At 43.2% G+C, this 143,681-nt stretch overlaps 3 protein-coding genes across 14 annotated transcripts; 2 read left to right on the top strand and 1 right to left on the bottom strand.

Moving 5' to 3' along the window:
• Nucleotides 1-44,781: 44,781 nt before the first annotated feature.
• On the bottom strand, nucleotides 44,782-61,211 carry TACC3 (transforming acidic coiled-coil containing protein 3). The gene is made up of 15 exons (XM_080622233.1): nucleotides 61,009-61,211; nucleotides 60,724-60,869; nucleotides 57,263-58,339; nucleotides 56,027-56,126; nucleotides 55,394-55,586; nucleotides 54,324-54,376; nucleotides 53,318-53,451; nucleotides 52,580-52,691; nucleotides 51,864-52,016; nucleotides 49,183-49,259; nucleotides 49,052-49,095; nucleotides 47,962-48,122; nucleotides 46,506-46,612; nucleotides 46,190-46,310; nucleotides 44,782-44,950 (listed from the first exon to the last, which is right to left on the bottom strand). Exons 1-15 carry the CDS (start codon nucleotides 61,195-61,197, stop codon nucleotides 44,885-44,887), a joined length of 2,733 nt encoding a protein of 910 aa, XP_080478359.1. The 5' UTR covers nucleotides 61,198-61,211; the 3' UTR covers nucleotides 44,782-44,884.
• Nucleotides 61,212-68,341: 7,130 nt separating this feature from the next.
• Nucleotides 68,342-79,405, top strand: TMEM129 (transmembrane protein 129, E3 ubiquitin ligase). Of its 6 annotated transcripts, none has more exons than XR_013957306.1 (5): nucleotides 68,342-68,612; nucleotides 69,602-70,076; nucleotides 72,381-72,540; nucleotides 74,302-74,758; nucleotides 75,139-75,201. XR_013957306.1 is itself a non-coding variant. In XM_080622381.1 (5 exons), exons 1-5 carry the CDS (start codon nucleotides 68,408-68,410, stop codon nucleotides 75,177-75,179), a joined length of 921 nt encoding a protein of 306 aa, XP_080478507.1. In that variant the 5' UTR covers nucleotides 68,342-68,407; the 3' UTR covers nucleotides 75,180-75,328. The 6 variants fall into 6 exon arrangements, 5 of the variants coding, with proteins under 5 accessions (XP_080478507.1, XP_080478508.1, XP_080478505.1 ...); XM_080622381.1 differs by having other exon boundaries at nucleotides 74,719-74,758; nucleotides 75,139-75,328; XM_080622382.1 differs by having other exon boundaries at nucleotides 74,302-74,359; nucleotides 75,139-75,247.
• Nucleotides 79,406-80,114: 709 nt separating this feature from the next.
• On the top strand, nucleotides 80,115-120,876 carry SLBP (stem-loop histone mRNA binding protein). Of its 7 annotated transcripts, none has more exons than XM_080617337.1 (13): nucleotides 92,038-92,225; nucleotides 93,152-97,779; nucleotides 98,483-99,231; nucleotides 99,630-99,761; nucleotides 102,205-102,309; nucleotides 102,838-102,897; nucleotides 103,418-103,549; nucleotides 104,139-104,288; nucleotides 105,306-105,387; nucleotides 106,453-106,507; nucleotides 109,264-109,365; nucleotides 109,956-110,111; nucleotides 120,772-120,876. In XM_080617337.1, the coding sequence occupies exons 3-11, from the start codon at nucleotides 99,065-99,067 to the stop codon at nucleotides 109,281-109,283; spliced, it is 903 nt and encodes a 300-aa protein (XP_080473463.1). In that variant the 5' UTR covers nucleotides 92,038-92,225; nucleotides 93,152-97,779; nucleotides 98,483-99,064; the 3' UTR covers nucleotides 109,284-109,365; nucleotides 109,956-110,111; nucleotides 120,772-120,876. The 7 variants fall into 7 exon arrangements, with proteins under 7 accessions (XP_080473461.1, XP_080473458.1, XP_080473457.1 ...); XM_080617336.1 differs by having other exon boundaries at nucleotides 106,453-106,560; XM_080617335.1 differs by lacking the exons at nucleotides 98,483-99,231; nucleotides 99,630-99,761; nucleotides 102,205-102,309; ... (6 more) ...; nucleotides 109,956-110,111; nucleotides 120,772-120,876 and adding exons at nucleotides 80,115-80,252; nucleotides 81,898-82,008; nucleotides 83,704-83,805; ... (5 more) ...; nucleotides 90,746-90,877; nucleotides 91,163-91,270 and having other exon boundaries at nucleotides 92,034-92,225; nucleotides 93,152-94,523.
• The last annotated feature ends 22,805 nt before the right edge of the window (nucleotides 120,877-143,681 follow it).

The following is a 143,681-nucleotide window of genomic DNA, read 5'->3' as shown; positions in this document are numbered from 1 at the left end:
GCAACTGGTAAACATCATGTCTCTAAAACTGTCCACAAAAAAGTCAATATCAGCTCATAGGTGGCAAGGTACTCTAAGAAATTATCCCTGGAGCATCATCCTGAAGAAGCAGTCCATTACTGCTCAACCTCTATTAGTGTCATTGACCTGCAATCCCATGGAGTTCCCTGCCCTATACTTCAGGCTGTGGCCCCAGGACACCTATGTTGGCAAAACAGAGTCAGACAGAGCCCAGCTCTGTTTACTTTTTGATCCTATTTCCTGAACTCTAGTAGATCATTTGGGAATATGGCAAAAGGTGGCCTTTCCTTTTTGCTTTACACTCCAGAAAAGGAAAGCATCTCAACAGGAAAATCTCGAGCTGCCTGACCAGTTCCAAGGGCTGCAGGTCCTATATTTGTGGTGGTGTTATCTACTCAGAGGGGTCAGTCTCCATAACTCAGGCAGAAGCTCTTCCCACCTTAACCTCCCTTTAGTGTGGCAATCAGAGAGGAACAAGAAGATCCAGCTCTGCTTTGTCCGTTTGGCTTTAAACCCTGGGAAAGGACAGGCTGGGGAAAACAATGCCAGAAGAAGTCTGCAGAAGACTGAACCCTGGTGAGGAAGGCAGCAGCGTGGTGCTGTGGTGATAGCTGCATGCTGTACAGGGAAGGGACAGTAAATCCCTGAAGTCCAGGACTCTGGTGTTACTTTCTGCTGTGTTGCCTCTTTGTGATCATTCCATTTCCAGCCCATTCTGACCACTGGGCACCCACTTTGGAATGTGCCTTATTTGGTTTCTGGCTCTGTAGTAACCACAGACATGTCTTTCCTAAACCAAACCAAAACAAAAAGGTGAAACATCTCTGCCATCATCTCCATAGGTTTAGCTCACCCCCAAAACATGTGCAAGAAGTGCAAAGACCAGATCTAGATATTTCCTCTCTTTTTTCCCCTTTCATGCTATGTTTTGTCCATTTTCCATCTGTCCACATATCACTGGGAAACCTTTGAGCCTTTCCTTTCAGCTTCTGTCTAACCCATGGAACCATCTAAGTGTGCCTCATCCCAGCCTCTCAAGTGTTAGCACTGGTCTCCTTTCGGCTAGATGACCCTGGTGTCCTATTAAAGAGACCATAAGGATCAGTGTGATACTTACACATCCTGCTTCCATGTGGCATGCTACAGGCTATGCATAATAAATACAGCTACATGTATCCTCATGTATATACTTTCCTCATCTGGTTTTCTTTTAATAAGGAACATCTATTTACTGATGTCCTGACTGGCTCCACATCCCACACACAAAGTCTTTCTGCTCAGCATTCACACAGACCAAAACCAGCAATTGTCTACAGCTTGGGCTACAGCTTTGGAAAGTTATCTCACATATTTCTGGGTAGAAGACCTAACACTGAAGCATTGCTCTTCCCAGGAGGACACCAAGATTTTCTGTATAACTCAGTATGCATCCTGCTAGGGAAGTTTCATATCCTTCCATAATAATGGAGAATAGTAATGATAATTATTCTCCATAAGAAAGGAGATGAGATGAGAAGAGAGGAGAGGAGAGGAGAGGAGAGGAGAGGAGAGGAGAGGAGAGGAGAGGAGAGGAGAGGAGAGGAGAGAAGAGAAGAGAAGAGAAGAGAAGAGAAGAGAAGAGAAGAGAAGAGAAGAGAAGAGAAGAGAAGAGAAGAGAAGAGAAGAGAAGAGAAGAGAAGAGAAGAGAGGAGGAGAAGAGAGAAGAGAACACTTATAATGACAAAAAATCAATCCAGTTCATGGAAGCGGGGGGTGGGGAATAGTAAGAGTTAAAGACAGAAGAGTTGGCGCAAGGGCAAAAGGAAAATTATCACAGCCTCAAAAATGGATCCAGACACAATGCCAGCTGCAACACAGGAATAGTTCAGATCTAGAACAGAGCTTTCCAGTTCCTATCTATTTCTGGGATAATCAGTACCAAGGGGGAAAGGGAAACAGAAACACTATAGAGTTTATCTAAGGGATAGAAACACACCCAGCAGTTGACATGAGAAAAGAAAACGTGCTATCTTCCAGTACTACAAGAATGGTCACAGGCTTGGGCTGGGATCAAGGTCTTATTGTGCTAAACTGCATGAGAGCACATGAAGGGGTTGAAGTGAAAATACTCTCTCACCATCTGCTCTGAGAGCATCTGAACCAAATATGCAGAGATTAATGGTTTAGGGTTTTTTTCCCCGAGTAACTCAAAAAATAATGGAAAGCCTCCTATGATCCATGAAACAAAATTCAGCAAACTCTCTCTGAATGTTTTCCCATCTTTGCTCGAAGCACATCACAAAAGATAAAAGGTTGCAGCCTCAGCTGGCCTAAAACATTATTGAGCTCAGGTGAAATGTTCCAATTTACTACCACCAAAGAATTAGGTTTCTAAAACTTGTTGATCTGCTCCAAAGATGTTGGAAGTTAGGAAAAAGTTTCCTACTAGTGTTTTGGGAAAAGGCTGCAAGAGAGAAGAGTTTGCACTTCATGTGATCACAGCAACTGAGCCAGAGTGAGTGAGTGAAGGGGAAGAGGATCAGAGGGAAAACAGGTAGACCAAGATTTCAAAGGTGGGTAATGACTTTGGATGTCTCATTTCTAAGGACCTAAAAGAAGACCAGATTGTCACACTGTGAATCAGCAGAGATTCACCTCTGGGATCAGCAGCAGAGGAGTAAGAGTAAACCTGAGATCCAACACAGCTGGTACCAATCCCTGGCTGGTCTCAACTAAAATTCATTGCCTCTGCTTTTCACTTCCCAGCCCAAGCTGTCTTGACTATACAGCACAACAACCTCTTTGAAGAGGGAATTGGCTCCCATTATGGGTGGGATACCTCCTACCTAAATTTAGACATCAGTAACACAGGTGTCACTCAAGCTTCCCTTGCAGTAGGTGAAGAGAAAAAGGCTTTCTCAGAACATGAGTTTGAAGTGACTATTTCATGATGTCTCACTTTCTATCGAAACTGTATTGTCTGTACTGTTTCCATTGCCCATAGCTCTGATGCAGGCACTCACACTGTAAACTTTAAACACTTGGCCACCTAAATCCCAGCCTATATGATTATCTCTAACTCAATGAACACAGATTCCAGACGTATAATGTATAAGACATATAACAGTAATAACTAATATTAGATAGATCTGAACACACTGAGGCACTGGGCTCATAGCCACCATTTAGGGACTTAACTCCTAACCTATACCAGCTAGGAAACCACTGGGAATCTGGGACCTAAATGCCTCTGTGGATCAAGATCCAAACAAATTGCTGACTTACTGGAAGTACCAGCAATGAACTTTACCCACCTTCCAATAGCTTCAGAGGAGCTGTTGTGGTTTCATGCTCCCTTTAACATCCACTGCTGCTGATCTGCTGACCTCAGGGGTCCTGGGATGTAACCCACATTTGGGGCAGGATGAGAATTGTTACGATGGCCTTTTTCCCGTTCCCAAGAACCAGCCTATAATCAGAAACTGGCAAACCTCAGGAAGTTTGGTGTGCCATCCAAAAGAGTTCATACGAAAACACTAGAGACAGGAACCAGGATCCAAATCTGCTGAGAGCAAACAGGGCTTCTTACCATAGCAGGGCAGAAAGTGCTAGTAACAATAGGCATTTTGTGGTGTTTCACTTGAAGCCCCAACTGGAGCCAAGGAACACACACCATCTGCAGACGTATTTTAGACTGCAATGAACCTTTTCTTCCCTTTCTACATACCAGAGTGAAAAAAAGGCTGGGAAAAGGCCCTGGGTTGTCACTTGCATCTATTCAATATAGCTAGTCAGTCACTAATGACAACCTACATTGAGACATGTCCAAAACACAAACCAACCCTTTGATGGAGGTTTATAAAAGTCTGAATAATAAGGGTCTGGTGTTCTTTCTTCCTCTCTTCTTCTTTCTTTTCCCCTCAGTTCTTCAGGGTCCCCAGATCAGAAGCAGGAGTGCCAAAATACGAGGGGAACTGCCCATCCTGCCAGGTTCCATCAAAGCAATGAATACTGTTATTCTTCATGCTTTCACCAAGCTCTCTGCTCACTTTAATTCCTCACTGTTCGACAGGGGCTGCAGGCACATGTGCTTCCCCAGTGATCAAGGCAACATGTTAGCTTGCCTGTGTGCTGGTTGTCACAGCCAGTGACAGGCAAACTTCAGAAAAGCAGTAACTGGTAAAGCTGGAATTAATCATTGCAGGGCACACAGCCCCTCTTGTACAGCTGACATGACACGTTTGGGGGGAATTTAAGTCCTTCTTCAGATCTGTCCTGAAGAGGGACCTGTGTGTCCAAATAGTTGTTGATGTATTTCTATCTGAAAAAACAATCTAATAAAAAAGATCTCTTTACACACTTATATCTTCTTCTGAAAACTAGAATATCACTTCTCAACCTTTCAGGCACATAAGGACCTTGATTTTGGAATATAAAGCTATTGAGGTATTGCAGGCTGGGGTACTCTACTGGATGCAGGCATGGTTTTTTGTGCTGCTGAGTCATCAGTCCAGTGAGAAAGATACTGGAATGCCCAATTCAGTGGTAAATGCTCCATCCCTGGCAGTGTTCAAGGCCAGGTTGAACAGAGCCTTGGGCAACATGGACTGGTGTGAGGTGTCCCTTCCTCTTAAGGTCCTTTCCAACCCTAACCATTCTGTGATTCTATGATTCCATGTGTCCAGAAATACCTGAGAATTTCCTCTTTTGCTGTTCATAATCACACTTTGATGCGGATACAATTCAGAGAAACAGAGTTGTCACATTTTGTCAGAGGGTCCTGCATGTGAGGGGAGCACTGAGCTGGTGTTGCTGCCAATGGACCCAGAACTCCCCACTGAAGTCAGTGAAAGTCAAAATCTTCCCCTCTATGTGCCTCTAGAGAATAAGGATCACCTACAAATCGGACCTGCACATGGAGGTGAAACCCAGAAGCCAGGCAGAAGGTGGTCTTTTACAGCCAGCTCAGCTAGTGACTGTTCCTTGTAGGATCATCTCAGAATTTCCCCCACTCCAACTGTTTCCTGTAATTATGTGAGAGAACACAGAGAGAGCAGATGCTCTGACTGGCCTGATAAGATTAAGCAAGTTTCTAAACAGCATCGTTCCAAGAGAGAAGTCAAAACCCCTGACTGTCATCTCCTTATACCCTCTCCCTGAGCCTGAATAGGAAAAGAAAGCCTAAGATATTTCTAGTTGGTATTTTAAACTTTTCCACTACATTAGCTAGGAAATGCTGCAGAACTGCTCCAGATACTCAGAGCTAATTGAGCCACTGAGTGCAGAAGAGTTCACTGAACCAGACTCAGCCAAGCAACAAATGACAGCCTGCATGACCCACTGAAGAGTTTTTTCATCTTTACGTTTTTAATTCCACTCTTCCTTTTAATTAAACAGTTTATTTTTCAGGATAAAGAGGAAATCCCAAATGCCATTACTTGGGAATTTTCAAGCAATTATTGGCTTGCAGATTCTATCCCTGAACACTCAAGGACTTAGTATGGCTCAGTACTGGCTAATGAACATTTGTAGACCCATTTGTAGAACAAATCTAGATTTGTAGGGAAGTCCTATAGATCTAAAGCAAGGTTTGCACGGACACTGGATCGTCTGAAACCAGTAATAAGCGGACCAGGATTAATCCAGAAGGATCAGGATTAATCCCAGTGTTTTTTCCTGAGAGCAGGGAGCTTTTCTCCTCCAGCTTTACATAGATGTCACAAACTCATGATGTAAGGCTATTGCATTATCCCAGTAGACAGTTAAAATGGCAGTTGTGTAGCTACAATTAATAATAATAATACAAGTAATTCTGATGGACATCAAAATACTCAGAGACTCATAAAAACACCTCTCAAACTGAAAAACAACTTTGAACCAGCCAGGTTAAGACTAAGAAATATTGTCCAACTCATTGTGGCAGGCGTTCAGTGATTCTGATAAACATGAAAAAATGTGGCTTCTCTTTCCATCATGATCTGGGCAATGGTCATAAGTTCAGACAAGCAAAGCTTTGGTATAAAACCACACAGGAGTCCTGACAATTCAATGAGAGGTTTTTCATTCTACTCTCTATGTTTTTATGACTATTGCTTCTTCTCCCTGCTTATATTGAGCACACTTAAAAGAATTGCAGGATAAGCTTTATTTATATCCATAAAATAAATCCAGAGGGAATTAAAGGGCTGATGGTGAAAACTGCAAAAGGCTGCAAAGGCAGCAAATCTCCTTGAACATTGTGAATCCAAACCAGAATCAACACATTTGTTAGGCACAAAAAATGCATGGGCATGGCATGAATGAACTCCAGACAACGGGTGCAGTGGGACATCTATGTGTTAGGCACAGAGGGTAATAAATCATAGCTGCACTTACATCATTATGGTCATCCCAAAGGAATTCAGGATTACAGATTAACATATGGAGATATTTTTATCTTCCTCTGAAAAGAAGACCCCTCAGCTTACACTATGCCAAGACAGAATTAAAAAAGTAGAGAAAAAAATTGTACCCAGCTGAAACTAGGGGAAAACTTGGTACAGGATCATAGGAAAGGGCTTAAAACAATCCCATGAGTCATGTATCACATCCTGCTGCCCCAAGACTGCAGCCGTGCAGAGAAGGACTTGGGGCTACCGGTAGATTGAAAGCTGGACATGACCCAGCAGTGTGCGCTCACAGCCCAGAAAGCCAACCATGTGCTGGGCTGTGTCAAAAGAAGCATGAAAGAGAGGGGATTCTCCCTTTCTGTTCTGCTCTAGTCTGACCCCACCTGGACTCCTGTGTTCAACTTTGGGGCCCGCAGCCCAGGAAAGACATGGACCTGTTGGAGTGAGTGCAGAGAAGGTCATGAAGATGCTCCAAGGGCTGGAGCACCTCTGCTGTGGAGTGAGGCTGAGAGAGTTGGGCTTGTTCAGCCTGGAGAAGGCTCCAGGGAGACCTTATTGCAGCCTTCCAATAGTTAAAGGGTGCTCATAAGAAAGATAAAGACAGACATCTTAGTGTGATAAGACAAGGGGCAATAATTCTGAACTGAAAGAGGGTAGATTTAGATTAGATATTAGGAAGAAATTCCTTACTGTGAGGGTGGTGAAGCACTGGAACAGGTTTCCCAGAGAGGTGATAAATGCACCATGACATAAAAAGCTTCAGACAAATATTGCTGGGCTAAGGGGGCAAAGTCTCGAGCCAATATATCCCAGGATCTGAAGGAGGAGATTGCTGTCGGGAGGGAGGAAAGGTGGGCCTGGGAATCTTCCCAACTCAGCCATAATACCCTTTCTGTAAATATTTCAGGGCCTCAGAAAATGTTGCATGCATTTTTATCCCTCCATACAAACAGCTGAAGAAAGGGGTAGGCAAGAGAGGATGCTGCTCTCTTCAGCTGTGCCTCCTGCCACTACCTGGCAGATTCCTGGCCTGACCCTTCTCAGTCCATAACAGGATTTGGCTCCGTGGATAAAGACAGCAAGTGACATCTTGATAACATTCATAATGCTGTTTTCTTTCAAGGCTGTGTTACAGCAATCTGCCCTCTTGCTGCTTCACTGGTTTAACTCCCGTATGAACTCTGAATCCCCGAATTATGAAATCACAGACAATACAAAAGGAAGCTCTTGAACCAACAGCAGTGTTTTGACCGCTCCAGCAGGCACGCATTTAGATCAGCAGCTAATCCTCTTAATAATTTCTCACTACTTCATCTACAGACACACAGTGTCTGCCTGATCCTCATAGTAGGATCTCTAGGGCTCTTCACTTCAGAAAGCCTGTAAAAACACAGCAGTTTAGTATGCTTAAATCCCCCTCCCCAGCCAAAAAGAGAACTAGAGAGACATTCCATGTCACCACAAGAGCCCATCTATTTTGACTGAGACAAGAGTGGTGACTGTGCTGCATTAGTGCTCGCCATTGCCTGTCTGGGAAGGTTAAATAATGATTTCTAACTCATTAAACATTATTCATCTATTTTGATGATAGATGCCTAGCGCAAAAGTCAAGGCAAAGGTTTGTTTTGCCTGTCTAATCCAAACTTCCCACCTTCCACCTTGTATTTTGGCCTATGCCTCATCCGCCAAGCTGGAAATTCTCCTTTGGGAATGTGATAAGACTTGAAATGAGGACAAGAGCCCCAGAGCTGTGCTGGTCGGATGGGGTGGGTTAGCTCAGCTCTTGAAGTCTGCAGTGTGGAACAGCTATCGTTGAGCCCAGGCATAGCACAGGTTCCAACTCGATCTCAGTGCTCAGCCAAGCTGGGAGAAGTGAATCAGGAGGGGAAGGGTTTGGAAAGGAGTAAGTGGAGGCTGGAACCTGCTCTCCACCTCTGTTTACAAACATTGCCACTTCCATCTATTTATACGGTACCAGAGTACATCTCCAGTGTCTGCTCCTCTCACTCCATCACTCTGGGCACAAGCTTAAAACTGGCATCAGTCAGTTTTGCCCTCCCAGCTCCTGCTGGGACTGCTAATGTCAGCAAGATGTCGTGCCTTCCTACCAGGGTCTCAGGTACCTGCTCTGGAAGAAGTGATAGGACCCTGGGCAGCCATCACTCACTCACTTGTTGATTCTTCCATTTCATTCTTTGTTTGATACTTCCACCTGAAAGCAGTTTGAATGGTGTACAGATCAGGCTTAGCCCACAGTGCCCCAGTAGGTGCCTGTATCACAGTGGCCAATATTCAGCAAGTGATGGGCAATTCTTATCACACAGTTTTTCTACCCCAAAGAAGCTACTATGATGCTGAAGCCTCTTCCTACAGGACAGCTTAAATTACTAGGCAGCTTAAATACGGCTCATCATCAGCACTGTCTGGATGATGTGATGCTCCCTTCAGTCTCTAAAACAGGAAAGAAGCTTCTGAGCTTCTCCACAGTGGCCTGTGTACCAACCCCCTTCACATCCAGGGCAGTAAAATGGAGCAATCTCCACCTTTCACCTCAGCCGTCTGCTTTCCATTTTCTCCTTTAATCACAAGCAGATTTCGGCTATCCAGTGTGAAAGTTTAGCAGAGCCAGAGACCCCTGCAGAGGAGGAGATCCAAACTCAATGCAAAATTCATTTTGTGCCTGCTCATATACCTGATCCCTGGCTTGACAAAGGGGATTTGCTGGATGTTTTACCCCCACTGAGAGAAAGAAAGAGGGAAGATTTACACTTGCAGGAAGGTAGTTAAGCAAATACCAGCAGTACTATAGATGGTCTCCCCCTGTTTCAGGAACAAAAACCACCTTCTCTGTGATAAAAAGAAACACAAACCACAAAGAGAAATGTGCGTGATCCCTGATTCACCCAGCTCAGCACCAGCTGACCTCTGCTCGCTTTCCTACGTGCTCTGCATTTGCACAGCGCCTCACACCAGCATCCTGTAAGATGGGTACTGATGGCTTAAAGCCAACCAGCAGATGATGGTGAGCGAGAAACAGGGATGCATGTTGACTGCACAGGCAATCCAAGTGTGGATTCCCATCAAGGTTCCTCACAGGGGGATCTGTGAAGCCAGGACGTGCCATTAGCTGAAGGATGCACATGCATAGTCACTGCAGCCTTTAAGAGGCAGAAGGTGGCTTCTCAAAGCCAAATCTAGCACAAGGGAATGATGCAGAGCTTTCCAACCCAGCAGGAATTCCCCAGATGGGACAGCCTCCCTTGGAATTGTTTCCATTTCCCCATGGACTACTCAATCCATCAGGTTGGAGCAGGGTGAAGCATACATGGCAAGACAGGTCTGCTCTGAATCACACAGCAGAGCACAGCAGGGAGGCTAATGAAGCAAGGAGCAAATTCCTCAGTGCCTGAGGGAGGAACAGATATGTTAAAAGATGGCAGGTGGGAGTTAAGTTTCTTTCCAGTTGTCAGTGTCAGCTTTGCTTTCTCCACCCTTATTTGTTTTATCAGGTTATATATAGCTCCAATCACTGCTCAGTTGGGCATGTCCATACACAGGGAAGGAAAACGCACTTTCGGGGCGGTGCGTTTGATCACAGCCTCTGACACACACATTTCATGCCCATGATAGAAGGGGGAGCAGAAGAGCCCTCCTCCTGGGACACGCTTGTGCGAGCAAGACTTTGGGGGCTCACATTCTACTTCCAGCAGTCTGGTCCCCTTAGGACAATCATGCAGACAGCAATAGCTGCTACTACTTGTTTTCTCCCACCATGCCTGGCAGCATCCCATGCATTCACTTTTTGAAGTACATTCTCAAGGCTATGTTGGCCATATCAGCTACCACCCACCCCTGGGCTCTTTGAATTTGCTGACAAGTTTGTCATGCTCAGTATACCAATATCTCACAAGTTCCAGCCAGCTTGGAATCCTCTTACTCGTGTGTGTTTTATTCTGATGCTTTTTTACTGGTTTTGTGTAGTAAGTGCATTGGTAAGTGCTTTGCAACCGGAATTCTAGCAGTTTTGAATCAGGAAAACAAGTATCTCCAATAGTATATCTATGTGATTTCTAATAATTATCTCCTCTGCAATGTGTCCCTTCTCTGAACCATTAGTTAGCATCAATATTATTGATGTTAGCATTATCCCTCCAGAAGTCAGTCAAGATTAGGGTCTTATCATGTTCGACACTACTTTGTGCACAAAAAAGATATTACTTCTTGGACATTGAGTAGAAAAATGTGGAAAATGTGAAGTGACTTGAAAGGGACTTGGCAGAGCTGCTTGTCTCACTGGCTGCTCCATGGCAGCAATGATCTCAGGGTGTGTGTGAAGATGCTGTCAGCAGACACAGGGTCACTCATTTATCAGATCTGCCCTCCTGGCCCTACCACACGTGAGCTGAGGATTAAACCTCCCATGCCCATGGGATTTCAGAGAAGTTTAATTAATCTGTGAAAAAGTTTTAATTATCTTGTGCTTAGACCAGTCAGTCTCACCTCTGTGCCTGGCAAAATATTGGAGCAGATTCTCCTGGAAGGCATGCTAAGGCACATGAAAAGCAACAAGGTGGTTGGTGACAGCCAGCATGGCTTCACTAAGGGGAAATCCTGCCTGACCAATTTGGTGGCCTTCTATGATGGGGCTACAGAACTGATGGACAGGGGCAGAGCAGTTGACGTCATCTACCTGGATTTGTGCAAAGCCTTCGACAGTGTCCCACACAACATCCTTGTCTCTAAATTGGAGAGACATCAATTTGATGGGTGGACCACTCGGTGGATAAAGAACTGCCTGGATGGCCGCACACAAAGAGTTGTGGTCAATGGCTCGATGTCCGCCTGGAGACCAGTAACGAGTGGTGTCCCTCAGGGATCGGTGTTGGGACCGGTCTTGTTCAACATCTTTGTCGGTGACATGGACAGGGGGATTGAGTGCGCCCTCAGCAAGTTTGCCGATGACACCAAGCTGTGTGTTTCGGTTGATACACTGGAGGGAAGGGATGCCATCCAGAGGGACCTTGACACACTTGTGAGGTGGGCTGATGCCAACCTGATGAAGTTTAACCATGCCAAGTGCAAGGTCCTACACCTGGGTCGGAGCAATCCCAGGCACAGCTACAGGTTGGGCAGAGAAGAGATTCAGAGCAGCCCTGCAGAGAAGGACTTGGGGGTGTTGGTCGATGAGAAAATGAACATGAGCCGGCTTCAGTGTGCGCTCGCAGCCCAGAAAGCCAACTGTATCCTGGGCTGCATCAAGAGGAGCGTGACCAGCAGGTCGAAGGAGGTGATCCTGCCCCTCTACTCTCTTCTCGTGAGACCTCACTTGGAGCATTGTGTGCAGTTCTGGTGTCCTCAACATAAAAAGGACATGGAACTGTTGGAACAAGTCCAGAGGAGTACACGAGGATGATCAGGGGACTGGAGCACCTCCCGTATGGAGACAGGCTGAGAAAGTTGGGGCTGTTCAGCCTGGAGAAGAGAAGGCTGCGTGGAGACCTCATAGCAGCCTTCCAGTATCTGAAGGGGGCCTACAAGGATGCTGGGGAGGGACTCTTCGTCAGGGACTGTAGTGAGAGGACAAGGGGTAACGGGTTCAAACTTAAACAGGGAAAGTTCAGGTTACATTTAAGGAAGAAATTCTTTACTGTTAGAGTGGTGAGGCACTGGAGTGTGTTGCCCAGGAAAGCTGTGAATGCTCCATCCCTGGCAATGTTCAAGGCCAGGTTGAACAGAGCCTTGGGTGGCATGGTTTAGTGTGGGGTGTCCCTGCCTATGGCAGGGGAGTTAGAACTTGATGATCTTAAGGTCCTTTCCAACCCTAACTATTCTATGATTCTATGATTCATCTAGCATTAACCCCACACTGCATTCTAATGGGATGAAGGGTGAAAGAAGTCTAACAGTTTAGTAAATCTGTGCCTGAAATTATTTTGCCAAGCAGTGAAATAATCGCACAGGACTAAATAGGTTTTGCTGCCTGACATTTCCTAGGGTTGACTCCTGAGAACTGAAATAGCTGAAACAAGCAAGTATAACCTCATCACTGGTGCAGACAGGAAGGATTATTGTAGGAAGCTGAAGTGGCAATGAGGATGGGGGATATCTGTACTGAATTTGCTGCTCTGGCTAATAAAAGTGCTGAGGCATCACGTCAGTTGCTGTCAAAATTACCCTGGTCCTGTATGATGTGCATTTCTCATAGTAGCACCTCCCCTGTACACAATGGCATTCCTGAAAACTGTGATTGCCTGATCTTCTGCAAAGACAAGACAAATGGTTTGTCAGCAACAAAACAGCTTTGTCACCTGCTGATGTGATGATCCCAAGGGGACACTGCCCCAGCTGCTGCAGGTAAACAGATTGCAGTTTGCTGGAGAGGAAGGATGCTATGGAGACCTACAAGCAGGCACCACTATGAAGCACAAACCCCAGCAGCTTGCGCTACCAGCAGAGGCTCTGGCCCGCAGCAGGCATTGACCCTGCAAAAGAGACTCTCTGACTTGTCTCCTTGGCTCAAATACATCCCTTTCCCAGCTTTTCCCTTAAATAACTTCTCTTTGCAGTGGTTGGTTCAGATGCAGCAATAGCCACCTGCAGAGCAGCAGTCCCCCATAAGTCTGCAGAGAAGAGCTCAAAAGCAGCCGTGCCTTCTGGAGACATCCCCATCCCTTCAGAGGGTTTGTCGTGGTTTGCTATATGCCCAAAATCACTTGCTCAAATTACCACAGTGTTGGCCCACTAATCCCAAATTAGATACACAGGAAGTACAGCAGTTTTCAAAAGAAACTGTGTGCAAGTCAATTAGAAGTCAATTGGGAATGTCACCTCTCTGGGCCTGTGTTGCTATGGGGACATGGCCCCACCAAACATACAAAAAGAGTTAATTTCATTTCCTTCTGTGACTCCCCATGCTCCCCATACTGTAAATATTGTGCTTGTATCCTGTTGCTATTATGAACCTGGGACTGCCCATGGCAGGGGGGTTGGAACTGGATGATCTTACGGTCCTTTCCAACCCAAACCATTCTGTGATTCTATGATTCTTCGACTTTGTTCTTAGTTGTAACATTTTTCTTTCCAAGGACAAACATAAGTAGGTTTCTAACATGCTAGAAATGCAAGTGAATAGTCTGTGCTCAGGATAACAGTCCACTGGAGTTGAGTGCTGACCATCCTAAATTGGTCCCTTGTCTCCAGGCTGGGAAAGACTCACTGATGCTGGAGAGGTATAATGCCGGAAGAATGGCAAAGGTAGGGGACCCACGTGGCATTGAACCACCCTGATAGCACAGACACCTCCAAACTCACCCTGTTCAGAGAACCATCTGCAACCTCTAAACACAGCAAAGATGTAAAAGTTTGAGTGGGGTATCAGGTTACCCAAAGAAGTGGTAAATGCTCCATCCCTGGCAGTGTTCAAGGCCAGGTTGGATAGAGCACTGAGCGATGTGGTCTAGTGTGAGGCATCCCTGCCCATGGCAGGGGGTTGGAACTAGATAATCCTAAGGTCCTTTCCAACCCAAACCATTCTATGACTCTATGTCAAGAGATGGAAATGCAATGGCAGAGACCCTCCCCATCCATGTGGCTATTCAGTAAAGACGTAATCAGCAGGTCAGAGTAGATAAGCACTGTCCAAACACAGCCGGGGTCCAGCTGCCAGTCAGCCAGACACTGCCAGTTATGACATGGACAACATGCCCCTGTTAGATGCTTTGCCATTTGCTGCATGGAATAAAGGGAATAATGATCTTGCTGCTGGGTGCTAGAGATGTTACGGGTCCTTGGTTGATGGGAAAGGCATATTCAGGAACAAGCATGACCTCACAACTCACTAGTGTTTGTGAATACTGAGCCAAAGCAACAAGTCAAGATTGGACCTCAAACTAGGAATCTCAGAGGCAGATGGACTAAGTCAGTTGCTTTGTAAAGCCCTGGTCTGGTGTTAAACTCTTACCAAACAAGATAACAATAAACCTACCAGCCATCATCACTTGAGGGTCATGGAGGAGAAGAAAGAGACCTACGCATGAATGCTAGGGCTGGCGAGCACCTTGCTGGCCAAAAGAAGCCTCCCCTCCATCCTCATTGAAATGTGAATTCCGCCCTTGTGCAAGGCTTGAAATGTGAATGTTTCCTGACGTCCCACACTGCTATTAAAAATAAACCAAAAAGGTTTCTGACAAAGCAGCACTTTTTATATATGCCAGGAAGAAAATGAATTAAAAATGCTTATCTTTGTTTCTTCCTGACAGTATCACATTGATGCAAAGCAGTGAGCAAACTAGAGCAACAATCAGTGCTCTGCAAAGAGGTGCCCATAACCACACAAGGAGGAGGTTTTGTCCCTCACCCTTGGACTACACTCACTAATAATCTGGATTTCCACCCACACCTCTCTCCCCACCATGGGGAAATCTCAGGGTCTATTTGCATGCAATGGCTCTTGAAGGGAGCAAGCTCTTTAAACCATCCCTAACACTGTGGAAAAATCAGGAAATTTTAACGAAGGAAGAAAACACAAAAAACCACCCACAAGGCATTTTTTGGATTTACCTTCACTAAGTGCAGAAAAGAACTTCACAGGAATTGCATCCCACAGGAATTTCCAATATTTTAGTATTTGCTTCTCTTATGACTTGAAGCTTTGAAACATCAAAGCATTTTGAGAGAATGAAGTGTTCTGGGAAGCAGCATTTTCTACGTCATTTTGACGCACTTCAGGCTTGAACTTGCACCTGGCTAAGCTGCCAAGAGGTCACCTTGTTCCTCATGGTTCTAGGCTCCTTTACAAACCAGCCTCAGAACATCCGAGACTTCCCACCCAAAATACATAACCAGGTCCCACAGCACAACACAGAAATGCAACAAGGCAGAGGGCAGTAGTTCATCATGGGAAAGGTAGTCCAGCTAATGACTTGGACTATCAGAGAGAATGGGACATCAGGTCTTCAGCCCAGAGAAGAGAAGGCTCCGGGGAGATCTTATTGCAGCCTTTCAGTATTTAAAAAGGGCCTATAAGAAAGATGGAGAGAGACTTTTAGGAGGGTCTGATGTGGTAGGATGAGGGGTGGTGGTTTTAAACTAAAATAGGGAAGATTCCAGCTGGACATGAGGAAGAAATTCTTTACAATGAGAGTGGTAAAACACTGGCACAGGTTTCCCAGAGAGGTGGTGGATGCCCCATCCCTGGAGACATTCAAGGCCAGGCTGGATGTGGTCCTGGGCAACCTGATCTGGTTGAAGATGTCCTTGCTGATTGCAAGGGGTTTGGACTAGATGACCTTTGAAGGTCCCTTTCAACTCAACTATTCTGTGATTCTATGATCCTGTGTGAGCTGTGTACACATGCATGTTCAACACAGCTAAGGCTAAACGTTTCATTTCAGTATTGTTGGCTTTGTTTATGTTTTAGCATTGAAGGTGGACAATTCTCAGCCAGCTGTAGCAGTGTATTGGCCTGTCAGCACTCCAGAGACATCCCCACCTCAAGCTGCACAGCAGAATGGACAGGAGAGGGGGATTGTGGTGGCCAGTGCTGGAAATGCCTGTCTACACCACCGTGTCCTTGGCCTGAATCCATTCTGGGGGCTGAATCTGTCCATCTCTTCCCTTCATCACCATCTTCAAGAGATCAAGCTTCTAGATTAAGCTTGTTACTTAAGCTGTCACTAAAACTATCCTCCTTTTACAATCACTTGTCCCAGTCCTTTCTCACAGAGTTTTCCAGAGGAAATCAGTGTCAGGGATCACAGCAGTGAGTGGGAACACCAGGAACAAAATCACCTTTGGAAGAAAGGGGAAAAAATCTCATTCTCAGCACAGAGCTGTAACAAAAAATCCCAGTGGTTCAAGGGCCCTTGTGCTTTTTTCTGTTGGCCAGTCTCAGCATCAGATCTCGCATCACTTGGCAGAAAAGGATGGCAGAACTGATTGTGACTTTTAATTCTTTAATCATGTCTGGCCTAAGAACTGCTATTGAACATTTTCCATGTCAGATACCTCCTCACATATTGTTTCATGCTATTCAACCATTGCCTTTCTGGGAATTCAGGTGACCTGTGGCTTGTGCAGGAATCTCCTTGCCAAATTTAATTCTTGCAGACATTTTTGGTATCAAGAAAAATAAGCCCCACTCCACACACTCAGGCTTTTTACCTCTGAAACCTCAATTTCTCCTGGAGCAAGCATGGATCGGGAGCTGGTCAGGACCACACACAGCTCTTCTAATGTCCCAGCCTGATGAACAAGAGGGGGATGGGGAAGACAACCAGCACACTGTGCAGAAAGGAAGGAGATGAAATCCAGCCATCAACAGGAGAGGACCTATGAAAATGAGTGGAGCTTTTGACAGAATAAGGACAGAGGCCCATGATCTGCATCCTAGAGATGTGCATGAGAGAGTCCAGACTGTGCACGCTGGCCTGCCTGTTGCTTTGTCTCCAGCCCCTTACAAGTGCCTCCATGGGCCAAATTCTTCTGGACAGCCAGGGACAAAGGTGAGATTGTCATTGCCATCTCAGCCCAAAGGCTGCTCCAAGCCCCTTGCAGAGGTCCCGTTGGGCTTTGGCAGTTGTCTGCAGGGTTTGGGTATAAATAAATGCGTTGCATTCCGATGGGATTCCTGGCAGGCTGAACAATCACGCTCTGCTGAGTTAGGATCACAATCGTTCATTTACTATCGACTTGCCTTCTGATGTAACAGAAGGCTTGATTTCCACCGTAACTCATAATTCAGTATGTGACAGGCTGCAAGAATGCATCTAGCCAAGGGCTGGAAATAGCGCAGTGGAGGTCATTCTCGCAGAAGGGCATCTCTTCCAGCAAGTACTTTCTCTACTTACAAACAAGTTTTGCTCTTCCCATATATTTCAGGGTGTAGGAAGGTTTTTGATACAGTCTCCATGTCCACAAATGCACCATGCATGTTATGGGCTTAACAAACTGATTCATAAAGAGAATATGTTTTGCTTTCCATCAGATCATTTCCACCAAGATATGACACGTTCTTAGGTCCAACCAGTGGAAGGTTTTACTTAAGAAAAGACTGGGAAAGATGTCTGTTGCAGCAAATATCAGCTGATATCAATTGGGAGGGGACCTTTATCTCCTACAGCGCTATGCTAATTTGAACCAGATGGGATTTCCTTGGACACCATAGGGGCTGGATTGTTACAAAAACCAAGACTGTTCATAAGAGAAGGTTCATCTGACCAAACCTATATCCTAGAAATGCTGTAACCTGGCCAGAAAGCACCTGACTTGCTGACAAGGTAGGTTCAACTGGTCCCAGCGCTGTGAGATCTGTTCATTCAGATGTCTGACCCCGTGTCAGGCCAGGACTTCACCTCTTTTTCCTTGCCATAGTGCCAAGAACACTCAGTTCTCTCTGCTGCAAAAGGCTGAAGCACATGGCTTTCTCACCAGCCAAGCATCAAGAAAATCATGAATTCTCAACCTTTCAGTAACCTTTAAATTATGCACAACTTCGATAAGTTAGGACAGATCCTGTCATTTTGCATCACAGCAAATTCATCCTCCTGATGAGGAGTCACTCCATGTGGGGAGTAATTTGCTGGTGTCAGGGCAATAGAATTACTTTCCATTCCTGCAGTAGCATGAAAATACCTATTTGTGGCATTGTGTCCAGGGCTTCTGGCTCCAAAAAACTGTTGTCTTAGTTTGCTTGAGACACAGGGAGTGAGTGAAGACACCAGGGAATCAAATGATGCTTCTCAAAGTACGTGATCCCTCAGGATTGTAGACATCAGGATATCCAGATCCAAAGTCCCTTAAACTCCAGGAAAAAGACGTCCAAACACACAGGGACAAGAGCAGCCTAAGCCACCCTGCTGATTGCTCGGCCTAGCTTTAGGTGGGGGTCCCCTTTGGTACCCAGTCATGCAGAGAAGGGTACAGTGTTGGCTGACAGGTAAAATCACTCTTGTGATCTGTTCCCTAACTACACTTTTAAAGCATAATATTACCTCTCACTTTTCTTACTCTCTACCTAACTGCTTTGTTATCTACACAGTTGTTTCCTACTTCTGCTCCTAGACTTTAGCAGAACCTATTATTCCCACGATGCTGGGTGCCTTCATCTCAACTTTGATGTTCCATACTGAAAGAACTCCTTCCTTGGAGTCCTAAATAACACTAGAAAACATATTCCCTTATATTGCTTTTGGGGATTGCCAGTTTTCAGCTATAGGAAGGGTCAGCCTGACATGAGGACCACTTCATTTGCAGAGGCAGCACTAGGAACAAGAGCAGCAGAGATGGAAGATGAATGAGGACACCTCACAAAAACACTGCCCACTGGTTGAAGGTGGCACCAGCACCTCACAGCAGCAACTGCCACAGATCAATAGCAGCATCTGTAAGAAAGTTCTGTTTCCCACGTATTTGTCATCTCTGAGTTCAGGTGTGTTGTTGATGGCCACAGTATTACAGCTAAACAGAACAGAACGCCCTCCAGCGACTTTAAAAGCAGAGCCCTTTGACTCAAGTATCTTAATATCTGTCATGTCTTCCTATCATCTCCTGTATCATCACACCACAGCACCTATCCACAGGTGGGTTCTTTCTCACTGCATCTTTAAAAATGAAAATAGAGAACTAAATTCCCAGGGCAGGCATAGAAGCACCAGAACTGATTTTCCAGCAGATGCAAGAGACCATCAGCTAATGTAGGAAATTAAATGTTTAAGGAAATTATAGAACGAAAATATAAACTCTTGAATGGGAGCCAAAACCTACAAATTCCATCATTTATCAAAGAAAAAGTCCAGAATGAGCCTGAAATGGTGTGGGGATGGCTGAATGAAAGGGTATATTCAGGCAGCAGCACTGTTTAGCTTACTTTTTGGACCTTTTCCCTTTATTGATGCTGTTGGGAGGCCCTCATTCCAAAACCTCTAATGCTGTCGTGCTCTAGGATGAGTTACTAAAAGCAGCCATTCTTCTACATATGAAAACATTCAATTATTTGCATGTTCGGTGTCTTTAATGCCTCTTTTGTGCCTCTGTTTTTTGTGGAGGGAGGCAGATGAAGGATCTTGAATTTCAGCGGTATTCTGATATAAACACCCTCTGAGAGAGAGAAGGCATAGAAGAAAAACGCTTTGCAAGCCTGAAATGGAGTCAAGGAGGGCTGGCTTTCTTGATTTACTTGAAGGGACCGATGGAGGTGTTTATTCAGCATTTGAGGAGTCCTGCCAGCCCTTAAATAAAGACTCAGCCCTGAAGCATCAGCGTTACCTCGCATTCCTTGAGCCATGTGACAAGAAATGCGTGATCTGAACCATCCCAAACTGTTGCTGTAGTGGCACAAATACCAGCACTGTGCACAGGAACAGATGAAGGACTCAGAAAGCTCCTCCATAAAGCATCTCCACACAGAAAGGGGTGACGTTGTGCAGTGCTAGGCAAGTGGTTTAGGGCAGAAAACCTCCTGGCAGGTCACAGCAGTCAAGTCCAAGCCTCCATGTGGTCATCCTGGCTCTCTCTTGCATGGGCTAGGAGGTTACAGGAAAGCTGGAGGCACCTCGCCAGTTGTAGACATGTGACTGACATAGAAAATACTTCTAATACTGTGAAACTCGCTGCTACAAGGCATTACTGACACTCTGGATATAAGCTTGTTCCCTCGCACATTGGATGATGTTGAAACAGTGATGGTAGGGGAGATCCTACCCTTCTGTAAAAGCAGGGTAAATCTCAGTTAAAACTGCTGCTGAGCTCCATTATGCCATTGCAAAGGGCTAAAAGCTCACAGACAGCCAGTGGCCACAGCTCAGTGGAGAAGTGGTAATTCATTATGCCATGATAATTCAATTGCTTGTGATTTTCTTCCCCTAACCAGCAAGCCTAGCAGGAATCCAAAAAAGAACTGCCTGCATTTATGGCTGACAAGATTAGCTGGTCATCAGAGCCAATATTAAACAAACAGAAAATAAGAGCTTTGGAAGAAATAAAAATCCTCGGGGCTTAAGCCAGTGAATGGGGATTAGGAAGAAATTTCTCTGAGGTTCAGTTATTCCTAATCTCCTGTGGCTTGTTACATCTCCTGCCAGAGCCTCTAGCTTTTGCCCAAGAAGTACCGCTCGACACAAAGCACTATCCTGCTTCACCATAGGCAGGAATGGGTGTGCAAAGGACAACCGAAGAACACCTTCTCTGGGAGAACCCCACAGTGGTCCTCAGTCACTCAACCCTGTCTCTCTGCATCCCAGTTTGGACTCATCAGCGTTTAGCGCTCAGATTTACCCGTCAAGGCGCTCCCACAGCGTTTTCTCAGCCCCTCTGACTTGCTCATTTAACATTGCTCTTATTGGAGCTTTATTACCGGTGAATAAAGCCCGGCTTTGCTCTCCTGGGCCAGCAGCACCATCTACAGCTTGCTCCGATATGTGCAGCCTGCTTCTGCCTGTGGGAGTGTACCTCCTCACTCCATCCATAGCTGAGAACAAAAAGAGACATAATCTACACGTGTTTAGTGGCAAAGAAAAGGTGGCAGACTGAGCAGCACCTCTGGGGATAGAAAAGCTGATATACAGTCATATACAGCTGGTGCGTTGTACTAAAAGAAGGGAGGTACGCTTTGTACAGTTACAGGCAAAAAGGATATGATATGTAGCTGTTATCTCATTCTCAGGTAGCACAGGTATGTTCTCAGGTATGTATATGGAGAAGAAAGCTCTTCAGCCAGGGGGTATATGAGCCTTACACACTGCTTCCATGAGGAAGAACAGAGGAAACAACTTGGGCAGAGTTATAAAAGCAGCTGGTGACAGAGCCAGGACCGGATCCTGCGGCTGCTGCTTACATTTCCCAGCCAACAGCAGAGTTACTGCTGCTTTTCCAAAGGGTCACTGCCTTCAGTGTCCTAAAAACATCCACCCAGCTCAGAACAAGGGCCCATGGCACAGTCCCTCCATGCACCTGGACATGCAGTGGTGCTGTGCAGTGCTTCCAAGGGCCACTTACAGGGCAAACACAACCTGCAGCAGAAAACGATGTGAAATCACTCTTACATGCCAATGGAAAAGAGCAAGAGAAGCCCAGGGCATAGCCTCTTGCAGCTTCCTGCAATAGAAAGGAATTTGTAAGACAGAGCTCTGAGATAGTGCTGGCAAGCAGAGCCTGCCCCATAGTCACAGAGGAGAGCAAAAGTGGGGGGAAAAACTCAACTACTTCTGTCTTTTGGTTTAGGGGAAAAGCCATCCTTACAACCCATCACTTTAAACTCATTAGGCTGGCCTCTGAAGGACTCAGCTGGACAGAGGACCTGGTATCCATGAGGTAGTGTGCTGCTTTCCCCAGAACGATCTGGAAACATCATATCCTGAAAAATGGGTTACCCAAAGCACTGAGGTTTGTAAAGGAAAGGATAGTCCTGCATGGCCCCAGTGCTACAGGCCACCACTGAGGACATTACAGCAGCTGTGTACATCTGCATCATGATACGTGCAGAAAGGTGGGAGGAAGAGCTGGGTGCACTCAAACACAAAAAGAACAAAGTGTCCTAAACTATCCTGTCCGGTTCTGCAACAAATCCATGTTTTGCTTTGCTGTCGCAGGAGCCATGGACCAGCAAACCCAAGGGAACATATAGATGACTCCCTCGTCTCCTCTTCCTTCCCCTCCTCCGCAGTAAGCAGGATGTGCTGTACTGGCAGCAGCTGAGCTAGACCCCATCGGCACTCATCAGACAAAGCTCTCTGGAGCACAGATTGTATCTTGTGGCTACGTCCACACTAGTAACCTAGATGGGAACAAGACAGCTCATAGTCCCATGGGCGTCTGTGGCTTCCCACAAGATGCTGTGGTACAACAAAGCAACATGGGCCAGGAACTGCCTTCCCAATAGGCAGTTTGGATGAAGCCTCTGCCACGCCTGAGGAATTGCTTTGAACACTTTGGGGAATGCCGCTATATGCAGTGATAGACCACAGTCTTGAGTAGCCAGGAGCAGCAATGACCAGGTCCTACAGCTAAAACTGCAAAGCAAAAGTTCCTGGCGGGAGAGAGCAGAGATTTCCCAGGAGATGCTGAAGTGCCAGGACCACGCATCTTTGATCGAGTTCTCTCTCTCTCTCTCTGAGTAACAAGGGACTGTAAGGGAATAAATCAGCATACTAATGGGGATGCTAATTGCAGCTGAGTCTGAGATGGACTAAAATCTGCACATTCCTTTTAATTATGAATTCTACAGCCCAATTTGAACCACATTTGGAATAATTTGTGAGAGCAACTATTCTTTTAAAGATCAGTCACCCTTTCAATGGTTTTGATATTTTGATTAAATATAAAGGCAGGTAAGAGGACAGCTCCCAATCTTTGTATCACGGCATAATCCAAACTACTTCCTTTATAGTGGAGAAGCCATTCAGAATAACTGAGGTCAGGATAGGGCCTGGTATTTGAAGCAGAAATACATTGCTGTTCCCGCTTCTCCTCGGCTGAACAACGCTGCAGTGACAGTAATTGGCATCTCAATGCCTGTGTGCAATGAGCACATTCTTGAGTGAGCACAGGCCTATGAAATGTCTGCAACTACTTATCAGTGTGTGTATATGTATATATATGCCGATTTGTTACCAGTCCTCCCTGCGCAGAGGAGTTCGGGGTTTACCAGTTTTCCCATTCTAATTTCCCCACTCCAGGAGAGCTCTGCAATGGGGTTTAAACACCTGTAGCTTTTCCTTTTTAGGCAGCTTAATGAGGAAAGTCTAAAAGAACTGAAGCATTCCCTCACACCCACAGTGCTATACACGGCCCAGCGCCTCGTCTTCCATCTCTATCACTGAAGACCATATGAGCGAAACCAGTATCAAAGATCCATGCATCGTGGGAGCCTGTTTCAGGAGGGGATGATGGACAGCCCCAGTTATGAGGGTGAATATCTCTTATAAGGTTCTTCTGAGGGCAAGAGGAGAAGTGAGAAACCAGGTTCTGAATCTCCCCCTTCCAAGGTCTTCTCATTTGCTTCTTCAGGCTGAACTTCCAGCCCTCATGGTGTCTTGCAGAGGTGACTTCCACAAGTCAAACCAGCGCTCCTCGTTCAGTCCACTGTTTTGTATGCATAACCCACAGCCTTTGGTTATTTAGTGTAGTCTAAGTGTCCAGTCCACCTTCTCTTGTCAGGCCATCCTCCTGACAGTAGCTTTTTTCCCCTCTTTATTAGTTAGAGTCAGCATTCTTCAAAGAGTAAGGGTGTACCCACTGAAGACCAGTCAAGCCACCTAAGTCTCACCCGTCAATGCATAATATCAGAATTTGTATTGACAGAGTACTTCTTGAGCTTGAGATATTTCCATAGGCAGAGAAGCTGCAATAGCCCTTAGGGAATCATTTCAATTAACCACATGTTTTGCTTTTCTTCTACTGTCTTTCCATTAAACCCTCTATAGGTCTCAAAAGCACCTCAGATCCTCTTCAGCCTTTGGCTGCCGAGGTCTCAGCATCAAGGCCAGACACTGGTCTCACTGGCACAAGAACAGCATCCAAAGCTACTCTGGCAAGAGGCTGCTCCAAATCCCTCCTTCCCTGATGCACATGTGGTCTTTTCTTACGACTTTCCTGTATTTGTCCCACACCTTCATTCGTCGGAAACATTTGCCTGCAAAGTAAGCAGTTTGTCAGGTTTCCCCATTGTAGTCTTCTAATTCCTTTTGTTCAGGAGAGAGTGGAAAGCTCCAGGGGCTTGGGTCACAGCTCAAAACTGAAGATGATCTAATTACAGCACAGCCCAGAGCCCTTATAGCATCTTAATTCATTAAATGGAGTGCTAATCTTCTTTAATGGGGGAGCTGTAATAACACTGGGGTGTGAATAGGCTTGTGCGCTTGAATCAGCTAAGTCACATCTCTGTAGGCCTTCTCCCCTTTAGAGAATCAGGTTGGGAAGTTATAGTTCTGATACGTTACATGTGAATGCATGGGAAAACTTGCTTTTCAGTTTTGTGATATGCAGGTATAGCCAGAGTCTGGCTTTGTTTCTTTGGCAGAAACCTTATCACAGTATCACAGTATCACACAGTATGTTAGAGATTGGAAGGGACCTCAAAAGATCATCTAGTCCAATCCCCCTGCCAGAGCAGGAACACCTAGATAAGGTTACACAGGAATGTGTCCAGGCGGGTTTTGAATGTCTCCAGAGAAGGAGACTCCACAACCTCCCTGGGCAGCCTGTTCCAGTGTTCCGTCACCCTCACTGAGAAGAAGTTTCTTCTCAAGTTTAAGTGGAACCTCTTGTGTTCCAGTTTATACCCATTACCCCTTGTCTTATCATTGTTTGCCATTGAGAAGAGCCTGGCTCCATCCTCATGACACTCCCCCTTTATATATTTATATACACTAATAAGGTCCCCCCGCAGTCTCCTCTTCTCCAAACTATAGAGACCCAGCTCCCTCAGCCTTTCCTCATAAGGGAGATGCTCCACTCCCTTAATCATCTTAGTTGCCCTGTGCTGGACTCTCTCCAGCAGGTCCCTGTCCTTCTTGAACTGAGGGGCCCAGAACTGGACACAATATTCCAGATGCGGTCTCACCAGGGCAGAGTAGAGGGGAAGGAGGACCTCTCTCGACCTACTGACCACCCCCCTTCTAATACACCCCAGGATGCCATTGGCCTTCTTGGCCACAAGGGCACAGTGTTGGCTCATGGTCATCCTGCCGTCCACTAGGACCCCCAGGTCCCTCTCCCCTACACTACTCTCTAACAGGTCGTTCCCCAACCTATATTGGAACCTGGGGTTGTTCCTGCCCAGATGCAGGACTCTACACTTTCCCTTGTTATATTTCATCAAGTTTCTCCCTGCCCAACTCTCCAGCCTGTCCAGGTCCCGCTGGATGGCAGCACAGCCTTCTGGCGTGTCAGCCACTCCTCCCAGCTTAGTGTCATCAGCAAACTTGCTGACAGTACACTCAATTCCCTCATCTAAATCATTGATGAATATATTAAATAATACTGGTCCCAGTACGGACCCTTGAGGCACTCCACTAGATACAGGCCTCCAACTGGACTCCGCCCCATAGACTACAACTCTCTGGCTTCTGTCCTTCAGCCAGTTCGCAGTCCATCTCACTACCTGATCATCCAGGCCACACTTCCTCAATTTAGCTATGAGGATGCTGTGGGAGACTGTGTCAAATGCTTTGCTGAAGTCAAGGTAGACCACATCCACCACTCTGCCATCATCCATCCACAATGTTATTTCCTCATAAAAGGCTAGGAGGTTGGTCAAGCATGGTCAAGGCAGCCTTATGGCTGGCTGAACCATCCAGATGGGACCAGAGAGTTCCCACGGACCCTGGTACAGTGCTTCTCAGTGGCACTGATGCAGGTAGATGGGGCACAGCCCCATGGGGACATGAGAAGGGAAAGGCTGGAGGGCAAGAGCTGGGATGGCTCTGGATTCCCCACCACCAGTCTAACCTCCTCCAAGAACTGCTTGCAGGGATGTTTCAGGTGATTATGGGATTCAGCCTTGCTATGGAGCATGTTACAAAAAAGTTTTGAGTTTCCCCTCATCCCTTCTGGAGCTGTGATTCATCCCATCCTAAACAAGGATAATAAACAGGATGAGTCCCCTCTGGAAATGCCTTTCCCTCCCTAGTGGGAACTACTCATGTCAAGCAAGTACCCAAAAAGGTTAAACTCCTCCTCATCCTCACTTCAGCTTCAACATGGGCTAAAAAGTATCTGATTCCTAGCATCTCACCAAACAGAAACTTCAGCTGATAAAAAAACATTAAGCAGAAGGACCTCACCTCCAACCATGGCTTCAAGAGCTCTCTATGCCACAAGCATGGGTGGAGAACAGGCTCTTTCCTGCACCCAGCCTGCTGCTTCTCCAGGCCCAACAGCTCAGGACCCTTCCACAGCATGGATGTACCCCAAGCATTCCACCAGCAAAACGCAGTGCAGTGATTTAACTCCCAGAGCAGTGATTTAACTGGGCAAGCATGCCATAAAGTAGCAAGTAAGTGGGTCAAAAGTAAATAGTAGGGTTTATATAGTTGTTATGTTTATTCTGCTGAAGTGTTTTGATGCCAGATTGAAGCAGAAAACGGGAGGAGAAGTTCAGTTCACATAATGGGAGCTGGCTCCACTATAAACATTCTTTCAAGATTTGTCAGTCACTGTTATAAAAGAGAGTGGTAAGGTGGGTTAACACGCCAGCTTGCAGATTTATGTTCAGTTCACAGCCATGTCCTGTATTCCAGCTCTCACTAGTTTAACATGCTTTTTGGCATGGGGCTCTGCTCTTCAAGCTGCAATCATTGCAGTCAAGTACACAGGTGAGACGTTCAGCTTGTGATGAACAACAAAAGCTTCAAGACCTCCCAGTGGGAAGAAAGGCTCAAAAAATGCACTGTCAAGAACCCCAAATTGATTATTTCTTTAGATTCTGCGATGGTTTGGGTGCATTTGGATGTTTTCTGAACCAACAAATGGGTTTAAACAAATGGGCAATCTGTGATGGGACAAAACCCCCACCAGTGTGCCCAGCACACCCTCTGGGTGTGAGAAGCATCAAGGCATGAATGGGGGATGCTGATTGCATCCTGCCTGCAGCGATGGGAAATGCACACATGCTAGGAGAGCACTTTTTTCATAGGCTGCAGTTTTAAATCCTCAGGGATTGGCAGTTTGGGATTCCTCCAGGCTGCAGACCTCCCCAGGTGCTGTTTATAATGTTTATCAACATAAACACCCAAGGGTAATGCATTGTACTGCAGGATATTATACCTCTTTAAATGAAAGTCAATTTAATTTCTACCTGCTTGTATGTCAGTCTGCTGTGATGTTGAACTGTGCGATGAAAATCAGGGCTTCCCTCTGAGATTTCCACTCTGCTATGATTTTATCACAGATGCCCTGGAGGGGGCACAGGAATGAGGCTATTTGAACACACGTGCACCACTACTGAAAGCACAAGTACCAATATACAGAAATACCAGTCACAAAAACCTTTTCTGGTGAAGCTTTTCTCATTATTACAATAAACACAAACAGGCTCCCATTTACTGCAAAGGCAGAGCTTTTAACTAATGGCACTACACAGCAAACAAAAGAAGTCAGCAGAGCTAAAGACCCTAAAAAGTTTATCCAGGTCCAAGTCTACACAGCAAAGCACCACGGGATTTTAGTTCCATTTAAACCTTTACCAAAGGGGTACAGAAGCAAGTGCCTAAATTATAGCACAGTCCAAAATCAACATGAAGAAAATATGTGAAAGTCAATGGAAACACATTGGGAGCTGAAAGGCTCGTTGCCCAACATTGGCTGCTCCCTAAGAAATGGTTTCTTGTGTTTTCAAACGTGCTGCAGAAGCAGCCAAAGCAAACTGGTGGGTTTTCATAAAGAAAACCGATGAGGACAAACATCTCTCCTCTCCTTGGTGCTCTCACATGTGAAGAACTTTGCATTCAAAGCCTTGTGATAGATTTTTCACATCAGGTGCCTTCTTTGCCCCTTTGGCTGGCAGATCTCCAGCCAGGCTGCCCACAGAGACATCAGGTATTCGTGCCCCATCCTCTCTGAACAAGCCCTAGATGAAGGTGTAAAGGAAGCTGCTGCTCAAGATGAGCAATAACAGGAGTCTGCTGAGCCGTAAATTACCAGACCCCATTCCTCTGCTCTCCTGGCTAGGTTCAATGGACAAGAGGCACCAAGGGCTATCCTGGAGCTGTGCATCCACTGATTGCCTTGCTGGCAGCTCTCACTCAACATGTGTGGACACTGGGTTCTCCCTGCTTTCACATGGGTGTCTCCTCTTGTTCTCTGGGCACCCAGACATGGAATGAATGTCCTTGCTCAGATCCACCAGCCTCATTGACAGCAGCAGAGACACCTCTGCTTCTTCAGAGAAATCCCATTAGCTGCAACACATGGAGATGTGGCTCTGTGCTTTTTGATGGCTTAGTGGATGCCATATATGACACAGAAACATGTATTGATGGAGTCTAGTCCTGTGGGTTGCCTGACTAGGTGTGCTGCTGTTGACCTGGTAAGGAAGAGGACCAACTCCACAGGTCAACATGACAGATCTGAAGTCTGGGAACAAAACCCAGAAGTGTGTCAAGAAGAAAGGAGGAAGAGAGATGCTCAGTGTGTGGCTGGGGGCAACCCATTAAGGCTTTAAGAAGACAAATCACTGTAAAGCACGTAAGTTACATCAGCCCGTGTGTGTGTGTCTGAAATGTGCTGATCGAGATGTTCTGGAGCAGTGTGTTAGCAGGCAAACCATGTGGAAATGGAGCAAACTGATGCCAGGACTTCTGGGAGTGATAGATTTCTAAAGAGAAAATAAACTTTCAGACCAATGTGGAAGCAAGCACAGTGTATGTAACAGGCTGATGATGGGGAAAAGTGGAGGACGTCAAAATGCAACTCATTTGATTATATCACTGCAATGAAAAGCAGGTGAACTGAGTGGGGCATTGGAGAATGATGTCCAAAGAAACGCAAAGGCCGAGGAGTCATTTGATGATCACTGAGATTCCAGCAACTGGAAGAAATAAAAGAAATACAATTGTTTGAGGTTTTTTGGTTGTTGGTTTGGGGTTTATTTACTTGAAACCAAGGAATGGAGGGCAGAGACTTCTGCTCCACAGCTGAGAACTTTGGCATCAGCACACAAACCAAGAAGCACAAACGCTTCCTGCCTCAAAACACAGCTCTTCACAGAGCCCAGGATTTCCAAGAGGAATTACTGAGGGCAGCAGAGCTAAACCTTCAAACAGAAATGTCCAGGGGAGGATGCAATCGGCAACCACTCAAGCTGAGCAAGGACACAGCTTCAAGTGAAGGGAGGCTGGGAATCAGGGCAGAGAAATACATGGGGAAGTCACTTATTGCAGTGCAAGGATGTAGAAAAGAAAGAAATACCTAATTCTGGGCAACAGCTCAGGGAGAAAGAGGCATACTTTGTGTTCCCAGCTAGTCCTTCCTTGCCAGAAGTCAGGCAAGAAATAAAGCAGGTTTGGTGACTGAGGCTTTGGGGCTCTCCAGTGTAATGGCAGGTATCCAAGCAGCTCTCGAATCTGGGTGGAATTAGACAGAATTAGAGGATTTTCTTCTCCAGTCCTCTCCCCTCCATGTAAAGATGCTTTTACTTCAGTATTCAAGAACAAGAGGAGTGCACCCTAAATGTAAATCATCTGAAGACTGACAGTCCTCTGAACATACAATCACAGATACCTCCAAGATGTCATGGAGACAGTCAGGAACCAGCAGGGATGTCCTAAGCAAGAGAGCAGCGCTAAGCTACTGCAACAGTGCAGAGCAACCAAGGACTAGAGAAGGGAAGAGGCATAAGGAGAGCTCAGTGCACAGTCAGCAGCCCCAAGCGCCTCAGGCAAGGACAGGGGACATTCCTGTGAATGAGTCCAATACATTGGCCTCATGAATTCATGTTACCTCCGCACCAAACATGAGACATGAGCCTGAATGACACAAAGACCAAATGTCCCAAGCTGCTTCTTGAGTACCCACAGGTAACCACCTGAAGAGCTGGTGGTGGTTCCCATTACTCAGCTGGCTGCCTCCTCCCCTTCTCAGACATCTGTGGTCCAGGAGACCTCCCAAACCCCCACATTTCACAGCACATAAGGCTAAAACAGCAGGTGCCAGTTTCCCCAGCATCCCATGCTAAACAGCATCACACTGCAGAGGAGCAGTAGCATTACTGCGGTCATCCTAAAGCAGCCATGCCCTTAATTTGCTCCTCATGGCACATCAGTTGTGTATGTTCAGCCTGGAGAAGAGAAGGCTGAGTGGAGACCTCAGAGCAGCCTTCCAGTATCTGAAGGGGGCCTACAAGGATGCTGGGGATGGACTCTTCATCAGGGACTGTAGCGATAGGACAAGGGGCAATGGGTTTAAACTTCGGTTAAAGGGAAGCTTAGGTTGGATATAAGGAAGAAGTTCTTTACTGTGAGGGTGGTGGGGCACTGAAAAAAGTTGTCGAAAGAAGTGGTAAATGCTCCATCCCTGGCAGTGTTCAGGGCCAGATTGGACAGAGCCTTGGGTGACATGGCCTAGTGTGATGCATCCCTGCCCATGGCAGGGGGTTGGAACTGGGTTATCTTGAGGTCTTTTCCAACCCAAACCATTCTGTGATTCTGATTCTATGTCATACCAAGGACTGTGGTCCCTGGCATTGCTCAGCCACTTGCTGGCAAGTCTAAGGCAGCCCCATCACTCAACAGCAGGGAGCATTTTAAAGCATATTCAGCTTTTTTATTTGACAGTGGCTTTCTATGCACATTACAGTGCAAAGGTTTGTATTTGTGCCTGTTGTTGCAATGTTTATTCCCCAAACTCTTTCAATAGTGGGCTTTTGACAAAGTGTTTCCCCAGCAGTGGGAACTACATCTACAGCACAAAGCAAACACTTGCAAGATAAACATCCTTCACATCCCGTGCTGGTCCTAACCCCTCGGAGCTCGCTGTTACCTCCCTTGGAGCAATTCAGCACAACTTAATCAAAGTTAAAAATAATACTGTGTGATGTTATTCCTTGTACTTGCTCAGCGAGCTTTTATTGGCAGCTGCTGCCAGGATCTGGGACTCTGCCAAATTCCCCACTTATATTGCTCCAGTGTGAACAAACAAAGAAAGCCTAGTTCAAGTTTCTTGGACGCAAATAAGGTAAAAAACATAACAAAATAAAAAACAATGTGTAATTATTTGTTTCCTTTATGGAAGGCCCCCTTTGGAGGCCTTTGAAATCACTTCTGGTTTCTCCTTACGAAAGTCACCCAAATGAATTATTTAGTATTAACAGACATTCCTGAGCGAGAATGTTACAGCCAGAGGCACAAATTCCAGGGGAAAAAGGGTATCTACCTTCGCCTTTCATATTACACTTCCTGAGCCAAAACAACTTTAGCTCCTTGCCTTTCTCAATAACTTTTGTTGCTTCTAATCACGACTCAAAGCTATTTGGTGTTTAAGTTATTTAAGCACAATAACATTAATGAAAACTTTTTATAGTAATTAAACACTAAGGCCCCCATGCCTGCCTTTAGGTGCATGTGTTGATCTCCTGACCCTTGGTGTTTCTGTGTCAGGGCTGCCACCTTCTCATACCATGTTGGAGGCAGTCACTGCTCATGTGTGGCAATGAGGGCCCTGTCACCTTGTTAAGGTCACTGCCATTGCATTGGGTCCTTCAGAGGTTATAAAGGCAGAAATACAAGGAGCTGAATGCACAGTTGGGAATTCATCCCTTTGCACAGAGGAGCCTCTCTTCCCATAGTCTATACCAGGGGGTTAGAGGTACAGAAAGGACAGGAGAGAGGGAGAGGAGAAGGAAAATCAGGGATAGGGATAGGGATACGGATAGGGATAGGGATAGGGATAGGGATAGGGACAGAGAGAGAGGAAAGGAGAAGGGAAAGGCAGAAGAAAGTCTCTCCCTGCTTGACAAGGCTACTTGGCAGTATTTTGGAGCCAAAGCGTGTCCTGTCAACAACACACACAATGTGCTTTTGAAAACGCAGAAGTGTACACGCAGTTCCTTGGCAATTGGAAGTAACAGTCAATATACAGATAAACAGGTTTTGGAGCGTTTGGGTTTTGAGCTCCCAAGAAACTGCATCTTATCCATTTGGGCTTTTTTGGGGTCACCTCCAGTTTATTATGCAGAGTCAGTCACTTGCTGGTGCGCACAGTCCCAAGTCACAATAAGCATAAGAGAAAAATCCCACCATTTCTCCCAGCGGAACAGTCTGACAGCAAAACAGGAGGAAAAGAAAGCTTCTTGTTTCCTCGCCGTTGGCTGCAAAAAGGAGATTAGGGAGGAAATAAAATCCCTGTTTTGCTTCTCTCTCACTCAGCAGGTTTGGGTCTGAGAGCGTCTCTTGAACTCATTTAAGATGCTTGAAAACTCCACGTCCAAGTAAAATTCAGGTCATGTGCAAGAATTGCTTGGGCTCAAGAAATGTCTGAATTTCCACCCATACCAGAAAGCAGGAGCTGAAGCGCCTGCCTGCCTTGCTAGGTCCTTCCCCACCTTTACTCCACCCTGGCTCAGCAAGTCCAGTCATATCATAGAATATAGAACATCATAGATATCATAGAATCACAGCATGGTTTGGTTTGGAAGGAACCTTAAAGCTCATCCAGTTCCAAGCCTCTGCCATGGGCAAAGACACCTTCCACTAGAGCAGGTTGCTCCAAGCCCTGTCCAACCTGGCCTTGAACACTGCCAGGGATGGGGCAGCCACAGCCTCTCCGGGCACCCTCACAGGGAAGAGTTTCTTCCTTATATTTAACCTAAATCTCCTCTCTTTCAGTTTAAAGCCATTCCCCCTTGTCCTATCCCTACCTGCCCTTGTCAAAAGTCTCCCTTTACATTTCTTGCAAGCATTCTTCAGGTATTGGAATACTGTTATAAGGTCTCCCTGGCACCTTCTCTTCTCCAGGCTGAACAAGCCCACCTTTCTCAGCCTGTCTCCAGAGCAGAGCTGCTCCAACCCTCACAGCATCTTTGTGGCCTCCTCTGTGCTCACTCGAGCAGGTCCATGTTCCTCCTGTGCTGCGGTCCTCAGAGCTGAATGCAGTAACACACACAGTATAACTTGCGTGCATCACTGTTGGTAACTGCCTCTGCCCATGGACACACTGTGTGCTTTGGGCAGCCACAGGGACACGGGCTGGAGACCAGAGCACCTCAAACCCTCACTGCTGCAGTCTGGCTTCCTTCACTCTTGGAGACAAAGACAGCCCAGCACTTGTGGTGTGCCTGCAAGGGACATGACATGACCCAGGACACACATAGCTCTATGGAGCCATCCTGTGGCTCATAAAGGTGCTGTTACCTTACTCCTGTTAGCAAGGCAGGTTTCTTAACTCCGATCATTTCCGTGCAAGGAAGTGTTGGCTCTTTGCTTTAATCAAGATGGATGTGATTTGGAATAGGATGGAGGGAAAGAACTGAGTCTTCATCCCATGTAGCTCATGGCTCATGTGTGAGACACTGTCAGGTAAGGCCATCTGGAGTGAAAAATCCTGGGTGTTTCCTGCACACCTTTAACATGGCACCACTCTTTAGAAGTCACGGTCCTTAAAACCTAACAATTCCTTCCTACAGCTCATTCTCTGCTCCTGCTGTGAGCCATCAGTGGCTCTAATTGAGGAGGATTTCTCGTTGCCTCCCTGGTTCTCTTTGTAGAGAAATCATCCCTCCACTGGCCTAAAAAGAAAGCTGAGAGTTGAAAGTGGCCCATTGATCCATGTGCTGGGCTGAGATGAAAAGGAAAGGCAATTTGATGTGACAGCAGCCTCTTGCACTGGAGAAGTGTGTTTTGTGCTGGGGGAAACGGACGCAGGTTAGCTGTTGGCCACACAAAATGTTTGATTACAGCGGTGTGATGCTTCAGCCATGTATTTTTAAAGAATCATACTTTAAATTGAAATGTATTTCAGCTAATGGAAATTGCAGCAGGGTACAGGTCAGTGGCTGGGGTTCATCTCAGCTCTCCATAGGCAAAGCACAGAATGTAAAGGAGGAATAATGCCTCACTCTTGAGACCTCACTTGGAGTATTGTGTGCAGTTCTAGTGTCCTCAACATAAAAAAGACATGGAACTGCTGGAACAAGTCCAGAGGAGGCCACGAGGATGATCAGGGGATTGGAGAACCTCCCATATGGAGACAGGCAGAGAAAGTTGGGGCTGTTCAGCCTGGAGAAGAGAAGGCTGCATGGAGACCTCATAGCAGCCTTCCAGTATCTGAAGGGGGCCTACAAGGATGCTGGGGAGGGACTCTTCATCAGGGACTGTAGTGACAGGACAAGGGGTAACGGGTTCAAACTTAAACAGGGGAAGTTTAAATTGGATCTAAGGAAGAAATTCTTTACTGAGAGGGTGGTGAGGCACTGGAATGGGTTGCCCAGGGAAGCTGTGAATGCTCCATCCCTGGCAGTGTTCAAGGCCAGGTTGGACAGAGCCTTGGGTGCCATGGTTTAGTGTGAGGTGTCCCTGCCCATGGCAGGGGGGTGGAACTGGATGATCTTAAGGTCCTTTCCAACCCAAACCATTCAACAATCCTATGATTCTAAGGCTCAGGTCTTCATCATGAGTAGGTGCCTCATTTTGATCACAAACCCTTGAGAATAACATGTCTAAACCCCTTTGGAGATCTGACCTCATACCACCAGGATAGTTTTAGCTTCCCATGCATGAGTCATGCTGAAACATGCCTTGGGTCCAGTTATCACTGTTATTGATATGGTGCTGGTTTTGTTGGTTCTGTAAGTTTCACGAGTGCAAATAAAGCTTTCATGGAGCCCCAACTGTTTGCAAACCACAAGTGTAAAATCATGCTAGCTCGTTCTGCTGTGTGTCAGCATGCTACCAGTGGCCTTCCCTGAGCTTTGGGGTCTATCACCATCTCCTAGAATCACTGAATCATAGAATCAACCAGGTTGGAAAAAAAACCTTGAAAATCATCAAGTCCAACCCTTACCCCAGCACTGTCAAGACCACCACTAACCCATGTCACTGAGGGCCCCATCTACATGGTGTGTGAACGCTTCCAGTGATGGTGATTCCAGCACTACCCTGGGCAGCCTGTTCAATGCCTGAGCACCCTCTGGGGAAGGAATTGTTCCCAATATCCAATCTAAACCTCCCCTGGTGCAACTTGAGGCAGTTTCCTCTTGTCCTATCGCTTGTTACTTGGGAGAAGAGACCGACGCCACCTCACTTCATCCTCTGGTCAGGCAGTTGTAGAGAGTGGCAAGGTCCCTCCTGAGCCTTCTCCAGGCTAAACATCCCCAGTTCCCTCAGTTGCTCCTCATCACACTTGTGCTCCAGACCCTTCTACCATGAATTCATGGCTCAGATCCCTCTTGGCATGCTTACATGGACCTGGAGACAGGTCACTGCTAACACAGGGACTCAGACGCACAACCCCTCCTGAGCCATACCAGAAGACCTGGAGCTCGAATTGGCTCATCCAGTTAATTTCTTCTGCAATCTCTGGGTTACACCCCTTTCCTTTATATTTTACTCATTCTTAATCAAACTAAACCCAAGTTGCAGTTCATTTTACTTGCAAGAATGTAAATGTAAATCCCTTTTATCCATTTCTTTAACATCCTCTGGATTTCACAGCCACAAATCACAGCAAAATCTAACTGAAAGATGCAGTCTGAAGTAATCACTTTGTTGGCTGGCAGGAGGATAAAGTTCCCATAAATAATATTCTTTACAATGCTGAGAAACTGAATACCTCTGTGAGCAAAGGAAGTAATGAAGTTCACAGCAGTTTCACACCTGGACAAAGAGTACAGGTAGCCTAATTCCTTGTCTACAGTAATCAAGCTGCTTTGCTCCCTGTGCATCCATGTGAATCAGCTGAAAAACACCTGGCAGCCATGTGAAGTGCTTTCCTGTCAATGGATCAAGACACTTGTTTAGCTACTGCAGGACTCCTCCAAGCTGGCAAACCCTAAGGGGCTGCAAGGGGTGCTCCACATCCCCAGCAGTGGGGCAGCTGAGACCAGGCTGCGTGACAGGGGCACTCCTGTTTTGTAGTGGGATCTCTGAGATAAACTTACCATGTCTGTGCACTACTTTCCGCTTCTCCACTGCATGTGGCTCAAGGCTGATGGCTTTGAAGGTCTCTCTTTTGAGTGACTTAAGCTTCTTGTGCTTCAGTTCTCTGCAGCCTCATCCTCATGGATCTCCAAACAAACATACCAGGGACCACCAGCACCAGCTCTGTGCAACACCACAACAAGTGGCAACTTGCCCTGCTAGTGCTGGGCTAAAAATTAATAGATAGATATTAAAAGCAACCCTCAGCTGCACTTGCCAACAGACATATGGACACATCATCTGCTTCTGCTGTCCTAGGAAGCTTTGATCAGATAGCAAGGAGTGAAATTCATAGAGATTTGCATATACATATGGACACATATATACCATATATATACATACGTAAATGGAAAAAGACAAATATGCTGCCAACATTTCCAATTGCAGTTCTTTTCCCACTCAGGTTATGGATCCTGGAAATTAAGATTAGGTACCCCTAATTGCAAAGAACACTGAGAGACTTATTTCCTTCCACATGGGAATCCTTCCTTTTCAGGAGCCAGCAAACACAATCAATGTTTACTCTCAAGTACACACAGATACTTCCTAACTTTTTCTTGTGCACTCTGAATGGACACAATATCCTCAGTCCATAGCAATGACATCTCATGGTACATTGATCCAGGTATTGATCAGTCACAGACATTTCTCAGTCACCTTGTACCACACCACCAGCACTTTCCTTCAGCCTCTGCACTGTGTCATTACCCAGGCGCTTTTCCAGGGCTCCTCAGTTGGGCTTTATGCTAAAAGATGAGAGCAGTGCTCACAGGAGTGAATTACACATCCCTGGCAGACAAACTGACTCCAGCTGCACCTTGCATGGTTGCCACTGGAAGGACCTTGGGCACAGAAAGAGGTTAATAACAATCAGTGCTTGTGTTGAGTCACTGCAAGCATTGAAACGTCACAACTCTGAGCAATGGATTTGTCAGTGCCACCTAAATAAATGGTGTGTGATAACACACCAGCTGCTGCAGGCTCCACAATGGGCAGTCCTCTTGGATGCCCATGAGGTGCTTCTGCCTCGCTGTCATGGATAGAGTAACATACTTCACTCATAAGAAACATATAGCAATATACTCATTGATATAAAACAGTGATTTCATAAGGTTTGATAGCTAATATGACAGTAGTTTAACAGGATTTAATGGCCAGGTACACTTGATTATTTACTGCAGACCACAGGGTCAGACAGAACTGTGAAGGAGACCCTCCCATTGAGTCATGAGGTTCAGACAGGACTCCATGCATTCTGAAGTCCTTCTCAGAGGGGAGTTTAGGTGCAGCTGGATCCAGAGTTAGTCTCAGAACTGATCAATGGTTTATGTCTAAAGGGTTATGTATGTGCAATCAATCCTTTATATCAGCTAGCTAAGATTTCAAAGTTTAACATGCCATTAATCACTTACCGAGGTTCTGCTGCAGCAAGGAATCTCTCAAACCCAATGAGTAACATTGAGAAGCATCCTCGCTCAAGGGGAGATCCTGGCATGCAGCCCATTGCCATGCGGGAGAGCTCAACAGTCCTAGGCTGTCCACTAGTTATGGAGTGAAATAATTGACTCATTGTCACATTTGCACACCAACAACAAAAGTTAGATTCTTCCAAACCTGGCTTGAGTCAGACCTTGACCAGCACTATGGTTAGGGGGCACACATTGTTCAGATTAGTCCTTAGCTGTTGTGTTGTTATCTGTCTTTCCAAAATCCACTTTGAGTTGGATGCAGCATCTATTGCAATCCATTGGTGGTTATCACTTGATTACGGGACATAAAGGTTGGGTTGGGGTGGGAGCACACTGCCACACTTGCTCCCAGCACTAACCACTAGTGGTCTAACAGCAGTCACCACTTACAGACTCCTTAAAAGCCCTTGTTTCACAGGAAGCATAAGGCTGTTTCCATTTTTATTTAGAAACAGCATATTTCCTCCTTATAAACAGGTGACATCTACTGCACTGTCTGGTTTGGAGGTACCACTGCACTATGAACAAAGACAGCTCCTACATCACTTGTCATGGGTAATGCAAAAAGCACTGGATCAGTTTAAACCAGGTTTCTGTTTGGAAGGAGAAGTTCTTGTACATCACCTACATTAAAGAGTTAAATCCACAGCAAATCCTCCAGCTCTGATATCCCAGATTCCAGTGGGACTAGATCTCAGCTGGAGACTTCTGATTTGAGACCCAGATATAAGTTCCATTGTTTGGAAACAACTGCTGATCAAAATACTGTTTTGGAAATGATTTTATTTATTTACAGAAATCCCCATAGAAACCACAGCAGAGATTCTTCAACCAGATGTGATGCTTCATTGTTAATTAGTTCATCTATCGGAACAACAGTGTTCCTGTCATGAGATCTGGGCAGCTAAAATTGAAGCGCTAGCTCCAGGCTGCCCATCAGATGGAAAATATTACTAACACTCAGCTTTTGGTACTGAAAAAGTCCAAGTGCATTGTATAAATGCAGCAGACATTGTTAACCTCTAGCCACCACTGTGGAATCAGGGGCACAGAGCACCAAAGTGGTTTCTCCAAGAGCACGCTACTACCCCAGCACTCAAATAAGCAATGTTATTGATATTATGGATTATATTCAATGACTTTCTGCATCTAAGCTTTGGGGGCCATAGCGAATAGCAGCAATGAAATCAGGGGAGTAACAGATGACAACTCTGACCGGGAAAACGAAGCAGCCGTCACATCCCTGTCTCCTCAGTTTAGGAGCTAGGCTGAGGATCTATTTTAGACTCATATTTACCTCCTTTCCAACCCAAACACAGCTCTCCCTTGCAATACCAATGATGCTTTCAAATGGAACAGCAAACTGTGGTGCCACGATTATAAATAAAACTATCAGTTGTTGGGCAGAGGCTCCTACACAACTCCTCAATGTAGGCTACAGTAACACTTGTTACTGGCCTCCTAAACACAGGCCAGTTGGCTTTGCTAATGGAAAGAAGGGCAGGGAATGCTGCTTTAGTGCCAAAAGACAGACAAGTGGTGGAAGATTCTGCACGATGAAATGTTGCGTAAGTAACTTCCCAAATAACCTTCAAGTCCTGGGTCTATCATCCATTGCTGGTTTGGGTTCTTTTTTGCCTGCTCACTTAAACGGGGGGTGAATTCCAGGCAAGAAAATCCCAGAAAACATTTGGATTCCCTCACCACCTGGGCTTGACTGACACCGTCCTTCACTCCAGGATGCAAAGTCCATTCATAGTGATTAATACACGCTGCTTGCTTCCCAAAGCCAGCATCACCTTTGTTAGCTTTGTTCCTTTTCTGGCTGTGCATTCCCCAGAGGAAATAATGGAGAACTGGCTTGAAGAACTTCTGCAGAAGGAAATGCGTTCATTGAGTGTGACAAGCCCAACATCTACTTGTGTTGGGAGGGAGCAATATAGGCCTTTGATTTGGAAAAGATAAAAATTAAAGAAATGGCCTGGCACTGCAGGGAAACTATTTCTTCAAGGATCAAGTCAAATCACATAACATAAACCAATCTTATTTCTAAGGCATTAAAAGGAATGAAAAACACAGAAGTAAAACAGTTACCTGCGTTCTAGGATGTAATATTGCTCAGCAAGCTTAGAAAATAGAAAGAAAGGAAGAAGTTTAAATGATTCACTGAATAGCTCCATGCCATCCTTCACATTTCCTCCAGCAGTCTGAAGTCAACCCAGGCACTGTACAAAAGGACACCACCTTTGGAACTAAAGCAATATAAAAGTGTTGGGAGGGTTTGAAAATCTTCCCCCCCACCAAGTCCTGCACTGCAAGTCTAAGTGTATTTAAAGAGATGCAGAGAGGAAGATTCACCATGCTTGTTTCCCCTGTGGGTCTTTCCTCAAGCCTAACAAGCCATACGACACATGAGCACACTTGGTGCTCTGCTGCAATCCATAACATGTGTTAGCCCCATAAAACGGTCACAGCTGCTGCTGGGCCACTGAGACCTGTCATACAAACACAGTCAGACAAGCTGGTCTCCAGCTCCTGTAGTGCTCTGACAGGTGACACCATCCTCTCACACACCAAAAGCCAGGAAGGACTCCATGGAGATAGATAAAGTTACTCCATAACCTTCTTAGGGTCAGCAGAACTTCACCACTGGGAAGCTCTCAGCCAACACAGAGAAACATCAGGGTCTGACACAGGTTCTGAGTTCACAAACTACTAGAAAGACTTTCAAACAGCAAGACATTGGCAAAAACCTGACAGCAAGCACTGAAAAGCAAGTATCTGATATAGACTGCAGTTAATTTTACTGGTAATATTGATCAAAAATAGGACAAAACTCACAAGGAAATTCCTTCCCCTTCACTCCTGCAGAGGATTTAGTTTGTCTGCGTTAGGTGTGCTGGAAAGGAAAAGAAATCAGTAAGAAAACAGATGCTGTGATTGATGCACCTGACAAAGCTGAAACCACATGGGTCTTTCAAAGCCATAAAAAGATTAGTTGTGTCATGAGCTAATGAATTTGGAAAAGATAGAGAGCCCTTCAGACAGCCCAAACCAGCATGTTGAAGTTAAACTTGTTTTATAATAGAACAAGAATATTAATTTCCCTTTTCTGCTTTAATTTTCTCTGTTGTTTTCTGGTTCAGGTAACAAATTCATCCTCCAAACTGAGGAAAATTGGAGATGATCCATTATTTCTCTGGTTTTCTCCCTTGCAATTTACAAAAACGATGAGTTATACCTGTTTGGAAGTATAAACTGTGACCTTACAAGTGAAGCTGTATTAGATGTCCAGCTAAAGTTTGATTCAGCCATTGCCTGGCTCCAGTTTCACACCAAGATGACTCCCTTAATACTCCTTCATGTCAAGCTATGATGCTTCTTTAATTACTCTGTGCTGTCAGAGCAGAGTAATTGAACCACTGACTCCAAGATCAATCTGGAGACATTTCCTGAATCCAGCAGGGTTTAAGTCATGGCTTCTGAACCAAAGCCTTTAACTATGCAACAGACTAATGACAAGTACTGAAAACTGGTTTTGGTAGAACAGGAGTGGAAATGACTGCAAAGAAGGTGACTTTGGACCCTAAAGGATATATATCCTCAAGACTTCCTGGAGAACCCAAGAAATGCCCTGAAAAGGCATTAAAAGCACAGACCTGCGGAAGCCCTCTATATAAACACACCAATGGTGCTAGATCACGCAAGTAGATGCGGTACCTTTGAACCACCTCCATCAGTTCTGAAATAAAATGCATCCTTCCTTATACTTGAACCAGGAACAGGTTGTTTGAAGCAAGAACTAACATCCTGTTCGTACAGCACATAGAAAGTGTTCATATAAATAATATTAAATAAAACCAAGCAGTATCAGTTTTCCCTCTGATTATCTGCTTGCAGAGGCCAATTCACATTAGATGAGGCTCAGTAAGTAAATGGCAAAAAGGTAACAAACCAGCTAGCCTGATTCTTATCTCAGTAAATGCGGACTAACTAATCCCACTGAAAAACATATGTATCTTGCATACGACAGCTTACACAAGTTCATTAATGTGCATTTGATCACCTACATTGTATGCTGTAAAGGTGAATTCTTCTGAAAGGACTGTCCAGCATTAAGGGTAGTAACAAGAATGATTCTTTAAAACAAGGTAACATTTAGTCAGTACTGAACAATACTTTTCAGCTACTTTTACAGCTATTACAAAATACTAAATTCTTACAGATGGTACGAGTGTTAACTTGGAGGTACATACTGCACCTGCAGAGGAAAATAAGCCATCCCTTCTGAGCAGTCTAAAAATGTAGAGGCTTTTCAGGCTCTCAACCTTTGGCAAGCAAAATACAGTTAATCCAAGCTGAAATCTAAGCAATGCCTTGAAGTTAAGCCTTTGGGACTCACACATTGAAAAACCTTTCGCTTATCACTTCAGGCATTTACAGCAACCTCTCATTCGAGCATCGGTTTTCACATACTGTCAGTTTTCGTGTAAGTACTGACACAACCAGCAAACCGGAGACCCCGAGCAGATCTCACAGGCAGTGGTCACAGATTACTGAAGCCATGTGTTGAGCTGTCATTCCACATGACACTGAAGTGCAGTTTTCAGTGTCTAACATCAACAGGCAGTAACTGGCCCCTCAAGGTGTATGTCTTAATAACTTGTGTGGTATCAGACCCAATGAGGATTGTCAGGCACCAACACTACCATAGCCCCTGTACCTGATATGTGGTCTCTACGGGACTTTTTCTGTATCCACCTCCATCAGATTGGAAACAATGATGTCTGTAAGGTTGCTATATTAAAGCAACAGAACAAAATAGGTTGAAAATCTCCCTTATTTTCTAGACCTAAGCAGCTTTCCTTCCTTCACCCAGGAAACTACTGGACCAGAGATATTCTGCATAGTAGGAAGACATTTTACTCTGAAAGAATAGAGGAAGGTAAGGAAGAACTCAGTCCTGCCTTATGCAGCAGCTGCCTAAAGGCACATCCAGTGGTGTAATACTTTGGCACTTGTAGCACAAAAGCTCCAAATAGCATTGTCACCACTTACACACAGTCCGTTGGCATACATCACTCTGAAGGTCCTTATCCTTTCCAACAGGAACCCATGAAAATAATTGTCTTACTAGCATTAAGCACAGCTGGAGAAGTGAGGGACAACCTGCAGCTCCACGAAGTGCTGCAGCACAGCCCAGCCTCCTACAGCCAGCATTTCGAAGAGCAGCAGCTACACCTTGTGGAAAGATTTAGCATCGCAGGCTAATCCCTAATAGAATCGTAGAACAGTTTGTGTTGGAAGGGAGCTTAAAGATCATCCAGTTCCAACCCCTTACCATAGGCAGGGACACCTTCCACTAGAGCAGGTTGCTCAAAGCCCTGCCCAACCTGACCTCCGACACGGCCAGGGATGGGGCAACTACAGCTTCTGAGCAACCTGTCTTACTATTACTTTTCCATCTTATTATCTTTTTCTTGCAAGAACTCTTCCAACCTCAAGCCAGACACCCCAAGGAACAGCATGGTATTTCTTGACGGCAAATGACTCCAAACAAGAAGCTCCCTTTGAGCTTTACTCCGTGGCAGGATAAGCGATAAAGTAACAAGGATTTCCTCTTCAACACAAGCAAATACAATGATTAAGGGAACAGGAATCACAGGAGTCCTGGGAAGAAGACAAATTCAACATGTAATACATCTGCCTACCTTAATGCTAGGAGGAGCTGAATTCACACCTCACATTCAGCCACTGCTAATAGCGTGAGTTGCTACAATTAACAACACAAGCTCATCTTTGCATTTAACTACCCAGGGATTAATCTAGCTGAAATGCTCTGCTCTTTTCTACCCCTCTTTTTGTGCAAGATGTACAAAGTGAACCTGCATAGCACACTGATCCACTGTAAAACTGCAGTTGCATCCACTCGACACCCTTTCCCTGAAATCAGTGTGGTTCATCACATCACTGAGACTACCCACCAGGGAAGAAAGAGATCTAACCCTTGTGCTGTGTGCTGAGCCTTATCCAATTGTAGGCTAATAGCAGCCTGCAACCTCAATGCTCCTTGAGGACTTTAATTATTATTTCTAAACACACATGAATGAGTTCACAAATTACATCAAGTACAAGATTTCTCATATGTATGGTAAAGTCTATACACAAAGGAACATTCAGAACCACAATCTGGAGTAATCCCTGCTATCTGAAATTGAGGCAGGGAATAAACTTTCTTGTACAACTCTGCTCTATGACTCATTTTTTTCTTTGCTACCATCTGGCACTTCCCTAAGCTGTAAGTTAAAGAAAACATAGAGCAGCACAACTTCTTCAGGAGCAAGGCATGCAATATCATTACTACTGATGTTTACTGATTTTCTCAGCTTAGTGCAGAAATGAAAAGCCCCACATACCATGAACTTGACGCTTGTTAACTAACTACAGATCTGCTCTGCAACATGTTCCTGCCACTTACAGTTGCTAATTCACATAATACTGATCAGTAGCTCCCTAACCAAGGAGTAGACCCCAGACTCCTTCAGCACTACTACTAACTACAGTTAGTTATTTTTCCACCCACTCTGGAAGATTACCAGGGAGGAAGAGCTCCAAGTACAAGTAAGAGCTCACTCAGCAGCAACAGCCCTGGTCACGCAAGTGAGTGAATAACCTCTCAGTAGTACTAGCAATAAAAAGCTGTAGCTGGCAATAAGACAATCCTGTTAATGTCTGTTAGGTACTAACAGTTTATCTGAGATGTCTGCTACCGCCCTAATTAAAGCTGACTTCATCACAACCTGTGACCTGCAGCCTACATCACTCAAGGCTTTCTATTACAGACAAGTGGCAGGAAGCTTTTGACCAGAGACTGGAAAGTCAAATAGCTTCAGACAGACTAATGATAAGGGAAAAATCATGGAGAGCATAGCAAGCTATTTTATCTTGGAGTACTACCAGCTGAAGAAAAAGCTGAAGTTCCAGTATTTTTCTACATCCCTAAATACTTCATAGCATGTCCTGTTTTACTACAGTCTTGTAACTCTGAAGTGTTTTAAGTGAGAGAGAAGGAAGTGCAAAATAGAGACATGGCCCATACTGACCTTCACCAGCAAAGCCAGTTCATGAGTACAGAGTCCTCATGTTCTTAACCCAGGGAAGAGAGCAAGGGTGAGATGATTTAAAGTTTCGTATGTTGCTCAAAGGAAAAAATGTCAGGCAAGACACCATTATGTACTGGAAGCAGCAACTGAACTTCAGTTTATTAACATTTTCTACAAAAGATATATGAAAGACAAGTGCAAATCAAGACTTTTATTTTCTACCCACATAATTAAAAAGTGAGTGAACACACAAGACAGGAAGCTGAGATACTACACATATATATGTGACAGTTAAGCTATCAATCTTTTTTCATCTTCAAGATCAAGTCATCACAGAGTTTCAGTAGTTCATCATTTTCTTTAATCTGTTAAAGACGGGGAAAAAAACAAGTTTCAGGTATTACAGTGAGTTGCAACAAGTCACATTTGCCAAATTATGGAACAGGAAGTCCATTATATGCTAATAAAGTGGATTTTAAAGGACAGTCTACTTTGTAGAAGGTCACATGGGCACCCTTAAGAGCCTCAGGAAATGAGGCAGAATCCACTACACTGTCTCTACATCTTCCATGGACTTTCCCCATAATACATGGAGACCAACTGATCAAGGGAAAAGACTTTTCAGACTCAGTTTTTGTTAGATACACTGAAATTCAAGATAGTGACAATTTAGATTTTAATCTACACAAGACAGACAACTCTGTAGGATGATGCTTTCAAAATTTTACTAACGTGTGGCAATAGTTTACAGTTTGTACAATTCCTTACATGGTCAAACAATTTTAATAAGAGTTCTTAACATAAAAGGCCACTGTATTTTAAACAGGAACAAAACTAGTTCTGTGTTAAATGGCTTGTCTCACCTCTCCAGTTACAGGCCTACTGCTGCCTTAGCTATGCAAACCTTAGCCATAAGCCTGAAGATAAACACTAATACAGGGCTTTTCCCTAACAGGAATGGATCAGCATTCTGTGTCTTTGATGCTAGCAAAGATACAACTGTGATGCAGTAAAACTAATAGCATGTGTTTCCAGCAATATAACTTTTAACCCTCAAAGCTTTTTTCCTTTGAAGGCTTCTAACAAAGGTCTGCTTTTACAAAACATTTGAAGACTTGATCTATGCAATATGAAACAATAACAAATATAAGGATTGTGAAATATAAGGATTAATGTCCTGAATAATATTGAAGGAGTTCAGTCAAGGCAAGTCTGCACTAGTGCCAATAGCTTACAAATCATGTTTATGAATAAGCTGAACAGAGAGTTAGTAAGATTCATTCCCAGATTCTGCTCTAGGACATGCTTAAGTTTTAGATCACTAACTCCTTCAGTAGCTCATATAACCTCCCTGCAGCAGCCTGGATTGATCACTTCTGCAACCCACCTATGGGAACAAACCTTTTTCAGAAAGAAAATAAAATCTAAACATACAGATGACTTTTGACACAGAGTTGTGCCTTAAGTTTCAAAGTCTACTTCCAAGCAGCTATCAAAACTAGCACGGTTAGTATGGCTATTTCTAGCACTAGTACAAGGTAATTCTAGACCTAGTTAGTCTTAAGGCAACACACTGAAGAAATTCACCCATGGCATTGACCTACCTTTTGTTCAAGGTTCCCCTCTAAAGTCTGGTTCTTCATTTGTTCTTTGCGGAGACTGGCTTGTAGTGCTGTAGTCTCTAATTTAGCCTTGTTTCGTACCTGGGCAATTTCCTCATTTGCTCTTAAACAGAAGCAAGATGGTGTTTACATCCCCCTCAGACAGCACAGCAAAACAGTTCATAGAATCACACTTTGGATTAATCCCCAAACTAAAAATGTTTAAGCCAAGTTTTGGTAATAATGAACAACATTTTGCAGCAAGTGTGAAAACCATCTACTTCCCTCCCAGTACCTGGCTTCTTGACATGGTACTTACCGAAGCAGCTTTTCTTCTGCATGTGCCTTTAGTGCCTGATACCTCTGCTCCTCTTTTTTAATTCTAGCCAGATATTCTTCAGCACATTTTTTCAGAGCTTCTTCATTCTGTCCCAAAATCCAAGAATCTTAGTTAGCTTTTTATGTGCTAGTAAATGGAAGTCTCTCCACAAATGGGCTATGTGACTACACCAAAGTGTCAGTATTTGTGTTTGCTCATCAGAATAACAGGAACAGCTGTGAAAGCCCCAGAGACCTACATAGAAACTAAACCTCCCCCTTTCAACTGTCTTAACTTTGTGAAGATTTATTCACTCCATTTCTCTCCCAATACACTATTTATTTAGTAGCAAACTTTAAAAACTTAAAATGCTACTAAGGTCACTAATCAGTTTTGTGTATTTTGGTGGTTTTTTGGGGGTGGAGAGGAGGAGATCAGGTTTAAAGAAAGAAATCAGCTTTGTCTTAGCTTGCAATTGTCCCAAGAATAGGTTGAAATCCAACTACTTAAGAGAATCCAAAGAAAGATTCAAGCTTTGGACACTGATGTAAATTTATCCATTAACAGCAAGAAAGTTACATTGGTACATAGACACTATGACACCTTATTGTATTAGCTATGATGACAGCAAGTTGAACTGTTTGAAACAAGTGCTAAGACACCCTACTAATTCCAGCTCTTGAATTTAGCAACAGTGTTCTCAAGTGACTCTTTAACTCAGTGCTAAGGAAATGCCTTATGAATTTACGGTGAAGAGCTGGAGACAAGATGAAGTGTGACATTTATTAGTGAAGCAGACACTTAAGTTGTAACACAGACATCATGCCTGTTTCTCAAACGTAGATTGCCACAGAACTTGCAAAAGGCTAGTTCTAAGCTTAAGTAAATAGGGGACATTAAAAGGATAACTGAGGGAAAAACTTCAAAGGCATTTCTAAACACTGACTGGATCAGTTTTAATGCATTTCACGCAATAAGAAACCACAGCTTAATTCCTACTCTGAAGATGCTGCAGAATGAAGGCCTGACTTTACCAAGTTGGATTTGGAGGGTTTTTTAAGCTAAAGAACACCCAACAAAACTATTATCATTTTGACTTGTAATGGCAAATCCTCCTCAGCATCCATTCAACATGTAGGGGAAACAAGCTGCCCCTTACGCTGCAGCTGCTATGTCAGAGTGTTTCAAGTCTGTCTCACAAAAAAGTTATTTGTATGCATATAATTTCTTCTGTTTGAAGAAACTTTAGCTTCTAACAGAGATCATCATCACACTTTAGGCCAGCCACTAAAAACAAACCAGTAATCTTTAACATCTTTACACAAACAACTTAGCATCTGGTTTTACAGGTAGTGCCTATACTAGCTAATTAATGACTGCTCTAGAAATGCATCACTTCCTCTCCACTAAGTTTCATTTATCTAGGAAGGACAGGATTTGCATTATGGCATCTTACTTTGCGGTAACCCTCTAGCACTTCTTTCTGTTTTTCAAATCGTTTGAAGAGTTCAGAGAATGATTTCTCCATGGAATTCAGATCTGAAATAGCTTGTTCCTTCTCTTCCACTAGCCTCTGTATTTCTTTACTTGAGGTTTCCTTCTGCTTCTGAGCATCCTCTAAAGAAAGTGAAGTTAACTCATTATAGCCATTGCATTAGCATATATCTAGTTCCATAGTACAGACAGATAACCCCCACACCTTCAATTCTTCCTCTGCAGCAAAAAGGGGTTCCATAGCCTTCACTCTGAAATAAGAGCACATCTTTGCCTTTAAGGAAGCAGTCATATTGTCTTCATATGATACACAGTACTGCACAACCATTAAACACTAATTGCAAGGTGTCTGCCCAAAGCATTGTTTCTCTTGCAATGTAGTCAAGATACTACACCTGAGTTTACCACAACAAGAGCTTCAAATATGCTAAAAGGAATCTGAAGACATTTGTTTTCATTCAATACACACAACAGCTGGAGGTCTTGGAGACTGGTACAAGAAGCTAAACTAGCACAGCAAACTCTTTCAGGAGGTTTTTCTTAACACACTTGAGCTATGTTGCCCATAGGCTTAAAGAAGCAAAAAAAGCTTCAGTCCCCTTAAAGAACTAAACTTAAGCAAGACACAGATTTGGCTGCTCAGCTTTGAATTAAGAGAATGGACATATACAACTTTCACTGAAGGTCCTCCTAGGTTTGAAGCCACAAACTTGACTACTGACATCACTTACATGAGGTCAGATCATAAATAGCTAAACACAAAATGCAGACAACTGGATCTGCCAGTTTTAATAAACACTCCACTGGAGAATAAGAAAAAGCTAGATGTGCTCATGCCTGATTCAGGAAGTCATCATTACCTATCAAGTGATACCATGTCTGTATTAACATAAAGTGTTACTCTAACTACCCTGCCTGCAGCCTGACACTCTGGAAAGCACCTGAAATATTAATGTTATCAGAAGAGAAAGCGTAGCAACTTCAGCTATTAACTTTAGGCTAAGCATGCCCCTGCCCCCGTGAGCCATTCAAAGTTTAAATATGGGACTTACCCATGATTTGTGTTATGGTATTTTCAAACTCTGCAACTATTCTTCTAGAAACATTAAAGAAATATTGAACATAAGTTAGAAAAAGCAGCTGGAATAAATGAGTAGATATAAAAGCCAGGATATATTCATACCCCATTTCCTTGTATTCCATATGAAGCTTGTCATACTTCTTTTTCCATTCCTGAACCTCCAACTGTTTCTCTTGAACCTTTGAGAGGAAAAATTAAACCTTTATTTCTTGCACAGAAAGACACACAAGATTTCATACTCCAAGCAGCCTAAAGGGTAGATTAGGTATACTTAAAACCTAATATGCAGAAAAAGCTCTAATTGCTTAACATGATCAAAATTAAGTGTTTTGCTATAAATATAAGTCAAATAACGTGTAGACTGATGTGTAGATTTTGAATACGTGATTCCACTCAATGTTACTAATGCATCTTCAAATAGCAAGATCAGAGCCAATTCAGCCAACCTCTCATCATGTATGTAGATCACTGTTCCTTTGTCAGTTATAATCTCTTGAATATTTATAAGGTAGAGTAAAAAAAGCCACACAAATCTGCTAGTCTTAACACAGGAAAGCACAAATACCAGACATTTATTCTAGTCAAGATCAGATTGCTGTTTGGAGTTATTTATATTCAACATTCAATCCTCCTCCTACCATATTTCCAAATCTAAAGGCCTTTATCTTTATTAAAGAATAACTACACCTATTTCACATCAGCTGAACTAAACCAGAGAACAGTGTTGAGCAGTATAAGCACTCTGTGCTAAATGCTTGTGCAAACTCCATACATTTAATTCTGCCTTAGGGTTTCTATTAAGAACTGTAACACTGATACTTGACTGCAGTGGGAGGCCTTCAATGACAACAGAGGCCCAAAGTAAGTAAAACAACCTGGAATTTTAAACAAAAGAAGGTGAGAGCACATGGTTACTCCTGATTTGCCCTTGAAAGTTGCACAGTACACTGTAGTACACCGATTTTTAATAGTTACATTCATTTTAAATGGATTGCAACATTTCAGATGACACAAAGTGGGACAAAGTAAAAAAAGTCTACCAACATATAAAACAAAAGAATTAACAATATTTAGACTAGAAACAAATGTTATAAAAGCAAAGGTGTGTAAAAATGGAAAGTGGTTAGAAACTTTTATTTGCAAACTCAACAGAAATGGTTCAGTGATACAAAGAAGCATGCTTCCATATAGTGCTGTATTTGCCCAGAAGAAAAAGTCTGGGTTTCCCCCCCATCCCTTCTCCCAGTCTCGGGTTGTTTCACCAAAAAAATAATCTTATAATTTAGCCTGTCTTCCTTTCAGGTTAAAACAGCAAGCATTTCTATTGAAGTGACACACAGCTGGAGTCATCCAGTCACACCTGTCTTGCTACAACTATGTTTGTATGTTTAAAACATGTTCTTTGAAATAAGAGATTAGAGAACCAATTTAAGATATTACAAGCTCTACCCCCTGTTATTATAGAAATTCTTCATTTTAGATCAATGCACTAAGAGTTGTCACCTATCAAAGGCGCACTTGTTTTTCTGTACTAGACAATATGGTGGGTAAAAGTGTCTTCCTAAATGACAGAAAGCAAAAGTTACTCCTGGAGAAGCTAGTATTGTTGTACTCTAAAGAGAATGAATAACTTAAGCAGCAAATGATCACAGTTCATCTTCATTTGGTGTCCTCAGTGCCACTATGCCTGCAGTATAACTACTCAGTAATTTTGAATGCTCCACTTTCTTCTCAAGTTAATTTTGAAGCGTCACAACTAGCTTCAAGGACATTTATGCTTAAGTACTCCTCTTACATTATCCTTTTTAAGTTACAAAACCCAGAAGCCATAATGAATCAAGTACTCCAATTTTTGAAGTGAGTAGATACATAACTCTTCTTACATCACTAAGATGATGCAGGTTCAAAAGCAATTTCTATAGTATACAGAATGTGCTTGAAATCCCATTAACTACTTCTCTCTCCTCCACTACAGATTTTCTCCTCCAGAGAGAGCTCCAGACCTCATCTGTATTTTATTAGCTGGACAGAGAGATCAATGCACTGAATTTGCATTAGTTTCATCTTAAGGAAATAATTATATAAGAGGCTTCTCCCTCTTACTGGCAAGAAGAGTTATTTACTGTCTAGTTTAATAAAGAGCATTCAGATCACTGATACTAAGCCTAGCCATTCCATCTGATAACAAATACTTTTTAATACCGCCCAGTTCTAAGGCAGAACCTGACTAATAGTGAAGTTTACCTACCATATTTCCCTAGATATTGCCTCTGAAGAGTTCCAGAACAGGCTGCCCAAACAAGCTATGAATGCTCCATCCCTGGCAGCGTTCAAGGCCAGGCTGGAGAGAGCCTTGGGCAACATGTTGTAGTGTGACGCATCCCTGCCCATGGGATTTCAGATGACACAAAGTGGGACAAAGTAAAAAAAGTCTACCAACATATAAAAAGAATTAACAATATTGAGACTAGAAATAAATGTTATAAAAGCAAAGGTGTGTAAAAATGGAAAGTGGTTAGAAACTTTCATTTGCAAACTCCCTGCCCATGGCAGGGAGGTTGGAAGTAGATAATCTTTGAGGTCCTTTCCAACCCAAACTATTCTCTGACTCTATGATTCTACACATGCTGCTCCTACCAAGTGCACACCAAACTTTTCTGAAAGCGATGCTTATGTCAAATATGATAGAAAGAATTACCAAGTATAGAGATTTACACCAGATAATAAAAACAAAAGATACTTTCAGGACCATGCAAAGTTTTGCTGCGGAAGGGTCACCATACCTCTCTCTTAACCAGTTCAACAGCTGCATCCATGTCTTTTTGGCTGTATTTTAGCACATCTATAATAGCATCCACTGCAGTGTTTGAGGAAGCAGCAAAAGGGAGTGAAGGATCATCACTAATCAGGGCATCTGGTATTAAGGGACCCATGTCCTGTGAGGAGAGGAATGGAAATGTAAGAGTTTTAATAAATTCCTATTTTCATGCCATTGGTAAGCTGCGTGCAGATTATTCAGCGTTAAGTCAACATATTGCACTTAAACATACAAAATACCCCCATAACTGTGTTACCATAACTTTCTTACTGTGTAGATATCTTTTACAACTATGTAGTCATCTTTAAGGTATAACAAACTGCTATCCAGCAATTACAGCTATCAGGAACGAAAGCAGATGACACCACAATGTTCCCCAGCAGTAACAGAAAAATGACACTATTTTCAGGATGAACTGCTGTGTTGATCTGTTTATAAAAGGCTTTTCAAACCTGAAAAAACCTGAAAAACCTGAAAAAGGCTGTAAGTATTTTTACTACTAAAGAAAAGTCTAAGAAAAAGTTAAGTTTTGATATAAGTATCTAACCTGGTTTTTAAGCTAGCAGTTTAAATAAGCATTAGATATTTGAAGGATTGCAGAGTATTTAAGTCCAGTAATTAGTCTCCATTCCTTTCCTAAAATATCAAAATGAAACCCAATACCATTCCAAACACCCTTACAGAAGTTGTAAATGTTCCCAGAAGATCTATTCCTTTTGGTTTTTCTTCATTTTGAAGACTCACTGCAGGCTTTTCAGCTTTCTCAAGCAATTTATTTGAATCAGCAACAGGACTAAAAATAAACAAACATACACCATTATATTTAAGTCCTGCTTCTTTTCGTAAAGCTCTTGTATCAGCAGTAATGTGGTCAGCAGGGCCAGGGAAGCGATTATCCCCCTGTACTCAGCACTGGCGAGGCCACACCTCAAATACTGTGTTCAGTTTCGGGCCCCTCACTACAAGACATGAAGCTGGTAAAAAGTCTGGAGCACAAATCTTATAAGGAGCAGCTGAGGTAACTGAAGTTGTTTTAGCCAGGAGAAAAGGAGGCTCAGGGGGAACCCTGTCACTCCCTACAACTGCCTGATAAAAGGTTAATAGCAATATGGGGTCAGTCTCTTCTCCTAAGTAATGAGTGACAGGAAATGGTCTCAAGTTGCACCAGAGGAGGTCTAGATTAGGTATTAGGAGATATGTTTTCTACAAAAGAGTTGTCAAGCATTGAAACAAGCTGGTCAGCAAAGTGGCTGAATCACCATCCCTGGAAGCATTTAAAAGACATGTAGATGAGGCCTTTAGTGACATGGTTTAGTGGTGGACTTGGCAGTGCTGGGTTAACAGTTGGACTCGATATTAAGTGTCTTTTCCAATCTAAATGAGTCTATGTACTACAGTCTTGACTAAGTGAATACCTACCCATGCTGAAGAGGATCTGTTCTGATATTCATGGTTTTCCCAAGAGTAGTAGAAATCTGTTTTCTTGGACTGTCTCTCAATAGAGGGTCAAACTTAAGATAAAGCGATTGTTTCCTTAAGGCAGACTCTTTGAACTGAGGAGAAAGAGGCATAAACTGGCAGATACGCTGCTGCATAGCATAACACACATCCCACACACATATAAACAATCCTCTGGAGAGAGGGCAAGCCTATTCTTCAGTGATCAGAGCATTGTTATCAGGAGAAAAATTACATAAGAGAACTCAGTGCCCACATGCTTAAGTCCTTATGTAACATCAAATGAACTCAATCTACTCAGACAGAACCAAAAGGGAAAACATTTATGAACTATTCAAAACTAAGCAGAAGGCACTGAAAGGAAAAGACAGCATTGTAAGCTGAATGAGCAGTGTATGTCATCCTCTGTCTTTGCTCTTACAACAAGGACAAATACAGCATGACCAAAAAACAATTTCAATTCAGTGTATTCATTGTATGTTCAGAGCCACTTCCAGACCAAATGAGTACCTAAGGAAAACGAGTAACTAAGATGAACTGATCAAAACATTATGTGCCCAAGTTGGAGAGAGATTTCCAGTGACTGCCCATAAAACAAAAGACCTTAGAAAACAGTATTTTCTAAACAATGCTCTCGCACAAAGCATTATGTTCTTGCAGTTTTGGCAACCAGAGATGAAACGTCACCCATCTCAGTTTCAGCACTATTAAAGAGAAAGAGCACCTTTGCAAACTGAAAGCAAAAAGACCTCTGATACTTAGCTGAATTGACAATAACTACATTTCCTTCCATCACCACCCCCTGCCCAGCCCTGCCAACACAATCCTTTGGAATAGAACCTGTATTTCCACGTCTAGGTTCAAAGTAAAGTTATTTCATGGAAATATTTAAGGTCTGACAGTTTCATTTTCCTTTTCTCTCCCCTCTGCCAAAGAAGCAAATAAAATATTTCAATGTCATACTTACTGATGAAGTCCCAAACTGTTCCAGATAGTCAATTTCTATGTCCATACCTAGAACTGGAAAAAAAGAAAGTGATACAGTGAAGATACAATATTGTCACACTGTTTCTGTCTGCAGGTGCTTCACTGTAAGACAAACAGGTATGTGTATAAAGCAAATAAATCCCTGCTCTCATCTCATGAGCTGTAGTTTTTCATTTGCTAAAAATACTGTATTCCTATCTAGACATGAAAAATTAAGTCAGCCAAAGATTAAGATCTTACAGCTTCCATTTCTCTCCAAATACCTATAAAGAATATGTGGAGTTTACACAGTTGAAGAACTTCTGTTGTTCTATGCTTTAAGTGGCAAGCATTCACATATTCTATTCTTTTATACAATGCTTCATAAAAAAGGAAGATTGGCAATCTCACCATTAAAATTAGCACACAGCTCAGATGTAAACCATGAAGTTACAGCGATTTCTCAATATACCGATTTCACTCTAATATTAAGATAAGTGACAGATTGCACTGCAGTCAAACCATTTGCTCATCCTTCCACACAGTACTCCTGCAAGGAATAACCCTTCCAGGTGGTTAAGTCACAGCTATGTAGTAAGCTTTCAACACAGGCACACAAGTGCAGAAAGATCATCCACACTGCAGTATGAAATCAGCATTCAAGTAGTGTGAAGGCCTGCAGCAATCTATAAGACTCTCAAATACAGGCAGTTAGTTGCATAGCCATGGTGCTCTCCATTTAGAAAGCCCTTAACACTAGAAGTGATTTTAAGGAAGCATTTCTTCAGCACTGAGAACTGTCACTGAAACTCTTGGAAGACTCTCTATCAGCCTAAATTTCATCCTTCCAAGCAGCCAAATGTCAGTAGCCAGTTCTTTCAATTTGGCTTAATCCAAAGACAAAAATACATCTAGATATATTTCCCACTAGTCACTGCAGGCTTTACAGTCCTTTCAGAAGGGCAAAATGAAAGACAAGTAGAATCAATGTCAAAACTGAAGTAGAGAAACACATACGCAGGAGTTCCTGTAACACTACCTTTTATGTTTGTTTTAAAGAAATGCCCTTACCTTCTGACGACGGTCTGAAGATCTCTTCAGGTTCAGCATTAGCTGTCTGCTCATCTGCTGTTATTTCAGGGCTCTGGGAACTAGGCTTAATTTCTTCTGCAGACACTGACTTTTTTCCACTGTCAGCAGAAATCAAATTGTCTTGAGAGGGGACATTAGCTGGAGACATTTTAGATGAGCTTATTTGCTTCTCCTGATGAGAAAAAACACAATCCTTGTTACTGTTAAAGTAATGATTGAAGACACCATAATGATCAAATTGGTTTGTCATAAACTAGCTGGGCAGCCAGCATTATAAACCAAGAGTTTCCAGGCATAGAAACTAAACTACCAACACTGAGTACAGCTTGTATTATACAGGAGTTGCTTTTTTAGCATCCACACCCTTATATTTGTCCTTATATGTGACTGCTGATCAAAAAAGATACTAAATACCAAATTACCAATTTGGCAGTCTCTGATGTTACCTTCAAAAGACAAGTCTGCACAGTTGATATTCAGAGCTGCTGAAGATGCATAAACACGCTAATTCTTTGACTTAACCTTGTCAAACCAATGTTAGATACTTTTCTAAGAACTATGTTTCAAGGAACAGCTCTTTAAAGAACTGTCCATCTTTCCTATACACCTTACCACAGCACTTTCGCCTGGAAGTTCAGCTTCTGCTTGAACTCCTGGCTTGTCCTCTTGAGTTCTTGGTTTGTCTTTTACCACACTCTGTTTGCTGATTTCCCTGAAGAAAAAACAAACAAACCAACCGAAATCCAGGTCAGACAGGCAGTTCTGAATTCTGCATTCACAAATATATACTGAAGCACTGAACAAAGTAAGCTTCTTTGAGAGTTTCTTCTGCCACAGTACAGGAAGCTTTACAGAGGGTGGGGATGTAAATTCACTGCCTTGCCTAGTGACAACTTAAATGACAGAAGGCTCTTCCCACCACCAGAAGCAGTGCTATCTGTGAAGCAGAAAGTCACAGCAATACCACTTATTCCTGCTCACTTAACACTTATTTCCATTTGTCAAGCTATTTTCCTATTAAAGGTAAGTTTTTTGTTTAATTAAGAACAGACTCACAAGCAGCCTGCTACTCTGTCCAAATTAATGCAGTTATTTTTGGTGCAAAACACAGAACTTTATGAGAGAAAGGCGGTACCTTATTTACTGCTGACAGCACAAACTTAACTTTTCACCTTGGTAAACAATAGCTGATCATGTTACACAGAGAGCAAAAGAGCAAGTGCCAGTCTAGTTCTGGTAAGCACCTGCCTATCTGTACTAATGCTGACAATTTCTAGGAAAGGCAACACAAGATATCCCATTCACAAATACTAGGTTTTGTGTGGTGCCAAAAAAAATGCAGCTTTGGTAACAGGCCTTTTTATTGGAAATAGCATTCAGATATCAAGAATATGCAGGGAAGAAACAGCACTTCAGAGGGTTCAGCCAGGACACTAAGAGAACAGAATTGTCTAGTCCCTCCACATGCTGCATGATGCACAACCATTGCTCATTAGCTCTTTTTTTAAAGGCAGCAGCAGTCACCAGATTCTCCACATTTTACTCTGATCCTGGAGGAATGGGAAAAGCCACTTGATCAAGTCATGAAAAAAGTCCTCCTATATAAGCCTGCTCCCCCCATTCCTCCAGGTTTAAGAACACCTTTTGCCCAGAGCTAGCCATCTCGAGATGGTTTCCCCAGTGAGATTTTTGCTGCTGCAACATGCTGTGTTAAAGATTACAATGTGCAACAGACTCAGCCAGCCTCACAGGGAGCAAGGAGGTAAGAATCAACTAGTTAGAGATACCATCTACCTTTCCCTCACATGAGTTCAAGGCGCTTCTACATTCAGCTACACAGTTACTTACAGATTTTGGGGTTCTCTTTCTTCAAGAGCTTCACTGGTACTCGGTCTGTCATCCTGCTCCACTGGAAGAGGCTCCCTTTCTGAAAAGGTACTATCCTGCTCCTCTTGCAAGTGAGCTTCCTGAGTGCTAGGTTCAGAACACTCAGGTGAGGTGGAAATTTTAGCACCCCCTCCAAAAGGATTAAAGTTTGGATCATCAAGTTTGTCCCAGTCAACCTTATAAGATGCTTTAGGAACAGGGATTTCATCTTCCACATTACTTTTATTTTGCACTTCAGTATTCTCAGTTTTTGGTTTGGTAACAGGAATTTTTCTGGAAGGTGGCTTAATTCCAGGTCTTTTACCTAGCTTCTTAGGAGGTGGCTTTCTAGCGGTGGTATTGTCAAAGTCAAATTCCAGTTTTACTGGTCCAGCCTTGATAACATCAGGCTTTTCTGCAGGTTCCCCTTTGGAGATAGCCAGCTCTTCTGCAGAGGCTTTTTCTGCTACTGAAACATTCTGGACTTTTGATTCCCCAGTTTTGGAAGAATTTGTGAAATCTGAACTACTGGGACTCAAGCTGTCAGATAACAATGCAGGTGTAGGTGCTTCTGCTAATCCCACTGATTTACCAGTTTGGCTCACATCTGTGGAAGCAGACTTCACATCCTTCACAGCTTCACTGACTGCTTGCTTAGGCAACAATGTGGGTTTGTCAGACTCCAGCTCTCCCAATGGAGATTCTCCTCCAGATACAAGTGTCTTCTCTTCACTTGAGTGCTCTGTACTTGCTGTGGTTGAATCCAAAGGAGCTGTATCATCCAGCATAGGAGAACCACTACTTCTTTCAGGAGTTTTCTCAGGACTGCTAGATACTTTCACAGGAGGAGACTTCTGCAGCTTTCCAGGAGAATGCTGCAACTGTGCTGAACTTTGAAAAGGATTAATGTCATTTAAGTTATCAAAATCAAGATTGTAGGAACCTCGACTCTTCACTGGCATCTCATCATCTGGGTAAGGAGCTGCATCTACCTTCTCTGGCATTTGTTTGTTTATCACTGTACTGTTTGCTTCAGCTTCAGTCTTTTGTTCACATGTGCTGTATTTAAAAAAATAAAAATAAAGATATCACACATACTATACATATTTTTAGGCATCATTTCAAATCATCTTTAGAAAGATACTTGCACAAGTAGCTTTGCATGCTCAGAGTAATCTGGGGTTATTTGACATAAGGCAGCTGACAGCAAAATTCAGTTGTCATTTGAATAGTCAGAAGTTATGAGCTCTGGTACACATAAACTATAGGGAGATCAATCCTTGAAGCTAGTCAGTATTCTTAAGCTATCTGTTCTACACAGCTGTGTTAGCTTCTACCAGTCATCACTGGAGACTGCTCTACTCACTACAGCATATGGACACTTCCATTTCACTAGACAGTGAAATATACATTGCTTAGGAAGTGCTATTAACAGTAAGCAGCTCAAACACAGGCACAACTAGTACATCTTCATGTAGATTCCTCTATGAGTCATGACAGACTCACAAGTCTACGACCAAACTGAGACATTATTCAGCTTCTCCCCTTCTAGTCATTACTCTGTCTGGTGATTCTGCCAGATATTTTTTCCCTTGAAAACATGCACCAGCATTTCATTTGTGAGGGCCTACATACAAAAACAGAACCTGGACTTCAGGCACTCTAACCTCTGTGCAACAGCAAAACTGGAGAGCAAAGTGCTACACAAGAAAATAATTCTCCAGTTAGAGATCCTCTAGCAGAAGAAACAGGTTAAAGAAAAGGTTTGTGTACTCACTACAGCTGAGTATTCCACAAGTTATTGCTTCCCCCTTTATTCCCCAAACTATATTCATCTTTCAAGGCTTAGCCTCAGACTACAGAGAGTTAAGCCATTACTTCCTGCAACAGGATTTCCTCTCATTGTTTTGTCCCTTCGTAAAGTTATTAAAGTTATTATTCTTACATGCCACCCGTATCTGCTGTAGAAAAGAACACGATTAAAACCAGCTCACTAAAAACACCACTTTGATAAACCAGAAAGCAAAAGCAAAGATAAAGAGTTCAGGAAGCCATTCTCACCCGGTTTGAGTGCCCCTTCCCTGCAATAGTTCAGCCCCAGGCTTCTTCAACTAATCAAGCCCCTCCCATTCCCTTCCAGTGTTTAACCTAATAAATGCCAGTCAAGAGCAAAACACCTGCTTGAAACTAATTACTTTAGTCTGAAGTGACACCCTTGAGCAGCACCCAATCACACAGCTTATGTGCTGCAAATTCTTACATTTTAAAAGTAGAAAGGATGTGTACACTAAAAGCACTGTCCTGCCACGTAATTATTCCTTAACCAAAATCAATTCTCTACTAGCCCTTTTAACTCACTTGACCTTTATATGTATTAAATCTTTATTTATGTGACCATGAAGTTTGGGGCATAAATGCAATTAAGTAATTGTGGTGACTAGCTCACTACTTTTCTAAAAGAGAGCATACATGTAAGTTACCGGTTGAAGCAAATGTTCTTTAAGTGTTCTTTAATGTTCTTCCCTTCTCCCCCTCCCAAAGCCAAGAATGGGGTCAAATTAAAGTATTTGGTAGCTAAAAACCAAAGTACCAAAGCTTTGTCTTTTGCAGAAGACAAGGCTAAGATCTGAGACCCCTTGCCACTGGGAATTACAGGTATCAGATGTTTATACAAGTTTAAAAGGGGCTAAAAAAGTCAGTAATATAAATATACATTGAAATCTATTAAATAACACTGTATTATTGTACAATTATAACAGTATTTCTACTAAAGCAGAGTTGCAAACCCCAAACTGGGACACTGCAAGACTTCATGCTCTTCTCTAGACAGCTATCCTGAGCCACTTTGAGATTCAGGCTGCAACACTATAAAGGTGCACAAACTTGTTCATACTTGGGATTGATGTTATCTTTACTCTGTGTTGTTAGATTTTCTTTAATCTTAATACTCATTGACTCAAGGTGTCAATTCAGAAAATGGATATTTTTTTCCTCAAGATACAAGAGAAAACTATACATACAAGAGAAGAAATTTTAAGGCTTAGCTTTAAGGCTTAGCTTCAGAACAGTTGCAGTGTTACATGAAAACCTTATTGTGAGAAACAGCTTTGTATTCTCTGCCTAACATGTTTCTTCTCTCAAACTGTTTATCCATGTCATAAGTCGTCTCCACAAAATCAGTTACCAGGGAGTTAGAAATAGATTTCAGTATTCAATATAACCACCAAGATACTACTTGTCACTACAAGTCACTACTTTAAAGAAAATTTTCTTCAAAGAGTTTGTGCATCAAAGCCAGCATTAATTTTGGTTCTTCTGTGTAGTTTACACCTTGTTATAAAATAGAGGATTACATTTTAACTATACAGGTTTATAATGGGAAAAAATTAACTTAAGCATGTCCCACATTGCTAATACTACTAGCAGCAACTACATTTACTTACTCAGCATTGATGGATGTAGATAAAACATCATCCACCAAGTCTTCACTGCAATCATCAAGTGTAAAAGTAGTCTCAAGTTTGTCTGTCATAGGAGGACTTAAGATTTTTCGAGTTTGAGGATCTCGCAGAGGAGTCTGAAAGGTTACCTTTAAGAAAGGGGTGGGGGGGGAGGGAAGGAAGAACATGAATACCACAAGTACTTTCAAGCTCCAAATAATATCTGCATTCAGTAGCAGAAATCATAGGAGGAGAAAGAATATAATCTATATAAAAGCAGAAGTTTACCTTCATAGCTTTTGCCACACTTTTTGGTGGCAAGTTCTCTTTCTGGGACAGGCGTAGAATGGACGGTCTCCCTGTAGGTGCCGGTGGTGAGAAGAAAAAGCCAGAGTCTTCTGCCGTTAGGTCATCCTTGATGTTCCCTCCATTTTCCCCGTTTTCTGCATTTTCCGCATTTAAAATCTGCAGACTCATTCTAGAACATCAACACATACAACATCGCATGGTGCATGAGGGGGTGTGGTCAGCCAGATGCAATTTCAGATAATGAAGAACGTGGAAGCCTGGCATAGGCTAGCAAATATTAACAGCTTCAAAAGAAGTTTTAGAAGTGCTGAAGCCCTTCATATGAAAAGGTGTATCTCAGAAGGCTCTGAAAGCATTTACATGCAGCACTGCATAGCCCTCCCCTTTTGTTAGGGGTCTGAGCAGTTGTTGACGTTACACTTTCCACAGTTAGTATTATTTCCTTTACTAATTAAGCTGCCTATCCTTTAAAGGGAGCTCTGTCATTTGTAGGTTCTTCATTCCCAACCCCTTAGAGCCAGCAGGGACACAGTCATGCCTCTTGTAATGGTGGCATCTACCTAAGCAAAATTACAGGTTTTGCAAGGGGCAGATGACAATCATTTCTCTATTTTATTCACATGGTCTCATTACTGCATTGTACTTCAGCACACATCAAACGCAGATTTGGTTGGTTGGAGTGTTTATGATCAGAGTGCTGAAAATTATTTGGCTTTTCCTGCTGTTTTAAGACACATAGTACTTAAGAATCCTTTGCAGCATAGACATTACTGGTATGCAAATCTGGAAAAAAAATTGTAATTAAAAAGGTATTTCTTAAATACTGTACTTGCATTGGACATACACAAACTTCTGTAAACCATATAGGCTGATTTAATTCTTACTGGTATTTCAAGTGTGAAGCACTTGAAACTACAGCTTACATCACAACTAAGATTAAGGCCGAAAATAAACTAGAAATAGAGAAAGAACACATTTGAAGTACACAAGGAAAGTCAGCATGTTACAGGTACTTGAACTCTGCCTACCTTTTATTCCCATTGGAGACTCCACTATTGTTAAAGGTTTAACAACCAATACTCAGTGATGCTACTGCTGTTTCTTTAAAACAGGAGACAAACCCAAAAAAGCACCAGAGCTCAGAAGGCACGATCTAGGTATAAGCACCATCCATGAAGGATGACCCCAGAAGCTCAGTTAGCTATCTGACAAACCACTAACAGAGCAATTTATTTCATAAGAACTGATGTGTTACCTTGTACCATCTCTGCAAGATAATCACTACTGAGTGGAAGAGATGTTGGCTTTCTGTAATGGATAACCAAGTGATCTCAAATGCTCAATTTGACCAAACAGCTAATCCTTAGGTTGTCTTTATATCCTCCATCATGCAGTCAAGATTAAACAAGAAAATCAGCAGAGAAAGACTCCAAATGATTGTGTTCATTGTCATAAAGAAGTTACAAGAACGTTCCCACTAAAAATTTTAAGTCACATTTTCAATCTCATTGTCCTCATGTATTCATATTTCCGTATATAATCCTCCATGCACATTTCCCCACTCTTACATAAATTCTTATGGGAAAGTTTGCTACCTACTCTTCACTGAACTCAGCTGCTTTGTCTGCAAAGCATTTTTAATCAGCAGTGGAATGCAAAAAACGGCTACAGAAGCAATGGCAAGCAAAGCATGCCCATATTAGCTATGCCTTCAGTCCTTTATTCTTGATCATATTCATACTTTATATATGAATTAACTTGGGCTAAAGTATTTTTACATTAACTTGTAGAACTTGAAGCAAACTTTGTTGCTTTCCTTTATTCCAAATCAACATTGAGACAGCAGACCATGTGAATCTCTACAAGCTGTACGTGTTTGTTGGAGTTACTTTAGAAATGAAGACTAGGACATAAAGTTGTCAACACCTTCCAAAACAAGCTTCATAAGCAAGGGGAGGTTTGTCACTAAGCTATTTCTGCACCACTGTAAATCAGATTCTGATCATTAAAATATCCAATAAATTGACACCATATAGACAGACATTTGCCCAGCATTTTATATATTAAAACTAACAACCAAATGCCTTTCTACAATTAAAGTAATTTCAAATTTATTTAAAATATTCATAATCAAGATAGGATCTAAATTGTATTTCACAAGTTCATTAGCTAGTATTTGTGATAAGCTGAAAGGGGAAGGGAGGCTTCATGAAAGACATCTTTTTGTTTAAAGGGGTCAGTGTTGAAGGTCTGCAGGTATTGTGAAAGGCAGCAAATTTCCCACTATGGCAAATCAAAGCTCACAAAAATGAAACTGCTCCTAGTTTTAGAATGATATTTACCCAGGCACAAGCAGCAGTCTTTCATTCTGTATCCGAGCATGAACATAAATTCAATGGCATCAGATAATTAAACTTCTGGTACCTATGATTTGTAGATTGTGGTCTTCATGGCAACTACCTGTTGTTTAATGAGCACTGGGGCACAGCATCCTGGTCTCAAATACCTAAATAAGCCACTGAACATGCAGGGCAAAGATGGAATTTACTTAATTACCCTTTGAACTTCTCTACAAGTTCAGATGCAGAGCACCTGCTCATGGACAAACTAATAGTATGTGATGTGAATACTTCCATACAAACTAATGCAGAGCTGGCCAACATACATATATATATTTAGTGTAAACATCTCAATTCAGAAATCTGGAGACGGACTTCTTACAAGAGCATATAGTGACAGGACAAGGGGGAATGGCTTTAATCCGACAGAAGTGAGAATTAGACTTCAGGAAAAAACTTTTTACTATGAGGGTGGAGAGGGACTGGCACAGGGTGCCCACAGAAGCTGTGGCTGCCCCATGCCTGGAGTGTTCAAGGCCAGGCTGGATGGGCCTTGGAACAACCTGGTCTAATGGAAGGTGTCCCTCTCTGTGGCAGGGGGTTGGAACAAGATGAGCTTTAAGGTCCCTTCCAACCCAAATTACTCTGTGATTCTATGAAATAAAAACTCTCCTGCTTAACTGACTCATAATCACAACCTTTCCCTGAACAGATCATTTGAGGAAGGGGAATTTGCATCAGTTTTAGCCAAAACCAAGTTCTGGAGGCCACAGACGTGGAGCCCCAGGCCAGCCAACCCCATGAACCCCCGTTGGGGGCACCGGGATGCAGCTCATGGCAGAGGAACAAAAGATGTTCTTGGCCTTCAGCAGCAGACAGCCACGAAGAGGCTCCTCAACACTGGGCTAGGGAAGGCTTTGCAGGCTCTCAGAGGAAGAGCGGACACTTCCCATCATTGCACCTTAAAACCATGCTGTAAGTTAAAATAAACAGCAACCCTCCCCCAGCCTCACAATACTCCCGAGTCATCCTAGGCCACAGAAGACCCACATCACTCCCCTAGAAACGCAATGGAGTGTCTTCAACAACCCCCACGTTCCCAAGCTGCTGGAACCTCCCTCAGCCCCATTAAAGCCCCCAGGCTCACACAAATACCCATGTATGTTTCCCCTCCCCATTGTCAAAGGGCACCCAGAGACCCCATCAGCCCCCATCACGCTCCAAATGCGCAGAGATGCTCTGAAGAGCCTCCTGAAAGCCCCCCTCAGCTCCAACGCTCTGAGCTCCACCCCATCACCCCCGACCATTAACCCCAAGCTCCTAGCTCTGCTTCATCCCCAAACTCACAAAAGTCATGTCGTCGTTCCCCCACACCCCGGATACCTTGGTCCTAACAGCACAAAAGTGCCTCCGTGACCCCTCGACAGAAGCTGCTCCGCCCCACGCCACCCCAAGATCACAGATGGGGGTCCCCGAGCCCGTCGATGTGTGCGTATGTGTGTGTCCCCGTTCTGTGGTACCCCAAGCTCAGAGACAGGGATCCAGAGCCTGTCGTCGTCTCCTCCCCGCTCCACACCATCCCCAAGCTCACAGAGGGGGCCCCCAAGCCTATAGTCGCTGTTTGTGTCTTCCCCCTATTCCGGCCTACACCACCCCACGCTCTCACTGCCCACCCTCCCCCAAACTCATCAGGACAGCCCTCAGCTCCACAGACAATCAAGCTACCCCCCAAAGGACCCCTACCTGCCGGCAGGGCCCAGGAGCGAGCCCGGGGGACGCTCGATCGAAGCGCTGGAAAAGACCGGGCCGGCAGAAACCCTGATCGCTGCAAACACCACTGGGTAGCGCCCCCCTACTGCCGCCACAGGATTTCAAATTCCAACGGCAGCCCCGGCCAGCGAATGAGGAAGCGGCATTGGGACGAGTCCGCCAATCAGAAGAGCGCCCTGGAGGAGGGTGGGAGCAGCCACTATCCCTGGTGCGGGCCGCGCGAGGGGTGCTGGGTAGTGTAGTGCGTAGTCCAGCATGGCGGCTGAACGTTTCAGCTCGGGCGCGGTCCTTGGCGATGTCCACCTTCAGACCCGCTTCGGACCCCCCTGCTCAGGGAAGCGCATACCGGCTGTGGGAGAAAACTGCCTGTTTGGTGTTCTTTGTGAAGGGAGTGAGGTGGCAGGTCAGGCCCCACTGGACTTCATTGTCTCTGGAGGCAGAGATTTGTGTCTGCAAATCCTGAGGTAAATAATGCTGCCCTTTGGCACGAAATTTCATTAAGGCAATTTCTCAACACCCAAACCCTTTTGCAGTAGAAGGAGTGGAATAAGAGGCATGGAACGAAGTGCCAAAGGCCCATTTGGATCACCCTATGGGCACTCACCTCACTATTGACGTGCCTTCTAGCCAGGGGAAGGCCTGGCAGTCACTGGCCCGCCCTCACTGCCCTATGCTGTACCACACACAGGTTTCCATGCAAAGCAAAGCAAAACTGGGCCAGAATTTAAGATGCAGGTGCCTGCCATGGAGGAATTGTGCCTATGTCCTACACAGTATTCGTAAGAGGTCAATATCAGTATATCCCTCTGTACTCAGCACTGGTGAGGGTGCATCTCAAATCTTGTGTTCAGTTCTGGGTCCCTCAGTATAAAAGAGATGTTGAGGTGCTGGAGTGGGTCCAGAGAAGGGCAAAGGAGCTGGTGCAGTGCCTGGAGCACAAGTGTGATGGGAAATGGCTGAGGGATCTGGGGGGGGTTTAGTCTGGAGAAGAGAAGGCTCAGGGGGGAGCTTATCGCTCTCTGGAACTGCCTGAGAGGAGGTTGTAGGGAGGTGGAGTCTGTCTCTTCTCCCAAGTAACAAGTGATAGTACAAGAGGTAATGGCCTCAAGCTGCACCAGGGGAGGTTTAGATTGGATATTAGGAAAAAATTCTTCACTGAAAGGGTGATCAGGCATTGGAATAGGCTGCCCAGGGAAGTTTCCACTGTCCCTGGAAGCATTCAAAGAATGTGTAGAACAGGTCCTCAGTGACATGGTTTAGTGGTGGTCCTGGCAGTTGATACAAGGAAAGCAAGTGCCTGGAAAACATAGGGTTAAAATACTTTTAGCTTAACTTAGGTCTAAGAAAACAATGTTTATGTTATAAGTCTGTGGTGTGATAACAGAATATAGTAGTCTTATAGTAGTCTTACTAACAAGAGTGAATTGTTTCCTTTCATACTTCTAATGAATGAAGTATTTCTTACCATCCTTCTGATTATCAGTTAGTTTGGAGACAGTGACTCCCGAACATCTGCTACCTTGGGAGGCAATAAATTTTGTAGACGAAGGTCACATTGTTTTAAATCTTTGCCAGCTATCAGAAACTTGCAGATACAGCTGGTTTCAGCTAATTTGTGATTACTGGGGCATCCAGCTGTGCCAAAGGTGAAAAGCGCACCCTGAGGAAGACTGCTTATTTCATCTTGAAGACCCCTGCCCACGACCATCGGAGGGCAGTGTGCAAGATCCAAAAGGGAGGAGACTTATGATAATGAGTACCTAAACTAATTGTAATATCCCCGGGGAACTCTCAGGAACCTAATGAATATGCATGTTTGTGTGTAATAAATATCTGCTTGCTTAACCCCTCGGTGTGCAAGTTAGGAGGAGCGATCCCTCTTTCACCCGGTGCTGTAATAAACATACCTGCTTTATAACTGTCTGAGTTCTAGAGTCTGATTTCATGCTTTACAGTCCTGAGGTAATGGTTTGACTTGATAATCTTAAAGGTCTTTTCCATCCTAGTTAATTCTATGATTCTGTGAATATAAGTAAACTTGGAGTATCCCCCCGAGTCAGTCCTGTGGTGAGTTTATGAAATCATGTTGATACCATGAGGACTCTTTAAGGGAAATTAAATTTGTTGATCTAGAAATAAATGCTTAGAAGCTGAAAAGCTTTAGGTCCACATTTAAATTCTGCTTCTATTCAGAGATCTATAATGATAAATAAAACCACATGAACCGAGACACGGACTTGTCTCACCACATTCAGGACTTTTGCACTACTGTCCCATGTAGCTGTTAGAGCATGTTAGCGCTCTTCCCCTCTCAAACATAAACCCATCAGTCGGCCTGTGGGTCCCCAAGTACATCCTCATAATACATGTTATTGATCAACAACAGGAACACTTGACCCATCTGCCATTGATGCCAACCCATCTGTTGCATTTCACATGCTGGGGGTAGCATTTCCTATTTACATTTCCCCATCAGTATTAGCATGTAACATTACATATTGCTTCCTCTGCTGTGCTTTTCCACTTGTGCAATTTCTCCATTCTCTAAAAGAGACCAACATGCCATTTATGGTGATTAAAGGGTACAAGCAGGGGTTTTGCTGCATTTTAAGAGAAATGGTGATTATTGTGGCTATTAGTTATTATTTGTACTTCAGTAGTAACCATAGATCCCAGCCAGGCCTGTCCCTTTACTGTGTTTGGGAGTGCACAAACGTGATCTTAAGATCTGTCTCTCTTTAATGCCTTTTAAGATCTGACATCCCTGTCTCCGTAATTCTCTGAATAGTACATAAAATACACCACGAGAAACAAGGCTTTTTCAGACCTGTAAGTAAAACGGTCTGTTTTCCTGCTTTAGAAGGGTGATGCCCTCATCCGACAGCTCTCTTTCAGTTTAGTTTACAAGTCGCCAGCCGTTTCTAAGGCCTGAGGCTATGGGGAAAGCTGGCTACCGGGAGATACGAGTCCTGGCCAGCCCTGGAGAGACAGGGGCTGAGCGAAACGGTCGGTTCCTTGCTGGAACGGGGCCGCAGCCCCGGGGTTCGCCACTGTGAAGGCCGGGACAGCGGGGCTCCGTACAGACCCCACCAGTGGCACGGAAGACCCCCGCCAGCCCCGAGCGTTCCGCGGCCGCGCCTCCACCCCCCGACCGCTACCGGCTCCGCCCCAACGGAACTGCCGGCCGCCCATCCGGGGCCACGGCGGAACTACGGCTCCCAGCCAGCTGCGGGCCGGGCCGCGCTGCGCTGTGCCCGGCGGGGCGCAGCATGGAGAGCCCGGCGGTGACCTTCACGCTGGCCTACGTGGTGTTCTCCGTGTGCTTCGTTTTCCCGCCCGACGAGGTGCGCTCGGCGGGGCTGACGGTGCAGAGCCTGCTGGCCGCCTGGCTGGGCAGCGAGGATGCGGCCTTCGTGCAGTACCACCTGCGGCGCAGCACCGGCACGCTGCTGGCGCACTCTCTCCTGCCCCTCGGTGAGCACCAGCGGTGGCGGGCGAGGCACCGGGGTGGGGGGGGATGAAAACCCGCTGCCAGGGTCCTGTTGTGCCCGCCGGGAGCTGGGGGGTCCTCAGCAGTGCCCGCCTGTCCTTTTCAGGTGTGGGTCAGTCGGTCACGCTATGTATATATATGTATATATCATGTATATAACATCCTGGAAATAGCCTAAAGGGGGCCGATAAGGAAGCTGGAGACGGACTTTTGACAAGGGCATGTAGAATAGTACAAAGAGTAACGGTTTAAACTGAAAAAGGGTAGATTTAAATTAGATACAAGGAAGAAGTTCTTCCCCATGAGGGTGGTAAAACACTGGCGCAGGTTGCCCAGAGAAGCTGTGGCTGCCCCATCCCTGGCAGTGTTCAAGGCCAGGTTGGATGGGGCTTGGAGCAACCTGGTCTAGTGGAAGGTGTCCCTCCCCATGGCAGGGGGTTACAACTGGATGAGCTTTAAGGCCCTTTCCAACCCAGACCATTCTGTGATTCTGTTTTAGTATTGCTCATGCCTCTTTGTGATGTACACAGTGAGCTTTCTAACTAGTTGGCTGCATCTGAATACATGCAGTTACAGAGAAGTAGCATTTTATTTAACTTGTGAATTCAAATCAGCTTCCTTTAGCCATACAGTTCTGCTAAAACTATATGGCATCTTACAGGTAATTTATTCAACCAGCAAATTCAAATCGGCTTCCTTAAGATATATATTTCTCATAAAAGTGGCCTTTTATAGGCAATTTTATTTAACCTGCAAATTCAGATCAGCTTAATTTAGCTATGTAACTGGTTAAAATCACTGACAGGTAACAATTTACCTTAGGTTGCTTATGGCAAGAGATTGAATTTGAGTTGTTATCCAGAGTACAGCAGCTCTCTTGGAGATGAGCTCACTGGTTAGATAACTATGATTTGGGGTATATGTTTATGTATGTACTTTATTGCTTTCTGAAAGTAAGTCTTTTTCCTTGCAGGTTATTACCTTGGTATGTGCTTTGCTGCACCTGAAAAACATCTTTGCTTTTTCTACCTGGCTTCAAAAGGATGGAAAACTTTCTTCTTCTTCGCTGTTCTCTTTCCAGCAGTCACCAGTGCCCTGGCATATTACTGGTCACGGAAAGGTTGGAATAATCATCCGTTAGCCCGAACACTCGCTATTTATGCTCTCCCACAGTCGGGTTGGAGGGCAGTAGCTTCTTCCATCAATACAGAATTTAGGAGAATTGACAAATTTGCTACTGGAGCCCCAGGAGCAAGGGTGATTGTCACGGACACATGGGTGATTAAAGTGACCACCTACTGTTTACATGTTGCCCAGCAGCAGGACATTCATTTGACAGTGACAAACTCCAGACAGCACGAGCTCACCCCAGACTCAAATATGCCTGTGCAGTTCCTCACCATCCGTGTTGCCAGTATAAATCCCTACGTGAAGGCATTTGATATCCGGTAAAACAACTGCGCTGTTACATCTGTGATATTTGATGGTGCTAATGGAATGCTTTTGTGGCAGAGCTGAAGACTCCGAAGGTCTTGTCCCTTCCTTTTTGTCCCTGCCTGGTGTTCAAAGATGCTGTGTGTGCAGTTCTGCCACACAGTGCTGTGAAGAAAGGTTGTTTAGAAGGATTTGTACAAGTACAGTATTGAATGCACAGTGGTTAAACAGAGGGACTGCCCTGTTTGATCCTTTATTAGGAAGAGGATTGTGCTAGATGCAGAAAGAAAGAACTGGGAAAACATAGGTGAAAGGTGGAGAACAGGAATGAAAGGGAGAATCTTTGGTCTTCGGAATTTTTAGAAAGGAGAAGTAGTCATTTTTCTACAACTGGCTGGTTTTCACCCATGACTGTTTTTGTCTGCTCAAGGCTCATAAATTTTGTCAGTGCTGGGGAGAGTTCTCTTTGAGCTATTACAAACCAACTTCCTTAAAGCAAGGAAGTAATCTTGGTCTGTTTCTGTGTTCTCATAGCAGTAAATAATAGCGAACATGCTGCAACCTGTCAGGGCTTGTTTTCCAAGGGCACGTGCTGTTTTTTTTCAGCAGCCTCTCTGTGGAGCTAGGCAAAAGTACAAGTTCTGCAGAAACCTGTAACACTGAATAGAAGGATGCTAAAGTCCCTGAAGTTGTCATTAAACTGAGTACACAAAACCATGTTAGTGCTTCTAAAACTATATTTGAAAAGGCCTTTGAGTGTCTGCTTGCAGTGAAGTTGTATGACAGCAGGACTTATTTACTATGTAATTAGAAGTAGTCAGATCTCCAGACTTGTAGGTGAGCAGAGGGGTCCTGGCAAGCATGCATAAGGCATAGCAGTGGTTGCATGAGATACCCAGGTGAACAGAGCTCAGAATGAGAGACTAGTGAAGGTAAGCGTGAAAATCCTGAGTAGACCTGTGGAGTGGTGACCAAATAAGTATTAAATAACTAATTACTTTTTTTCTGTAACTGCTTCAGTGTCAGGGTGACAAACCTACATCCCCAGCTCAGAAAATCATGGCTTTTTTGACAATTCCTTTTTGGGGAAAAAAAAAAATCCAACCCCCAAAACTTTATTTTATGGCTAACCAGAACTACACCGAGAACAGTGTTTAAAAGTTCTTGTAATAAGATATGTCAGAAATAGCAAGTCTCTGCTAGAATACAGTCATACAAGATTTAAGAAAAGTGCCATAGGACAGAATTCCCCTACTAAGGATAAAGGATTATTGTGTATACCCAGAATCAGAATCAGTGGGATGTTTCTAGATAAATGTTTTTGTGCAGTCAGGCCGCATTTCCCTGAGTGTGCAATGTGAATTTTTCCTCTGCATAGAATGATCTCTGTTATTTGCACAGATAATAGCATCTGTTAACAAACAACAGTATCCTATAGTAGTTGAAACAATGGAGACCACCTGATGCTTAAGCTAAGCCAGCATTGCATTGTACCGGGCTTCAGGAAGAACAAGGATTTCAGGGCAGTGTTCCCAGGTCTTCTCTGTGAAAGCTGTTTAAGGAGTGGAAACATGGAGAGGGGGAGTTCTGACTATACAGTTCAGAACAATTAAAAAGGGGTAACAACAGTAATGTGTCATTACCAGGTCTGCATAAGGTCTCATGTGCCTCGAGGTCTGTGGGCCTCACTGTACTTAGCAGAAGTAAACCTAATGTGATACGCAGCTTGTTACAGCCTTAACTCAAAGCGTAAGTTGCATTCAGCAGCTCTTTGTAACCACCATGAAATTTCAGGTTTATCTAGAATTGAATCATAAAACCACAGAAACTGAACTGATTGATACTTCTATGTACTATATATCACTTTGTGATACATGCCACGTGATACAACTTTGATTTCTGTCCTCAGGAATTTATAAATCAGAATTCAGGTGTAGTACAAGTAAATTGGAATTAAAAAGGTGGACAGAAATTGAGCATGAGGCATTTTACAGTTAATGCATGATTTAGGTACCTGTATTGCTTTTCTTCATGCTGGTAACTTCAAACCCTTCTTTATTTTAGTATGTTTTAGTTAATCTCTGGCATATCCTGTCAGGTATGAAGGAGGACAGTGTGTTCTGTTGTCTTGTGTCAAAACCAATAACTAAAGAGCAAAAGAAAACAAAATAGTCAACACTTTATTTATTGACTAGTGTGTACCAACCTAAATAGCTTTTGTGTGGATTCACTTCTCTTGTGGTAACCTCTGCAATGTACTATCAAGGTATTTGAATGGATAATCATGATAACGTTTTGTTCCATGTTTTGTTCTTCAGGTTGAACTCAACAGAGTATGGGGAGCTCCGAGAAAAGCTCCGTGCTCCCATCAGCAATGCGGCTAATGTTGTGATCCATCAAAGCCTTAGTGATTTATTTCTAGAAACCTTTACATCTCTGGTGGAAATTAACCAGACATACTCCATTCCAAGCACCCAGGTGAGACTTCCTGTCCATGTGAGACTGTAATCATTATACTTTTCAATATAGCTGAGCCTGCAGTTACTGTGTCATTGATAACTTAGGGCTGTCGAAGGTCAATTTTAAGGTAAGTCATTGTCAAGGGCTTAACCAAAAAGTTTTGTGGTTGAATGATAATTAAATGGTAATTATTATATGGTAATTAAACAGTAATCAAAGGGTAATTAAACAGCAGTCAAACACTCAACTTCTAGTAATTAAGCTAGCCTTTATACAATATGCCTTAGATCTGATACAGAATGTTGCTTACCTTGCTGTAGATAACAGAAGCTGGGTAAGGGGTGTCTCATCCTCAAGGAGTAATTGTGAGAGGTGTTGTATGTCAGGGGAGATACAGCCCACTGCCGCACAAGATAGCAAAATGGGCTCAGGGGGTACAGATATTTGTAGTGTAAAGTGACTGACTCATAGTCAAACTCCCCTTCGGGGCATGTGCAGCCATCTTAGTTTTGTCTAGTTCGTATCAGGCTGGCACCATTAGCTCCTAATAAGACATGGCCTAGATTCCTTAACATCCCAAGAAGCTCTGGCCTAGCACACTTGCTCAAGGTCTGCACAGCAGGGCTGACTTCAAGTCAAGCCTCCTCTTTGGCGATGCCTGGACCATCATGCTGTTCACGTATTGACATAGGTGCATCTGTCACAGGGGCTCACCTTCCATTTGAGTAATACATGTAATATAGTTCTGGCTGCTTCTTCCATTCCTTCTGTAAGGAGATGATCTGTATTGTGAGCATGACATTTTTGAGAAATAGCATAGTGGAAGAAAGTCCCCTATAATAATTCCCATCATTTGGAAGTGATGAGGTTACATTTCCAGAAGGTTTATGGGAGCTAGAATAACAGCTGTTGTTACTGGTCATTAGGCAGTTTGCTCCATTGCAGCTTACTTTTCCAGATAGCCAGGTTTTGCTGGATCTTGTGCTGAAATTAATCAGTGATTCTTAATATGACCTTGCTTTAATTGTAAATAATGCCACAGAGTCCTCCTTGCTGTAATATTTGTGACCTGTTCATTATCATACTTGTGCAGCAGTTGGACCTGTGACTAGAGCACTGTTCAAGATACCAAAGGTAACTAATTAAACTAGTTCTGGTGACCTTGTGGTGAGTCTGTGTGAGAGGTTCCAGCACATGGAGTGAGCACTTGGTATCTTTACTAGTGCTACGCAGCTTGTGTGGTTTTTTTTTTGCTGTCTGGTTACATGAGCTAGCTAATACCAGACTGGGTCAGATATGTCTGCATGTAATGTAGTTGTGCATTTTGATAGCTGTGGCAATGTACAGTGAAAAGAGATGTTCAAAATAGAAGATACTATTAATGTGAGAGTTGCTTTCTTTCAGGCCTTTTCATTTGTGACACATTTATGTGTCAGCTGAGCTACTGAACTTTGGTTTGACATTGAGTGATAAATAATATCAGAAATTGATATGGACGTTTAAAATACAACATGGCATTTATCCTATTTTGAAGCTCTATGAATAAGTTGGAAAACATAGTTAACCTTTCTATGCTAGAGTTTTTTCTGTCTAAAAAGACTAAAATAAGCACTAATTTCACAAGTGAAAGCTGATCCAGCTTCCAAAAGAAGCAGTCCTGCTTCCTGCACACTTCTCATCCTATGTTGACACAAGAGTTAGTCTACAGTGAACCTTGTTGGGAGAGGCGATCAAGGTGAAAAGCAAGATGACTGGTTTTCACCTGGATCTGCTCCACAGGCAAGCTGCCAGTGTGGCGGGACAGATGCTTGAGCTGACAAGGGAAGAGACACTAGAGGTGAGAACTAGAGACCACAAAGCAAAGCAGCTTTTTGTTACATCAGTAGCAGTATGAATGGGATTCAGGTCTCCATGCCTGTTCAATGTGCTGTCTTTTGAACTTTGTCAAGTTCTTGGAGAGCTCTGGCTGGAAGACACATGGGAAATGCTAATTACTGTTTATTACTTGTAAAACACTTCCTAGCAAAATGACCTCCCTATATGCAACTGCAAGTTTATGTGGCGTAATTAACTGTGGGGAAATAGCAATTATTCCAATACTAGCCAAGAAAAATTACGTAAACTTCTGGTCCTTCAAGATGAGGTCCCATTGTGTTGAGTAGAGCCCCGAATTCCTCTGTTATTTATGTCTCTTAGAAAGATGGAAGACAGGAGCAGCCATTTGCTGTAATAAGTGGTAAGAACTGTTTGTTTTATTTATTGTCCTTACTTTATATAAGTATGTTTTTGAAAAACAGTATGTCTAAATGATGAAGATAGCTACTTGCTTACCTTGCCCTAGCTGCTGTGCTCTGGAAAGAGGTGGAGCTCTTCAGAGAAAGAATGGGGTTTTTCAGTCATTTTCATTTATTCAGTCTCATGCAGCAGTTCTGGGCTTTTTTGTTTGAAGAGATACTTTGTCCTTATTCTAATAGAAGAATTGTTCTAATAAAACAAAGCTATGGAGATGGAAACTATTTGATATCTTCTGATGGGGCAGTTCTGTTTTGAGGCTCTGCCCAACTCCAGGCTGTGGATTTCATGGTTTCAGGGTTTGACATTGTCCTCTTTCTCTAGGAACTGGAGCCATGCATAGGGTGTATGCAGACTATTGCTAACATCAAGCTCATCAAGAACTGCCAGGAGCCAAACGAAGGGGAGTGCCAGCAGTGCTACTGTCGTCCCATGTGGTGCCTCACCTGCATGGGCAAATGGTTTGCCAGCCGACAAGATCAGCAGCGCCCAGAGACATGGCTGTCGAGCCAAGTGCCTTGTCCGACTTGCCGAGCCAAATTTTGCATTTTAGATGTTTGCATAATACGATGAGTAATAAATGGGTATGTTTTAACTTTTTAAACTTCATTATTTCAGAGTGGGTTTGGTTAAAAGGCCTGTTAGATTTGTTTCTGAGACTTCATCTTCTACAAAGGTGCAGGCTCCAAAGCTTTCTTTTACAGTGTTGAAAACAGATGTAAATCTTTTCAGTTCCTCTCAACTTTTACTTGTATCTTTGGGTTTTGTTCCCTAGATGTCAGTTTATGGAATTTTATTTAATCCAGACTTCGTTTTCTTCTTGGGTTTAATAAGGATATACCTTTACACTTACAGTACTATCCTCTTTTTTTAAGTTTCAACATAGGTTAAATTCTTTCAATTTTTAAAGTTAACTTGGGTTTTTATTCTTTAATAAAGGGCTAACTGAGAAAATTACTTTGGTTAGACTTCATTGATACTTTGTTCTTCTTCAATCCATTTCTAAAGTTCTTACTAATCTTTAGAAGTACTCATTGAATAAGTATACCAGTTGTGTTCCTTGTGCTGCTCCCCTCCACTAAGAAGGGGGACCATTTTCTGTAGGCTAAGGAATTTAATCCCTGAAGATGTATAACTCCCACAGGGACCTTTTATTCCAGTAATCTGCTTCTGGCTTTTGTTTTTATGGATGTATTTATTTCAGACAACAGAAGGAGCTGGAAACATTCCCCATTTACCTACACTGCTAATGCTATGCTTTGTGAAATCTGTTGGTTGCTAGAAGCTGCATAGCTTAGGGTTTCAGTGCTCTTTAGGTGATGGATGTGGGGGGTTTTATACATTTGAATAGAATGCAGCAAACATCTGAACTATCTAAATACTCTGAAAGAATGCTCAGCTGTTCCAAAACCCATAAGCTTTTTCTGAGGGGTAATTTTGCCTCTAAAATTGATGCCAGGATCCCAGAGGTAGAAGTTGACTTGCTAGATGCCTGAAGAATGATTATCATTAGCAAAAGGTTTTCGGGCTTGCAATTCCAGGACTGATCGTAAGCAGTAGTTGCTGGTTTTAATATTCATGGGGTACTGATATACACTTGATCTGATCTGCATCTGAGTAATCTGAAAATTAAACCCAAAGCATTTACAATACATTTAAGAGAGCCTTACTCCTAGACCTAAATGCAGTGCTTAGTCTTCTAGCTGTCCATCACGCCCTTAAGTGGCCCTTAAGAGCCTCAAGCTGCTAGAGAATGTGTGAGTTGTTACACTGGCCTGTGCACTGCATGTGCTGAGATGCATGTATTTGCTTACTTCGGTTGTCCATCTTAGCAGGCTGATAACCTCAGGCAGACAGTTGGGTCAAATAGAGAAAGAAACGTTTTAATGCTTTGGTCTAAGAGAATAAAAGCCTAAGATCTTCCATCTGCATAGTCAGAAGGATCACCTTAGTAAATTGCCCATGGTCTTGCAGAAAGTCCATCTCCAGCTTTCTTATAGGCCCCCCCCTTAGGTATTGGCAAGTGATTACATGAAGACATCTTGACTGCCAACATGTTTTGAGCAGGAAACTCTTTTGAGCAGGCACAAGAGGCAGGATGTTAAAAACTGTAAAAGCACTGGAAGCAGAAGCATGAAAGATGTCATTAGTCTCAGCCAAGCCACAGGTTGTGTGGTGAAAGTACCAAACTGCACTCGGAGCCAGCCAGATGGAAAACGGTTATGAATGTGGCTGCAAGCATTGTTTTGGAGAGGGATAAGGAATTGAGAACAGATTTGACAGCATCATTTGAGATATGTTCTAGTGTTGGTGTTTTTCAATAATATGCACTTTTAAAAGTTCAAACTGTTTGGGTTCAAGGACATGGAATTGCTTGAGGGTGTCTCGGTTGTTACATACTCAGCATCAACTGTGCAATTATCTATAGTAGCTATTAATAACGGTGATTTTTCCATTTTTCATATTGTGTTATTTTGAATTGTGTAGAGTGAAAATTTGACATGAGACTGGTAGTATGGATGTGTCTGTTTCCCAAAGAGATCTTAAGTGGCATGTCCCTCTTCATCAAGATAGGATTGAGTTCCTGAGTTTCAGATGGATTTGTTGACAAGCCTGAAAACTAAACAAAAAATCAAGGAGCTGCTCTGTGATTTAATTTAAAATATTTTCCAGTACTTCTGTCTGTGGGAAAGTTATTTGGAAATTTGAAATGTGCTCTGCAGAGTTTTTTAACCTTGAGAAGATTCTTACAGGGTTGGGTGGTGTCATCAGACAAACAAGCATTTTGAACCCATTACTTCTTGGGAGTTTACATTACGTGGCACAGATAGAAGGGATGTTGTCCTTGAAGCACCTGCAGAAGAGAGGGTAGGATTCTGAAGCTGTGGTTTTGCCACTGACAATAATTCAATTCCTAGAGCTCTTCTCCTATTTGGAATAAAAATATTTATTGTAAACATCCATGAAGTTAAAGTTGTAAAGGCCTTGAGAAATTTGGATAATAGATACAGGTAATTGCAGATGGTTTTATACATGAAAAACAGGTCTGTTTCCAATAGTATTTCATGTAATACGAGCTTTAGTCTGCTGATTTCTTGTGCTGTGGACTTTTTTTTGCAGAAATCTACTTTGAAATAATTGGAAGATTTCATTTCAGTGGAACTTTGCTTTTACTCATCTTATTTCTTTTGCCAGTATAACAGTGTGAGAAAGTAACAGCCATAAATGTATACTACGCTTGCATCTTTTAATGGTAGTGCTCTATACACAGAAGTGCCTCTTGAAACATAGTAATAATTACCAAAACCAAATCATGATTTATGTTAATAATAGTGCCTGGCTTAAATTCCTTAAAACAAGCATTTTTTCCCCAAGTTTAAATTCTCAGTATGATCTGGCATGCCTCCAAAGTTTGTAAGCTTCTTCAAGGCTGTGTTTAAAACCCAACTTGTTAAAAGTCCATATTCTTAGAGACAGCAGAGGGAGGAACTGTAGCCTTTCCCTGCAGTCATGTGATAAGTATCTTGAATAAATCACTGAATATGAAAATAATACGATATAAAAATAGACATCTTCATGGTAGTTTCAGATCATCATCTAAAGAACCACATATACATATAGGACTGTTTCTAGAGAAGATCTTTCCTTGCAGTAACAAGAAATACATTTTCTTAAACATGAGAAGAGGGTTTAGAATTGGTCTTTTTATAGCACTTTTCTAAGAAAAAGAAAACCAACTAATGTCATAGGCTAAAATACTTAAAAGAATTTTCAGTGATTTAGTGTTGCTTTTTCAGCTGTGTGTGTATATGGTTTTCCACATCACTGACTTGTGGGTGGGCAATGTTAGTAATCTGAAGTACGTTAGGTAAATGTAATGTCATTACAATAAGACAATCTATATGTGGGTGCACAACGTCAGCATAAATACTCCATATGTGTGTATACATGTAGAGCCCAAATATCCCCATGTGCTGCAGCTGAAGAGGTGTTTCTGAAAACATGGGCTGTGGCTGTATTAGTTATTTCCACAGTTGTGTTATTTCTGTAATTGTAGCATTCCAGAAAATATTGACAAAATGTTATCCATTGATTTTTTTTAGGTTAACATAGTTTGCTAAATAAAATAAAAAAGGGCATTTTGACCAAGCAGGATGTATTTTGAATCCATTAGATGAATGCAGTCCTTTACCACAAGGCTTGTCATAACTTGAAACCAAAATACCAGGTTATTATATGATTTCTTCAGTATATTTTTATTGCGTTGAAACTTGGTAAACTGCAGCTATGTACCATGCCAGTCAGGCTACACCTCAGCAAGACATAACTGACTAAAGTTCCGAGTGCCGTTTCTCAAGAGATGTCGACTTTGAGGTATTTCAGTAGTTGAGGTATAAATAGTCAAGCTTTTACATGCATTACAATAAATTTTCTTCCAAAGATGTATCACAGGGTTTGTTGTTTTGTTCTTGTTTTGCTTTTTACTGGGATAGCTAACCTGTTTTAAAACACACAATTGTTTGGATAGCCTTTAAGGAAAAGGCTTAATGAATATTTGTAGTTAATCTTAAAAGTCTCTGAAGAGCTGAATAAAAATACAATTGATTTTATGTATGACTTCTGGTTTTCATTTTAAATTTACCTTTGCCAATTTATATAACTTTATATGGGTGGGAATCAGGCGGAGTTATCTGTATACATTTTAGCTGAGAACAGCTGAATACAAAGTGGGCTTAAATTCTCCTGAAGGTGCACCTGATAATGCCTTCTTTAATGAATTTTCTTACTGTAACCTGAATGCAGAGGGTGGCATAAATAAAAGGTGTGTGAAATTTATGTATCTGAGGAAAAACAACCAAACCTACCCCCAAAAAGCACAGTTGGGGGAAGCAGTGAACACTGAATGTCACGAAATCAGTACGGGCAATGACTTTTGTCTTTCCAGGGTCTCACTGTCATACAGCAATGATGTATCCTACATAAAACAATTCTCTTATTGTGGACAAGGGATGTTAACAAGTGCAGGCTACAGGAGAACGTAGTGTATACCATTAACGGTATAAAAAGCGGGCCACATTTCCCAGGGGTATATGTTGTGCTGCCTGTACACCCCTTTGCGGAGCTGATTTACCTCAGAACATCCAGCAGAGAGACCAACTTGACCGGAAACGAAGCCTATTTCTGTCCTAACGCCGCCGCCCCACAGCCCCTTCCGCCACAACTGTACCACCCGTAGCGTCACCAAACACGAGAAGCTCGTGCGCATGCGCAGACACCATCCCCAGGACAGGACTGCCGCGCATGTGCGCTGCGTCTCTCCGCGCCCGGGCGTAGCTATGTTCCGCGGCGGCGGAGCCGCTCGCGTCAGCCATGTTCGGAGGGCAGCGGGGCCTGCAGCGCCAGGGCGGCGGCGGAGAGGAGTTGGGCGGGCTGCGCAGGTGGGACCGACTGCGGAGAGACGGGGCGGCCGGGGCCTGGTGGGTGTTGGTCGCTTAGGGCGTATGTAGGGCTGCGGGAAAGGCTGTTGGGGGGTTAGGTCGCAGGGTGCACTTCTTCCTCCCTCCCGCCCTTCAGCCTCGTTCTTCCCGGTACCCGCTTGTCGTCCTCTACCAAAGGTCTTCTCCTGGGCCCCGCGGGCAGGCGGCCTCAGCTGGGTTGCCTTCTTGTAGAGGCTGCTTCGGTCCCTGCTGGCAGCGGGTAGGGAGCTGGGCTCGGAGTGAACTGCAGGCCGCAGCCCAGGCATCGATGTGTGCACTGTGGTTAATTGCCCTGAGTCCGGCTGGGGGTCTATGAGGTTGCTTTTTGGGTGACCCTGAAGCGGGCAGGTTAAAGAAACAATGGAATGCTTCTAAAAAAGGATACTTTTCTGCTAGCATTTTTCTCTAGGTTTTCAGCGTTGTGCCTAAAGCACAGTAAGTGTTGTGTGTTCCCCCCCATTCCGCTTTTCTTTCAAGTCTTTGAATTGAGTGATTGCTGTTGAGGGTGGTTAGCGAAGGGTTTTATCCAGTGACTAAGCTTTACAGAAACCAAATGTTGAAAGTGTCCCGTTGCCTGGATCCATGATTGGAAGTGAGCTATTTGTGCTGTTTGCAACTTTGAGCTCTCTGGGAGAAGGGAATAAGCTATATGCACTGTGTGTCAATAAGTTGGGGCCCTGTGGGACCAGGAAACTTTGACGGCCAGTCAGGGTGAAGGAGGAAGGGAAAGAAAACATAAGTTGTAAATGCAAGATTAAAATAACCAAAACCTTCCTTCTCTCTCACTTGTTGACTTAAAACCTGCAGAGACCTTGCATACGCAGAGCAGTGTGTTCACTTGCACTGAAGGAACAGCAGTATGTTTGCTTTGTGGTCTGTAACACAGGATTATTCTCTCAGGCAGGCAGAGGTAGACCTGCAGGTTTGGGCCTTAGCCCAGAAGCCAGGTCTGATGTTTAGGTGCTGTGACAGTGCTGTGTTTAGTAACCTGTCATTTAAAATGTCAGAGTTCCATCCTCGGTTTCTGTCCTCAGTTTCTCCAGAACCGAGGAGGAAAATGAAGATAACTCTTATTAATCTTTAAATGATCTCTGGTTATCCTTCCAGCATGTTGCAAGCACCCTAGTCTAGCTCCTTGTCCCATGCTTACCTATGTATAAAAGTGTTTCCACATAACTGCTTGACCTACTTCTTACATGCTGATTTTGTTTCATCACTTCTGCAAGTTAAGTACTGGATACAATGGTATATAAATGTCAAATGTGTTGCTGACAGTTGACATTCTGTGAGTGTTGACACATGTCAGCAGTTCCATAAACAGTGTTGGCAGCCCTCTGTTGGCTTTTTTCCCTTTTCTGTTTGCAAGTTACCTAAATACTAATGGTTTATTTAAAAGTTTCATTAGTCAAAAACCTTTTCTTGACAATTGCATTGTCTAACACCTTTGGTAAGTTAGTATTGCTCAGATAAAGTGGCACAAATCACATATCTGCATGCCAAATCAGCATTTTGTGACTACACATGATGGTACTCAGATTGTCCGTATCTGTTTTGTATAGACAGTGTTCAGTGACTTGGATTTCTGATGAAAATTCTTGGTTTCTAGTTCTGTGCAACATCCACACTGCTGGCATCAAGAACAGGAATGTAGGAGCTGGAATGATTCAGATTCTTTGGTGTTGGATGAATATGAACATTTAGACGAATGGCTGGAGAGGTAAGGAATGAATGTGAAATTTGTTTAAACTTTCACTTTGCTGCATTCTTTTTTCTAGGAATCCAACAAAACCTTGGATGTGATTGAAGGCTTTCTAATAACACAGTAGCACAGAGTTAGAAAATGATACCTGCATTATGCAAGAGTAGGTGTCCCTGCCCATGGCAAGGGGGTTTAATCTAGTTGATCTTAAGGTGCTTTCCAACCCTGACTGTTCTATGATTCTGTAATTCAGTTTGGCTAATTGAAATATATGCCATAATATTAGCAAGTATTCCATATGAATGAGAGAAATGGTATATTCTGAGGCAGTGGTTTAAGCCTTAATTGCTGAAGTCTTCAATGTTAGTGTAAAATGTCCATTGAACCACTATGCTGTTGCACTTTTATACTTTGCTTACACATCTTTATGTGGGAGTGTGGGCAGACCATGATGTTTGTCTCTTCACTTGGCAGTGCACTTGGTATATTCAACTGTACTACAGTTTTAGTAGATACTTTTGTTTTTTTGATAGTCCAAGGATGAGAAGTTGTGAGTGCTTGGATATGTGCAGAAAACTGTGTTAGAATATAAGTTAGAAGAGTTGAAATATTTTACTGAGGGCATGAGAAAACTTTTTTAGTATGATTTATACATCTCTGTGTGTTACCCTGTATGAAGGTGATTGTCATTTCTAATGGCAAGTTTAATATTGCTTTAGCTAATGAATCTATTGAAGAGCTTACAAAAGCCCTTGTATTCAGGAGTGTTTTCAGTATCATTGCTATCATAAAAAATATTAACAGTATGTTGTGATTATGAGTCAAACTGGATGCGCCAGTAGCATTTTGTGTTTCTTTCTGCTAAGCAGGTATGTTCCTTCTTAGTATGGAATCTTTGTTCTGTGCCAAAATGACAATTTGCAGCATTGGATGATAGTTTCATTTGTTGATGTGAAAATGTTTAGGGAAAGTAAGACTATAAGCTAAATCTACTTCTGTATTACTTACATTAAATATTGAGGCACTGGCACTGAAAGAAGTGGACAGACTGAAAGAAGTTTTCAGGCTTCAGAATATTATAGCATTGTACAGCTTTCACTTACTACATTGTCACATTAATGAAGAACCTGGTGATTCTCCACTCAGAGAATGTCAGTGATCCAGCTGATTAGTTAAGAGCTTCCTGACTCCATTTTTGGATTTACACAACGGAGCTTACGTTCTTCAAATGATTGTGTTGGGATATGATGGTGTCTGGCAAAATCTTAGTTCTGCTCATGTGATGGGCATTTCTTTGTTTCTTGAGCATTGAAGCATCAACGTTGTCCTTTACAAAGTCTTTTGCTGATGGCAGAGAGCAGTAACTAGACTGATTTGACCTCAAGTAGTTTCATGAGTTGTGCTCTTTGGGGAGGTCCTCAAGCAGTAGGGAGAAGGGTTTGCATTAACTGAGCTGGAGTATGTTAGGAGATAGTCAGGTCTGTGTTCTGACAGGAAATTCCTGACCATTTTCTTTACTTGCAAAGTAAAGCTGATAATCTTGCATCACAACACTGAAAGGTTTTAATTTTTTTGACTTTGAACTGAAATAGAGTAGGGGCATGCCCATGGTTTTACAATTGTGGAACTGGTTTTGTCCACAACTGAAGTTCCTGCTCATTAAGTATGTTACAAGCAACAAATGTTCATATTAAATTCTCCATTGTTTTCCAGCTCTACAACACCAGAACATTCAAGGACTTTTTCTTGCCCTGACTGGGAAGACAGAATTGAAGAAGGCAAAGCTGTGAAAACATCAAATAAAAAAGTGACAAAGTGGGTATTGGACAATTATTAACTATTAATTATTAACTCTTGCTGTGTTGGCTTTAGCAATAGCCATCTGGTGATCTCTGACTACTTTGCATGCATTAATGAGGACTTGAAAACCAGTTTCAAGCCTGAAGGAAGCTATAAGGAGACAGTAGTACTGAGAAGTCTAATCTCAAAAGCTACTTTTATGATCATTTAGATTCTCTTCTTTTTCAGCTTTGATTGCATATTCATTACAACTTTCCATAAGAGAAAATACTGGAATAGTGAAAGGACAAGTGAAAACCAGCCATTGAAGCTACGAAAGGGAAATGGCTGTTAGATCTTTCAAGCTTTCCTCCTTTATATTATCCATCTTAGTTTTATTGAGTTTAAGCTTTTTCATATTTGTATTAGGAGGTTGTTACACATACATGCAATAATCATGTATCATTTGATTTGCTTGTTGTAGGATTAGCAGTAAGCTTCTAGTAAGGCAGCTCTAGCACTGCTACCCTCAGAGTATGTTTACCTGTTACAAACCTGAGCAATTTCATCAACTTGCAAAATCTAATCATGGAGCGATTCATTTGCTTAGCAAAATTTTCACTTCACTAATGAAGTAAGAGTTGTGCTTACTGTCTGTCAGAGTAAGAATAAACACAGTTCTAGAGTATGTGTTCGTATAACTTGCTGTAAGGCTATTAAGGTTCTTTTCAATTCTAATTTTTGCTTTTAAATTCTGTTCCAAGTGATTCTGTTAATCCAGCTGAAAGGGAAACAGATGAAGTGGTTCTGAGGAGAAGACAAAAACAGATCAATTTTGGAAAGAATACTCTTGCTTATGACAGATATATTAAAGAAGTTCCAAAGTAAGTTGCACTACATTGCACTTTTCCAAATAAACTCTTACTTGTTCTGCCATCTGTATGGATCAGCACACATCTTCAATGCACTTAGAATTATATGAACAGTAAGTGATGAAAACATAATTGACTTTTATGAAAGAGAAGCCAGGTATTTTCTGCATATGAGCAAATTTAGATAGGGAAAATTCAAAGCTGATGTTCCCTTTGTGTATTGCTGTTGCTGATAGCAAATATGCTTTAAATAAGTTCTGCATTAATCATCCCAGTTTCTGGTGATGGTGTTGCTAGGCCAGTGCGAAGCTAACTGGTACCAGGAAATGTCAGCTTTGAATGAGACTTGAGCAAAGCCTTGCATTTAAGTATTGGTAAGGAAAACCAGTCTTCAGTGGTTTGTCAGTAACTAACAGATCAAAACGTGGATTTTTTTTTTTTTTTTCCCTTTCTCTGTTGTTACACTTTGGGCTTCAGAGTCTGTGAATTGTAGCACTTTAAGCAAGACTTTTTAGCCAGCCCCCTCTGCTTACTGCAGAGCTGTCAAGATTCAGAAGCTAGTCTGTACTAATGTGTGGATGTGTGGGATGGCGGTGCGGGGTGTTGGTGGGTCTCATTTGATTGGTTTGTGTGGGTTTTGTTGTTGTTTTGAGGGTTATTTTTAGAGGTGTTTTTTACATGTGGCTAGCTACTTATAGTTGCCAGCTTTCTATGTATTCTACCTGCAAGAGTATTATGAAAACTGGCAGCTAAGTACAATGGACACTGCAAGGATGTTGTTAAGCAAAACTTGAAAGACTAGATTTAATGACTAAAAATCAAGAACAAATGCAGTAAATGATCAGATACTACATTGTGTCATGGTCATATCTTTAATAACATTTTTTTTCTTCAAAGAGCCTGGATTGCTTTGTGAATTGTAGTTTGGCTTGTCACTTTGTCATCAATGGTAGGACTGCAGCCAGTCTTAGGGTGATGCCTGGCACTTGCATAGCTTTGCTGTCATCAGCTGAATCACAGGTGGAGAATAGGAAAGGGTGAGAACAGCGTTCAAAAAAAAAAACCATAGGGTAAACTTCAAAAACAAGTTGTCTGGGTGGTATTTTAACAGGGTAGTTTATCATACTGCTCCTTAGCAGGGATCTCTATCTTGCAAAAAGTGTTATGGCTAAGAACATTGATCTGTGAAGCTGGTAAGGGACCACTTGAGACCAAAGTACTTGGTGTGATTGAAAACCTTGTTGTAATAAGCTTCCTCCCAGACATAAAGCTGACTTCACTATGGTAGCACTATAAACAGGATTGGTTTGTTCTGAAGAGACAGTTTAAGTGAGCTTTCCGGTGATGTTTGATGTTCAGGGGCCAGATTTGAGATACCCCTTTCCACGGAACAATGTAACAATGCTGTCTGGGATCACCCCATGGCGGAAAGTGCTGTTTCTCAGAGGGTATCATTTGCATGTTACCCAGCGAATGGGGTGCTTTGTTTTCTATACTCCCAAGAGGCAAGTGCTGTTTAGATTTACAGCAGTCCCCATTGTGATAATGCATGGACAATGGTGGAATAAAAGTTCACTGAAGATACTGGTGAGTTGATCCCTGCCATAAGCCAAGTACCCAAACAGCTATTTGCTCCCTCCCTCTCCCCAGTGGGATGGGAAAAGAATAGGAAGAACAAGAGGGAGAAAAGTGATGGATTGAGATAAGAGCAGTTTAATAGGTGAAGGAAAGGGGGAGGAAAAGCCAAGCATGCAAATGCAATTGCGAACTAGCTCCCACAAGCATAGTGGTGCCCTGACAGTCTGAGCAGTGGCCACTTTGGAAGACACATCTTCCTCTGCCCCAGTTTTTACTGCTGAGCGTGACATTATTTGGTGTGCAATGTCTCTTTGGGTAATTCAAGTCAACTGTCCCAGCGGTTTCCCCTCCCAATTTTTGTTCATCCTCAGCTTAGTAGTTGCAGAAGGGGCCAGAGCAGAGTGGGAGAAAGAGAAGGCCTTTAAGCTGTGCATGCACTGTTCAGCAGTGGCCAAAAATTAGAGTGTTATTAGCACTATTTTAGCCATAAATCAGTACAAGGACTGCTGTGAAGGAAGTTAACTCCATCCCAGCCAGACTCAGTACAATACTAAATACAAAGAAACTGCACTTGACTCAGGAACACTGAGGTAGAAGTAGCTGGAGGCTAGGAAACTATGGAAGGAGTATGAGTTATGCTTCTTGTTTCATATTTGTCCGTGAGCAGTAGGGGTCTGCTTTTGGTAGATGTCAGAGTGCTGGACTGGATGAACCTCTGGTGTGACTCAGTGTGTTATTGTTAGCTGTTGCCTGTGTTTTTGACAGTGTTCTAGAGTACACACATTGCAGTTTAAAATATGAGCATTTTATTTATGAGACCTCTGATGGACTGAGGATTGGTTTGGGTTTTGTTGGGGTTTTTTTAAGGACAAAAATCATGTTCTGAAACAATAAATGTTGTTGTGTATTTACAGGAATCAACGGATACCAGGAGTTCATCCTAGAACTCCCAACAAATTTAAGAAGTACAGCCGTAGATCCTGGGACCAGCAAATCAGGCTGTGGAAAATAGCACTGCATGCCTGGGATCCTCCGACTGAAGAAACCTGGGATCTCCAGCCTGTGTATGTATCACAGAATCACAGAATGGTTTGGGTGGGAAGGGACATTAAAGCTCATCCAGTTCCAGCCCCCTGCCATAGGCAGGGACACCTTCCATTATACCATGTTGCTCCAAGCTCCCTCCAACCTGGCTTTGAACCCTGGCAGGGATGGGGCAGCCACAGCTTCTCTAGGGACCCTGTGCCAGCGCCTCAGCACCCTCATAGTGAAGAGTGTTTTCCTAATATCCGATCTAAATCTCCCCTCCTTCAGCTTAAAGTCATGGGTGAATTAAATCAACATGTGTCTCTTGCTTCACAGGAGGGCCCTGTATTTCCCTTACAGTATTGCTAACTGGGAGCAAGAGAAGCTATCAGTCTCGGAAATGGAAGTCTCCTTGAAAACCTTGTTTTCCTTCTGAATTCTGTCAGTCTTTTGAGATATTCCCATTATTTAGTCTAAATTCATATCCAATAAGGTGCTGTGGGGAGGAATGCCTTTGGTCTGTGTGCGATAGCACACTCCCTTCCCTTGTGGGTTTACAGTGATGAGCACAAAGCAAGAAAATATTTTTCTAGAAAAGGATAGGCATAAGCAGGAAATCGGTGATTACTGTTCCCTGAACTTGATAACCTGTCTGTCTTCCCTTCTACTGATGTCTGTGGAACCCCCTTTCTCATGCAATAACAACATGTTAGAGAGTTTGAAAAGCTTAGGGCTAGAGAGAGCTTTCTGTGCTGTCTCTACAGGAGAGTGGCAACTGTGTTCAGAATAGAAACTGGGGGTTTTCTTATCTTTTAGAACTCTGAATTTCTGTAACAAGGCTAGCTCCCCAAATTGATGCCACCTAATACTTTGCAAGATTTGGACTATTACATGGGGAGAAAAAGAGTGAATGGAATTCTATTAGCTCTGTGACTGCATTGTGTAAATAGTTTTAGCTGTGGGGTGTAGCTGACCTGTGGTAGAAATTGAAGTTGTTTGCACCGTTTGGATGTCGTATGAGTTGAACTGTTAATTATTACTGCAGCTTAAACTGCATGTCAGGTGGCTGGTATTTAAAATCCTTTCTTTTTTTCCTCTGATTTTAGTAATACAGAACCCTCAGGTAATTCCCAGGAATGGTTCTGCAAGGATCAGGATATTTCTGGCTCCTTTGTTTTTGATGAAAAGCAGAAGAAAAATGAGTGTGAAGATGAGTGCAGACAGACTGACTACACACCAGGGAGGTATGAGAGAGAACTTCTATGGTTAACTTACTGAGTTGGTTGAACACATGGTGATGCTGTCAGTTATTTGTAGGAAGTGTTTAATGAGAGGACAGTTAACGATCAACTTCAGGGTTTGGCACTTTTGCTATGGAATGGAACCCATCACTGGTACAGAGCATTGAATGAGGAGGAATTAGCAGCATTGCAGAATTGCATGATTAACAGCAGAAAAAAGCAGTGGTTTTTCAGCTCCTCTGTTCATACAGTGGAGTACTGAGGTTTCTGTAAGCACTTACTGGCAAGTGCTGAAAGTAGGAAACCTTTCTCAGAAGCAATAGTCACCATCCTCAATTAACAGTATTACACCTATCCACAGAACAGTGAGGAGACTGAAAGTGAAGCACCTCATGCACTTCCCTGTTCACTGAGATATCTTGATCTCGGGGCATGTGTGTGGAGCTGAAATGGTCTCTGATTCAAAGTTTCTTCTGTGATTGTGACTGAGTTCGCTTTCCAAAATACAGTGAAGTGGTTACCAGAATTTGAGCCATTTTCTCTATTTCTCTGCTGTGACTGAAGAATCATACCTCAAAAAAAGTCTCCCTCTGTAGCACGTGCCATTATTTTGCAGAACACTGATAAGCATTTAAACACAGATAAAGTGTTTTGTGTGTAAAATCTGTCTTTTCTCATAGTCCCTGTTCTCCAGGTTCTTCTCCCGTATGGAAACGCAGAAAAAGAAACAATTCTGACTCCTCTGTGGTTTCAAAGAGCAAAAACCATTATGTGCAGATGTACCACACACTGGAAAGGTATGAAATGGTTCTCCATGTGGAGAATGATATTACGAACTGAATTTTGGAATATGATTTGTATTTATCCCTCCATTTATTAATAGCTTTAACTGTATCTAAGTGTGCATGCAATTTAATGAGGAAGTGATATCATACCAGAATTGTGTTATATGGTGGCAAATATTTACAGTGGTACATTGCAAAAGTGAAGATACTTCAGTGTCAGAAGACAGCGTAGGTAATTTTGGGTGTGTAGATTTAGGCAATACTAATGTATTGGTTTTGATTTCTCACAAAACCTGGTTTCTTCTTCAGAGGCTGTAATTCTGACATTGTTAGGCATCTGCCAGTTATTTCTCATACCTCTTCCATGCACTGCATTCTGCTTTTTGGCAGACAGACTGTTGATGAACATTACAATAAGGGAGTGGAGCCCAGTGTGCACTCTGAAGTTGGTCAGCAAATACTGAGACTCACTACCTAACTATTACCATCTTATGTTTGCTACAGTTATTACAGAGAATATGTATCTGTGAAGGGATGTGAAAGAAGCTTTCTGTATGTTTAAGCTTTTCTTTGCCTCATGAAAGATGTTATGGAAGAAAATACTTGTTGGAACAACAAGAAGTTGGTCACCCAGCCTGGGACTGGATCAAAGTGAGGTTAATGTTCAAAAATTGCTAACAGAAGAGTTGAGTGTTTTAGGCTCCTCCCTCCTAGCTGCTGCATAGGAAATATTTCTATAAATGAGAAATGAGAAAAGATAGGCTGTATGGAGGAGAGCATGGCTTAACTCTATACAGTTTTGTCAGATCCACTTTTTTAAGGGAACAATGATTGAAAGGTTTTCACACTAACCTTAGTAAAAATGTTTATAGAGGTGTGTTTTTTCTCTCTTTGCTTACCCCCCTTCAGAAGAATTAAGAGGAACTGTGTTACAGAGGTCCATGGTTTCAGACCTTTTCACTTTCTTTTTAGTCTTACTGAATCAGGACATCAGGAGGCTCTTTCAAAGTGCTCAGAGTGGGAAGCCTTTGGTGAGCATGACGAAGTAATGACAGTACAACATGGTATCGAAATAAGGTAAATACCATAATGATTGTGACTTTTTATTGCTTGTGCTATGAATGTCCTGTCCTTTGCTTTTTTTATCTTTCTTTTCCTTCAGTGTTTAATACTACTTTTTTTTTCCCCTTACATTTCCTCCAGCATGTGGTATCTCTGGTTATTTTTGTTTTTTGAGATTACTTGGCTTTTTCCAGTCCAACTCCATCTATTGCTTCCTGCCAATTCTGCCGTTAAGTAATGCTGGAAGATGAAGAGCCCCTTTCACCCTCTCTGTTGCATGGAAAGCAATGGCATTTCACAGAATTGGTCCCTATTGTTTTTACTGGCCTCTCACTTCCTCAGCCTAGGAGCTAAAAGCTTCCTCTCTGTCTCCCTAGAGATTAAGTTGTTTTGTAGCTGACCACAATGATAGTTATTTGTCTTCATGCAGTGACCCAATTCCAGCCAGCTGTTCTTCAGGATGGAACAATCAGAAACAGAAAAATCCCAACTTCTTTCTGCCTGACAGCAAAACTTGGAGAGATACTGACTTCAGGCTTGAGAGGTATAAAATGCAGCTCATCAGTGGGGGGCTTTTTTTGTGTATGAATTTAGAAGCATAGTTGCTTTATTGCTGTATTTCAATCCAAGCCCTTATTATAGAGGTCTGTATTTTTTCCCCTATGTTGCTTAGGGATCTGTTGGCTAATATTTATATGTTGCATGCTAAAATTCTATCACATTCTCAAACTGTAGTCTGTATTAGTGTAAATAGAGGTTGCGGCTGTATTTAGTATAAAAAGGTTGCCATAAGAAAGTCACTCAGTCTCTGGGGTTTTTATATTTGTAGGCTTAAACTTTGTAGCAGTTTGTTGGAAGGACATCAGTCAGAATACCCTGAAAGGGGATGGGGGAGTGCTGAAGAGAGAATAATGAGGAAGAACATTTAAATACCAAGGTAAGTTCAAGCTGACTACTTATTCTACCTGTTCTGGTTCAGTAGCTCATATGCAATATCGTTCTATGGAATCCAGCTATCCAGTTCAAGCAGATCAGTTTCTCTATTTATTCATGTATTATATTAGTATTTTATCCCATCCTCTTATATTTAATGCATCACCTTAATTAAAAGATCTAATACTTCAGTCTTGGTAAACTGAAATATTTACCTGTTTAGCCAAAAAAAAAAAAAAAGTGTTTTATCACCCAAATGCAACGCACCAGGTTGAAATATTTCAGTAGCAGATTTTCTGCCTTTTAATGTTTTTATCATGAAGTCACAACTTTGCATTTGCAGCTGTAGATTTAAATGGAAATTTTCTTTTGGACTTTAGCTTCCTGTATGGATTCCTAGGATGAGTGGGAATCTTGAGTCAAGCAGCTTTTATTGGCAGATAGCATTTTGTGTAATTTGATTGCATTAAATGTAGATCAAAGACAGGCTCTGAAGCATTATAGACTGGGATATAAATGTCTGTTTAACAGAGGTCTTGGAATATTTTTGCATTACAAAGCTTATTAAGAATATGGCATGCGATTAGTTTTACACTATAGATTTTTGATTTCTAGCAATTAGAGGAAAAAGCAGAGCCTTTAAATTGTGCTAATGGCATTTTTCTATTGACTTTATTGATATTTTAAATTCAAACTCTTTGAGCATGAATAAGACTTCTTGTGAATTCATTTTCCTAAAGTGCTAATTCAGTATTTGAACTATCTAGTCTCTCTTTGTATATAGAAGTATCGAAGAAGGACTTTCTCCTGTAATGGAAAATAATTTGAAGGATAGGGATGTAGTCTGAGATGAGCTGATCAAGTCTTGGAAAACTGGTGCAGTCGCATATGACCTGCACTGAAAGAAGAAGAGATTTACAGTCAGCATATGTGCAATCAACATAAGGCAAAATGTGCAGGTAAAGCAAGCATTTCTCAACACATTACAGTTAGGAGAGTCTTTCTGATCTTCTGGCTTGTTGATGTGTAGCTGCTTTGCAGTTGTCTTTGTTGTAAATAAGGCTCTGTTAAGGAGTGTATATATTCAGTGGGTTCATAATCACTTGTTCTAATTAAAAATACATCTTTGTGACACGTAAAACATAAAGTAATGTTAAGTGACTTAAGTAGCCTCTCTGTAGAGCAACACATTGGTTTCCTGGGATGCAAAGATCAATATTTAGAGAGATGTTGCCTTTAACCATGGTTTTTGGATGCAGTGAGCTCTAACTCTCAAATGGCAGGAACTTCACATTCCTTCATGTGTGGAAGGTAAATATTGCTTGAAAACCAGATAGTGGGTATGTGGTAGAACCTCACGCTACCTGCCTTTTTGCTAGAAGAAAATTTCTATCTAAAACAGAAAAAATAAATGTGGCTGGTTTAGAGTCCAGTTAAATGTCCATAAGTTTTAATATATCTGGCTGCTTTTTAAAGGAAAAACCCTTAGTCAGTAGGACACTTAAGATATAGCAGGAATGTGTTAATTAGAATTGAGAGAAAAATGTGTATTATAAATCAGTAATGACAGGTGAAAATGACGTGAGGGGTTGGGAAGGATAGGCTCACCTGCTTCATCTTTGCTTTGATAGATACTTTAGGACTGTAGGGTATGTAGTACTCTGTGTTTCCAATAACTTATGTTCTCAAAATATCCACTCTGTCTGTAACACTTTAATACGGGCAATATGGCTTTGTCTTTTATACGATGCTTTAGGCTCACCATATGCAGTGCTCTGTTCCAGACTGTAACACTATAGCTTAAAAGTGTTGTTAATGACTAGATATTCTATGATTCTCTGATACATCATACTTATAAACCACTGTTATCTACCTTTTTGTTTAGGTTTTTCAAGATCCTTAAGGATAGATTATACTTTTTCTGCAACCTCTGCCTCAAGTGTAAAACTTCTGATTTCATTAAGCCTGTGCTACAATGATGGTGGAAGTTCCTTAAAGCTTTTGTGAGAATGTTTCTGCTGTACCTGCGTTGGCAGACAACGTGCTTCATATTGTAAAGGCTGCTTCAATTGATGGATCCTGCTGTTTCTATTTGGAGATCATGCTACTTATAGTGCACTGGTGTTATGCTGGTGAACTGGTCCAATGTCAAGTTAAACTGAAGAATGTCACCCCTTAAACCAAGGAGTTCAAGCCCTGTTTCCTCGACCGGACCAGAATTGTACATCCAAGCTGAAGAACTATTTCGAAAGAATGTAGATAATTTCAACCTTTTTCCAGTTGTTAAAGACAATCTGTTCTTAGCTTTTGGATTGGGTGATCCTGTTTGGCTTATTTACCATTCTGTGATATAAGATACGTTAAGTTAGAATTTGCCTAAGCTAGTGAGAGAAGAGAAGGGAAAGGCAGATGATTTATCAAAATCAGATCCTTCTCTTCAAGGGGATGAGTAACTGTTTGAATAGCAACACAGTCTAAATACCTGGGATTTGCTTTTGTGTGTGTTGCAGCCTAATGCAAAGAGCCAGTCTACTGCTAAGTGTATAAGAGAATGAGTTCAGTGCCTGCTGTTCCTACAGGAACTGGAGGTGAGCAGCAGTACTTGCAGGTTTAGAGCTGCTCTTATCCAGACTAAGGGTTGTGATGGTGTTGAGAGAGGTTCTGCTTTGTTTATTCTCCTAGCACTGTGCTCAGTGAAGGCTGTGGCTATAATGGCTTTCAGACCAGCTTCATGTGCCAGTTACAAGAATGTTTTACAGTCCTTGTGGCATTTTATGTAGCGTGTACTGGGACACAAATGTCTGTTAGAGCTGGGAATTGGCTCTTTGCAGGAGTTTGGTTGGCTTTTCACAAGGCCACTGCAGAACTATGGCAGTGCCAGGATGTCACACAGCAGCCTTGCTCTGGGGCTGGCAATGTACCGAAGGCCCTAAAGCCCATTGTGCTACTGATGCGGAACTAAGCTGCTTCTCCAAAACTACCCCCGGTTCATTCCAAAACATTATTTCCAGGCTGCTCGGGCATGGGGTTCAGTAGTGTCCCAGCACAAGGGTGGCTCAGCCACACACCACAGAGCATGGGGTGTGTGAATACAAGGAACACACCTGTACAGCACTTTTTAAAGAAGTAATTAGCACCTTCTTGTTCCGATGTGCATGCTGTCCTGTGATTTATGATGACTGTAAATAAGGGAATGGTACATTTTTGGCATTTTTGTCTTTATGCAGAAGAATTAAAGACTTTCAAAATTCCCGTTACTCTGCTTTTGCTGTTACATTGAGTTCCATTATAAAAGGAATATGTGGGTTCAGGAGTCATGTTTGTGTGAGGGTGTTTTGTTTATTTGGGGTTGGTTTTTAGCCCTTGCCAAAAGGGGGAAGGAAGATGCTTCAGAGATTAAATCAACCTCTTAAAGGGAGTTCACACCTTGGTTTGTGCCCAACCCCTCAGTTTGTGTTTTGATATCTTGTCATGAAGTTATATTTGGTGCATTGTAACCTAGTGGAAGGGAGCAGCTGAGCCATAGTGCTCATTCTGCCGTGAGGAAGGTATCTTCCTCAAGAGTATGGAGCTGTTGGGTGACAGTAGTAGGCTGTCATGAAATAGTTAAGCTCAGTTTAAATATAAGAGCCCTTAAGCTTTTGCCTATGGTGGATGGAGCCTGAAATGGATTTATGGAAAAATCCATAGGATTTCTTCAGCAGTCCTTAAAAGGTCTTGTGTTTTTTGGTTGAAGATACTTAGACTAGAAACAGGATAACCAATCTGCCTGTGGCAGTTAAACTTGCAGTTAAACTGTGGCAGATTTACTCCTTAATCTAGGTTCTGTACACTTGGACAAGCTATGGTAGCAAAAGAAGAGGTGTGAAACTGGGCAGATGAGGTTTGAGGTCTGCTAAAGTCATTTCATGCTGCCACTGGAAGATGTAGAGCCATCACAACATCTAATTTGTAGCAGTAACCACATCAGTCTGAACAGAGCAGTTAAAACAGGAATGCAGTCCCTCCACTTGCTTATCTGTCCAAGGCGATTTGAGATGAGCTTACAACAGGTAAGCAAAGCTGAAGTCTGTCACACTGACCCCAGTTTGGTTTTGATAGCCTTCCATCAATGTTACCTGTTTTAATTAAATCCACTTTGCGTAAACCTGTGCTCAGTTTGTAATTAAGCTGAAATGCACTCTGAACTTCATCAGCCAGGTTGAAATTTCTTCCATGTATGTTCTGTTGGCATGTTTGTGCTGGGAGAATCTCCTCACGGGTGATATGTTATCTGTGCTTGTAGGAACAGCGTTCCCTAGCAATTCTGGAATGCCATTTGTTATATGTACTTTGTTTTGGTTTTAAAACTGCTCTTTGGAGGTCACAGTGATGAGGATATCTCCTTCCTCCCCTTAAAATTCCCACTGTGGTGAAGTGCTTTTGAAGGATTTTCTTCGCTGACAAGGATGGCAAGATGGAAGGGAGCTGTAATCCCTAGGATGTGTTTACAGGGGATAGTTCTGGATGAACTGAATTTTACTTTTAAGTAGCATTATGCTAAGAGTACTGTGTGATGTCCATGCTGGAGTAGTCCTTTCTCTGGCTTGCTTGGATGTGTTCAGGTAAACACGGTGTTAAGTCAGCTTATCTGCAAGCAAGGCTGCAGGAAAGGGAGTTTCTATGTTTTGAACCTATGCTGTGCTTCCAGCATGTCCTTGGTTCAGCAGCACAGTTCTGTTTTCCATAGCAGTGTGTGGGACAGGATTGGTGCTAGCATAGCAAACATCCCTGCTGCAGCGTGGATGTTTATGCAGATGCCACACAGAAGATGTGAGAGTTTGTACAATTACAGGCAAAGGGAAAGGAATGCCCAAGATAAATTCCTTACACTACTATTTTCAGATCTCAGTGTTTCACTGTGCATAGAGCCAGTGACTGTTACCACCCAAAGGCAGGGGTTTTGGAGACATCCTACTACAGAGGTCTCCGGCGCAAAAACTGCAGGAAGACACCATTTGCGAACATACACTCACCAGGAGCCTTTGAGATGCACATACATAATGTGAATGCAGATGCAATTTGTAGAAGTGGAACACTTCAGTGGGGGGAAAAAAGTGTAAAACCATTAAGAAGTTGAGGAAAAAGTACTGAAAAGAAAAACAATAGACAGTAAACCAGCTGGTGAGACCTCAGTGTTCAAATCCGGAAGCCATTGCTGACCATTGAGCATTTCCCAAGGCAGGCTGGCAGGGAGCAGTCCGATAATGGCTTCTTTATCGTGTGCCTTTTCAGAGCAAAGTGTGAATTTCTCTCACTTTTAACAAGACAATGTGCAATGAGCTTTGTGAATTCACCATGAAGAGGATCTCCAACACATCTGAGTGATTCTGAGTGTCACTGGGCAGCAGGTGCTTCCTCTTGGCCTTCAAGACCAGATGTGTAACACTGCAGTGATCTCTGGTAGGAGAAAACTCAGCAGGTTTTACTGAGCTGATCTGCCTTTTTACCCTTGCTTTCATGCCCAGAGTTAAACACAGCTGTAGATATTGTGCTCTATGGTTTTGTACTGTCTTGAATAAACCCCTTTCTATATCTGTAAACTGCAAAGGGGGGATTAAGAAGGACTAGTTATTTGCCAGATTTCAGCTGAGATGTTCCTATAGGCTGTTCTGTTCAATGCTCAAGATTAATCACGAAATAGGAAGAAGTTCCTGGAACTACTCAAGATTCGAGTCTAGAGACCTGGAATTCATGGGAGCATGTGGTGAAGAAGAGGCAGAATACAGTAGTGCATATTGCAGGTGTGCAGTTCCTCTGAGGACTGCTTAATATGGATCCAAAGCAACACTTGTTTCAGCTACAGTTATGCTCTACAGGCAATTCCTTCTTCCTAGTGTGTACTGCCACCCACTCTGCCTGGTGCCTCTGTTCTTTCTGTGCAGCTTGTGGACAACATGAGCTCCGAATCTGTGTAAATTATGACCAGAAACACAAGCCAAAGTAGCAGGCATCTTTCATTTCTGTAACTGATTACATGACAGTTGTGAAACCATGCTCCATTTCACCAGTAGAGATGCAAATTCTCCTTTTCAACATCTACTTCAGCCTTGCTACGCATGGAGTATCTTCATAAAATCAAATGAAAACAAATGCCACCTGTAAATATTATTTCTCACTGGTGGGCTTTGGTAGTTACTTCTGTCTTAAGCTGCTCAGAAAATACCCAACGCCACTTTTGTTTTCCACTTCTGCCATTCATTTCATTGCTGATCTTGCAAGTGTTACTCAAATAGAACCTGTCAGAGTAATGAAAATCAGCTTTGCTTCACCCAGGTTTGTGGATGATTTTCTGGCAAAGAACAGCCACATACCCAGATCAGCAAGTGCCCACATGGAGTTCGACATGAACCAAGGAAAACAAAAGGTGAAGGAGGATGGGAGCGAGGCACTGGGAGTGAGAATCCCAGCAAGATAAGAAGGAGCTGGAATTTACTGAGTTGCTAAATTGAGGACTGTTGGGAAACTTTGAAGGTCAGGTTCTCACACCTGTGCTTAACCAATTATATGTTAGTTGTTAAGGGCCTCACAGATATGTATCCAATCACAATGTGCCAAGTTAGTGAAAACAACTTTAAGAAATAGTATATAAAGAGTTAGTTTTCTAGAATAAATGGCTTTGTCTGATCACATTGATCTCCGACTGAGTCCTTTCTGTGACACAGGTTTGTGTCAAAACTGCTTCCATAGGGTAAAAGAAGATGGATCATGGTCATAGGAGAATCCCATCTGCAGGGAATAGAAAGCCCAATATGCAGCAGACAGAACCTGCTTCCTAGGAAGTCTGCTGCCTCCCTTAGGGCCCAGGTTAAAGATGTGAGGAGAAAGTTTCCTACCCCAGTACAGCCCTCAGATTACCATCCATTATTGATTTTTCAGGTGGGCAGTGATGAAGTTACAAGAAGTCAAGAGAGGCTTCTGTGAGGTCAGTGTCAGTCTTTTCTCCCACATAACAAGTGATAAGACAAGAGGAAATGACCAAGTTGTGCCAGGGACAGTTTACACTGGATAGTAGGAAAAATTTCTCTATTGAAAGTGTTGTCAAGCATTGTAACAGGCTGTCCAGGGAAGCATCACTGTCCCTGGAGGTACTTATAAGACAGGTAGATGTGACGCTAAGGGACACAGTTTAGTGGTGGACATGCAGTGTTAACGGTTGGATTCTATGGTTTTAAAGGTCTTTTTCAACCTAAATGATTCTGAGTCTGGAAGGAGAAAACGCTGCTCAGTTGTACATGTCTCAATTGTCCCACTGGTCCAGCTGTGTGTTCTGCTGCAGGAGTTCAGGCTCTTCCCAAACGACTGATGTAAAACCTCCTCGCATACCACATCTCTCACACGGACAGGATCTCTCTGCGGAAGCACCACGCGTGTGCGGTAACAAACCCCGCTAATTAAAGCACAGCCGCCTTCCCGCCCCCCGACAGCGCGCCAAAACCGCGCGCCGCCGCGCTTGATTCTCCCGCCAACACGCCCCGTGGCGGGGCGGGGCCCGGAGGGGAGCGGGCTAAACCATTGCATCCCCGGGAAGGGGGGCATAGTAAGTGTCTTTGATAAGCTCTGAGTGAGCGCTGTGGCTGGCAACGTGTTAGCTTCATGCCCAGCAGCGAGCTCTACTCGGCGGGGTTAGGAGGGGAGAGGATTCCGGCTGGCAGCTGTGCTTTCCCCTTCTTCCCCCCCCGCATACCTGTCCTAATGGAGAGTCCGGCGCAAGCTCCGCTCAGGGAGGCGGAGCGAGCGGCGTCAGCGCCGGCGGGAGATGCGAAGGGGCAGAGCGGGAAGGAAAGCTGCCGTATCGCACCGTTCCCAGCTCCCGTACAGCCCGCTGCGGCCCTCTCGCTGCCCGCCTCTCTCCGCGGCCCTTCCGGAGACACCCCGCGTCATGTCCTTCCGCCAGAGGAGCCCGCACGGCAGCACCACGAGCAGGTAGGACCGCGGTGCCCCAGGAGCAGCGGTACCGGAGGTACCTCAGGCGGTGGAGCGGGGGGGAGAGAAGGGGAGCGGCGGCCCGCGCGCACCATTGCGTGGCCTCCCCGCGCCCGGTGCGGCCGTTGCGCGGTGTCCGCCATGTTGTGCCCCTTAGGGAAGTGCGGGCCCGCCTGAGGGCAGCAGGGCTGGAGGGGAGCGGGGTGAGGTCCCCTTGTCTGTAATGGAGGGTGGCGTTAACAGAGGGGGCTCCTTTAGTGAGGGAGCCCTGCGGGCCGCAGGCGCTGGTGTTTGTGGAAGTAAAGGCAGGTAAACTGCGGTGTCTGCCCGCGGTGGTGCTTCAGAGAGGGTGGATGAAGTGACCTGGTGTGCTCACCTCTTGGCTTGTCCGCTTCCAGCCCGCAGCCCCCGCCCCGCTGGTCCCAGGGAAGGAAACGTGGCGCCGATGGGAAGCGGAGAAAGCAGCACGGACCCGAATCATCCGTCTTCGATGAAAGCAAGTGCGGGGGTTCTGACGGCAGGCTGGACAGGTAGGTCATAGGAACCACCCTCTGCTCCTTTGTTCATCGAGAGCTGCTGAGCTGACCGTTGTACTCGGGGTTTGCAGGCCCAGCCTGTCTATAAATCACTTGTAGACCATGAATAGCTGGTCTTCAAGGAGGGAAAAGAATCCAGTGCAGTGTTCTTATCTTGGAGCTACTTAAAAATAAACATTTCTCAATCTTAGGTCCTGAGTTACATTCTTTGTTATTTTCTGACCTATTTCATGCTTGCTTATGGCCATTTATCATGAAGCAGTAACTGCAGGAGCCCATTACATGTGTTTGTGGATATAGACTGTACATACTGCTGTGGCAAAATCAAAGGAGATGGCAGATTAAAGATTCAAGTATTAAAAGTTTTCTCTTCACGTTTCTGAGTGGAGCGCAACCTGTCTTGGGTAGTTGTATTTAAAGTGTCTGAAGCCCATGTGTGGTGTGCTCTGCCTCCAAGGTCACTCACTCTGCTCATAGTGCTGCTTCCTTGTTTTCCAGCATAGATAAGCTTCAGTTTAGGGAAAGGATCTTACTTTATATCACTGTCTACATCTGAGCTATTCCTGCCACAGTCCCCTTAGTCCCTTTTATCAGCGGATGGGAGCTGTGGCTGCCACCCAGTTGATTGCATCTAGATTTCTAATCTAAAATAAGATGTTGGTGAACTACAAGTACCAATTTTTCTGTGCTGATAATAAGCAGGGAAGACATTGGCCACTAGCTCAAGTGATGGTATCCAGCGTAAATGAAATTAATTCCAGGAAGTGTGTTTGAATAAGAATTCAAGGAAGAAACTTTACAGGCTGCTTTGTCGGATTCAACCCAAATAAGCAATGCTTTTGAGTTCAACATTGTCAAAATAAGGTTTTTAAAATGGAAAGAGGGTCAGGCTTGGAGGCTGGGTCATACAACAGATTGGTGGTGCTTATAGCCTTGCTTTACTGCCCCTTTGGCAGGGTTTGAGAACCCTTTGCAGTCCCAGCACAGCACCAGAGCTTCTCACCAACTGTTAAATGGCACATGGGGATGAGAGTCTTGAGAAAGACAGCTGAGGTTAGTATGTCTGGCACCAGAGCAAATTTAGTCAAGAGAAAAAGCTGTCGACCCTCTCGTGCTCCCTAATTCTGTGCATACACAGCACAGGTACAGAATCATAGAATAGTTAAGGTTGGAAAGGACCTTAAGATCATCCAGTTCCAACCCCCCTGCCATGGGAGGACCACCCTTACAGTAAAGAACTTCTTACATCCAATCTAAACTTCCGCTGTTTAAGTTTTAACCCATTACCCCTTGTCCTACCACTACAGTCCCTAATGAAGAGTCAAGTATAGAAAGGTGTGATGCAGTGTTGAGGAGAAAGCTGAGGTCTTGGGACTGACCCATCACTTCTGGGTTATCCCATCACCATGGGAGAGCAATAACTGAATGTGGCCTGCATTTTCTGCAGTTGGGCATCAATATCAGGAAAAGCTAAACATCCTTGGAGGCTGACCAGATGCTTGCAGAGGAACCTGGAACAGGTTGCCCAAAGAAGTGGTGAATGCTCCATCCCCAGCAGTACTCAAGGCCAGGTTGGACAGAGCCTTGGGCAACCTGGTCTAGTGTGGGGTGTCCCTGCCCATGGCAGGGGGTTAGAACTGGATGCCCTTAAGGTCCTTTCCAACCCAAACCATTCTATGATTTGTTCTGGACTTTTATTTTTTCTGAGTTGGTAATTGGGTTTCACCTAAAAAGAACTTTTAGTTGGAATTTAACAGAAACTTGTAAGTAGTGCAAGCTGATTTCTGAGTTGGAAGCAGGACGTTGGAACTGGTTTAAGCACAGATTAATCTAATTCCCTGACTTCAAAGGACATCTTTGCACAGAATCCTGATAAGCCTGCAAAGCCTTTCCAGATCTACTGGTTTTGGGTTTGTATTTTAGGAGAAATGGTCATCAGGGGGACAGAAACTGGAAAACACATGAAATAATCTGAATTTAGGCAACTGTTGATGGCTGGGAAGGGATATAAACTTATTCCCTTGCAACAGCCTGAATCTGCTTGTCATGCTAATGTTGTTAAATACCAATTTGCAAAGTTATAGCAAATCTCAGTTTACTAGCTAAAAATTGCCCTTTTTTGTGCCTTTGTGTTCTCTATTCTATAAAGAGTTATGTACTTTCAAGTGGAGAAACTCCCGGTGCTATCATGTAATTTTAATTAGTTGTATGATATAATTGTGTTCTAACTTTTGTCTCTTATATAAAACTGCTTAATTTTAAGTGATGACGTTTTAATAGAACAATACAAGATTTTCACAGCCATTGTGAGTCCTGTAAATGAATCCTTTAAATAACGATCAAGCTGTGAATGAGGGAGATGCTAGGCTGGGAAATACAATACAATAAAATAGAATTTTAATGTAGAAGCTTTCTTCTTTTTTCCTCTTCTTTCTAGTTTTACAACACCAGAAGGCCCTGGACCCCTTTCCCGGTGTTCAGACTGGGGAACTGCAGTGGAGGAAGATGAAATGAGGACCAATGTTAATAAAGAAATTGCAAGGTACCCATGGGTGCTTAAGATGAAGTGAGGATAGGAGGGGAAATGACAGTTGTCTTGTAGAATCTGTACTGACTTTGATTTTTAACTTGTCTATTGTAATAAAATCAGACCAACCTCAGCTTCTCATCTGCTGCTTTTAGGTCAGCTTTGGCTTAAGTCCTGCAGGAATTACAGAGCAGCTCTGTGTAGGGTTGGTGTGTATCACTTAAATATCTCCCTTTCGGAGATATTTTCCTGAATCTCTTAGACTGGACTACTTTGAATGTCCTTTCTGTAATTACTGGAGGGGGGTTATGTCAGTGCTGTAAAACAATTTTTAGTGAAAAGACTTAGAAACAGGAAGTCCACAGAATTCTTATTTTAGGAAAAACTGAAACATCCATTCCACAGTAGGAAGATGTTTACAGTGTCTGGGTTGAGTTCAAGACTGCTGCTTAGCTGGAAGTAAAATCACCTGTGAGCTGTGACAGTGCAGCTTTACATGTTCTCTTTGTGTATGTATACTTAATACTGCTTTGAATCTTACAGATACAGAAGAAAACTCCTGATAAATGAATTTGCAAGAGAAAGGAAGTCCTCCTCGGGAAGGTAGGTTAAATCTCTAGCTTAGCTGAGGGGAATCCTGACAATAGGCCTGAACTTTCACATGTGGCTTCTTAAAATGCTGAGTTTTTACATCAGGAACTGTAGCAGTAGGACAAGGGGTGATGGGTTTAAACTGAAACAGGGGAAGTTCAGGTTAGGTATAAGGAAGAAGTTCTTTACTGTGAGGGTGGTGAGGCACTGGCACAGGTTGCCCAGAGAAGTGTTAAATGCTCCATCCCTGGCAGTGTTCGAGGCCAGATTGGGCAGAGCCTTGGATAACATGGTCTAGGGTGAGGTGTCCCTGCCTGTGGCAGGGGAGTTGGAACTGAATGATCTCAAGATCCTTTCCGACCCAAACCATTCTATGATTCTGTCTTCAAGCTGCTCTAACATCATAGTTCAGTAACCTCTCAAGTATTCATTTGAGAAGCTTTAACATGTTTCTGTATAATCTTCTTGCATGGGTTGGTTTCAGTGTTGCTTGTTTTCTACTAGTCCCAAATCAACAATGTTTTTTCTTTAGTTCTGATTCAAAGGAGTCCACTGTGACAGTAGAACTTGAAACAGATGAAGTGGTTTTGATGAGAAGACAAAAACAGATAAACTATGGAAAAAACACAATTGCGTATGATAGATACATTAAAGAAGTTCCTAGGTAAGCTGCCGGAGTTGCTGGAAAACTAAACATTCAATTGTAAGTCATACCTGTTCTTTATAAGCATATTAATACACTGAATTTGGTATCTGAGACACATTGAAATAGAAGGCATCTACAAATTAACCTTTCTATTAACCATTAAGTCACACTAATAATCAGATGAGATGCAGATACTTTTACTGGTCAGTACATGAGAAATGTCCCCTCAAACCTTGTTGTGCTGGAGAAGCGGAAGTGAAAGTTCTTTTGTTGTGCTTGTCAGCTAGAGGAAACGAAACTGCTTTTTGCAGTCTCTTTTCTCGTTAGTAAGCTAAAAGACAAAATGGATTGTGGTTGCTCTTAATTTCGGAATGAGGTTTTCAGGCCTATGACTTTTCTGTTTGACTTCAAGATAGAAAAACTAAGATGTTTGTATGGAGCTGACAATTTCAGTGCTGAAATTGCTTAATCTTTTCTCATAAATCATATCGGAATTTACTGCATTGTAATGAGTTTGTGGAGCAGGCTTCAGCTTTAATGCTTAAAGCTACATGTTATGTAGGTGTGTGCAAAACACTAATGAATTTCTCATGTCTAATGTGAATAGATGCCATCGTATACCAGGAGTCCATCCCAGAACTCCAAATAAGTTTAAGAAGTACAGCCGTAGGTCATGGGACCAGCAAATTAAGCTATGGAAAGTTGCGCTGCATTCCTGGGATCCACCTACTGAAGAGGGATGCGATCTGCAAGACATGTATGTACACAATATTCAAGATACCTTTATAGAAATTAATATATAAAATCTCATGTTAAAAAAAGGGAAACACAAACACACATTTCACCCAGCATAGCCCTTTTTGAGACAAATCAGTGATTGCTGAATGCTTTCATTAGTTACTTGTCCCCATTTAATGCTATTTGGTTCCTTCTCAGACAAAATATCTTCTGGACCTACCTGGTGGGGCTAGACTTACCTAGTGTCCTTGCAAGGGTGTTCATGTATATCCCTCACTTCTTTCATATATGCCCACTGGGTGAAATTTGAGCTCATTCTGCAGTGCTGTATAAAAGGAAATGCCACACCATCAGGGCAGGCTGACTCTTTCAGAGCAGTCAGCAGATTAATTTGTGGTAGAAGCAGTGCTGGAGAGCTCTTACAAACTGACAGATCTCATGAATTGGACCAGTGCAGTGTATGAGAACCTGCCTCCAAGCCTTCTCACTTGCTAGTTCAAGAACAGTGGTCTAAATTCTTGTTTCTTGAACAGAGAGGGGGAAAGAAGTACTTGTAAATTCATCTTAAGGTACCACTAAACTAAAACCATGGCCACAAAGTGTTCACAGGCCAAGCTTCTGTGGTATTTTAGTCTAGAATACGTACAATAATACAACTAGTTACTTTCCTCTATAGAAAGCAATAAAGCTGATCAGGTAACATCCAAAACACAACTATGGGACAGAATGAAAGGGACACAGATGTAACTAATTCCTCAGGCAACGTTCTTATGGTAATAAACTACTGTTTTTCCATAACACTGATGCTGATCTCAAGACTTTAATTTAGTCCTTAGTCACTTGAGCTGCATTGAGTTGACCTGTTATTCTGTTTGGCCTCTGCAGTTTGCCACCACTGTCCCTGTAATCTCTGTAGGGGTCTCTGCTCTTGTTTGGCCATGATTCCATCCTTTTTAGAACTGCACCTACAAAGTGCAAGTCACTACTGAAAAACATGAATTTGTTTTAAGCTGTATTCGTTTTAATTATTTTACAGTCGTCCTGTTGACCTTGGTGAGATGGAGACAGAATCTGTTGGAAGCAATTCTGAATCTCAAACGAGCTGTCAAGATAATGATGTAAGCATAGCTGTCATTTGCGTAAATATTTGCTCCGGTACTTAGAATTCTGTCTTGGAGTAGCCTGAATACATGAGAAATTCCATAATATGCTGTGTTTAGGGACTGTTTATAAAGCTGAGAGTTCAGACCCTAAAGAAGCCTTCTAGTACCTAAGGGGCCCTACAAGAAAGTTGAAGAGGGACTTTTGACGAGGGCATGTAGTGACAGGACAAGGAAGAATGGCTCTAAACTGAAAGAGGGTAGATTTAGATTAGATATAAGGAAGAAGTTCTTCCTTGTGAGGGTGGTGAGGCACTGGCACAGGGTGCCCAGAGAAGCTGTGGCTGCCCCATCCCTGGCAGTGTTCAAGGCCAGGTTGGATGGGGCTTGGAGCAACCTGCTCTAGTGGAAGACGTCCTTGCCCATGGCAGGGGGTTGGAACTAAATGAGTTTTAAGGTCCCTTCCAACCCAAAACAGTCTGGGATTCTGTGATATGATTCATACGTTTTCCTAGCTGTAGCCACTGCCTGTAGTCTGAGTTCAGAGAGTTAGAACTGAAGTGACCATCTCAAATGACAAATCTCTTTTTTATAGACTGCAAAAGCAACGTATATCTGTTCAAAGCATGTCAGTTATGAATGTAACGTACAGTAGAAATACTACTTTAGGTTGCAATGTCTGATGTTCAAGTAGGATGTCATTTTCTTGGCATGTTCAGGCTTTTTGAAGTAGGTTCCTTTTATAACAAGAAAGCATTTAGTACAGCTGAGCAGTAACCTTCAGTAAAGATCTAGTAATGCTTTTCTCATTGGACTTGTTTCTTTGAACCTGCATAATGTTTTAATGTATGTGTATACAGATCCTTAAAACATGCAAGGAATCTTAGAATGTGGTCGAATGGGCAGAAGCCTTCTTTTAAATCTCTTTAATATTAAGACTAGCCTTGGGGTTTTGTATGGCCTTTAAAGTGTTTGTCAGCCTGTTATAGGGTGGTCTAAATGAATTACAGAAGTGAAACAAATTGTTGCATAACTAAACTGGTATTTAACTGCTAATTATTATTAACTGACTTTGTGTTCCAGGATACCTGTTCTGGCACTCCCACCAAAGTTAGACACGTTGACTATCAAGCCGAAGGTGAATTTAACTTGGAAGTGTGTTTGAGTGAACCACTTAAAGATTTCGATACTGTGAGTTAAACAGTCCCATGCAAAAAGTGTTTTAGAGGAAGTGTCTTTGACATTTGAGAGGTTTGCTTGGTTCAGAAGCTGTTGATAGTAAGAAAGCTTAAGCAAAGTTGAAGTTTGTTCTCTGAAGTTGTGGTTGGTCGATATATTCTCTGGGCCAAGCTTATGTAAAAATAGTTATCTGTGTGGATTTTTTTAATGTCCTATTTATGTATATCGGATTTCTTTTTATCAGACCTGTCAGTAGAAAACTAGCCAAAGGCAGTGCTTCCCTCAAGTAATTCTAAATAGTTCAGCAAGATCTTACTGATTCCCTCCAGTTGTGTCCATTACCTGATCAAGAGCAAAGTAGGGAGATATTTTTGAGCATCTGTATGCTGCTTTGCCTTTCCATCTAGCTCTTCTACAATGATCTGACTTGAAGTAATACAAGCGGTACTTGAACCATACTGCAGATTAGTACCAGTAAACTCATCTCCTGCAGTTATGTACTGGAAGATTAACTGCCTTGCCTTTAACAACAACAAAAAAAGATTCTTTATTTGCAAAAATGCTTCAAAACCAGTTGAAAACTAAATAGTCTCAAGAAGTCGGAGGTCAAGGTGCTAAAGCCTGGGCAATAATGATTTAAGAAGCAGTAGCCTGAATTTGAAACTTGTAAATAGTCAGGAGTCATTTATTAATACAGGCAAGGCAACAGTGCCTGGGGGAAGTGCTTGATTCTCTTAATTTTCTGATTTTAAATGTAAACCTGTTGTAAATGATCACACTGTACAGATTTTCTGCTGAAAGCAGTGAATGTTTCTATCACTTTTGTATGGGATGTTGCTGGAAAATAAATGGAACTGAATTTACTCATGACTCTTCATTTCCTACCAGTGATGTTCTGTGGATAACAAAATGCAGGAAAATGCTGAAAGTCATGGATCTGGGACTGATACGAGGCTAGGATGTGTGTGTGTGAGCACTTCAGTCCTGTTCACTATAGAGAACCTTTTGTTAAAGTCACCTCACATGGTTTTATCTCTAAAATGGAATTTATGGTGTTAAAACACTTGTCAGGCTAAGTGGAGACACACACTTTTCAACTCAAGTGAGTATCCTAGCTGTGGCATGGTTCAGTGGGAGGTGTCCCTGCCCATGGCAGGGGGGTTGGAACTAGATGATCTTAAGGTCCTTTCCAACCCTAACTATTCTATGATTCTATAAGCAATACTATTAGCTATCCGTTAGGCACTCAAAATTTGGTACCTTGATCTGATGGGGAAACTTCCAAGAGGAAGCAGTGGCACTGGGAGAAGGTTGGAGCTACCCCCTGGTGCTGGGACAGCCTTACTAGCATCTATTATTCAAGAGAAGGCAGCAAAGTGATAGCTTGTCTTTCTTACTACCTGGAGTAGGCCCTCTTTCTTGCATTCTTCATAGCACACTTTCTGGCCAGTGTTCCTGGTCATTCCCAAATAGCACAGTAACTTCCAAATGTCTTGGTTTTTAACCAAGATGATAGGCATGGCAGACAGTTGTATACAAAACTACCTGGGAACTCTTATTTCAAATCATGACTACTTGCTGTTAGTGTTTAACAGTTAATGCATTCGAGTCAGTCACTCAAAGCTGAACACAAGTTCTGTCTGCACTGCTTGACTGTTAGTTGATAGTATTAAACTACTTTAATACAAGTGATTTTTGAGGATATGTGTGTTACTTCTGAATGTTTTAAAAATTAGTAATGAGTAACATGAAGCCAAGAACCAAACCATTCATGTCTTAAGCTACGAATAATTCATGCAGCTGAACACTGGTCTAGAATAAAGTACTAATGTTAAATGATGTGTTTCTACCCAGTGTGAAATGAGAAATGCAAGATTTATGTAGAAAATTACATATTGCATACCTGGAACTAGTATTTTGTGTCAACTTGATTCTGTCTTTATAACTTTGAGGTGCAGGTTAGTACCTGACACTTAGATGTGTCACAGGCTGCAGGTTATCAGGAGACGCCAGGTGCTTGTGGTGCTCATACACTTGCTGCAGTGAGTAGGAATACTCAAGCTGTCTAGTTTGTGGTGTTATGCTGGAATAGTGACGCAGTGAATTAGGTGACCAGTGAACTGGTTTCTGTTCATGCTCTTCTTAACCTCAGGCTGCACCTAAAGTTTGCACAAATTAAGTAGCAGAACTTCTCAAGGGTACACTCCGGCTGTTCAGGACAATTTAAATGCACTGAAGTCCTCAGTTACAGATATATGTAACCTGCTCTCCTGAGTGATGCAGGCCATAAAATACCACCTTAAAAAAATCCCAGAGTAAATCAGTAACTTTAATCCGTTATGTGGAAGACTAGAATGAGGCAGTACTGGAGTCCCTGTGCTAGAAGAGAAACCATTACATTACATTTCTAAGTGGGGACAGGAGTTGGTGGTGTGTTGAACTGCACCTGACTATCAGAAACCAACCCTATCCTGGGCTGCATCAAAATGAGTGTGACCAGCAAAAGAAGCTTTGGGGCCCTTAGCACAGGAAAACATGAACCTGTTGGAGCAAGTCCAGAGGAGGCCACTCAGCTCCATCTCTGTTCCACCTTTTCGCCTTTCAGAGCTGTTGTGTAATTTGGCTTCACAGTGTAACCTTCTATGTTACTGTGCCTTTTTTAATGCTAATTTATCTAATTTACCCCTCATTTTCTTTCCCTCTACTGTGTTCCAGCTAGCTTACAGGTATCTTAATGCTGCTGACTTCATTAAGAGCAAACCCTAGGTGCTGTTAAGCTCTTGAGGTCTGTGCTGTTCAGCGAGGAAGCTTACCCAGGTATTAGCTATGTGTTGGTAAAACATTTCAGCCCAGATGCAGCTGGAGCAGTGCTCAGTAGCTGTTCGTGAAACAGGTTCAGATATTTGAGTTTAGCCTGAAGCAGCTGGGCATCCATGTCTTTAATCCTACAAATGATTCCCCTTTGCTTCAGCAACTTGTAGAACTTAGTTTTTATGGATTGCATTTAAAAAGAGCACTCGTTTTGTCTGAGTTTGGATGCTGTTTCAAAGGTGCTGAACACTGGAGAAACAACTTTCTTTTGCAATACGGTAAAGCCCTCTTGTGGTTCAATGTGGGATAACATTTACTTAGGTTAACGTGTGGTGATGGATTACTGCTCTTATGGAAAAACAACATCCATATGTTCAGTTGTGCATAGTTGTATACAATGGCATTTGCTTCACGTGGAGAACTGGCAAGTGCCGCTGCCAAACATTAGACTTAATTAGGTTAAATTCCATTAAAAATAAGAGTGAGCAGGTTGTTATGTGGGCAGCAGAACCCTGTCAACGTGGCTTTTTATAGATTTGTACCTTCTGGTTTATGTTTCTCTTACTCTGTTCATACCAAGTCTTGTCCTTTTTCAGCATCCTTCATGCCATGCCTGGCCGACTGACAGCAGCCTTAGCCGTGGCTGATTTAAAGCTCCATCTGTTTTGACTGGGTAGCTGGTATACGTGTGCTGATCGGATGGCAAGCAGGATGTTCAGGAGCTAAGGAGCCCCAACTTGTCCTTCACCTGGGTATTAACTACTTCTTCCTTCATTACTTAGCTGTTGTCACATAAAGCCTGAAGGAGCATACGTGCCTTTTTGTTAAATACCTGGGAAGCTTGTTCAAAATTCAGGGGCAGGACAGATGTTTTGAAGAAGATTTGACAGTATGACTTAAGCCTCTTTAAGGAATCCAAGCTGAAACCATCTTTACTCCATGAATCCATTTGAAAGTCAAAAACACCACTCAAACAACACTTTGTTCGTGTGTGTATTTACTACAGTTCTTTTCAGGCTTTGTTGTGTTCCTAATGCAGATAAACCCCCCTCAGTACAGAGGCAAAGTGTCCCTACAGCAGCTCTGTGTGCTGCCCTATGGGTCTCTGGAGAAGTCTGCTGGGGGACCAGGCCTTTCTTTATCAACACTGGATGGCTAAAAGAGCCCTTCTGAAAGGATTTTGAACTTAAGTTCTTACTCTTCTGTGTTTTCTTCTATGTGGCTTTCAAAATAGGAGAAGATTGGTTACTAACTGTTATAGAATAACTTTTGAAGTACTTCCTTACATGTAGGGATAATTTTGGCAAAACATTATATAAATAGTTAAGAGATTGAAGTCACTTAGGGAAGTGGCAAAAATCCATCTTATTTTCAAAGAAAACAGTGTGCTGTGGATGTAGCGTATACACTGAAATTGGGTAGGAGAGAAAGTACTGCTGGGCAGAATCTATTCTATACAAATAGTAGTTAATTTTGTGGCATCTGGGTAGTACTGAAGCACAAACGATGCAAGGAATGAACAGCTAACATCTGTCACTTTGGCCCCACTGTATTTCTGGATTACCAGTGCTGTTCATTCTTTGAGCTTTACCACTTACCTCGCTTGGGTTGCGTTTAAGCATGAGAACAAACTTATTTCTCCTCAAAGTGCTGATTCACACTTGAGAATAACTTGGTTTAAGTGGAAAGTTGGAGCTTCATGGGTTACGCTGGGCTTCTGCTGTCTGGGCACCTTCTGTCTATTGAGGTTTCTGTTGAGAAAGCTCCTGGGAGGTGCTGGAATGGCTCTAACTATTACCAAAGCAAACGTTCTCTTTTGTGTCCCTTTAGAAAGGGGCTATTCCATTCCTTGTGAAAAATGCTTTGTTTTCAGAAATATGAGTGCAATATAAGAGATGAACATTTGCGCCTGCTCTTCCCATCAGCTTTCATGTGCTGGAATCAAAGTAACTGCAGCACTGCAGAGGGCAGTAAAAGTGCATGTTTAATTACATGCACACAAAAGACATCTCTGAGTTGCCTTACATTTGTTGGAAAGGCCAGGAATCTAATTATACTTACTGATTCTGACCTCAGGAGCAACCCATAGTTCCAATAAAACCCCTTCAAGTCTGTCATCTTTCACTGTTCTTTCCATTTCCAGTTTCACTTGATCTTAAGCCCATTATTACAGGGAATGGAAGATAATAGTGACTTCACAGCAGACAGAGGGAAAATGGACTTTGTAGGGGGGGAAAAGTCCTCCTGACAGACTGTACTATCCTGCTTGCATTTAAAATCCTTAGTGCTATACAGTGGCAGTATCTGAAAACACTCATTTAAATTGCTTGATGGAGATGCTTTCATTTTACTTTTGCAAAGAATAGAGAAAATTACTGTAATGGGTTTTTCCTGAAACTTTGAAATTTCCCAGAGAAAATTTATTTTGGGATTTTATCCATATCTACCTAGTTTCAGAATATTCCTGGTCATTGGATTCATGTTCTTTGGTAGTAGTTAGAATGTGTTTGTCTCTTACAGCTACTAAATCATCAGTGTTAAGAGCATTGCTGTCTGAATTGAAATTACACATTGTAGTTGGAGTGTTGGATGTGAAATCAAAGCAGGGAATTAGCAGCAACTGGAAAGAGTGTGTTGGTAAGGTTATGGCATATGGTGCAGAGAGGCAAAAATGCTATAATAAGGAACTGATTGTTGGTCTGATCTAGAGGCTGCTTCCAGCCTGAGTAGCTGAACATCATAACCAAGGACATGGCAAATATAGAATGAATAGATGTATAAGGAATAAAATGACATTCCAATGGTGCCCTGCACTTGAGCACTTATCCAGAATGAACAAAGAAAAAAGTTTAAGGCAGCCAGGCTTATCTCAAAGCAGGCGCATGCCTCAGTTTGCTGCTATAATGTCTGGAACACAATGTACTCCAAAGATAAGACTAATAAGGAAATACACAGTACTCACTACCAAAGAAGGGTCTGAAGGTGCTTAAAAGCGTTTGAGACAAAGTCGAGCAAACTCTCAATTTACCAGAATAATCCATTGCAATTTTCTTAACATTTGACCATAAAATTCCTTCCCCTCATTCCTATTGACAAACTAAATTGGCAGGAGGAATCTTCATGCTAGACCAAGTATAGCATGAAGGGTAAAGCACAGAGGTGAGGATTTCCCTCATTCTTAATCTACTTTCAATGGCATTCTGACCATTCTTTAGAATATGGTTAAAGCAGCATCTTGACTTGATCACTTTCGTGTCCCAATAGTAAATAGAAAAGCATTAATTATTGGCATGAAAATACTTTTCTATATATATCATATTTTAAAGGAGCTACTGAAAATGTTGATGTAAGTGCTTACAGTATTATGGTATTTCTCTGAATAATAATCATTCCGTAGATAAGGTGAGACTTAATGCAGTTTTATTATTGGGAGCTAAATAAAGGGTGGCTGGATGGAACTGAAGCTTTTGCACATCATTATCTGGGCTGGCTGAAGCTGCTCTATTCCTGCAGTGTCCAGAACTGGGCAGGGACAAGGTTCTTGTGATGGGAACAATTTCTATATACCAAACGTTTTGTTTTAATGCAGAAAGTGCAGATGTTGCTCTGGGAAACTCAGATTCATCCCCATGCTAGGGCAGTTAGACCAAGAGCTCCCATCCATTCAGTCTCGTAACTGTTCTTCAGGTGGGGAGCAGGCTCTCCTTGTGCTCAGAAAACATTCCCAAATGTAAAACTATCCTGGATTCTATGTTTTTAATCAGTAAATAAATAATTTTGGATGATGCTAAGATATTCCCTCTGAAAACAACTCCTAAGTAAATGGAACATGAATTTTCAAGCTGTAATTCTTACAGAGTAAGTGCATTTGGGTAGCATGGAGAAAATACACTTTGTCTTTCACCACCAACCCATTTTCACTAGAACCAAAGGTAGAATTTAGGCCCTTTGCTGGAATCCAGCACAAGAATTCCTTTTTATTCTGTTATTTTAGAAGGTTATGAAAACTCAGTGTATGTGTCTAAGAACACAGAGACATGAAAATCTGACTTCTTGCATCGAAGATGCAGTTTTTCTTGCTTTCACAGCCTCTCTTGGTTTGGTTTTGATGCATTCATAAAGAAAAAGTGATAAACTTGGTAAAGATGTGTTTTACAAATTCAAATGGGTATTGATGGGGGAAAAAAACACATTCTTGCAGGTTGAATAAGTGCGTCTGACTACGAACAACAATGTAGACCCCCTGCTTGAACTTTGGTGTAAATCAATATATTAAAGCTGAGAACTGTTTGGCTTTCAGGGTCCTATTGCTGTGAGCTCTATTTTTCAGAAGGATGCAGATGGAAAAGGGAGGATGCCTTTAAGAGCTTGATAGGTTAAGTTGGGAAATTCATATCTCGCACACCAGGCAAAAAAAACCCATGCTAGCAACTGCTGGGAAAATGACAACTGCGGTGTCTGATCGCTTGTCAAATCAATGAGGCTTTTCTCTCCTTTTGGTGAGAATTTATTTGCAGGGGTTGGTGAGCTGAGAAAATAAGATTCCTGACCTAATGGTCACCCCCATTGATATCTCATTGTGGAAAATACTCTCTGCTGCAGTCCATTCAAGTGATTGGCAATGACAGCTTGGATGGATATTGTCAGTTGACAGGGCTTTGCACTCTCTGTGTCTTAAAAATGATGCGAAAGATCCCTTCCCCAGTGTGCGGTGCCACAAGTTGGGTTCATGAATGGATGGATGAATGCATGCTTCTCTCCTGTCATCTCCAACAACAACAAAAAAATATCCCAATCCTAGCCCTGAAATGATATGCTAAGTAAATTCACACACATGCATTTAACACCCGAATGGGGCCTGAAGGCAAGCTGAGCAAGTGCTTCCAAACACTGCGCTTGTATTATAGTTTTTTGGTAGTCATTAGGAATTTCATGGAAAAATGTAAAACTGCCCATTTGCTATGGAAAATCTCCATGGAAAATGTGAAATTCCAGTGTTTCCAGCAAGGTTTTGCTGTGACAGCTCATGCATGGAGAATAGTCTGAAAGACACGCATGCAATTAAGGGATGCCTATAGCCGAGCTGAGGAGAACAACGCAGGCAGTGGGGGATGTGGCCTTTGCTGAGGCCAGCTGGTGTCTGCTCCTGGACTCTGAGGGCACCAGACCATTGAGAGAAGTGGGGTGAAAGGGGAGGAAAGAGAAAGCACAGAAGCTTCAGAGAAAATGAACTAAGTCTATTGGAGAAAACCCCGAAGCTCCTCGGTAACACTTCCCTCCCCACGCCTCCCCCTTTCGAGATGCTCTTAGATGCAGTTCTGAGTGTGGCACAAGCTCCTTGTCACAAACGCGGTGGCCATGATGCCAGTATCAAGTGGGGAGCTTAGCCAGGGATTGGGTGCTAGGCCAGGAAGATAAGAGGATAAATGGTTTGGGAGAGAGGGCATTTAAGTTTCACCCTGTAATCACACCAGCCATTGTCACACCACTGCTTGTTAGAGGTGCCAGCAGGTGATGAGGCACTTTTGTGCTCTCATTGCTTCTTTGCTATGGTTCTAAATGGTTTAGCCCTATCAGGAAAGGCTCGACTATTGTATTCATTCTACAAGAGTAATTTCTGCACATCAGTTTGGAAAACCTTCATGTATGTTATTAGATACAGAGAGTAAAACTGCAAAGAGAGCTGCAAAACCTCCGCTGCCTCCCCTCCACATCCATTGCAGTAAACCAGTGTAGCGCTGCAGGTAGCTGATCCCTTACCTTGCCCGTGGTCATTCATCTGAGAAACTGCAGCCACTGACAGCAGCCTGGTGCTGTAACAGGTCTACATTTGTCACTTTAGCTACTGAGTTAACCAGCATTAGTAGGAAAGGGTTGAATAGGTTGCGAGTTAGGGCTTGCAGGGTTGCAGAAGTGAACACTGTGAAACACAGAGAACTGCCTTGCAGTGCATTTTCTTCTGAAGCCATTCCTGTAAATTCACTTGGTGTCATCATTCCTATCTGACACGGCAGGTATTTTATCCTATTTGATAGAGCACTTAGGGTTACTCTGCGCAGAAGTGTGGTGTAGACATGTTGAAGTTCACAGTGATCTGCACCCTTGGACAATGGGAAAGGACTGCTTGGATCTGAAGCAGTGTGGCTGTGTTATCCAGCTGTGGTTATCACCATGATTCCTGACGCTGTTGGATCGCCCTTACCTGGGATATCTCTGCTCTGTGCTCCCTGCACTGTGGAGACCAGGATTAATTGTTGCAATATAAAGGAGTGTACAAGCACGTAAAGGGACTGGGAATGAACCAGGAAGCGGGTTGCCCTGACTCCTTTCTCATGCAGGGGCTGCTGTGCAGTTTTCTCACAAAGCAGACAGGGCTCAGTCTGCCTGTTCGAGGAAACACCTTTTGTATGTGATGTTTGGGAGAGAAGATGGGAAGCAGATGGGGTCACAAGAAAAGGGGAAATGAAGCATCAATTGGTATGTCCATGGCAGGGGGTTGGAGCTGGATGTTCTTAAGGTCCTTTCCAACCCTAACTGTTCTATGATTCTATGTGTATGACTAGAACAGAGGTCTGGAGAGATGACTTGAGGAGAGGCTGGCCATGGAGACGCGGTTTCTGTGCTGCTTTTGAAGCATACTTAATAAAGTACAGTAAAACCGGGCAGCTTCCAAAATATCAGAGCAAACAGTCTCAGCTAGGTGCCTTCTCACAGCTGCACCATCAAAGGAACTGCTTTTAAATGTTTTGTTTGGACTCTTTTCCCTCCCTTCCCAAATCCCTGAGCACTCACTCCCATGCACACAGAATATATAAATCACACAGCAAGGTCCTGTTGGGCGAGCTCTGCAATTGCAAAGAAGGAAGGTAAGCAGCTTTCACTGTACTCTAAGTCACTCTCGTTGCAACCTGCACAAAACTGTTTACTTGTTGACTTAACCAACTTCTTTCAGTCAAGCTTGGCCATCCCATATAGCAGTATTGCTTTGTTTGTAGAGGTCTATTTGCTTTACCAGGCTGCCTGTGGTGCAGGGAAAACAGGGACCCCTTATTAGACCCCCTTGGCTAAGATTACAGTCCATCATATAGCCTTGTTCTGGCTTTTTATGGAGTCATTTACTTCCACCTCTTCCAGTTTTTAGCTTCGTTGCTTTTTGTGTTCTTTTAAAGTGGGTATCTTGTGTGGCCTGAGCATGACAGGGACGTGAGAATGGGGAGTGCAGGAGGGACAGACACTGCAAGACCTACCAGGCATTCCTAGTAAAAGAATGACACACAATAGAATAGAACAGTTAGGGTTAGAAAGGACCTTAAGATCATCTAGTTCCAAATACGTGGCAACTACTTCAGAAGATGCTGGTTGCTGGAGAGGTCGTTGGGGAAGAAAGTAAACCCAGACTTCCACCCTTCTCCTTTGCACAGCAGTATCTCAGTTAGCACGCTTGCCCTGTGTTACTGCTCATTTGCAAGTGATATCAGTCTGCTAGGTCAGTGAATTGCCTAGCAAGGAGCAGCATGCCTTTATTAATGTCAAATTCCTCATGTTTTGGAAGGTGATCATTTTTTCCAATAGCCGTGGATATGGAGGACTGTGGGTAACTGTCACATTGGCTCAGATTGTGGGTATTGCATTCACATGTAAGACTCATAAGTAAGGTAGCGTCTTTTAGATGTGCCATTAACCAGGGTTTGGCTGTGGATTGACACATCTCATCAACCAAGTGTTTCATATTGATAAATAACTTGGTGCTGTTCTGTATTTCTCCTCATTTTGCTTGCAGAAGTCAAACCAGCTCCAAAAGGCAAAATCCACTGTGCCTAAAGGAAACAATAGCTCCTAGTTCTGTAATACTAATATTGCTGAAATACCTGATTTCTCCTCTTCCATGGGGAAAAGGCAGAACTGTATCCACCAGGGCCAGATAACGAATGAGAGCAGGCATGCTTCCCTCCATCATTTACATGTAGATGAACTGGAATAGCTCCACACAAGACTTGTCTGGAATAAAGGTTCTTTCACTCTGCAGATAAAAATAATTGTTCTCAGAATAAGTCACTTATGTTCTGGGACAGAGCCTGGATTCTTCTATAATAAAGGTGGTTTTGCTGTTGCTGCAACAGCAACAGCCACAAATAGATCTATCCTGAACCAGTTGCACCAGCCAAGCCTTCTTCCCTTGATCAGTGGGCAGAATGTGGGTGAAATGATAAGGAGCACATGGTGAATTGGACACAAAGATGATGCTTTGTTCTGTAATTCCGAGGCTTTACTTTCTGCATGTGCCCTTCGTGCTGCCATCTTTTCAGGGGAAAAATATACTTATTCTCTTAAAATGCCACTCAACCATGGTGAATGCACTTGCATCTTGAGATTTATCACAGTATCACAGTATCACAGTATGTTAGAGATTGGAAGGGACCTCAAGAGATCATCTAGTCCAATCCCCCTGCCAGAGCAGGAACACCTAGATAAGGTTACACAGGAATGTGTCCAGGCGGGTTTTGAATGTCTCCAAAGAAGGAGACTCCACAACCTCCCTGGGCAGCCTGTTCCAGTGTTCTGTCACCCTCACTGAGAAGAAGTTTCTTCTCAAGTTTAAGTGGAACCTCTTGTGTTCCAGTTTATACCCATTACCCCTTGTCTTATCATAGTTTGCCATTGAGAAGAGCCTGGCTCCATCCTCATGACACTCCCCCTTTATATATTTATATACACTAATAAGGTCCCCTCGCAGTCTCCTCTTCTCCAAACTATAGAGACCCAGCTCCCTCAGCCTTTCCTCATAAGGGAGATGCTCCACTCCCTTAATCATCTTTGTCGCCCTGCGCTGGACTCTCTCCAGCAGGTCCCTGTCCTTCTTGAACTGAGGGGCCCAGAACTGGACACAATATTCCAGATGCGGTCTCACCAGGGCCGAGTAGAGGGGAAGGAGGACCTCTCTCGACCTACTGACCACCCCCCTTCTAATACACCCCAGGATGCCATTGGCCTTCTTGGCCACAAGGGCACAGTGTTGGCTCATGGTCATCCTGCCATCCACTAGGACCCCCAGGTCCCTCTCCCCTACACTACTCTCTAACAGGTCGTTCCCCAACCTATACTGGAACCTGGGGTTGTTCCTGCCCAGATGCAGGACTCTACACTTTCCCTTGTTATATTTCATCAAGTTTCTCCCTGCCCAACTCTCCAGCCTGTCCAGGTCCCGCTGGATGGCAGCACAGCCTTCTGGCGTGTCAGCCACTCCTCCCAGCTTAGTGTCATCAGCAAACTTGCTGACAGTACACTCAATTCCCTCATCTAAATCATTGATGAATATATTAAATAATACTGGTCCCAGTACTGACCCTTGAGGCACTCCACTAGATACAGGCCTCCAACTGGACTCCGCCCCATAGACTACAACTCTCTGGCTTCTGTCCTTCAGCCAGTTCGCAGTCCATCTCACTACCTGATCATCCAGGCCACACTTCCTCAATTTAGCTATGAGGATGCTGTGGGAGACTGTGTCAAATGCTTTGCTGAAGTCAAGGTAGACCACATCCACCACTCTGCCATCATCCATCCACAATGTTATTTCCTCATAAAAGGCTAGGAGGTTGGTCAAGCATGACTTCCCCTTGGTAAAGCCATGTTGACTGCCCTTCATAACCCTCTTATCCTTGACATGCCTTAAGATGGCATCAAGGATAAGGTGTTCCATCACTTTCCCAGGGATGGAGGTGAGGCTGACCGGTCTATAGTTACCCGGGTCCTCCTTCTTGCCTTTTTTGAAGACTGGAGTGACATTTGCTTTCCTCCAGTCCTCAGGCACCTCTCCCGTTTCCCAAGACTTGGTAAAGATGATGGAGAGTGGTCTAGCAATGACTTCCGCCAGTTCCCTCAACACCCGCGGGTGCATCCCATCTGGACCCATGGATTTATGGATGTCCAGATTGCTCAACTGGTCCCTAACCCATTCCTCATGGACTAAGGCAAACCGCTCCAGTGACCTGACTTCATCTGAGGTCTCAGGAGTACAGGGTTCTTCAGGACTGCCTCTGGCAGAGTAGACTGACACAAAGAAGGCATTCAATAACTCTGCCATCTCAGTATCTTCTGTCACCAGGGCACCCATCCCATTCACCAGTGGGCCAACCTTGCCTCTGGTATTAGTTTTATCAGCTATGTATTTGAAAAAGCTCTTTCTGTTGTCCTTGACCCCTCTGGCCAGATTTAATTCTAAGGAGGCCTTAGCCATCCTAGCTGCCTTCCTACATCCTCTAGCAGCAGCCTTATATTCCTCCCGAGTGGCCAGCCCCTCCTTCCATGACCTATAAACTCTGCTCTTCCACTTGAGCATACCCAGCAGTTCCTTATTCAGCCATGCAGGTCTCCTGGCCCTGGTTACAATCCTGTTATCTGCAGCGTCAGGATGATTATCCCAGCAGTCCTACGGGATCAAACTCAACATTGTTGGACAAGAAAATGATTTGTCAGGAATTACAGCAAGAGGATGATTCGTTCTGAATTTGAAACACACGTAGTTATTTGCAGCTGCTCTGCTTGTCCCCCCCCGTCTTTCCCATGCTGTGCAAACAAGATGACACACAGGTTCCTGTTTCTTCTGTCAGCACGTGTAGGTTGACTGGAAGAAACTGTTTATATCTTCTCTTATTTTCTTTATCTTATAGCTGTGAGTATGCAGTAACTGCACTGTATGTCAATGCAATTAAAATATACTTTATCTTCTGTGTCCAAGGATTTAATCTTTTATATTGGAGTGGGTATACGTAATGAAGCAGACATAAAATACTGAGTGGTCTCTTGTGTGTCTCTTCACCACCGCTGCCTGAGTTCTAATCTCTTTAACCAAACAGAAGACAAGCCCAGTGACAACTGTGCTACCTGTTCCAGTGTAATGTCTTAAAGCCTCTGTCAACACTTTCTGAGCCAACAGAAACTTCAGACCAACAAAGTATGAAAAATCATCAAGTTTCCCTGGCAATAGGAGGGATTTTTACTTTCATATTTTTTACTTTATAATTTTACACATAATTTCATTAAAATCCCTTCTCTAAGCACCACTTTCTCTCAGCTATGTCTTGACCTCCTCATACTAGAAAGTAACTTCAGCCCTTGTACAGATTTGACCAGGCAGCCAGTTCAGTAGACTTTGAGGACTGAAAGATGCTCATAGCTAAATGCTTTATGGATAACTGGTCTGATATAAGATCTGCTGCAGTAAATGGAAACCTCCCACTGACTTCAAATGGCTCCCAGCTCAGGTGTTTGCAAAGGCCACAAGCACTGCCTGTGATGGAGAAGTAATTTATGTTGTATTATATCAGAAGTAATTCATGTTGTTGTGTTATATCAGAAGTAATACATGTTGGTTTATATCAGGTTTTCTGCCTCTCTGATTTTTCATTCCAGGTTATAGCTGTGTGTTAATTCTTTCCCTGTGCACTTGCTGAATGTGGTTTCTGGACACAGGACCTTCACCTCACACCCACTGGCCCATCTGAGTGGTCAGAATTGAATTCTTGCATCTCCCATTGTACTCTGACTGTCGTCTTCCATGAACAGCCAGGGGCAAGATGAGGGAGCGTGTCTGTGAGGCAGCTCACAGCATGTACCAAAAGACTTTCGGAAAGCCCTGTGAGATCTTTGGGAACTTGCTCCTCCATCCTTCACAGTTATATTGTGCTGTCACATAAATACATGAACTCATTTTCTGTTCATGCTGCACAACCACTGAGGACTGTGTTGTGCTGAAGGTCACAGACACTTGAAAACTGCCTACATAAGTCACAACCCAATAGAGTTTGAAATCTGTTAGTTACGCTTGCATTCTTATACTCTTTACTAATCTGGCTATTATTTATAACCACATCTGATTTGTGGAGTGAGGTGGAAGAGGTGAGTCAAATTCAGCAGCTGAAATGAGGTCTAGGTAATACTCAACATCATTTAAGACTGGAGACCTCAAGAAGATCCAACCTTGCCTAAGGTAGGATCAGCTTCACCCATCACAATTCCAGACCTCTTCCTAACCTCAGATGCCTCACCGAGGTTCCGAAATCTCTTCCAGGAATCATTTCCAGTGCTTCAGTAGCTTTACTATTAAGAAAACCTTTCCTAAAAATTGGTACTTCAAACCAATGACTTCTCTTTCAATCCATCATGGACATGGAACACTGGAAAACACTGTAAGCACCTTCTCATGTGGGAGTTGCACCAAGAACATCAACTCATCTAACAGATGTACCAAACTTTATGTCCTGTTCAATATGTTTATGAATATAATATGTTATTATGTTTAAACCTGTTCAATAACCTACTTGTGGTGCTTTGCCCCATGGAATCTCTGTGTAATAAACATTATACAAGGAAATATTTTCCTTCTTTTCTTTGCCAGAGCCATGGTTTAGGTTCTTGCAAGTGCAGCAGCTCAAGGGTATTAAGGCTGGCAATGCCGGTATGATTTAATGTCCATTTGTGATGCTCCAAGCCCTCCCGGGTGCATCTCATCTCTTTTATGGGACAGCTTTCCTCATCCTGACCAAAGCAGAAAGTACTAAATGGTACTTAAACCAGCCAGATGCCTGGGGGTTCTTAAGTACTTAAAGATGGTACTTTCATGGTACTTAAACCAGCCATGTGACCTTTCTTCTCCAGCTTGTGTAAGAACTTTTCAAGCCTGATGCAGTTTTGCATGAAGATTGATGCTGCATTGTTAATAGCAAGTGATTTGGGGGATGTTGTGCTAAGAGCCAGGTCCTTGCAAAGGGGAAAATACTTAAAAGCTGGGTGGAGATGAAGTTATGTATGAGCAGTTTAACAATTAGCAGCTGCTGTAAGGAAGGAACTTGTTTTCTCCTACTCTTCCCCCTCTCCTTTTATCTCCAGCCAACCACATGCTCCTGCTACTTATTTTGTACCATCTCTTGTAGCTGTCAGACCCCTTTGTAAGCCAAACAACTGGTAGATCAGCCAGTTGATTTAGCTCAGTGATGGCTGCAAAAAGAGCCAGAGCCAGTGCAAAAATGGGGAAGAAAAAGGAGGCTGAGAGATTGCTCTGGGGATGCACCAAAGATCCTCAGGTTGGGTGGAGCTGTGCCCAAAGGCAGAAGTTCTGTTACGGCAAAAGCAAATCTAACAGCTTGCCATGGTGAAGGGAACATCTTCCTCTTCTTCCTTCTGCTTCCAGCTGTGCTTTCCCTTCCTTTCCCTTGGGCCAGCTCCGGCACATGTTGAATTGACTTGTTAAGCAGGTAGAAAACCACATGGGGAATAAACCCTCAGAGTTTGCATCTTGAAGGGATCTGAATCAATGCAGTGAAGGGTCAGTGTGAGGCAGAAAGGGGGAGATTGTGCCCTCAGTGTATGTGGGTTGAAGGTGCTGCAGTATGGACAAAACACAGGAGTCTATCCCTAGGGTGAGCGGATGAGTGAAATTAAGGGAGCATCCATTATCACTTCCCTCTGGCCATAAGGAACCTGGTAAGAACATGAAGATAGCATGTAGCCAGCATCCTGTCTCTGCTGGATGCTCGAAAAGAAGGTAAGGATGGAAGTACATTATGAGATTTCTCTGGAACGCTTTCCTAGCTTCCAGCTATCCGTGGCTTAAAGGCTTCCAGAGTTAGAGATCATGCTTTGGTGTTGCATAGCCCTCGGCATGCCTCCCTCCTGAAACCTCATTTAACTGTGTCTTTGAATCCATGAAAACTTTGGCATCATAATTCAGATCTTGGATGAAAAGAACCATAATAACGTAAAAACAGACATAGCAGAAAACACTAGGGTTTCTCCAGTATGATGAAATACGTATGTAAACAGCAGTTTCAGATGTTTCTCCTGGAATATTTATATATATAAATCAAAACAACCTCCAAAATATTGGAATATTGATAAAATAGATGTAGTTTTTGCCAAACCATACCTCTGGATTTCCTCTACTTTCCCTTAAATGATGAGAATGTTGTTAGATCTTTTATTTAGTGATAGGACAAGAGGGTAATGGGTTCAAACTTAAACAGGGGAAGTTCAGTTAGGTATAAGGAAGTTCTTTACTGTGATGGTGGTGAGGCACTGGCACAGGTTGATCAAAGAAGTGGTAAATGCTCCATTCCTGGCAGTGTTCAAGGCCAGGTTGGATGGGGCTTGGAGCAACCTGGTCTAGTGGGGGGTGTTCCTGCCTCTGGCAGGGCGTCGGAACTGGATGATCTTAAGGTCCTTTCCAATTCAAGCCATTCTAGGATTCTAGGATTTACGCTGTCCCTACATGGCCCATATTGACAGTGACTCTTTCTCCTCCTGCCTTGAGTACTTGCAGTGATGGACATAGAATCACAGAATAGTTAGGGTTGGAAAGGACCTTAAGATCATCCAGTTCCAACATTCAGGAGTTGTGGCTGCTACTACAGGTTTACACACTGCAGTAGTGCTGCTCAGAGCACATCTCACTGACATAGCTTTGAAGTGCTGGAACCAGCCGGCAGCCACCTACAGCCAGACTCCCAGTGCTTACCAAGACAGGGCAAAGCCAACTGATGATATCAACACCAGCAAACATCCTAGCAACTTCCCCATCCTGGATGGGGCCCCTGGAGCCAAGACATCTCTGTGTGGCCCACACAGCATGTAGGTACCTGCCAAGAAGCTTTCACTTTAGGGTTCCGCTTTCCCACTTGCACCTTCCTCATGGGAAATGTTGTGTGTTACTCTGTGCAACTGCACTGCAGTGACCTGACACACAGGTCTTTTAATCTTCTTTCTGCCTTATGTCTTCAGGGTAACAGCCAGGTGAATTTACTATCTGTGTGGCAGCTCTGGTCTTTAGAACATGACAGGAGCTGGCTTCAGATAAGAAATTTCTGCCTTATTTCCCTTGAATAAAACAGAGTAATTTAGGTTGGCAGGGACCTTAGAAAACCGTCAGGTCAAACCTTCTCATTCAAAAGGAGATAGCTTCAACACTAGATCCAGTTGCTCTTGTCTGGTTTAGTTTTGAGTATCTCCACAGATGAAGATACCACCATCTCTCTGGCCCCCTGTTTAACCACTCTCATCATGCAGTATTTTTTCTTAATATCCATTGGAATTTCATTTATGCGGCTTGGATCTACTGCCTGCCTCTCATGCTTTCATTAGGCACCTGTGAGAAGAGTCTGGCTTCATGTTCTCCATAAGCCTCATTAGATAGTGACAAGTGACTTAGTCCTTTCCAGCCGCTGAAAAGAGGGAAGAAAAGCAGAAATGCTCCAGTCTCATCCCTCCCTTCTTTCCTTTCTGGGATTGTTTTCACTGAATACCTTGGGACTTTGGGGTGTTCCTTGCACTTCCTTCCTTCTTTTGGCCCCCACTCACATCACAGTCTTTTCAGGTGAGATACACTCTATCTGGCTGCTTTACTTGGCCCCCCATTGCCATGGTACGAAAACACTGCTATGACTTTATCACCACTTGCAAGGGCACCGACCATGAAGTAGAGACCTGAAACAGAGCCCCTGGGTTGGCTAAGAGGTACGAGAGCTCCAGATCACACTCCAGTGCAAGAGAAGTGTGTTGAGGGCTCCTGGCCATTATTCCAGATCTCTGTTGAATGGCTGAGCTTGAGCCCAGGATCCAGGGCATGAACAGATCAGCTCTGGTGAGCTTTGCTGGGGTGAGACAAGAAGCTTCTCCTCCCTGCTTGTCTCCATGTTGTATGGGAGTTCCCGGTACGTCCAGCAATGGTTGTGTGTGAACTTCCCAACCAACCTGCAAAGCCTGCTGCCTCCATCCCCACCCTGTCCTCAGCAGTTTGGATGAAAGTGCTGGGCCATGACCAGCCTGAGATGTGTTCTCCCTCCCTAGTCTCCTACAGCTGTGGGAGGCAACAGCACTTCCAGCAGTGCATCCAGATCTGCTGGAGCTTGTCTGCTGAAGTGGGTTTATCCGAATCCTCTCTAAAGCATTAAGATGGAGACAGATTGCCTCTCTTCTGCAAGAAAAGAAGCTCAAGTCTTGCACCAGACACAGCTGGGTTGGAATGGAAGGCATTCATTTCAAGTCATGACTTGGTCCCTGCAGGCGATTGAGCTCTGCTGAGTGAGAACTCCCTGGTGTGATTTGCATTGCTCTTTCCCATGTGTTCTGTAAAAACAGAGCAAACCTGTCCACGGGCCCTCCTTACTTTGGTCTAGTTTCTCACCAGATTAAAGCAAGCTGATAGGAGTCTGGTTTTAATATGGTGCAGGAACATCCATCCCTCTGCTTGCTCCCAGGTTCCTATTAGTTTAATGAATTGGTTTAAATTAACATCTAGTTGGATGGGTGCAACTCTTTCATGTAGATGAGGCCTGAGGCTACGAGATAAACAAGAGATGAGGTGAGAAGACCTTTAAATTCTTCACAGCCCAACAGAAGCCTGCACAAATGAATTGAGATCTAATTTTGTCTTTATTCTCTTACCTTTTAAAAGAAACCATTAAATGGCTGGAATGACTCTTAGCAGAAAGAAAGGGCCAGGCAGTGGGTGGAGAAGAACTGCAGGAGGTTATGGGTGCAACTTTTGAGCTCAGACCTGGGAGTGCCCCTTCCCAAAGCCAGTGGAGCTGCCAGCAAGCATGAATGTAGCACATGAATGGGTGAAAAGAGGAAATACAGGGGAAGGCTGCAGGGCTAAATCCCAAACCCACTGAAAGCCAGTGGCAAAGCTCCATTGACTACGGTTGGCCCTTGGCCCTGAATTCATTTGTTCCGAGGGTTTGCTTGTGCAATTGTTAATCTGTGCTGATGAGCAATAATTGCTGCAAGAAGGAAAAAGTGAAGAGGAGGCAGCGTCGGCAGCACAAGAATAGTGGAATCCGTTCTGCTCCTGCCTGGACTCAGCGTTTCACTGCACGGATTCAGTCTGTGCATTGCTGCAGGGGAGCACCCTCTTTGTGCCAATGCCACATCAAAGTGCAGTGTGTGGTGCGAGATTTCAGCATCCCAGGGTAGCAGACAGCAGCAGCCTGAGCTGCCTGTGAGATGAGCTGGGATATGGGACTGCAGGTGGACAAAGGCTCACGGTCCTTTGGAAGATGTTTGGTAAAATCCAATCAGTCATATGGAGTGATCCAAGAAACCTTTAATATACAGAGAAAATGCATGTGACTGTCATACATGGGCTTTACATAGCAGTGCTTCCCCAAGGAGATGGTTAACATCAGCCACAATTAGGGATGGGGAAACCGAGGCATAGATGAGAAACGACTTGCCCAATGTCACTTAGGAGGTTAGAGGCACGGAAAGGGCTGCTTCCCTTGATGCACCTCTGCATTGTACTTTATCTAGAAGACAAAAATGACCTTCTGCTTTAGGCAGTAAATATCTAATATATTAGATATATATTAGACAGATTAGATATATAGATTAGATAGATATCTCATATATCTCACTTGGCAGTGCTGGGGTAATGGTTGGACTTGATGATCTTAGAGGTCTTTTTCCAGCCTAGCTGATTCTATGATTCTATGATTAGATATCTATAGATAGATATAGATATAGATATATAGATATACCATAATATAAAGGAATAATTTTACCTTGCACCACAGACCAAGGGGATTTTTTTTGCCAGGTGTAAGCAGTGTGGTTCTGGGGCAGCTGGAGCACTGGTTGTTTTCCTCGCTGTTCATGTTGCAATAGGGCATTTCTAATGACTCTTCCTAATACATGTTTTCATGAATCCAATCATTTGGGAAACATTTCAGGTAACATTTCTTTTAAAGACGGTTTGTTGGACATAGCCCTGTTAAGTAATATCGGGATAGAAAGGGGTTTTTTTGTTAGAGTTCTCTTGAGCTCTAGCCAGTACTGTAATGAAACTGCTATTAAAAAAAGGAAATCAAGCAAGGCTGGTTATAGACACTCTGGGGAGGTTAATGCTGCCTCATTTTGTTGCTCTCAGTGGCTCATATCCTTAATTTAAAGGAGATATAAATCTCATGTTTGTAAATGAATGAACATCTCCTGTGGTTGGGTTATGCTGATCCTCCCTGGTTTCTCTCCTCTTGTTCTGAAGCACCTAATGCTTTCAGCTATCCATGAGACAAAAGCAGCATGGCTCTTCAGTCTGCAAGCCAACATTCATGCCAAGGCATGGTGATGTCCATGGCAACTGAACCGACTATCTGGTGGGTTCATAGACAGGAGATCCTATCATCTCACATACCTTATCCAGCCTTACAAGCTGCTCTCCTTTCAATCTGTTGTGCAAGCCTTGTGTGCTCTCCCCAGTGTAAGTCACAGTAATGCCCTGTCCATCACTGTGACTGTGTTTTCAAGGCTATTTCCCATAGTTTCTAACTACACTACTTGCTCTTTGCCCCAGGTGAACAATGAAGCCCAGCTGTCATTATCATGGATCACTTGTAGTCTGGTAGTCAGTGATGAGATGATGAGATTGTCCTATGTCACCTCTAACTCCACCGGCAAGCTGGGTTTCCCTGATCCTTCGCCATCTCTAGCTGTGGCAGGCCAGTGGCATAACCTCCATGGCCTGGGAGGTAACACAGTACAACAGAAGTTGGTTTCCACTTCCAAACCTCCATCCTGTATGTGGAAGAAATGGCAAGCTCCCATCTTTTACAAATGCCTGTGACTGCATAACTTCTCATCTTAGATATCTGGTGCGTTTTCTTCTGCGTATCTTCCCTTCCTTCCTCCAGCCAGCCAGACTTAACATCTGGACTTGGGTTGGGAAGATAACCAACACGCAAAGACTTAAGATTGCTCTAAACCAGACAAAGAGGCAGGCCATCCCTTTACTGGTGCTTCCCCTTCTCTCTGAAAAATAGCCCATCTAGTGTTTGCTGCAAATAGTCTCATTTGGTCTCTAATGTCATTTCTCCAGCCTTTATTTCCAAACTGGAATGAAAGTATCGCATTGCTTTAATTTGTGCCAATAATCTTTGCAGCAAAAAGACTGGGCAGGACTTCTGCAATTGTTAGTTCAAAGTGTGTTGTCAGACTTCTGGTTCTTTACAGAGTAAACACTCAGAACAATTTGTTCTCATGTCTTTCTCACGAGAACATGAACATGAACAATGAACAATTTCAAGCACTGAAAACATAATTATTATATAACTAATAAGTTAACTAATAAGTAAGACCAGTAATAAGTGGTGTCCCTCAGGGATTGGTGTTGGGACCGGTCTTGTTCAACATCTTTGTCGGTGACATGGACAGTGGGATTGAGTGCGCCCTCAGCAAGTTTGCTGATGACACCAAGCTGTGTGGTTCGGTTGATAGGATGGAGGGAAGGGATGCCATCCAGAGGGACCTCGACACGCTTGTGAGGTGGGCTGATGCCAACCTGATGAAGTTTAACCATGCCAAGTGCAAGGTCCTACACCTGGGTCGGAGCAATCCCAGGCACGGCTACAGGTTGGGCAGAGAAGAGATTCAGAGCAGCCCTGCAGAGAAGGACTTGGGGGTGTTGGTCGATGAGAAAATGAACATGAGCCAGCAGTGTGCGCTCACAGCCCAGAAAGCCAACTGTATCCTGGGCTGCATCAAGAGGAGTGTGACCAGCAGGTCGAAGGAGGTGATCCTGCCCCTCTACTCTCTTCTCGTGAGACCTCACTTGGAGCATTGTGTGCAGTTCTGGTGTCCTCAACATAAAAAGGACATGGAACTGTTGGAACAAGTCCAGAGGAGGCCACGAGGATGATCAGGGGAGTGGAGCACCTCCCCTATGGAGACAGGTTGAGAAAGTTGGGGCTGTTCAGCCTGGAGAAGGGAAGGCTGTGTGGAGACCTCATAGCAGCCTTCCAGTATCTGAAGGGGGCCTGCAAGGATGCTGGAGTAGGAATCTTCATCAAGGACTGTAGTGATAGGACAAAGGGTGATGGGTTCAAACTTAAACAGTGGAAGTTTAGATTGGATCTAAGGAAGAAGTTCTTTACTGTGAGGGTGGTGAGGTACTGGAATGGGTTGCCCAGAGAAGTAGTGAATGCTTCATCCCTGGCAGTGTTCAAGACCGGGTTGAACAGAGTCTTGGGCAACACAGTCTAGTGTGACGCATCCCTGCTCATGGCAGGGGGTTGGAACTTGATGATCTTAAGGTCCTTTCCAACCCAGAAAAAAAAAGGTCTGTTAATGACATTTCAGGCTAAAATGAAAGGGCAGGGCAGCAGAGATATTTATGAGGGTAGAAAAATGAGGCTGAGTGGGCTTCCAACAGCCATGGAGAGCAGGGCAAGTAGGAAGGTGACAGTTATTTGGAAAACTGCAAGCTGGAGAATCAGTGTGGTGCTGGATGTCTCCTGCATGTCCTTGCAGAGGCTGCCAGCCTTAAAAAACGTGGGGAAATAGTGGTGGTTCCCCTTTTACCAAACACTTCATCTTCTCTTGGAAGAGAACTGTGATTTATAACTGTGTCCAGGAAAAGACCAAGGAGCCTTCCTTGCCACTGCTCTCCAGCCTGGTGACTCCAGCAGAGAAACCATGCCATTGTACCTCAGCAGCACATACTGCCTTCCAAAAATCTCTTCCCTCTGTCACTATCAGACCTTGATGAGGGCAACATCCTTATTTTCCTGCACCAAGCTAGCAATATTAAGGATGGATCCAGTGGTGGCTACAGAGAAATGCTGATTTAGTGAACACTTCTGTGCAATACTGAAACACTCATTTCAATGACTACCTTTCATTCCCACCTCCTCCTGCTTTTGTGCAACAGGAACTGTTTTTCCACTGAAGACACTGACCAAAAATAAGCACTTTTCTTAGATACCTTGTTTTAAATCTTGTTATCCCAATCTGACTCAGGTTCTTTCTGCTCTTAGAGTATGTAACCTAGTAAGGTTGACCTACTCAGCCATTGAGGTAGCACTCTTAGACTAACAAAGGCTGGACCAGTCTTGCACCTGAAGGAACAGAACTCAGCAGTGGGACTGCCCAGACTCCAAGAGCAGAGGAAACACAATTTGTCTTTTCAAGAACCCCATGAGCTGAAATAGGCTGTTGAGCTGATACAAAGCAGGGTGGATTTTTCCAGGGTTGCTAAATATCTCCAGCTGCTCTAAGAAATTGCTGGAGTTGGGGGAATGACAGTCCTGAGGATTGGGGCTGAAGAAATGATTGTTAAGCATTCTGCTGTGCAAGGGAAGAAAAAGGGAGGGGATGGGAAAAGCAAGATAAGGTTTGTCATTTAAACCCAAACACAGAATAGCCTCACCTTATATTTTTAAATCTGCATCAATTATAATGTGTTGTTCACTTGCAAATTTCACTTGAAGATAAAGAATCATGCCTGGTTTGTTTGCCATTCCTACAGCCAAAGACAAGCTGCACCTTACTCCCCTTTTATTTTCAGTGACTAAGACTGAAAGAGCTAAATTACATTTCCTCCCCCCTATGGAAACCTGATGAACCAGTGTGAACCTGCACCTGAGAACCCCCGGGAATGCTGAGGATCTGGCCACACAGATTGGACAGTTGGATGCTTAATTGCGTTCTGGGCACGAAGCCTGCTTGCATGTCCATCTTTTAGTAAGGGTGTGGGAGACCAGCACAAAAATTAGACCCCATTAAGGTGCCAGAAGGAGGAAAGTGGTGCAAAGGCTCTGCAGGGCCTGTCTCTACTGCACTGCAGAGCGCCAAGCTGCTACCCCATGTCAGAAGCCCTCTGAAAAATGCACCCTGAGCATCAACCTGGAACTCATAAGCAAGACACAAAGATTTGCTGTGGGCACTGGTAGAGACTGGAATGAGTAGTTATTTATGGAGCTGATACATAAGGTTGGGGCCAGGAACAAGAGCAGAACTGGAGCTAAAGAAAAGAGAACCTGAGAGGACGTGAAGGGAACCAGAAGAGCATGGGCAGAGCATTAGGAATAGCTAAGGCAAGTTGGGAGCCCATATGCCCTGCAAGGGAGATGATACCTCAGCAAAAGGGTTCAGCCAGAGATGGGTGTGAAAACAGGGTGTTGGTAAAGACAGAGAAGTGGTGAAGAACAAGGGCCCACTGGTGTAACGGCATGAGTCTGGGAAGTGAGAATTTTGTTAGATAAGAGTGTGATGATTTTTCAGTCTGTTAAAAGCTCAAATTAGTGATACAGCATTATATTCCAGAGGTGTGTTTGAACTTCCCCAGGCTTTGCAAAGTTGGTGATTTGGAGCCCTTTTCTGGATGGGGGCCTCCTTACTATTCTGTCCATTTTTGTATGAATTGCTATGAAGAAAGCAAGATGAAGAAGGATGAAGAAAGCATCCTTGCTTGTAGAGGGTGTAAGATCTGGGCTTCCCTTGGAAATAAAGCAGCCACTTATGTTTTTCCCCTTCCCATCATCTTGGTCACTTAGTGGAGACGCATTGTAATGCCAGCACACAAATACTTGCAGCTTGCATCAGTCATGGACAAGCATAGTGTGTTATAAACACCACATTTTAACATTTTGAGTATCAATACCTTTTCAATCACCCCCTTATTACACTTAGTAGTTGTACCCAAATGAAGCACAATAAGTGAGTGTAGTTAGTGCCCAATAATCTTACTGTGTTCACTCAGGATTTGTAACTTGGATCTGTCCTTGGCCTCTAAATCAGAATATGAGTGAGATGCGTTGAATGATCCCATTAATATAAATAGCACTAAAGTTAAAAGCAGGGCTCCGTGAAAGGACTTTTGATACACTGGCTACAGTCGCCCTTGAGTCAGCAGGTGGCATTACAGAACAATCAGAAATCACCAAACCTCAGCCGCTTCCTGCTCGCAGCCCCAGACCTGAGCCTACAGAGGAACGAGCATGAAACCGGCCTGTTCAAAACACATGGAAACGCACAATGAGCAGTTGCCAATTAGGGCCAGGGCTATTGTCTGCTAAAGGTCAAGTGTTGGCCTTGCTGAAATCTTTCAACACTGGCTTCAGCGAGATTGGAACTGCATCTATTTTATACGGCTGAAAACTTGCTTGGCCCTTTGCAGGGCAGAGCCTTTCCTCTCCCCTTCCCCTGTATTCCCCAGGCTGGCAATACGTGCTGGGAAACCTTAGGGAGGGAGGAACCAGGCTTTTTAATCTGCTACCCCCTCCCTCCCTGTAGGTATTGTGGAAGAATTGAGTTGTTGGCAGGGCAGAAGAAAAGGAGGTGGTTTGGCAATGTGGGCAAGGGGAGGGTGTTTGGGACTGGGTTTGTTTTACCATCTCCCGAGAGATTTTCTTTATAGCTCTGGTGGTACATGTTTTTACAGCTTACTACTTTTAGTATCTGTCACTTGAAAAGAATAGATGGTCTAGATACAGGGGAAAAAAAACTTGTGCAAGCAGCAACACGTTAACAGGCAAAAAGAAAACTTTCCCATGAAATACCTTAATGATACAGATGTTGCTGGGTGCTTAATGAACCGCAGGTTAGGGAAAGACCCAAAACCTCTGGCTAGGTGCTGGATCCAGAGGCTGCAGATGAGAGCCCTCATGCTTCCTTGGGTCTGGTGCCAGATGATCCATCAGTCTAATGACCATGCCAAGACACTGTGCCTCCCAGCAGCTGCAGCTGGCAAGGGTCTCTCCCCAGACTCCAAACCATGTTTGCCTATAGCCCTGATGCTGTAATTGCTCCTGCACGGCAGAGTATTGCCTGGTGGGGTTCTCGGTGATGCAAGGGCTTTGACTTCCACAAAGGCAGAGGTGAATACCCCTCAATTTCCAGCACACAATGAGCTACGGATGTTGCTCCTTTTGCCCTTCTATTTAGGACTAGTGTTTATTAAAGTGGATGGTGACTTTACTTCCCAGGCCAAAGTGAGTAGTGACTGCAGGGTCCCCAAGGGCTCTGGACTATAGCATCCTATTGGGAGTGCAAAGTCAACTTTTAACACCACACCATCCCCCCGCACAAGAGATGACTTTTATTTACACCAGTGGCACAACTAGGATGAGCTCAGGGTGGTCCTGGAGAGGACATTAACCTCCCTGTAACTGCTGGTGATGACAGCCACAGGCTGGTGTTGGGCATTGCCCACATACTTGTACAGTCACCAATATGCTGTGTGACTGTTTTCCAGTGGGCACTGGCATGGAGCAGGGCCACAGACCAAGTTACTGGTTAAACACAAGGTTTTTATGTGCTAATCCCTGAGTTTGAATACCTGTACCCTGTGTGTGTGGTCTTGAAAACTCACCAATCTACCTAAAAAAAAAGAGAAAAGGAAAATTATAATATTTGCCCATTTGTTGCCATGGTGATAAAGGAGTGTGGGACAAAAGGAAGATATTCCGGTTGCCCCGGGCCTGTGAACAAGCAGAATTGGAGAGAGTTGGTGAGAATGTGCTGTTAATTGTAACCAGAAATGCAGTAGTCAGCCACTATCCCTGCAAAGTGCTCTTCAAACCCCCTTTCATGTCCTGCCATAGCAAAATGACGTCCTCTATTAGCTGGGTGACAAAGAACACTGACAGCTGGACTTCCATTGTACAGGCGAGACTTGAACTGTGAGTGAAGAAAGCTGCAAATCCAGCCTTGCTCTCTCAGGTATTTCCAGCTTCATCGATAACCTGGCGTGAGCAGATCTTGACTGAAATGTTATCTCGGTGCTGCCAGGACTTGCAGGGAAGCTGGAGGGAGAAGGCAGAGCTGCTGACTCCCAGAGATAACAGGTGGAATGCAACCTTCGCTGCTTTTGTCTGCTGTAACTTTCAGTTAAAGCTCTCAAATGCAACCAGACCATTTGCTGTCCCAGCCTGCAGACCTTGCTAAGCAGAAGCACCTTCCTGCTGGCCTGGACAGATGCGTTCAGAAGGAATCTGAGGCATTTCACAACTGATAGTATTCCAAAAAATGCATAAACCCCTTATAAAACTCCTTTTTTGGGGGGTGATGGAGGCACATTGCTGCTTCCTGGGTATGGATCATGGGCTCAGAAAATAATTGTAATTGGTTCTCATTCCACACATGCACTACATTTGGCATGAAAAGCGTCTGTAAATCCCTCTTCAATTATGTGGAAGTGACGGGTTTAATTTAAACTGTGGCTGCTCCTAGCTCACTTAAAAATAAAAGAACATTAAAATAGAACCATCCAAATCAGTCGTAGTATCTTGGCCATGTTTATGTTACATCCATAGTTTTAGATTTGCTGCTATACAGATGGCAACCTGAAGCCTGCTATCAGAGCTACCTAGTTTGGTAAGTCTAAGAAGCTGTTGGGTCCATGTATACCTGGCTCTTCTGAAGAGTTATTTTCCCTGTCTCAACCTGTATTCTATTTGCAAGAAGGCAGACGATGATGCAACCTTCAGATTAAGTGTATAATCATTTAAAAGCTGGTACACTTGGCTCACGGCCATAAGGATGCCCAGGCCCAGTATTTTTAGAGGCAGTATTACATAGCTCTAGCTATGTAAAATGGATTTTTCAAGAAGTGAAGGGGGAGTGGCTTAAAAATGTGCCCAAATTAAACGTGGTCTTATTGATGTGCTCTTAAATACAAAATTAGTCAATATAGGGATCATAGGATCTGGCCTATAGTCATCAGAGATGGAAAAATACTTGGATAAAGCTCTGCAAGGGTAGAATATAGTCCCTCCTAACAGAGGACTGGTTCTCATCTGTCATTGTTCATTCTTCCATTAACTTGATCTTTGATCTCAGTTCCTGTTAGAAATAACTGTAAACAGTGATGAAGTTCTAGGCCATTAACCAGATGTACAACATAGCAAGGTCCCTGCCACTAACAGACCAGCTGAAAAAAAGACACATGCAAGAGTAATGCTTAAGAATAATATTTTTTCAGGAAAGAAGACACAGCATTTTCATTTCCTGCGGGATCTGTCATGTCATGTCTGAAGCAAATCAGGCTGCTGGAAATGTGGCTCACAACAGCCCTTTCAGAGTCATCAGACCCCAGCATCCAAAGCCAAGCTAATGCTTAACTTTAACAAACACAGGGGTTCAGTTCACCTATAATAATAATAATTTGGTACCTATTCCACCAGTTCTTGACAGAAAGATATCCAAATAACAGATATTACAGAAATTGACCTCAGGGTGTTGTCATGATTTTAGTTTAGCCTTCCTCTATGCAGAGTCTGAACTCTTAAAGCTTCCAGCCCCACAGGAGGCCACAGAGATGCTTAAACGACTGAAGCACCTCTCCTATGAAGACAGGCTGAGAAAGCTGGGCTGGTTCAGCCCGGAGAAGGCTCCAAAAAGACCTTAGAGCAGTTCCCAGTGCCTAAAGAGGCTACAAGAAATATGAAGAGGGATCTTTTACAAGGGCATGTAGTGACAGGACAAAGGGGGACGGCTTTAAACTGAAAGAAGGTAGATTAAGATTAGATTTTAGGAAGAAATTATTCACTCTGATGGTGGTGAGACACTGCCACAAGTTGCCCAGAGCAGTTCCTGGCAGTGTTCAAGGCCAGGTTGAACAGAGCTTGGAGCAGCCCGGTCTAGTGGAAGGTGTCCCTGCCCATGGCAGGGATTGGAACTGGATGAGCTTTAAGGTCCCTTCCAACACAAACCATTCTATGATTATACGATTCTGTGATATGCTGGGTAGCTCCCAGACCACAGCTAGTGCTGCGAAAGGACTGCACTCAGACAGGGCTGTCCTGGAAATCCTTCCCAGAAAAGCCCAGGTTGATGGTGTTCAGATAAAACTATGAAGTCCATCTTTTAATTCATAGAGTCTTTTGCTGATCTAACTGATAAATAAGTCCACAGAGGTTGTATTCTTCACTGAGGAAGGAACATGAGAAAAAAAGCCAACAGTTTTCCTTTAAGCTTTTTTATAGCCTAGCAATTTTGTACAGCATGACATGCAATATATAAAGGAAAGATGTGTGGACCAATCAGGTTAGAGATTTCAATTGTATGTATTATGTATGCATTGTTTATAGGCTTTCACTAAAACATTATTTAGTCCCATTCACTACCCTCAGTTTTTAAAACTTGAATGTAAAGCCTGTGACTGCAAAAATGATGCAGAAAAGGAGATCTGCTTTGAATGTACTCCTAAGTACTGCTGAAGAGTGTTTATGAATAACAGACCAAAGCACTTCCTATTGTTTTACATTTTGTCCTGGTTTAGAGACTGACGAGTGATGTCATAACAGAGGGAAACTTCATGGACACACATTAAAACCTGAACACAAGGAAAAGACCTTTGATAACAGATATTTGGATACATAGATGGGTAATTCAATAAGGCGAGAAAATGCCGAATTAAAGACATTTTGAGAACTACTTATATGCACGTCTCAGAAATTCTACCTCTGTTGAGAGGCACATGCTGAACTGCAATCAAATTATGACATCCAGCTCTGCAATTTCAATCATTCATCCCATTTATAGGGATCTTTTTGTCTTGAATTAGGCAAAATGTGAGCCCAACAGGAAATTAAGCAACCAAGAAAATCAGGAAATTCACTCAAGCGACTTAGCCAGTGGAATGCCATTGCTATCTTCAAACTGAAACTCCAAAGAGAAGACACTGAACTGCAGTCAGATTTACTTTCAAAGTGGCTAATGTGCTTTTAATTTGTACAAGGTTGGTAACCAGGAGAAAAACAGGCAGAGCCTTACTAGCTGTTGTGAAGTTTGCTTTTAATTTCTTTCACATAAGGCCCTGGCATACAGGGCACATAAATATAATGACCTTAAAAATACACCACTTGTAAAGAAATTAGAACAGCTATTTTAATTACAATGTTTAAGATGCTTATTATAAACTAAGTACCCACTGGCTTTAGAACATTAAAGAAGAACTGAAACAGGAAACATACACTCAGATATTGTGCTGCTTCTTCACAACAACATATTTGATGCTAGCTCTCTGGGGGAGAGGGAAATTCTTTTAGCTGTTTACAGTGGCCTCTCTTCACTTGGGATCTACGGATCAGTATGTGGAACATTTTAACTGATCTTTTGGAGGGGCAAGCTACACTTTTTGGTTCATGGAAAACACTTCACCCCCCTGTCCCAAACCCTCAAAGTAATTTCTTGCTTGCAGATTACCATTATTATGTATCTACACAAAGTACCCATGAGCTCTGGTGGTGGTCCAGGTCCCTGTTATGCTGGGCAGTGCACCAACACAGAATCAGTATGCAGTCCTTGCCTGAAGAATTGCCAAAGTAAGACTGAGGCAAGAGGAGAGAAGCAGGCAGCCACCCAAGTTAAGGATAAAGAGTATGTGCATACAGATCAACCCGGTTAGAAGCATCATCAGCACACCACTAGCAGGCTTTGTCAAGGTTCTGTAGATCTGAGAGCAAAGTCCCAGCTTGTGAGGGGATACGAGAAGAGATATCAAAACAACCTTGCAAATACCCAGAGGGAATTTCTCCAAAGCCTAAAGACTGGCACAGGAGAAAGACAAGAAGTGTCCGTTGGTAGTTTAATAAGACAGAGGTTGCATGGATGATCTTTGTTATGGATCCTGGGGGCCCTCACTGTGTTAGATATATTGCAGTTTGTGACTGTAAATATGCATTGCCACTTACTTCACAATGCACTGCACTTGCCATTAAAAGTAAACCATGAGATGTTTTATTAGGTTAAGAAGAAACCATGGAGCTTGTGTGGGTGCTAGGTTTGGGACTGGAGGGTCTCACCAGTTCTTCCTGAACCGAGTACTTGAATCATAGTCTTCCTGTTCAGTTCCTTCTTCTTGGGACTAAGGCTTTGTGCACAGCCTTTGACATACTTGTAACAATCCCAGTTCAGTATTAAAGTAATGGTTATAATCCAATCTCCTCTCTTTAGCCAACAATATCAGAGATGAGGGAGAAGTCTTTGTCGGTGACATGGACAGTGGGATTGAGTGTGCCCTCAGCAAGTTTGCTGATGACATCAAGCTCTGTGGTTTGGTTGATACGCCGGAGGGAAGGGATGCCATCCAGAGGGACCTTGACACGCTTGTGAGGTGGGCTGATGCCAACCTGATGAAGTTTAACCATGTCAAGCGCAAGGTCCTACACCTGGGTCAGAGCAATCCCAGGCACGGCTACAGGTTGGGCAGAGAAGAGATTCAGAGCAGCCCTGCAGAGAAGGACTTGGGGGTGTTGGTCGATGAGAAAATGAACATGAGCCAGCTTCAGTGTGTGCTCACAGCCCAGAAAGCCAACTGTATCCTGGGCTGCATCAAGAGGAGTGTGACCAGCAGGTCGAAGGAGGTGATCCTGCCCCTCTACTCTCTTCTCGTGAGACCTCACTTGGAGCATTGTGTGCAGTTCTGGTGTCCTCAACATAAAAAGGACATGGAACTGTTGGAACAAGTCCAGAGGAGGCCACGAGGATGATCAGGGGAGTGGAGCACCTCCCCTATGGAGACAGGCTGAGAAAGTTGGGGCTGTTCAGCCTGGAGAAGAGAAGGCTGTGTGGAGACCTCATAGCAGCCTTCCAGTATCTGAAGGGGACCTACAAGGATGCTGGGGAGGGACTCTTCATCAGGGACTGTAGTGACAGGACAAGGGGTAATGGGTTCAAACTTAAACAGTGGAAGTTTAGATTGGATCTAAGGAAGAAATTCTTTACTGTGAGGGTGGTGAGGCACTGGAATGGGTTGCCCAGGGAGGTTGTGAATGCTCCATCCTTGGCGATGTTTAAGGCCAGGTTGGATGAGGCCTTGGGTGACATTGTTTGGTGTGAGGTGTCCCTGCCCATGGCAGGGGGGTTGGAACTAGATGATCTTAAGGTCCTTTCCAACCCTAACTATTCTATGATTCTATGATTCTAAGTCAATGCTCCTCCACTTTCCTTTGTCCAACACATAGCCACCAGTGCATGTCATCTGTGCCTATCCATGCATATCTATATATGATGCAACACATTTAAAACCAGTTGGACAACTTCAACTGAATTTGGTAACGGTTTAGAGGCCTTCTGGAAGTTGCACACAATTTATGGAAGTAGCCAGCTGAATAGAAGACACCCTACAAGTGTTCCCACTGAAGACAAAACCACTTAATCAGCTCTTGCAGTCTTAGAGAACACAGAGAACACAGTTCTCAAAGAACAGAGAACACAGAAAAAAACCCAAACTTGTGAGGCTTTCATCCACCCCAACTGCAGGAAAAGATTCAGTCAGGACTTGCATCTCTGTCAGTCAGCCCTGAAACACATCCAAAAGGCACTAGCTTTCACTAAAACAGAATTTTTAAATTTATTAGCTTCAATATTATCTCCTCCCTTCTTCAGAGACATCCTAGATGCCTCATAGCTCAAAACACAGAACAGTAAATGGGTGCTTTGAAGTGATGAGGAAACCTTTCTACAGGACTGATGAATGTCTCTTGCTCCTTTTCACTGGGTTGATTTGGGGTCAGGAAGACATTTCCCTACCAGTCAGGGGAGCAGGGACATGAAAGTTCATTTGCCTTTTTTTATCCCCTTCCTCTGCAGTCAGCAGCCTTCCTGACCTCTTGAATCATTCAGGCCACCATAAAAGCCTCAGGCATTAGTGATTACTCTTGTTTTCTGCTTGTGAAACACAGGTTAGTCTCCCGAGAATTACAATCCTTTACTTTAATTGAACCCTTTGGGTTTAACATATGAGTGTCTTTGCTAAATGTAAAGGCCTGAGGTAAGCAGGGGTCACACGAGGTGATCTTATGGTGCAGTTCACAGTGTCTGAGGGGCTCAAGAGGCAGAAGCTGCCTTTGCTTTAGGGAAAGGCAGAAGCTGAACAAGCTATGAAGGGCTTTGGATGGAAAGATAGGGAGTGTTTGGTTGATACAACAAAAATAAAGCCCATGGAGAATTAGAAGGAGAAAGACTGTTGCTAAAGGACATGGCTAGGCAACCACTGCAACAGCATTTTAAATGGATATGAATGAGATGAGATTGCATTAGCTGAGGAGGAAAGTGTGAGAAAATTAGAAGATCTATTTGAGTCACAATGTGTTCCATCAGTTACATACCTAGGATAGGATTTCTGAGAGACAGGCTGCAATTTTAGCTTGAGCAGAGGAGGTAGGTCTGGGAGCATGAGTAGAAACATGGCATTTGAAGTGCCTTCTGCAGGGGAAATTATCTAGAAATATAAAATGTAAAAGTAAAGCCTTCAATACTTGAATATACCTGATCATTAGTATGCACAAACCTACGTGAATTAGGAAGAATTCATGTTTAAAATCTTGCACATTTATCACAGCCTGCTCGGCTGAAATGCAAATGGAAATTCATCCTTAAATCCCTGGTTTGATTTTATGATTAAAATAGTTCCTTATTTATCTAACCACAGTCAATTCAGGAATGAGATGAAGTGAAATACAGATATTACTAGTTTGCAACCACTTTCTTTTCCAGTGAAGTTTCATATTTGAAAGATCTTTGTTTTCTGGAAACTGGTAAAAGATATTACGGCCTGACACTACATTGCACATCTTCCACCACTTCTGAGCAGATATTGAGACAGAATAAAGGAAAACAGTATCGATGCAAGTATAAACAATTCTTACACTAGGAAGGTGTGTTTCTTACACACCTTCTTACACTTATCTGGTGTGTTTCCACAGGAAAATGAGTTTGCTTCTTGCTCCTCAGTTTTTTGGATAGGTAATAAAACTATCAGACCAGTGCTAACTACTATCTCCTTAAAACAAGCAAAACAAAAAACCCCAAATGAAACAAAACCAACCAAAACTAAAACTGAAAAATCCTCCCCCAAAAAAAACCTCATAAAAAAAGAGAAGCAGACGAAATGGCTCACACAGAAATTCTGTATTAAGGATGGTGAAAAGTAACAAGTGTGCTATGTTGTGCAGAGCATGGTTTAAGTAACAGTGCTCATTAATCAAATTTATTTGTTAGTGGTCTGTCTTCCCTATGTCTTGCATTGGAAATCACTGGAGGAGTTTGCAAGAGCTCCTTAAGCCCTGTCCTGACAGAAAAATGCAAGCCTGTGAACTCCGGCAGTCCTCCTGGCTGCAGGAAGACGCAGGTAACTGAGGTGCTTTCACTGTTCCTGGCTTTTTTCAAAGAGAGACAAGTTGGGGAAAAGTTGTGGGCTGAGAAAAGGCTCACTCAGAAGGTGAATAAGCCATTTGGTCAAGCAGAGAACATCTAGGAAGGAAGTGATGTATATTGCAAAAAAGAACAAGGCACTTGGAAATGTATGCAGGAAGGACTAGAAACTTGAGTAGGGAGAAGATGCTTTGGCTGAACTTTTCGCAATTTAGAGTTCTCATGAGTGGGGCTGTTCCTAGGGGACTGCAGTGAAAAACAGAACAATGCTGTATTGGCTCAGCACTTGGAGCTTGATTTGCCCTTTTTGAAATCCTGTGGCTAATTCATACCCTGAAAAATGAAGTATATCCTGGCCAGATGGCTCAGTTTAAGAAGAAGCAGGCAACTGTGTAGCTGGAATAGCAGGCAATGGAGGTGAAAGGCTGGGTGTAGGAAAAGTCAGCTGTTTACAGGGGGCACGGGATGGAGTCACCCTTCCATGAAATCCAATAAAACATGATCTGGTCATGATTAACTCAACATTTTCAAAATCCTTTTAAGAGTTCACAAAGAACATAATGTCTAGTCAACTTGTAGTGGTATGTGAGAGACCTCTGACTCTAATATCCCAGGATGTCAGCCCTCTGTTTGTTTCAGGTTTTGATGCTGAACACTGCTTTGCTTCTCTGTTCCAGCTTATTTATTTGGCATTCTTACTGCTTTATCTCATTTATAACAGGCCCTTGAATGTTAAGAAAAAGTATATTATACAGAAAACTCATCTGTTTGAGCAGTCTGAGGTTTACATTAAAAGGTTTACATTAAAACCATCAACTGATACATATAATTAGTGGCAGAACTTCCTCTTGTGCCCAGAACCTGTATGCTCAGCTGTGAAACTGCTGAACACAGAGAATGGAGAAGTGTGAAAAGCATCTTTCACCAGGCTCAGCTATGCTCAACCATCCCCTCAAAACACGCAGGGTATCACAGGACCCCTCAATACCTAAGCAGTGTCTCCTGTATCTGCTCTATGTCAGTCTCGAAAGTCAGTCCAGTTTCTTTCTTCACTCCCTTGCAAGGGGACTCCCTGGGCAGGGAGATGGAATCCACATTGCCCCCTTGCTCCTGAGGGTGAATACAAAGTGACCCTGAGGGAAACAGGATCATTGAAGAATTTTATTGGATCTGGAATCTTTCTGACAGACCTTGATAAATTTGTCTTTCAAAACAGAGACCCCTTTACCATTATACATATTTTTTTGGGGGGAAACAGATGAATGATTAACAGTGATTACTACAAGAAGAGAAACACTATGATTTGGGGTAAATCTCCCTGAGACTTGCTATCCAACTCACTTGTCTTGCTTCTATAACACACTGCAAGAGGACCACTATATGTATTAAATACACTAACTTTTGGCTTACTAATGCTGTGCTCAGTAAAAACCGATCAGCGCACACACCAAAGTACCATTCACCCAATATGAAATCATGTTGGAAATGTTCATCTGAACCTTACAAGCAGCTGTGTCTGAACTATTTCTGCACTTCATTTCTTTAACAATGTCCCATAGCTGCTGGGCTCCTTGTCTGTAAACAGTATGAAAATAATAACAAAAAAAGAACTGAGTTGCATAGTCTCCTCTGTTTCCCTTCTTGATCTGAGGTGGTGATTTGCCTATAGAGGCAGCTTTGTAGTATCACACATGTGGCATTAAGGTCTGTTGTTTTTGCGCAAGAGGCAAAGCCAGCATGTCACTAAACCTACCCACCATGTTCTGATTAAGGAGGGGGGAAACATTCCCTTTCTTGAATAATCAGATATAGGTGTTGAGATAGGGTATAAGAGGAACTTGTGGAATTCCTTTATAGAAAATAGGGGTCAAGATGGACCAAACTGTATATATAATCTGTATATGTAGCGGAAACTTCTATATGCTCACTCCCATAGTGCATAAAACAATCCCCAGAAGGGTATCTCAGAGCAATCATGCCAGGCATCAGTTCCCTGAGGTGAAAACCTTCTCCTGAGGTTCATTCTGATGGTACCTGTTTCAACCTGTACTTTATTGCACAGACAGCTTTGTGTCTCTCTTTATTATTTTCTCTCTATTTTTAATTTAGAAACCTGCCTACATTTATGTCTCACTGTTCCGTTGGAAACAGATGGCCCTTCCTGGAGACACACAGTTGAGTGAACAGACACCAACCACTTCAACATGTGGTAGCATGTTTGTAATTAGATATTTAAAGTGCTAGACAATTACTATCGAACCTTGTCATGAGGGAAATTTAGGTCTGTGTTTACCGAAGTCTGAATTATAAACTGGATCCCTGCCAGAGCATTACTCTTGGGTATAAAAGAAGACTATGGTTGAATATGGAATGACATTGATTAAAGCTACCACCTGCCT

The sequence above is a fragment of the Psittacula echo genome, assembly GCF_963264785.1.
Source record: "Psittacula echo genome assembly, chromosome: 1".
Taxonomy (NCBI): domain Eukaryota; kingdom Metazoa; phylum Chordata; class Aves; order Psittaciformes; family Psittacidae; genus Psittacula; species Psittacula echo.
This window is presented reverse-complemented; position numbering and strand designations above follow the sequence as displayed.

Excerpts from the sequence above, each read along its gene's own strand:
- TMEM129 (XM_080622378.1), top strand. The coding sequence starts at position 68,408 with ATGGAGAGCCCGGCGGTGACCTTCACGCTGGCCTACGTGGTGTTCTCC. Across the intron at positions 70,077-72,380 it reads GTGAAGGCATTTGATATCCG|GTTGAACTCAACAGAGTATG; the intron begins GTAAAACAACTG and ends TTTGTTCTTCAG. Across the intron at positions 72,541-75,138 it reads ACTCCATTCCAAGCACCCAG|GAACTGGAGCCATGCATAGG; the intron begins GTGAGACTTCCT and ends CTCTTTCTCTAG.
- TACC3 (XM_080622233.1), bottom strand. The coding sequence starts at position 61,197 with ATGAGTCTGCAGATTTTAAATGCGGAAAATGCAGAAAACGGGGAAAAT. Across the intron at positions 56,127-57,262 it reads GAAAGAGAACCCCAAAATCT|GGAAATCAGCAAACAGAGTG; the intron begins GTAAGTAACTGT and ends TTTTTTCTTCAG. Across the intron at positions 46,311-46,505 it reads GCAGAAGAAAAGCTGCTTCG|AGCAAATGAGGAAATTGCCC; the intron begins GTAAGTACCATG and ends CTTCTGTTTAAG.
- SLBP (XM_080617333.1), top strand. The coding sequence starts at position 80,185 with ATGTTCGGAGGGCAGCGGGGCCTGCAGCGCCAGGGCGGCGGCGGAGAG. Across the intron at positions 80,292-81,897 it reads GACGGGGCGGCCGGGGCCTG|TTCTGTGCAACATCCACACT; the intron begins GTGGGTGTTGGT and ends CTTGGTTTCTAG. Across the intron at positions 90,349-90,745 it reads CAACATGGTATCGAAATAAG|TTATTTGTCTTCATGCAGTG; the intron begins GTAAATACCATA and ends CCACAATGATAG.